Source organism: Siphateles boraxobius, unplaced genomic scaffold, assembly GCF_051911475.1.
Source record: "Siphateles boraxobius isolate OS27281-9 unplaced genomic scaffold, OSU_SipBor_1 13, whole genome shotgun sequence".
Taxonomy (NCBI): Eukaryota; Metazoa; Chordata; class Actinopteri; order Cypriniformes; family Leuciscidae; genus Siphateles; species Siphateles boraxobius.
In genome coordinates, this window is record NW_027508733.1 from 17,527,180 (window position 1) to 17,671,358 (window position 144,179).

The following is a 144,179-nucleotide window of genomic DNA, read 5'->3' on the forward strand; positions in this document are numbered from 1 at the left end:
AATATACCCAACTTTTGAATGGTAGTGCTGCTTTGTATAGTTATTCATTCTTGATAAATCAAACACTAATCGGCCTCCTTGCAAGCATTTCAAACCAGTTTGAAAGCGTAAAACAAAAGCGAGTTGTTTAATGTGTTTACCGTCCTTTTTTCTCTTTTTGCGCACCTCAGGTAATCGTATACGAACAGCTGGATTATTAGCTATGCATGAGAGGAACTATCTGCGACTGACTCATTAATGGACGCCATCAATGGCCGTTAATTAGTTCAGATGCTTGTTTGTGTTGTCACCGAGATGTCTGTTTGTATTTGCGGAAAAACTGCAGCCACTGCACGCTCCGCCAGGCGTGACACAAACAGCATGTTTACGTGTTTTTTTTAACATTCCAGTCACATTAAAGGGGACGTCCTCAGAGAAATAAAGTGCAACTGAGTTTCAGACCACGTAGTCGGAGGAAGGATGGCAGAGGATGCTAAATTGTCTGTGCCTTGGCTTGAATAACAAGAGAGATCGTTTTTCTGTCAAACTTAACTTTAAACAGCAATGCATAAAAAAATTTAAAAAATTCTGGGCGGAGAAATCAAAGGTCATTTAGAGGTGAAGCGTTTCATTTCTGCATCTCTAAACGGAATTGAACAAATATGAGTGGATGTTAGAAAAGTCAAAAGAGCCAAAAAAAATGTTTAGTGAAATACATGAATTTATTTCAGGAATCATTTTCACAAATATAGTAACGTTTGAAAAGCGTGAAAAAACATTATATTATACCTTATACATAAATTAATATTTTTAGATATTATATTTACAAATTGAAAACGATAGTGTAACCCTGTCAGGTTAATAAGTAGTAAAATATGGGCCCAGTGTCCTCAGTGCAGCAATAACACCTCATGTCATTTCCTCATCCTCTCCGGACAGGAAGCTGTAAAATAATGAGAAACTCTTAAAAATAAAAGTTATTTATTGGCATAGATTGTTCCATGAAAAGCTTTAAACATCCATGGAGCCTTTCCATTGGACAAAAGTTTCTTTATAGTGAAAAAAAAAAAGATTTATTAAATTATTAAAATGTCCTTCACACTAAGAAAGAAAAGGTTCTGATGATTCTTTGAGGAACCAAAAATGGTTCTTCGACCACGATAACCCGCTTTTGGAAACTTTATTATTAAGAGTGTTTATTTGCATGTTTTTCTAAAGAAAGAAAAAAGCGTTTATTTATTTATTTATAATTACCTTTCTAGAACAAAGAGTTCCCATGTAGCCACTTCTACAAGCGCACACATTTGGTCGGACACATCGGCTTCCATACAAACACCTCTGTTCACAGATTGCTGTAAAAAAAAGTTTATCAAGTTATATTTTAAGTCGTAGATACATTTTTGATGGTTGATTCAGAACATTTCATTGCCAATGTAAGTTACATTCTCCTATCACATTGTAAGATGGTTAGTACATGAAAATGAATGAATATGCACATTTGATGGCAGAAATTAAAAACTTACAAATGATACTGGAAAGAAAAAAACTATATTCAATATTTATTGTAAATATTCCTGGTCTGATTGTAAATAATTCCTTAGTGCATGTTTTTCCTAAAGATTTTTTTGTTTGTTGAATATTAAAAAAAATTATTAAATCTTTCCCCACCAGCGTTTTTGATCATTTTCACAAACATTTAATGGATATTTTGTTGTATGAATATCTGAACATGAAATAAATCAAAAGAAAGAACAGACCCTCCGCTTTTAAACTAAAGAACCTGTTTATTCACTTGAATGTGGGTAAGTTTCATAAACAAGACAACATTTTGATCAAAATCCATCTCCAAGCTTGAAAATTGCGTTAATGGCGGGGAAAGAGTTAAGAGTTAGAACTAAAATCAATTGTTAATAATCAGTACATGTTTTTCTAAACAAAAAGAGTTGTGAAATTTCATTTATTTAATAATAACAGTAATAATAAAAACTTGTATCAAAAAAAAAATTGTATTAATTTATGTGTAACATTTAATCACAACTAAAACTGTGTGGGTGGGGAAAACTAATATTAACCATTTATATAATAGTGTAGTTTTAAAGATCCAACCAAATGCTGGTGGGGGAAAAAAAATTATTTTTAGTTCACCTTTTAGTGCCTAATCGTGTTCTGTTCACACACAGTTCAGTAATTCACGAAAGTGACCACCGTATTCTACAACCGAAATAACTCCTGAAAAATGCAGGTAGTGACAAGGGCATTTACAAAAATTCAACATAATGTGTATGGAACTTTGACTCATTTTTGTTGCCAGATCCAGCTAGAAAAAACGCAAACAGGAACAAGCCCGTAATAAACCCGAGATGAATCCAAATGCTTTATATTTAAGACAAAACCAGGATATTGTGACCCACACCTACCCACTTTAATATCTCCATAAACTTGATCGCTTTAAGAACCAAACCCAAACAACAAGCCCAAAAAAGCTTATAATAAGTGGACATGGCAACACTTCAAGAACGTGTTCTGCGAAGCAACAATCCAAATATCAACAAAATACGACGACTCAGTAGACGGTGGTTTAGTTAACAATGCAGGACATAATGAGTCTTTGGTTGCTTGTAATATTACTTTTGTCAAAAATAGTGGATACCAAACACATGAGATGCCAAAATGTATAATTTCGGGAGTGAGTCTTGTTCTGTACACACCTGGAACGATAATTTAGGGGATTCACTCCCATATTTAAATGCATTTACAACTCTTGAAACTTTACAATGTGTATATGGCCAAAGACTCCAAAGAGCCCCAAAATTTAAAGTTATATCTACAGTATTTATATAAAATTTCATTTTGAATGAACTATTCTTTCAATAACGCAGGTCAAGCTCAAGGAAAAGCCATTTCAAATTGTCCCCGATCTACTACCATCATGAGAACATCACCCATCGCACTTCACTTTCAGTAGTAAACATGAATTCCTACTTCCCTGCCAAACACAGATGATCTGTCTGTTTTTCACCAGACGCATCACCAACAACCGCAGAGCACAGGAACAGAAGAGATGCTATTTAGATTATTTTACAGCGAACTCGAGCGAGTCTTTTGAGATTCACCGTGGTGTGGTTGTGGTGAAACGATTACATTTGGGATGGGAATCACTTACGGATTTGGCAGAGACTCCCCCTCCAGCCGGGACTACAGTGGCAGGTGTTCGGCCCCACACATTCACCTCCGTTTAAACACTTCTGCAGACAAACAGCTGGCGAAACAGAAACAAATAGAGAAACAAGGCTCAAACCAGTGGCACTCATTATCAAAAATCAAGCGTAGCGTCAGTTCTGGCAGGTCACGTTGGTCAAGCTCGCATCAGCTGATCCACGTCTACCTATAGGAATACAACGCCAATCACTGTATACATATATAAGCTCCTTCAGTATTATCAGCAGCTATGGTGTTTCTCAGGAGCTAAAACCCTCCTCCATCCCCAGCTCCTCCTGTCGTCAGTCATTATGGCATTCTGATTCCCCTTGAATCAGAATACATTCTCGAATATTGTTGTACTTTAAAATCTTGAATTAATGATATCTGCAATACATTCATGTTGGTTCTGTTCTGCTTACCCTCAGATACTGCTCTTATCCATGCTAAACTGCATGGATGCACAGGGAGTTCTTGCCCAGAACAGAGCCACACCACCAATCCAAACTGTATGCTACTTGTCAATCGTATTTGAAGATAGTGGTCCTGACATGTGTGGTTTCTATGTTGTATAACCACAATTCTTCTAATTCCTGTTAAATATTACATTACAACTGAGAGGTTTATGTTTCAAGACATAATTAAATCATCTGGGAAAGTGGACCGTGTGCTCACTGGGGTCAGAGGACATTGCTGTGACTGATGGGTCTCATGTGCAAACTGGAATTTTTCACACTTTAACATTTGTTAACATGAGGTAAGGAGGTCGCTCAAGGTCTTTTTCAGGATTAGGTTTGGTACTCACGTTTATCACATCTCTTTCCCCTCCAGCCTGACGCACAGTCGCACACATCTGGTCCGACGCATCGCCCTCCGTTCATACACACTGGCTCACACACACCTGTGGAGGAATGGGAGTAAAGTAAAGCTTTGGATTTACTCAGACCCACAGGGGAAAGATAATCCAATCCATCATTTAGAGTTTGATTGGTCAAGATGTGGCTGAAATACTGATTTAAACTGACAGCAATAATAAAATACTAAATAAAATAAATAAAAAATAGAAACATTTCTTGTATTAAATAAAAAAAATATAAAATTTGTTTTGATGATATTATTAATAATAGTATTACTTTTTAACGTTTTATTATTAATACTTAATATGTTTTTTTATGTCTTATTATATATACTTTTAAAGTGATGGTTTATTATTAATAAATAAATAATGGATTTCGTTCTTATTTATTATAGAATATGAGTATAATAATAACAATAATATTAATAATAATAACAACAGTTATTGTTATAAATAATACTTATATAAATAATTTGAATAATAAAGGATTACATTTTTTAAGTTATTAACAAGTTATACATTTTTAGTAATAATACCATAATACCATAACTATAACAGCAACAATAATATAATTATTCATATAAATAATATTTTATAAATCAATGGCTTAATAAATTAATCATTAATTATTTTTTCTATTTGAATTTTTTTACCTAATAAATTTAATAATTTACCTTATTATTATCATTATTAAAGTTTTCTTTATTCCCTCTGTATTTAAAATAATAATAATAATTTGCCGTTTACTTTTCTGTAGTGTGAAGAATATTTGGATTTTCTTTTACACCTCAACATAAGGATATTGCCAACAGTTTTTCAATATTATTTTAATTGGAATATTCATATAACGAGACCAAATTATTTAATTTAGTCCAGATTCCATATGTTTCATAATTCTAACAGTTAAGTAACTGTATTCATCTCTTTTCCTCCTCGAACAGACTGGCCTTATGTAAACTCTTCAAGTGATGTCTGATCTTTGCTCCCAGAGCGCCATTTTGATCAACAAAACAACTCTATGCTTTTCTTGCATATGCTTTGATTTTACTACCATCATGTTATGCGCTTCACATGGGGGAAGTACTAAACTTTAAGCTTATGTTTGGAGCTTGGTTTGTCGTTAAACGTGTGAAACTGACCCGGCACCTGATCCTACCAGTCTTGGCTTGGATAGAAGTCCTTCGTAAAAATGTCAGGAAGACAGCACTTACTTTTCTCGCAGCGCATCCCTGAATATCCCTCTACACATGAGCAGATGTTGTTTCGTGCACAGTGACCGCCATTCTTGCAAGGTGGACTGCACACGGCTGAAAGAAAGAGAAGTGCATAAGATGTCCAGCATCTGATGAGTTAATATCAGACCTGTGTTCTTTGAACAGATGATGGATACATCAGACAGCTGTAAGGTGAAATAAACGACAGCAAATCTGACATGACCATGAAAACGCACTCTAAAAGCTTCTACATTTCACCCAAACTTGAAGCAACCCAGACATTAGAGTCATTCCCTATTATCAAAAACATCTTTACCAGACGACTGTTTCAAGCCATTAAGCGAATCATTCCTCACCGCATGGAGCTGCTATGAAGGAATCGATGTATACACATCAAACCTGAATCTAAGGCTATGACATGAGTGAAAGACTTCAATAGAATCCAAATGGTTTTTAGGGCTGGTCCATTTTATCGTTTTAAAGTGCAGTAGTCATGCTTCACCCCTGCGCTGTTAAGAAATTGATATCTGGCCTCTGTAAGCTCTCAAAAATAAGGCAATGCATCAGGAAAGTTGATTCAAAAAGAAAAGCCGTTACCGTTTTGACACCGAGCCCCGTAGAAACCAGGCTGACAGGTGCAGGAGTTCGGCCATACACAGGTTCCACAGTTGAGACACACGGGGTCACACAGAGCTAAAGACAAACACGTTTATTAAATAAAATATAAATGAAACCCAGGCAGTTGTTATCTGATCAAATCTCACAATTGTGAGTGTTTGCGAGGTCAAAATCACAGCTCTGCTGTTGAAAAACTATGGTTTAGGTCTTCAAGGGGACTAAAACTGTTAGTCCCCTTGAAGTTATAAATATGGATATTTTTCTTACAAAAACGCATCGCTTCACTTTAAAAGGCCGTTATTAACCCCCTGGAGCCGTATGGATTACTTCTATGATGGATGGATGCACTTTTTTTGGGCTTCAAAATCAGTTACTATTCACTCCCATTATAAAGCTTGGAACAGCCAGGATATTTTTTAATATAACTCCGATTGTGTTTGGCAGAAAGAAGGAGTGTGAGTAAATTATGGGATGATTTTCATTTTTTGATGAACTAACCCTTTAAGTAAAATAAAAATGAAATATGAGATGAAAGTGTAAGTGTAAACTTTTTAAACATTGCCAATTAATTTATACACTAATAAGCAACGCTTGTGTTGTTCTTAAAACACTTACCTACACATACCAACATTATATTGCTTCACCCTTTTGCTTTGTTAGGAGAGTCTGAGTTGATGTATATTGTTTTTTGTAGATGTTATTAATGTGAATAAAAACTGATTTTTTTACTCTGAGCCGGCTAGTAATTAATCCTCTCAGGTGGACGAGAGGAAGTTATCATCAGGCTGGAATAATGGCTGGTGTTTTCTCTGAGCCGCCAGAACGGAATGAAAAATGAACAGATAGAGGTTCTACAACAGCTAAATGCCACCAGGAAGCAGCACACACACATATGATGGATTTAGTGAGAAGAGATTGGTCCCACTGGGAGCCAACCACACACACTCTCACCTGTCTCGCACGATGGTCCCGTCCACCCCGCCAGACATTCGCACTCATCTGGTGATGCACACTTCCCTCCGTTTTGACAGTGACGGTTGCACACCACTGTGTAATTGAAACCAAAACACAAGTAATGTCTCCTGTGACCACTAGGGGTGTAAGAGTTCATGTTTAACATCCACATGCACCTGAAATCCAAGCAAACATGATTTATCGGGACTCACTGGTTTCACATCTGGGCCCAACGAAACCATAGGGACATGAGCAGGTGTCTCGACCCACGCAGGTGCCTCCGTACAGGCAGGGCGAACTGCAGAGAGCTGCAGGGATATTCATACGACCAAATGCACACAAAATACAGTCATGTTTCACACAAAGTAAACAGCTAACACATAACTCATCAAGGCTGCACAGATTATTTGGCACAGTTGCTTTTTTATGGAAAGGGCAAACGGCACATATTTGCAGATTCATATGCTACTTCACACTAGTTCACACTATTAACCCACACACATTTAAAACGTTCAGTCTTTTTCCTGAACACAAAAGGCATTTACAAATAAAGATGTCTAATACTAAATATGTAAATACCAACTGACTGCCAACAGACGAGCCCTTTTGATATGTCCTGTCGGAACTTTCTGTTTAATAGGAAATACATCAACACAGGAAAGAGCACATATACATACTTACAGCTATCACAGGTCTCTCCGTGGTAACCTGACATGCAATCGCATATATCAGGCGCGACACATTTTCCTCCATTCAGACAGGCTGGACTGCAGATAGCTGTGAAAATCCAAAATTACATTATTCTACAATTGCCATACGGGTGTTAGTGTGTCTGATCGTACCGTATTCACAATATTATAAACAAGTGTGTGTTTGTTTTTGACCTGTTTCGCAGTTGGGGCCACTGTATCCCTTCTTGCAGCGACATGTGTTAGGGGCCGCACACTCCATGTTTCTACCGCAGGCATGTCTGCACACGGCTGAGGGCACAAATGGCATGCAAACACAAATAACACATGGTCAGATTCACTCCATCAACACGCAAACACATATTTGCCTCCATCTGCGGCCTGAAGCACAGGAAGCAAGTGTATACAGATTCTTTATGTCCTGTACCTATTTTAAATGTGTGCTTTTCACTTTAAATTAAAGTGAGTTGTTGTAAAAGTGAAAGTGACGCCAGTGTTATATTTTTAGATAATTACCATGCTTGCTTTTTAAAATTCAAGTCCTTCCTTCGAGCATTCTGAAAACTACAGGGCTGATTTGAATAGTTGGGTAACTTTCACAGCATATTTAATGAAAAAGCTAGATCCACTTCCATCTGCTTTGTAACGCTCAATGCAAGACACCTGCGACTGTTATGTGCATGTTCACACCATATTCATACTTTGAAAACAGTGCCTGAAAATAATCCATGAATGCATAAGTAATCATTGTTGAGTAAATTTCAACAGTAATGCAATATCATGGGGTTACAATAGCAAACATGTTTCTAGTGATTCTTCCACCCTGTGATCCTAATTTCCTCAGGTTCATGAACCCACGGGATGGAGCTCCAGGAATGCATTTATTCCTCATGCCGAGAGCATGCTCGGGGAATGATCTTATTGTTTACAGCAGTTACTGTCAGTTGTAAGTCTAAAACTCAACATGCTGCATACTTTTCCGTAGTTTAGAACTCAGACGGCATGCCTGCAGTTTGTTCACTGACCATGCATATAAAACTGGCAATTACTATATAAATATTGTAGTTCAGATCGGACTAGCTACATTATTTACACCTAGTAGTATATTTAAGGGTACATACCACTATAAGGTACTAATATGCGCTTTTAGGCGTGGATAAGGAATAAATATCTAGGGTACTGGTAAGTGATGTTGTACACTTAAAAGTGCAATATTTTCATACACTACAGACAGTGTAAGAAGTTAATTTTTGCCCAGCCATGTATGTGATGGATAAGTCTCTATTTTTGGGCTCACAGGACAAACTCAAAAAAAGTAATCAATACATCTAAAATTACCTCTGCACATTCGGCCATCTCCCGTGTACCCCAAAGGACACCGACCACATCTAGGTTGCCCGTCACCTGCAATCTCACAGTGGACACCTGGGTAGCAAGGGACATCTGCACATGTGAAGCTTCTTTCCTCTAAAATAACCACATTTCTGCTCTTGCTTTGGTGTTTACGGTTCTGAAGAGTTGGTTGGTTATCCAGAGATTGGGTGTTGCTTTGTTCACCAAGGTAGGTGAAGCTCTCCTGGGGCAGTGGTTGAGTCTCATATGGGTCTTGGATTCCAGTCCCAAGCCCTCCATCTGCGGATAACTCAGTCTCAGAGAAGGAGAAGGATAGGGAGGTTAGAGCTGCTGTTAGGGATTGCTGGTTGTCTGGAGGTGTCAAAGGTCGAGATCGGGTAATTGTGGCCAGACTGGATTGCTGCCTCAGTGCCTCGACATGCCTCGAAGTGTGAGGTAAAGTGACCTTTCCAGGCGTGACGCCCGCAAATCCATGTGCCGAGACTTTAAATGAAGCATCTCGCTCCTCTGGACTTGGAAGAACTTTGAGTTGATTGAGAGAGCGAGAAAGGAGTCGATCCCTGCTGTTGGTTGAGGCGGGTGTGCGTCCCGCCATCAGTGCCAACTCCCCTCTAACTGTAACAGGTGGAAAGGTTGGTGGGTGGGGGATGTGAGAGGTGGCCTGATGGTGTGGGGTCCTCACTGGTGAGGATAGGCGTCTCTGAGGTTGCCTGAATGGAAGGACGGGGAGGTGCAGATGGGGAACACTGTGGGAGACATGGGGTAGGTTGTTCTTGGCTTGGGTCAGTTGCGGTGAGTAGCGGGGTGCTAGATGAGAGGACAAGCTTATTACGCAAGATGGCAAGCAAATTGTCATGCTTATGAACAGTAAATACTTTTAGTTCAGCTTTAAAAAGTTTACTTGTCAGCCACAACAAGGTACGGTAAGGCTTATTACCAAGCAAAAAAGAACAAGGACACCAAAATGAAAGGAAGAGATTGACTGTATTCTGCAGTTATCATTCAAACACAATCCTCTGGTGATCTTGAACAGCCCTTTGAAGATTTTTTCACAATGAGACCACCAGAAGTGCAGTTATGATGAAATAGTGCTCATACTAGTTTAAAACCTTTGGTGATGCTGGTATATTTACTCATAAACAACATATAGTTGCTTTGGCCGCTCAACAAAATTTATTCTGTCCCCCATCCACAAGCAAGGAACAAAGACGCAATACAACAAAACGCAATGCTAACAATAGAGACACACTGCCGTTTTTGAGTGTGTAGGAATCTGGGCCGCATGTGGCGACAATGAGGGAATTATCAGAATGAAGCTGTTTCTTTTCTAGTTCCCACTGTGGCTGCTCATGGATTCACTTCTGATAACGGCACTATTAGGAATGATTCCAGCAGTGGCCCATTCACAAGGAAAATGCATTAAAAGTCATTACCCAACTCTGAAGGCTTTTGCCGTCGTGCTGCGATATTGCAACATAGGAAAATGTATTTGAGGGATTTTTCTAGCAAAAGAACAGATTAAGAAGTCTAACGACATTTCCATTGAGTGAAATGTAACATACTGTACTCAGGGGATAAGAAAGGATAAGATGCAGTCTGGTAGTTTTGCTTTTCAAATATAAAAAGAGAATCAAAGACCAAAGAACTAAAACTCTTACTCTGTTAACAAAAAAAAAAAAAAACTTCTTTACTGTCTTTCCTATCCTCATCCCCTCTCTAAATGAGTTAACACATTATTTTCCTAATTCCTTACTGTCTCTTTCTGTTCCCTATTCCCGTCAGCCAAAAACACATTGTGGGTCAGCAACCACCATGCCGCAGCCTGTGCATGACTGAGCATTAGACGTTTCCAGGTCTTAGTTATCAACCGTATCAACCTGTCGCGTTCTGAGGATGACGACAGCGTTGTTTCCTATTCGTTATGTTTTTCTCTAATTACTGGAGCTCGGCGCTTTTGGGAGATGAAACAAGGAGGATTAAGAATGGATTGAAGAGGAAAACAGTGACAAATTAAATTTTAGCTTTGTTTAAAAAATTCATCTAAGACTTCATGTTGATGCAACAACTTTGAAAAAGTTATATTGTTAAGTTTTGTGTTGATTGAAAGAGCTATATATATTATAATTGAACTAAAAAAATTAAATCCAGTTGACTCATTTAGGCTTTCCATTGATTTGAAGAACTGTCAGCAATGTTTCAAAAAGTACTTACTGCTATGCTTTGATTGTTTCGTGCATGTACGTCCATTGCCGTGATAACCTGGTGGACATCGTCCGCAAACATAGCCAGTGTAGGGTGGCCGGAGGTCAATGCACTGAACACCTGGAAAACACGGCCTACTTGCACACTTTAATGTCATATTTAGTCCGTTGGGAAAACCTGCAGTGGAGAAACATGACATGGTTGCTTTTTTAGGTTTGCCATACATTTTGAATGCATGGACATTAAGTTTTGTCAGCCTTTACTCCTACTCATTAGCATCTTAGAAGGAGACTGATGTGAATTTACGGTCAGAACCCCTCTGGGTTCTGGATCGTCCGGTGCTTTCACCTTTACTTCAACTCCTACCAACAATTTCATAGTCTCACGTGGCCTCCATATCCTATAATGGTTACCCAACCGCAACAGATTGGTTAAGGATTAGCTATGCAGGGAAACTGAGGTCTCGCTCATACACAAGGGAAGATGTGCTGATGTCAGAAGGTGTGAAGCAATAACCTGAAATTTTTACGTCATTTTCTGAGACTAAAAGTTACCCGATAGTTTTATACACAACTAAACAAACTGACATCTTTTTTACTCCACCACATAGAGGCTATAAGACTCATCTGAGCACTTATGGAGCGCAAGGGAAATGTTTTTTGCAGCAGTATATGGGGGTCACATCACCATATTTTTTGAATAAGTACGCCCTCATCTTGCTCACAATCACCCAGATGCATGCACCTGTTCTGTTGAGCTTCACGTGCCATGTCAAATAAAACAAGAAGCCTGCCCTCTGCCAGTGGAGCAGAGAAAGATGAAAGAGTTAGCAGCTGTCTTCCATTAAAAATAGATTTATCGGCCCTGTGATTACACATATCAAGGGTTATTGCCCGGGCTTTTTGTCCCATTTTCGCAAGGTCAGCACAAATCCCTTAGACAACGACGGGATTTATTGGCCAAGGGGGTGACAGCTCGCATCCCCTCTGCTTGCCATCTCATTTTCCTCCATAAGTGTGATGGCAGGCAATTTGCAAGCCGGTAAGACTGTATTAGCAAGAGATGAGGTGCTCCTAAGGACGATAGCGTCTTTCCAGAGTGTGCTATTTGTCCCCGTTCCTAACACTCTGGCCTTAACTACCTTTCAGAAAAGATGACTCATGGGATAGCAAATCTTTGTGGACTTTACAAATCCCCTGTCCTCAATCTCAATCCTTTTATTTCCTTCCTCGCATTAATTATGACATAGACAAGAAAGGTAAGTGCAAACGAGGATTCGACAAGGAGACGTATTGTTGAAATTGCTTTGAGTGCTGGCCTGGGGACGAACGGCCATTGGAGACACTGTCTAATTTCATTTTCAATTAGTATTTACAAAAGGATGACCAGGGTACCTGAGAATGACAAGAATAAATTTAACCTTTGGGTTTGTAGCACACAGTAACTCAAATGTAAGAGTCTCTTTTGGGATCCTATTAATGAATGTTTCAACATTTGGTAATAACCTTTAAAATACAGACAGCAATTCCAAACAATTACACGGCGTCCCCGTCTACATTGACCCTCTGAGTTTGTAAAATTAAAATGGTCTTTGCATAGAGTGAGAGAAACGTTGTGCTAAATTGGTGAATTATAGACAATCCACACCTTTCCATAAAAAAGGACAATCCAAAATGAGAACTCTTGAATGTCACTATTGTTTCTTTTAGACTGCAATTAGGATTAGAAGGTAACAAATTATTAATGAATTCTGGTTCACATATTTTTCTCTTTGAGAATTTCAGTAATCTAAAATGTTTAAGATCTCAACATTATCAAACTGTTTTCATATTTGCAAAGATACCAAAGTCTGCAATCAAAAATCTGAAAATTTAAATTCTGAAATTCTTAAAATGATGCTATACATGTTCATTTTATAGCCCTACATTTTTACTGTATGCAAATACTGTCTCATCTCTGTCTCTTTTTCATTGCTGAAAACTATTTTTTGAAGAAAGATGATTGTGTGGTAATAAAATAAAAACAAAAAGCTGCAAAGATGTCTTTGCAAAGCTGGCTAGAGAACAAATATTCCATTGGGAACCCCGTCCAGTCTCTGTGGTTGATGTCTCATCTTTCTATCTTTCCATTTTACTCCCAGAGGACATAACCTGAGGGAGTGAAAATGAGAAGAGAGTGAAGATGAGGAGAGGGAACAGAGCCATAAAGCCAATTTACATTCCCCATACTGATGTCCTCCAGGGGCCTGTTGTGCCAGTGCCAGCAAATATCGTTAGGCCCCTGAGCTATTTTCAACAAAGTGCTATAAACATAGGTCTTATGACTTGTGCACTCTATTTCTCGCATCTTTGTCTTTGACAGGTCTGTATGAGGAAAATACCAAAATTCCAATCGTGAATCTCACTCCCAATTGTGTTCAGGTCAAATATGTCTCATGATGCAAAACACCAGATTTAACATAAATAATTGAACTGGTGTTTGCCTAAGTCAGATTACTTCTGTTTACGTCTGGTTATTTTATTTTTCTGTTGAGAAAAAGACCCCAGTAATCCCAGTTGTGTCTCCTTTAGAGTTTATGGAACCAACAAGAATTTGATGAGAAATGTCAGAGTTCATATTAATCATTTTACTCTTGAGTGCAGACTGCAATGTCTTGGCAAATGTGATGGAAATGTGAGACATTTTTGAGATCTCTTCCCAAATACTCAAGAAAATAATATTACTACAGTATTTTTGCTCAGGAGATCTCTTTAATGTCTCAGTTGTTACTTTCAGACAGCAATGAGGGGTTCAAACAGAGATGTTAGTTTATGTTTGTGTTTTTTTTCCCCTCCTGCTAAAAGACTCAAATCAAAGACTGTAATCAGTCTCCTCAAGAGTTTTAGATTAAGAAGTATTTGCTGAGAAATGTTGGATTTCATATTGAGATCCTATTGATTGCAGACTCTGGTATCATGTCAAAATGTGAGCACAATGAGACATTAGATCTTTTCCAAAACTCTCAGGAGATCTCTTTAACATCTCAGTTATGTCAGGTAAAGAACATTGAGATTGGATGGAGAGCAAATGGAGACAATTGTTTACATGTCGTGTTGTAGATTTTCCCCAGAGAAAAAGACACAAGTAATAATTTTTAGAGTGTCTCCTCTAAAATGTAAAATAATTAGAGTTTTAAGACTTAACTTGAAATCTAATTTGCATCTCATTGCAGAAGAAACAAATTATACAGTATATTGAAAAGATCTCATTTGTGATTTCAATTTTCTACAGGATTATGCAACTGATTTGACTACGTGCCTCTTGACCATAACTCTTCGAAATAGTGAGTGAGAGACGTCCTTTACCTAACCTTGTTCCGTCGAGTCTCACAGAGAGCATGAATGCCCGGTATGGCTAATTAGAATCGCTAATTTCAGGCATTATACCAAGATGAGAGGGTAAGAGGTGTGAGCACAAAGGCATGCCAGCAGGGCTTGTCTTGCTTTGTGCTTAGCAGCTGGAGGAAAGTCATTTCCTGGGAACATCACAAACACAAAAAAACCTAGCAAAGGAAATGACTCTAGGGGGATTGAACGGACATCACGCTGCGTCAGGGAAAGACAAAGAATCATTTTCTGCAATGTCATGACACCAGCAGTGGGCGATTTGGCTGCAAACGAAACCCTCGCGGTTTTGTTTCCTGGCCATCTGTGGACATGTAGAGACAGAACAATGGAAACAACTACTTGCCAGTTCTCTGACTCGCGCTGGTGGCAGCTTTGGTGACCGAGGTCTTGCTTGGAGCTTCGTTGGACTCTGTCAAGAGGTGAGTGGAGGTCGTTTTAGGAAGGGGGGTGGCCATTTTGCTGATGGGCCGCACCGCGGGAGCCGCGGATGAGGATACAGCCTGAGAGGTGATGGGACGAAATGTGACCAATCTTGCTGGTGCTGATGAAAGAAAGAGAGAAAGACTGATTCAAAATTAACTCGACAGCTTTTGCTACTGATGCCACAAGCATAGAATAAAGGACAGAGAGTGGGGTAAGTTGTTTCTCCCATTTTAATCTCGCAAACTGTGGACAATTTTGTACAACTGGACCCATGATGTACACTGTAAACCCTAAGGCTCTAAATAAATTAATTGGTTTGAGTAGGGCCAACTCAAATTATACAAATTAGTTCAATCAAATTAACTTTTATGAGTATTTAGAACTTTTTTCATTTGAGTTGACAAAACTGACACATTTTTAGAAAGTTGAATTGTTTCAATGTTTTGAGTTCTATGAACTTGTTTCTTTTAATTTAGACAAATTTAAATTTAACTGGAACTGGGCTAGGATTTCAATTTCCCAGCATGGTTTGCCATGACACTCAAAAGGGAGAATAAAATTAAATGTTATATAAAATGTAAATTAATTGTTATATAATGTTTTTGTTTAGTTTTTTTGTGCCAGATTAATGTTAAGTGGGAGATTTAGAAGTGTTTAATGTTTTGTTGCTTGTTAGAAGAGTTTCTGTTATGTTGGGTTTTTTTTTTGGGGGGGGGGGGGGGGGGGTGGAGAAGTGTATGTTAATTTTTTTTATATTGCTGTACTCATTCAGCAAATGCTATGCTATAGTGATGCTATCAAAGCATTGTGTCACCAATTAGCAGAGAAGCATTTATTGAATTAGCTAGTTAGAGCTAGCCAAGTTCCCACAACTAAAAATATATAAATTGAGATTACATGATAACTATTATTTTTTACTTACTAAAATATTTCAAGGTAAGAGCAATAAAAATGTATGCTTACAAAATAAAAATCTGCAAGTTCTGCTTACTTAAACGTCACATTTCTTTACTTATCATAAAAAATGATGTTACTGATTACCTCCAATTATTTGAGTTTTGCCAACTTATTCGGGTTTACAGTGTACTACTGCCTGGGATTGTGAAATGCACATGAAAAAAAAAGTTCAAGTTGAAGAACACAAGTTTAATAAAAAAAGAGGTATGGAAGCTTGTTTCCGCCTCTGAATAAAAAATAAAAAAGGGTAATTGCAACTTTTTATCTCGCAATTCTCACTTTTTTACTTGCAATTCTGGAAAAAAAATCTGAATTGTGAAATGTAAACTAGCAAATGCAAGTTATAAAGTCAAATTTGTGAGATATAAACTCAGAATTCTGAGAAAAAAGTATTTTTTTCCCTCTAAATTGGGCTTTATATCTTACAATTGTGCGTTTCAAACACGCAATTCTGACTTTATAACTTGCAATTGCGAGTTTATCTCACAATTCTGAGAAAAACAAGCTTCCATAGCGGGGTTATTGTGCATATTGTTGTTAAGGAAAATAGAATAACTTTATTCACCTTTGAAAAGGCTGCAAATGTTACCACATGGGTATGAAAAATTATAACCTAATTAAAGTTTTTGTTTTCTAATACAATATGTTCTGCGCAATACAGTATCTGATGGATGACCACAGTCCTTGTGGTTTGAGTTTCACTTCGGCTTCCTCTGGAGAATGAAAAGAAAATTTGATTGAAGATCTTTTTGGCTCTATTTTCCCCATTTTCCAAAACTGATTGTGCCATATTGTGCCATATCCGGCTTGATACAACAACCGCCTAGCAATTTCTACCGCTCTGAAGTGTTCTTCAAGGAAGAGTTTCAGTTTTGAGGCTGTCATCTCTTCAGCTTGTCAGAGAATCCGCACACCTGAGACATTCGAAATTCACTCCATCTCTCTCTCTCCACATGGAAACTACAGAGGGGATGTTTTAGCAATTATCTCTGGACAAGAGCAGAGTCTGGCACAGTGTCCATGCATGCACAGGGTGAATAACTATCTTTTGCCATCTGGATTGTATTGCTCTCCCACCCGCAGTTCTGCTGGTCATAATCAAAGCGGGTCGGCAGATCCAGCTCTCTCTGCTCTGTTGTATTTCTGCATTCTGAAATCACACAGATTGTGTTTGTAATAGCGGCCCGGGCCTGGATGAAGAAGTCATCAAATCGCTGTCCCCCTGATGGGGGAAAACGTGAACACAGGGCTCCTGTGAACGAGGGTTCATCGCTTGCAGATTACAGTCAAAAGACATTTGCAGAGCATTTTGTCAAAGCGCATAGAGGAAGATGGAAACCAGCTGTGAGAAGCCCCTTGAGCAGCAGTGCAGAGACCAACACAATGTATCTTTTCGTATAACAAAACCAAACAATCACTGAGATTTAAGGCCCTATGGTTTATGAGAGACTCAATAACAGTAGATTTCAGAGTTGATATGTTTGTATTCATGTCCAACACATTGCATTTTAAATTAATGTTTTTATTTAATTACTTAAAAAATGTCAAGTGGTATTGTGTTCCTCTTTCCCGCTTTAAGAGGACAATACCCTCATGCCAGGCAGTCGTTGTGAATAAAACTTTTGTTCTTAAATACAAATCAGATATTGTAGAAGAAAAAAGCTTAATTAAAAGACAACTTTTTGGTTTTTCCAAATGAAAATATGTTAAAACTTTAGAATAAATGTTAAATAGTGATTAGGATGTGTGCAACATAAAATAAAAATGTATTTCACATTTATTTAAATAGGCAAGTCACTTAAAGGGATAGTTCACACAAAAAGGAAAATTCTGTCATCATTCACACATCCTCATGTTGTTCCAAACCTGAATAAATCTTTTATTTTGTGTTCAACAGAATAAAGAAACTCATTCAGGTTTGGAACAACATATGGGTGAGTAAATGATGACAACATTTTCAGTTCTGGGTGAACTATCCCTTTAAGAGACTGTTTAAGTAAATAATTTGATACATCATTTTTATTTTATGTTGCACACATCCTAATCATTATTTAACATATATTCAAATGTTTCAAACATATTTTCATTTGAAAAACCAAGAATTTGTCTTTTAATTAAGCTTTATTCTTCTACAATATCTGATTTGTATTATGAATGTATTAATAGCCACTTTAGTGATTACACATTTTTAGTCTTAACTAAAAAATGTTTAAATAAAATATATTTAAAGATTATATATTATATGATATTCTTAATTATTTCATTTTTAAAAATGAGTTAATAAAAATATAGAAAAAGATTAAAATGTCAAGACAAAATATGTAGCTGTTATTTTAATGCAATACACTATTTTAACTTCTGTTTGGCAGTTCTGTGAGCATATTATACAGAGAAGCTCTCAAACTGAGACTTTGATGCTTTGAATTGAAAAGCCCTGTGTTCCCTAAAGTAAACCCTGGGTAGAACTGCAGGATTGTGCTGCTTTGGCCTCTGTGGGTAAACGTAAAACAAGAAAAGAAAACTCTTTTTTCCCCTTTTTGTATGTGCAACAAAGCTGGGGTCATATTTAGTTTGGCACTGTTTAACTTGGTTCTTGCTCTTTTTTCAGAGGCAGACTTAAGAGGCAGAAATATAGGGTTCTTACCTTTGCAGGAGATACCATCTCCCTCCAGGCCCCGAGGGCAGGGGCCACACCTGAAAGAGCCGAATCCGTTAATACATCTGACTCCAGGAAAACATGGCCCTCTCACACACTCATTCACATCATCCTGACATGTGACACCTATGGACAGAAAACAAATATTATTATTATAATTATTATTAGCAATAAATGCGTCTGTACAGATCTGAATCTGAAACTTTAGATTCCCTTGCAAAACGTTTGCGAGCGAACACAAGGTTTTTCGGGGGATCAAAAAACATTCGCGAGAGAAAGTAAAGGCTTTGAAATATATTTTTTCCACCCCCGTGTCTCTTTAGGGACTTCGTACGTCTGTGTATTTGTGTTGTGGGTTTTGTAGCGACTCTTTCTGCAAGTTACATCTTTTCTCCAGTAGGTGGCGACAAGTGGATTTAAGAGTAACTCATTCAACAGATTAGTTTAAAAAAAAAATCTGAATAATTGACAAACGAAAATTTAATGTGTGGTCACAATTGCAAAATTCCAGGCAAAATCTGCGTACAGAAATAATTAGCCCTCATGAAAATTTTTTGTGGATTCATATGGGAATGATTGAATTTTGCCTGCAAAAATGGTAAATGTGACAGCACCTTTAATGCGTTTATAACTAAATCATTCACAATCTGTTCAAAACACTGACTATGTGTCTGAAATAAAAACCTTCCCTACTATATGCAAAAAACATTACGCCAACAGAGTAGAATGTCCAAATACATAGTATTCAAAAAACTGTGGGCAAAAAGTACCCTGATGACCTACTAATTCAGGCAAGATTCTGAAGTGAGCATTCGATGGACACTTTACATTCCCATGAGGCCATGGGAGAGGATTTATGAATGGAGGTGAAGCAACACAACTGACGCTGGTAGGTCATGTGACAATAACAACATGGCGGATCTAGTATGTCCAAATTTCAATCATACTACACACATTCACACTATATAGAGCGTACTCTTTTAACAGTCACAAAGTAAATTCAAATGTAGAACCTACTCAGACGGTACGCGATTTCGGACGCAGCGTGATTCTTTTAGAAACTAAACAGTAAGTAATTGAATCATTCACTCAATCGATTCATACAAACACAGTGATTCGCTCAAGAACGATGAGTGTTGCTCAGAAAAGTGTAAATTTCTGCTTTGACTTTGGAACTATTTTCATTGGCGGGGCACAAATACACATTACCGAAAATACTGCGTTTAAAACGCAGGTTATTTATTATTATCTTATTTTTTGAACCTGCTGTAGTTACTTGTCCTTAAATTATGATATAGTGACTACATAGCAATTGCCAAACAACCACCATAATTGTAAAGTCAAGTTTGCGTCAATCATATTCCTGAATCAACTAACATGTTGGCTAATATATCTTGATTCATATGCATGTAGATAATGTTCGTTTATTATTGTCACTGTGAAGAACAATAGCATTTAAAGTCAATGGTACACTTCAGACCTAAAAAAATGGCTTTTTATCTGATAACCCTTATTCAAAGTTAAACTTTGTGTCCAAACACACTTCTCAGATACAGAAGTTTGGTGCTAACCAAATATAAAGCACATTTGAAATTCAAATGAAAAAAATAGAGTGAAGCATTGTTTCTAGAGAATGACGATCATTTCCTCCACTTCTATCCTCTGCTAAAACATCAGGAGTCCATACCAAGCACTGCTTTCAGCAAAGATAAAACATTTCTGGACCAATTCATCACTGTGTTTTGGCCTGTTTACTACTCCCAGTAGCAGAATAGCATACAGATACTCTTTCCTCTGTGTGGGTTCAGTAGCTGCTGGGCATTCGTCCATTTTTTCATTTGTATTTGTGTTGTTTGTGGCTTCTCTTAGAAGTGTGTTTGAAGGGGATATTTAATAATGTCCAAACCATCTGGAAAGGCCCAAAGCGTTACAAGCAGCAGCAAAACACAAACTTTCATCCAATCAGCAGTGTCTGTTCATCTCACGCATGCATTGCCATTAATGGAAATGGACAAACTCCTCTGACCTGGTTCGATATATGCTGAGCATCCTTAAAAAACACCAAGGTAAAAAAAAATAGCTTGAGTCCTGACAGGAAAGCTTTTCATTTCAACTTCAAGCAACAGCAGTCATTGGTTTCAGCCAGGAAACACTAATTCATACATCGCCAGTGAAGAGATTTCAACCACCAACCTCATAATAGACAGTGTGTGAAAACATCAACAGTTCAGCATTTGTCTGAAATTCCCTGGCAAGAGTGCTTGTTGCTTTTGAGCCTTTTGTTTACTTTTCACCCACATATATTCGGCTGCTTTTCAAGCTTGGAGAAAATAAATGAGCTCGCCGGTCATTACTAGAGCTGTTTTTTTTTTGGCAAGATACAATATTATAATTGGAACACAAATGAAACTGAGTCAAAAGTTTGTGCTATTTTGATGACCTGCTTCGAAATCAATACGAAAAAATGCACACACTAACAAATACAAAACACTGATACAAGGATAGGAGATATCAATGCAATATTGTGAGAAAAAAAACTCTTAATTGTTCCATGTGAAAGTTAAGGAATGAAAATCTAACATAATGGAACATAATTTGTGATATACCTGCGAGTCCAGTAGGACACTGGCATTCGAACCCGTCGACCAGATCTACACAGACTCCGACTCCACACGGACTGGAGCCGCATTCGTTCTGCTCATCCTGGCACAGGTCGCCATGGAAACCCGCCGGGCACACGCACAGGTACTCGCCGCTGCCCGCTGGATACTTGATGTTAGTCACACACGTCCCTCCATTCATGCAGCCACAAGGCCGTACTATCACCTGTAACCATGGAAACGTGGACAGAACTGTAAGGTAACGCAAATAGAAATAAAACTAAAACACTATAACTTAGTTTGTAACTTAAAATAATTTAAATTTGTTACCATGTTAACATATTAATTATTATCAATAATTACAATACATAATGATACATTGATTTAAACATTTTGATTAAATTACAAATTAGAATTGTATACATGTTTGTGTGTGTTCATCAGCTGGATTAAAAACATTAAAAAAAAAAAAAAAATTACATATATAGAAATATATATCCCAGAAGAGGCTTGGATCATTATCACAAAACTAACATTATTATTTACATAACTAAATTTGTATCATAATGTTTTTTTTTTATTTAATCTATTTGTACACATACAGACAGATTTTGGAAAATTAATGTATTACTAACTAATGTATTACACGCAATAAATTGCATATCATGCACTACCGCGAAAACTGCACATCATATGCATGTAAAATCTAATTTTAAGGTATAAATTGCACGATAAACAATGCATGCTATAGAGACACATTTTCATGAGATTAGGCTGATATATATATATATATATATATATATATATATATATATATGAAGAAGCTTGCTGACTGCATACAGCCTCTCTCTCTCTCTCTCTCAAACGACTGCATCTCTCAAACTCAGACAGTATTTAACAAGCGCTAGCAGGCAGGAAGCAGATGCTTGTTAGCCGTCTAGGTCCCTCAAAGGATATGGAGAGGACGTTTTTCAGTCGTTGCACCGGCTTGCTGTGAAACAGGACTCGGGAGAATCCGGGTAGCTGAGAGCTGCTGTCCTTATGCCGTGATAAGATATTTGACATACTGGGAAGTCTAAATACCAACTCAAATGAAGGTAGCAGGATGATACTGAATCATTACCATATTCATATAGTATAGAATATACATGAGACTCCAAATGAACTTCAGAGAATATTACTGTATTACCTTGGTACATATGCAAAAATGCAGCATTTTAGTTGCAAATATCATCTAAGATCAGCAAATCACTCGTTGTTTAAAGAATGAAAGCATGACCATAATCCAGTCCGGTTTCAATTATTAGTTTAATCTTTCTGTGAATAAATGACCTATCTTTGAATGAGATCATATGCAAAACAAGGTTGGCATTTACATGTATTCATTTAGCAGACACTTTAATTCAAAGCGACAAACAAACTTATTCACTAAAATGAATCAGATTTCCCAATGCTACATGAGGGAGGAAACAGTTTTTGAGAGGATATTCCATTATTGCTTCAACTCACACAATTCAATATGACAAAAATGCAGTGATGTAACATTTTGTAATACTACAACTCTGCTCATTAGAAAAAAGTATCTTGTTCCTGAAAATGCAACACTGTTCTGCCACTATAGTATACATTTTATTTTATTTTATTTTATTTCATTTCATTTTTTATTTATACATTATTTTTTTTTTTGATTTGATCCAGTTCTCCACTTCAACTTAATGATCTGTTAGAAACAAAATAACAGTTTATAGGTTTGGAACAACATCCATTTTTATGAGAACTGTTCCTTTAAGACATCCCAGAAGAGGCTTGGATCATTATTACAAAACTAACATTATTATTTACATAACTAAATTTTTCGTCATGTTTCATAGAAATTCATTTCTGTCCAAAACATAAAAATCAGTCAGGCATCAATCTCTCAATGTCTCTCACCTCCGCGGTAAATCTGCTCCGGGCATCACACTCATCAGACACAGTAAATTGAAAACTGTGCGTTTCCTCCTCGTGCACTTTCCAGATGAGGAGACCGGCCGGGGAAATTGAGGCCCCTGGGGGCCCCGTCTCCAGCTGGAAGAGTAGGGCCGAGCCCTCAGGGTCCATGGCTGTGAATTGGTACACAAAATTCTCCCCTACAAAGGTCTGCAGGCCGTCCCGTGGCTTGTGGAAGGTCGGCGGACGATTAGCTGCGGAAATGAGAAGGGAATTTCAAGAAAGAATACTGTGAAGGAATCGCTTCAGTTGCCAGATGATATTTTATAAGGGCCGTTCACACCAAGAACGATAACTATAAAGATAACTGTATAGACTTCCACGCCAACATATGATAAAGTTCTGTTTATTATAAGCATGCGCTGCAGGTTGTCAACTGCCACTTTAAAAGCTTGAGCTCTATCAAGCAGGATGGATTCTGATTGGCTGTCAATGTTCTTGTCATTCACCAGCTGAAAAACAAAATGTTTTGAAAGTGATTCCGACGTTATCATTCCTTGGTCCTTATCGTTATAGTTGTGGCGTGGATTTCCTATTTTAAGAATTAAAACGATTATTAAAACTTTATTGTTATTGTCCTTGTTGTGAACCTTAAGACCACAAGCCTTTGGTAAGATTCCAGTAGCTTTATATTAGTTTGTTGCTAAGCTAACGAAAAGCTCTTTAACACTTTTCCGCCATTGACGTAATTTTTCTGGCTTTCCGTGTTATAACTGTTTTATTTACTATTACCAGAGACTATTTATATAGAGACATGCCACTTCCTCAATCCTCAATACAACTATGGGAAAACACGTAAAGCTAAAGATGGCGGTTGTATGCACATGTCCCGCCCCTCCCGCTGGAAAGCCAATCGTCTGCTTTTAACAGTCAAGCCGGGAAACATTTAAGCCTATCGTCTGGTTCCACTGACGCACGCGCACAGTTGACGTTTGCGACAGCGGAAAATACGTTACTGTTTGAAAAGGCGGCAGATTTGATTTGTAGTGTATGTGTGAGTTGTGTAAATATCAGACATCCTAAGTCTCCCGGAAGTTCCGGGGGTCTCCCCCATACTGATAGCGGCTCCCTGATGCCCGCAAATTAGTTCAAATCTCCCGGAATCTAGAGCGAGCAGGCAAGAGCTCGCACATACTGTGCTTCAAACCGTGTAGCACGCGCACGACAGAGAGGGAGAGAACCCTTGCACATGCATAGTAAAAGTATAACCTGTGGGGGAAAAGGCGTTTTAAACATTATTTTGGGGCAAAGTCATCAAACTTTTTCAGCGATTTTTATCATATTTTACTGCTGTTTCTATACATGCAGTTTTTATGTCACGGTGGGCAGTGAAAGTGCAGTTCTGACTCTCTGCCCATTCATTTAGATGGGAGCCTGGTCTTGTTAGTCCGAAATAGCTGCCCGGAGGCGATGCCAAGATGGCGTCCGAGTGGCATGACTTGCCTAAAAGGACTTTGCTATTACGCAACTTCTGAAAGAGTACTGAATCTCCGGATGAAAACAGGCAAAAAAAGGTGCAGAAAATGCGACAAAAGCATTGCTTATGCACGTTGTAGTCTTTGAAAAAAAAAAAAATAACAGATTTTCTCAGCTTTTTGTTCACAATGATGTTTTTATATTAAACTTTTTTATGAAATATTCAAGTGTTGAGAAAAAATAATGCATTTTTTAAACGCTCTTTTCATGAAATAAATTGCATGTTAAGATATTCATACAACAAAATATTCTGGGGGCCATTACACTTTTGTGAAAATTATCAAAAATGCTGACGGTGGCTGGCAACTTAAAAAAAAAAAAAAATTGGTTGTGGGGAAAGAGTTAAAGTTAATTGATTATGTTTACCTGTCAACGTTTTTATTGTTCATCAGCTGGGAAAAAAAATTGTTTTTAAATAAATTATATGATATTCTTGGCCATGTTTTTTTAGACCGCAATATTAAAAATGTCTCACATGGAACAAACAGGCACAAAATGAAAATATGTTTTTGCAATATCTGGCATGATGACATTCGTGGTATAAAAAAACTGATTTAAAGCATCATGCATTCGTTTCCGACGGTTGTTTCCCGCTTCTTGTTTCTTAAAAAACTTGACAAAAATCGCAACGTGGAGCAAAAATATCCATCTTAAGTGTCATGCAATTATCCACAACAGAACCATAGAAAATAAACCAACCCTGATCTTGGAATATGAAAGCATTCTCTGCCCCAGTATGTCACTCATATTCAAAATCTCATTCTCGAGCAGCATGATGTAGGCCCATATGAGTGTTTCTGGCTGGGAAATGTCAACTAACATCAAATTGGATCCATAAATCTGCTCTGACACCATAAGGTAAACACACCCAATGCATAATAACATGATAAAATTCAGCTTAACATATTGTTGCTATTTTATAAATGCAAACATGCAAACCAAGTAAAAAAAACAAACATGATAATTGTTTCAAAATGGTGTTACGTACATTTTTCGCAATTTCCTCAGTTATACAACAGTTCGGCTGCAATAAAAATGCTCATTTGAATCACTTAACATTTACATTTCTTGATGATCATCTCGGCTAAATTTAATTTGTCTGAATGAATGGACTCTCAATTTTGCCACAGAATGTTGAAAAAAAGGCATGGCAGAAGCACAAGGGAAATAACTAGAAGGAAGATAAGTGGGTGTGAGGTGAATGGGTGTAATGTTCCTGCAAGCTGAATGTGTGGTGTGTGTGTTGTCTTCAGATAGCATCAGTCCGGACCTCATTTTCAGTGCAGGGAAACAGACGCATGTTTACTGGCAGTTCTCGCTGTACTAGGGGAGTAACAATATATTGTGCCACAATATATCGCAATACAAAAATCCAACAATACGTATCCTGGATAGTGACAATATGTATCGTGGATAGTTCCCCATGTGGAATCAGTAAGTTGGAATGTGTGGATAAAGAAGAGGGAGTTTTGCTGAAATGAAATGCAACATGATTCCCAAAGAAATCGACATTTGGTGTGTTTGTGTGTGTGCATGCATGCGCGTGTGTGTGTGTGTAATGTTGTTGCTTGTGTGTGCAATTGTTTTGCCATTTTTAAAATCCTAGTAAAACCAATTCCAATTTACTCTTAAATAGGACTTGTGCAGTTGGTCTTTTTCAAAAAGGCTCATACATCTTAATTAAAATGCTATAAAACAGAAAACTATATTTTTAATAAAAGAGAGATTGTGCTGTATAATAATAATAATAATAACAGCAATTATTATAATATAAACAAATATTAAAATATCTAATATTAAAGGTACAAATGTAAAATAATTTAATATAACATAAGACAATATTATTTAATACAATATAATATTACCTTTATATATAATAAATAACAATAATAATATTTTATTATTATTATTATTATTATTATTATTAGTAGTAGTAGTAGTAGTAGTAGTAGTAGTAGTAGAAGAAGAGAGAGTTTATGCTATACAATAATAACAACAATAACCATAATCATTATTATTTCTATAATAATTATTAACACAAATATATTAGGAAATATATTTAATATTGATATAACATAACATTTTATATTATTATTTTTTATATATGGTCATTAAGTATGGTTATTAAAATGAAAGCAATAATTATTAATACATTTTAAAATGTCTAATATTAAAAGTATAATGTAAAATAATTTATTATAACATAACATAATATTAGTTAATATTATATAATAAATTACTATTGTTATTATTAATGATGGTGGTAATATTAGAAGAAAAGACAGTTTGTGCTATATAATAATAACAATAACCATGATTATTATTGTTATTATTATTATTACTAAAATAAAATTATTAAAAAATATTGAATATTAATATATTATACAATTATATTATTATTATTTAATAATGATAATAATAATATTCTATTATTAATCATACATTCTTAAATATAATAAACATACACATTTGTGAAAACACAACATTATTTCGCAGAATTGTTTATTGAGATTATTGCCATTTTATAAAATGAATAAGACACGTGAGGGTGTGTGTCAGACTCAGAGTGTTTTACCACAGTAAAATCTGGTTCACATTTACACCACTTTATATCACTCAACAACACCTCTTAACTGAAGTAAATCCACTACAGTTCAGTTCTCTTTGCCATACTAACGTCCAAAACTTCATCAATGTCATATAAACATCCTCCAGTGTTGCAAAAGTCATCTACTGAGACCAAAACAGTATTTAAAAGAACCCAATGAAATATTATACATCACTACATGATGTCTTCTCAGTGTGATTATAAAACCAAAACTAAAGTTTATGACTTCATTTTTTGCAACGCTGTAAAATCCGGAAATGTAATGTCAGCTAATTGAAATTCACAGCTAGCATATTCCAGCTGACTCGCCACATAACGTCTCTGTTTAGCTGCTGTAATAAAATCTGTTAGTAAAGCGGTGAGCTTTTAACTTCAAACATACTCAAAGCAATAGCAAGACAGCACATCCTTTCAGATCTCCCCTACTTCCTTTTATAGTTTGATAATGAAGGATACAGTAAATGCCTCACACAATACTGCCCTACAAAGGTGCCCTCGCTAGAGTGTGAAAAATGGCTTTAAAGATTTTTAGTTGTCCTGCCAAATTAATTCTAGGTAGGACACTGTAAATCTGGCAAATAGATGTTTTAGTAATGAAAATTATCAACATAAAAAAATCTTGAGCTCAAACTTGACTTTTGACCGCTATTTTAAAGTTACTGTACTCTGCCTTTGTATTGTCAGCAAAAACAGAGAAGTCACGCCAAGGCAAAAGGCAGTAACTTCCACATTATCAATATTTGGTTGCTGATCACCATTAACAAAATCATTATAGCAACACCTGTATAAAATCTAGTGATCATGGCATTTATTTTATATGATTTACAATTACTCAGCCATCTACTTATTGCTATCCTGTGCTTTGGTTGCATTCTGGTGGCATTATTAATACATTGGACATGACAAAATACCTCCATAGCAATAAAGAGTATCTTCAATTGGTACAGAGTGGCACAAGGCGTGCTAAGCGCACGTTCAAAATGATCATGATAAAACAGATCCTTGCACACATTCGACCCGGGGACTGGTTTATAGCGGTGGATCTGAAAGACGCATATACTTTCACAGTCAGATAGTGAAAATATAATAAATGCCATGATCACTAGATTTTATACAGGCGTTACTATAATGATTGTGTTAATGGTGCTACAGCTGTACAAAGTACACAGGCTACATTGTAATTTCAATTTTAATGGAGAGAAAAACAAAGGCAGAACGCCATAGCTATAATCTGATAGGTAGCATTATTTGATAGAACGCCGGCACATCAACTTCATATTGACGCGCGTCTAAACAAAGGCAGAGTAACTCAATATGAGCGTTCCAAAACAAAGCCAAAGAGCGGTAACTGGTGTTACGGTGTTCTGCCTTGGTTTCACATGGGGTTTTGGAAGTTACCGTTAAGACAACCCATTATTTTCTCGAAAAAACTACTGAATTGACTCAAGATAAGGAGGTCTTGAATGTGCCAAAAATATCAATAACTCATTTTTGACCAAAAACGAAGTAACGGTCTTTTGCCTTTGCACGGCAGAATATTCAGTTAAACACATGTTGTAAAGGTCACATTTAGTCAGTCTAAACAGCTCTTCTTTATTTTAAAGGACTCTTTTAGAGCAGGGGTGGGATTCGAACCTACATCTGCCATATGAACATCATGGCTCAATGCATCTGTAGCATGTTATGAAATACTAGACCACAGCGCGTATTTTAGATCTTTTTGAATGGATTCGTCTTTATTAGCACTAAATTAGATTTCAATTGGACTGTGCCGTAGAAGGTTGTTGGGTCGCGTCCAATGGCTGTTTAGACTGTTTAGAAATTTTATTTGTAGCATAATGGTGTGCTGTGTGATTGTAAGAAGTACAGATCATGTTCAATAATGTGAGCTATTGCCGTAAGATCTCGGTTTGACTTCAAATCGACTGCGTTTACCTTGATTAATGGACCAGGTGTATTTGGAGGCCGTGGAGTTACACAGGAGACACGGAACAGAAGGGCTGGAGTCTCCATCGGCAAAACACATCCCATCTATATTACACGTCCTCTCCTGGGAGAGAGAGAAAGAGGGAAGAACTGTTGTTATTGTTAATGAAAACTAATTAAAGAAGATCTTTAAGAGATACCAATAAACAAACAAACAGATAATACTATAATAAATACATAACTGGGAAAAAATAAGATTAACTAAATTACATTAAACTAACCTTACTGAATATAAAATAATAATAAACTGTGAAAAATAATAATTAAATGAAAATAATAATAAACTGTGGAACTGTAAAAAACTGAAAGTAAACTAAATTACATTAAACTAAAATAAAAAATGTAATAATACAACATAATATAATAAAAATCAAAAAACGTCTCGGTTACGTATGTAACCCTCGTTCCCTGAGTACAGGGAACGGAGACGTGTCGTCGGGGGAGTTCCCTGACGAATTGGGATTACGCTAGGGAGCAAACCGTCTTCGAGAGAATTAAAAACGAGCCAATGGACATTGGCATGCAAGATTTGCATTCCGCGACCCGCCCACCAGCGCGGGTATAAAAGGCGGAAGTAAACATTGCGCAATGCTTTTCGCTGAGGAGCCGAACAGTGTCCAGTCCTCCGCGAAGGTACAGCAACATGGCGAAGGGACGACGCGTCTCCGTTCCCTGTACTCAGGGAACGAGGGTTACATACGTAACCGAGACGTTCCCTTTCGTCCTGGGAACTCCGACGTGTCGTCGGGGGAGTTCCCTGACGAATTGGGATCCCTAATAAAACGCCATGGTGCTGGCCCCTTCCAGCGCCCGGCAAAGCTACCCTGCGGCAGTTTCTTGAAATAAGTTGCGGGAGCTAGCACGGGAAACACACTGCTGTTCCGCGAGACCCGCACAGTGGATATTGGATAACACTGGGAAAGCGTTCCCTCAAGAGAGGAGGGAACGCTGCGGAAGCCCCAGCCTGACTGAGGAAGGCCAGGAATACACATATGTACTAGCCCGAAGGAATAGTGAAACATATGGCAGTCCCTGAGGTAGTCCCAATCCAAGGGAAGTGGGAGCGTACTCAACAGGGACGACGAACGAGTCCGTCAAGGGGAAGACACGGCTGAACTGCACGTGGCCTCATGGGTCACAAATAGAAACCACTGGAGCACCCAGTCTACTAGCAGCTCCTACCTAGAGGTAGCAGACCTGGTGCCGGGCGCTCCGCCACGCCCAGCACCGGAGGGGTGAAGGAGGAACTCACGAGGCTCACCAAAGTAGGGCGCCATACGGAGCAAAGAACGCACGTATCCGCTGTTTGAGGCGGAGTGGCGTAGCAAGCCGACACAACCTATTCCCTCGACCCACTGGCCGCAGCCAGAACTCGGGAGGAAGCAGGTTCCACACGAAGGCTATAGAACCTAGCGAACGTGTTAGGTGTCGCCCAGCCCGCAGCTCTACAGATGTCTGTCAGCGAGGCGCCTTGAGCCAAAGCCCAGGAAGCGGCAACACCTCTAGTGGAGTGAGCGTGCAGCCTGGGAGGACAAGGCTCACCCAGAGACTCATATGCTCGGGTGATAGCATCCACTAACCAGTGGGCTAACCTCTGCTTGGAGACGGCCTTCCCCTTCTGCCGGCCTCCGTAACAGACAAAGAGCTGATCTGAGGTTCTGAAGCTTTGCGTTCTGTCAACATAAACCCGCAGGGCACGGACGGGACAGAGGCTGGGCTGGGTCTGCCTCCTCCTGGGGCAGAGCTTGCAGGTTCACTACCTGGTCCACGAAGGGAGTGGTAGGAACCTTGGGCAAATATCCGAGCCGGGGTCTCAACACAACGTGAGAAAGGCCCGGCCCAAACTCTAGGCACGATTCGTCGACCGAAAAAGCCTGCAGATCCCCGACCCTCTTGAAAGAGGCCAATGCCAACAAGAGCGCCGTCTTAATGGACAGGATATTAAGCTCTACCGTCAGTAAAGGCTCAAAGGGGGGACTTTGAAGTGCTCTAAGTACCAGAGCAAGGTCCCAAGAGGGTACAGGGTGCGAAACACGAGGTGGATTTAACCTCCTGGCACCCTTAAGGAATCTGATGACCAGGTCGTGCTTCCCTAGGGACTTACCTTCCACTGCATCGTGATGCGCGGCTACCGCTGCGACATACACTTTGAGGGTGGAGGGGGACAGCCTCCGCTCCAACCCATCCTGCAGGAAGGAAAGCACGACACCGATCGGGCAAGTCCGGGGGTCCTCCTGACGGGAGGAACACCAATCGACGAACAGGTTCCACTTCAACGCGTAGAGGCGCCTCGTCGAGGGGGCTCTAGCGGAAGTGATGGTGTCTCGCAGCCTGTGGTAGACCACCTAGAACCTCCGCGTCCCGTCCAGGGACCAGACATGGAGTTTCCAGAGGTCTGGACGCGGGTGCCATAGAGTGCCCCATCTCTGAGAAAGAAGGTCCTTCCTCAAAGGAATCGGCCAAGGAGGGGCTGTCGCGAGGAGCAAGAGTTCGGTGAACCAAGTCCTGGTGGGCCAATACGGCGCCACAAGAAGGACCTGCTCCTCGTCCTCCCTGACCTTGCACAGTGTCTGTGCCAGAAGGCTCACTGGGGGAAACGCATACTTGCGCAGGTCCCGGGGCCAGCTGTGAGCCAGGGCGTCCGTGCCGAGGGTCCCCTCGGACAGGGAGTAAAACCACTGGCAATGGGTCGTGTCCGGAGAGGCAAACAGGTCCACCTGTGCGACTCCGAAGACACTCCAAATCAGCTGGACCGACTGGGGATGGAGTCGCCACTCTCCTGGCAGGGGAGGCAACCGTGAGAGCTCGTCTGCCACACGGTTGAGCTCCCCTGGAATGTGAATGGCACGAAGCGACCTCAGATGCTTCTGACTCCATAGGAGGAGGTGGGAGGCGAGTCGCGACAAACGACGGGAGCGTAGACCACCTTGATGGTTGATGTACGCAACGGTCGCAGTGCTGTCCGTACGGACCAGTACGTGCTTGTGTCTGAGAACCCCTCTGAGGCGACGCAAGGCTAAGCGTACTGCTTGCAACTCTAGGCAGTTGATATGCCAATGCAGTTGAGGCCCCGTCCACAGACCTGAAAACTGAATGCCCGTTGTACGTGGCCCCCCACCCGGTGGCAGAGGCATCTGTGAAAACCACAGCATGCCTGGAAACCTGGACTAAGGGCACTCCGGCCCGTAGAAACACAGGATCCGACCACGGGGAGAAGGTTTGGCGGCAGTGTGGGGTCACTTTGACCCGGAACGTGCCGCTGTGCCACGCCCACCTCGGGACTCGATCGTGAAGCCAGCGCTGAAGCGGTCTCATATGTAACAGGCCGAGCGGCGTTACTGCGGCTGCGGCTGCCATATGCCCCAGGAGCCTCTGAAATTGTTTCAGTGGAACCGCTGTCCTGCCTCGAAAAGACCTGAGGCAGGTGAGCACTGACTGGACGCGTTCCTCTGTGAGGCACGCAGTCCGGGCGACCGAGTCCAGCTCCATACCGAGATAAGAGATCCTCTGCACGGGGCAGAGTTTGCTCTTGTCCCGGTTGACCTGAAGCCCCAACCGGCTGAGGTGCCGAAGTACCATGTCCCTGTGATCGCACAAAACATCTCGCGAGTGAGCTAAAATTAGCCAGTCGTCGAGGTAGTTGAGGATGCGAACGCCTTGTTCTCTCATGGGAACAATGGCCGCCTCCGCGACTTTCGTGAAGACGCGGGGTGACAGGGCCAGCCCGAAGGGTAGGACTTTGTACTGATACGCCCGACCCTCGAAAGCAAACCGAAGAAACGGTCTGTGTCGAGGAAGAATCGAGACGTGGAAGTATGCGTCCTTCAGGTCGATCGCTGCAAACCAATCCTGGGGACGGATGCATTCGAAAATGCGTTTCTGCGTGAGCATCTTGAACGGGAGTTTGTGCAGGGCCCGATTCAAGACTCGCAGGTCCAGGATTGGTCGTAACCCACCGCCTTTCTTGGGTACAATGAAGTAGGGGCTGTAAAACCCGGACCTCATCTCGGCAGGAGGGACCGGCTCGATCGCGTCCTTCGCCAGCAGGACATCGATCTCTTTCCGCAAGACAGGGGCGTCCACCGACCGCACACGGGTAAAGTGGATGCCGCTGAACTTGGGGGGCCGGCGTGCAAACTGAATTGCATAGCCGAACCGAATGGTGCGGATGAGCCAGCAGGACGGACTCGGAAGCTCTAACCATGCCTCCAGGTATCGCCCCAATGAACCCACTCGGACCACCGGCGTACCCACGGAGGGGCAGCGAGGTGGAAGACAGGGACCCGGGTCTGGTGGCATTGTAGCCACCAAGAGCGGGGTCTGGGCGTGCTTGACACCAACCTGCTTCCACCGAAGAGCAGGCGGCAGAGAAGGCTCGTGGGCCTTCTGCTGCGGACTGCCCGATGGCGAAGGGAGGGGGAGAGACGAGGAACGAGGCCCTGCCTCCTCGTGCACCGGTCTCTGCGCCTCGGAGCCCAGCCACAGACCGGAGTGACGCAGCTGGGGCTGCGTCACTGCTATCCGTAAACTGGGAAGAGGGGAACGGGGGTGTAAGCGCTCGGGGGCGGCACACGCTGCCGTTCTGGGCCTCTTGGAAGGGGGAGACTGTGTGCCCACCAGTCTCGGCCGTGGATGACCTGGAGGAGGAAGAAGAAACTGCTCTTTTTTTGAAAATGTGGGTACCGCTGACTGAGTGGCCAGCGGCGGAACAGAAACAGAAAGGAAAGAAAGATTCTCCACCCGGCCCTCCCCCGGGGGAAGGAGGCGTGCAGGGGCACCCTCCGAAAGAGCAGGATCCAGCACCTCGACCAGGTCGCCCGTCTCAGGGACGCTTCCCGCCCTTCTTTTTACTGGAAGGGGCGGGTGGCGTCTGGGCGGGCTTGGCGCCCTCTTACGATCAGACCTCCGGCCTCCAGGGTTGGACTGCTGCCCTGAAGGAGGAGCGGCCGCGGGAGGGCGACCTCGGCGACGAGCAGCCGGAGGCTCTACGGCCACAGAGGACGGACCAGCAGCAGTCCGCCTCCTGTGCAGGACGTGCCGTATCGCCTCTGACTGCTTCTGGGCGGTGGAGAACTCTTGGGCGAAGCTCTCCACCGCGTCGCCGAAGAGGCCCCCTTGAGATATGGGGAAGTTGAGAAGCTTGTTCTTCTCAGCTTCGCACATATCTGCAAGGGTGAGCCACAGGTGGCGTTCCTGGACCACCAAAGTGGACATCGCTCGACCCAGGGAACGTGCGGTGACTTTCGTCGCCCGGAGGGCGAGGTCCGTCGCCGCACGCAGCTCCTGCAGCAATCCCGGGTCGAGACCACCCTCCTGCATGTCATGGAGTGCTTTGGCCTGGTGGACCTGCAGCAGCGCCATGGCATGCAGGGCGGAAGCAGCGTCTCCACACGCCATGTAGGCATCCCTGGTCAGACCAGAGGAAAACCTACAGGCGCGGGAGGGGAGTGAAGGGGCACCCCGCCAGGAGGAAGCGGTCTTAGGACACAATTGCATCGCAACCGACCGCTCCACTGGGGGGATTCCCTCGTACCCGCGTGCTGCTCCGCCATCGAGAGTGGTGAGGAAGGAGGAGCGAAGTTGCCTACGCCTGGTCGCAAGGGGGGCCAGCCAAGACTTCCTAAGCTCCTCATGCACTTCAGGGAAGAATGGTACTGGAGCAGGCCGCGGGGCAACAGCACGGCCTGCTCCGAGACACCAATCATCCAGCCGTGAAGGTTCGGGGCCCGGCGGAGGGTTCCAGACGAGCCCGACATTCGCAGCTGCCCTTTCGAGCATAGCGGCCATCTCTGGATCCGGCTCAGCCGCAGCCACCACGCCCGAAGGGGGTAGACCCGCTGAGTAATCACCAGAAGATGACCGCTCTTCCTCCGATGCCACGATCGACATCTGATCCTCAGGCGGTGCCCCGAAGGAGACAAACGGGACCGCACGAGGCGGTCCCGGAAGCGCCGCCGGGACACCTGATGGCAACGAGCTACTAGAGGCGTGGGAAGCCCGTGAGGATCTTTCACCAGACGGGACATTCCGCACGGTAACCCTCATCCGCTCATCAACAGGAATCACCGAAGTAGCCGTCTGCTGAACTGAACCGGCAGACGAACTAGATCGGGGATTCTCTGAAGGGACTCCCCCATATTTCAGGGTTCGCAGTCTCGAACGCAGCATCGCCAGAGTCATGTTCCCGCAATGAGAACACGACTCGTTCATAAACGCTGCCTCAGCGTGCCCTAAGCCCAAACACGTGAGGCAGTGTTTATGACCATCCTCCTGAGGGAGAAGTCGACCGCATCCAGAAACGCACGGGTGAAACGACATCCTGAAAAGGACGCGAAACGCCCGTGTTGCTCTTTTAGACAGAAAAAGATGCTCTTTTATGTGCCGAGGCACAGAGGGACCACCGCGGCAAACACAACGGGGAAACTGCAAGCCCGTGTGTTGCACTCACCACCAGTACCAGCCGTTAAAACAGCTTTTTTTTTAAGAGAGAAACGGCCGGCCGCGGGAGGCGATGGTCGCTCAACAGTACCGTAACACCAGCACCGAGGATCCTTTCTTGTTTCAAAGAGGACTCGTTGGTTTTAAAACTTCTCAGAGACAGCAGCTTAGCTCAACAGAGAGACACACTGGACGGCTCCGAAGCAAAAAGCATTGCGCAATGTTTACTTCCGCCTTTTATACCCGCGCTGGTGGGCGGGTCGCGGAATGCAAATCTTGCATGCCAATGTCCACTGGCTCGTTTTTAATTCTCTCGAAGACGGTTGGCTCCCTAGCGTGATCCCAATTCGTCAGGGAACTCCCCCGACGACACGTCGGAGTTCCTAGGACGAAAGGGAACTGAAGACTAAACAACATTTTCATGACTCTCAAAAACGTCCACATAATTATTTAAAGTTTTGATTTTTGATACATGGCATATTACAAAACTTAAAACATTTACAACTCCAGTGTTATTTTAGTATTATTTCTATTCTATTCTATTCTATTATTTATTAGCTTTTTCAATTTTAATTTTAATTTCTTTTTGTCATTTTCGGTACATTTGTCAATAGTTTTAAAATTAAACTTATTTTATTTCAGTAAGTTGCCAAGACAACATTTCTTTTTAAGTTTACGTTTTTTATAAATAATATCTAATATTTATGTTTTATGTCACCTTTAATTCAATTACTGAAAACGTTAAAAGCATTAAACATGAAAATGTGCTAGACACTGATACTAAACTAAAACAAAACTAGAACATAAAAAATAAAACTGACACTGATAGTAAAAACTAACCTGAATAAAATTCCAAATAAAATAATGAATACATTCTAAAATTCAAAACTATTATTATAACCCTAAAAATTAAATCAAAAAACTAAAACCTAAATCAAAACTATATAAATTGAAAAAATAATTGCGTGAATTTTTTTTACAAAATCAAAAATCAATTTTAATAACTATAACAACAACTATAATAACCCTGTGCACATTTTTATCCAAAGTGCTGTTTTTGCCTTCAGTTTGTGCTTTCCCTGGGATCAGTGTTGCCAAGTCCGTGGTTTTCCTGCGAAATTGGGCTACTTTTAAATTGTTGCCCCAGGTAAATTTTTTCCCTCCGTGGGTTGATTTCCACCCATGTACATAAGATATCGGTTGCTCAAACACCCCCAAAACACCCCAAGACTTACAAATTCGGTGGAACATTTGGCCTAATGATGCTTTTGGCAGGCTATTGGGCTACATTTGTTGCACAGACCTGGCAACCCTGCTTGGGATTCAAACTTACAACCTTGCTGTTGTTAGTGTTCAAATTTAGCAATTTAAAAATGAAAGAAAGAAAGAAAGAAAGAAAGAAAGAAAGAAAGAAAGAAAGAAAGAAAGAAAGAAAGAAAGAAAGAAAGAAAGAAAGAAAGAAAGAAAGAAAGAAAGAAAGAAAGAAAGAAAGAAAGAAAGAAAGAAAGAAAGAAAGAAAGAAAGAAAGAAAGAAAGAAAGAAAGAAAGAAAGAAAGAAAGAAAGAAAGAAAGAAAGAAAGAAAGAAAGAAAGAAAGAAAGAAAGAAAGAAAGAAAGAAAGAAAGAAAGAAAGAAAGAAAGAAAGAAAGAAAGAAAGAAAGAAAGAAAGAAAGAAAGAAAGAAAGAAAGAAAGAAAGAAAGAAAGAAAGAAAGAAAGAAAGAAAGAAAGAAAGAAAGAAAGAAAGAAAGAAAGAAAGAAAGAAAGAAAGAAAGAAAGAAAGAAAGAAAGAAAGAAAGAAAGAAAGAAAGAAAGAAAGAAAGAAAGAAAGAAAGAAAGAAAGAAAGAAAGAAAGAAAGAAAGAAAGAAAGAAAGAAAGAAAGAAAGAAAGAAAGAAAGAAAGAAAGAAAGAAAGAAAGAAAGAAAGAAAGAAAGAAAGAAAGAAAGAAAGAAAGAAAGAAAGAAAGAAAGAAAGAAAGAAAGAAAGAAAGAAAGAAAGAAAGAAAGAAAGAAAGAAAGAAAGAAAGAAAGAAAGAAAGAAAGAAAGAAAGAAAGAAAGAAAGAAAAGGAAAAGAAAGAAAGAAAGAAAGAAAGAAAGAGGATTCCAGCTGTATCCACCAGCGTGGAGATGTTTTGCTACTGCTCACAGTTACTGCGGCACAAACCAACTTCCCATGTCAAACCTTTGAGATAAAGCTCAACCGTCTTTGCTATAAACCACCAAAGCATAAAGCCTGGCACCGATAGCATCTCTATATTTCAAGTTTTTAATATCCAGTGGGACGTGTAAGTCGCAACGCCCGGAGGACATGCGAGAAGATAAACACAGGCCAAACGGATCCACCAAGATAACTCATCTCTCACGGTGAGATTACATGCTATGTGGCAGTCGGAAACCCAGAGAAAGAAAGCAAGAATAAGCGAGTATATCAGGTGCTCAAGGGATTGGTTACTCCGTCAGTCTTTGGTCTCAATGTCGTGAATAATATCTGTTTTCCACATCCATGCTGTGGGGTTTTCCAACACACACCCTTGTGGCCCCGCGTATCGCTGCTGTCCTGTTGTAGTTAAGACAGTAAACGGGCTATGACAGACTTTTTGCCTTTTGAGTTCATAAACTCGCATCCTCTGTGACTTATTTTGCGATGGAAAATCCAGGCCATTAGTTGAGGAAGTCATTTTGCGCACAGTGAATATAAAGTTCAGGATGATGGACGGATGGATAAATGAACGGAAGGGCCACAAGGGAAGTTGTGCAGGAACAATCATGGATGGTTCTAACACAGTACTAGAAACAATCTTCATTCTAAAGCAATTCAGAATCTGTTCAGAGGATATTAAACCAAACAGGGGTTTCTGAACAATTACAGTATTGAAATATGTCTTCTTTATATTCTTCTCCACAATTTTCTGTAATTAATTCAGATCAAACTATATACTTATAAATAAAAATTATTAATAAATTATATATTATTAAAATGTATGAAATTTCTAATATACATACACATACATACATATATATATATATATATATATATATATATATATATATATATATATATATATATATATATATATATATATATATATATATATATGTCAAATCAATTAATTGCGGTTACTCGTATCTAACAAAAGTTTGTAAATTATATACATATTTTTTTATTATTATTATCAATATAATTTTTCTTGTAAAATTTTAGATGCGATTAATCATGATTAATTCACTTGATTTGACATCACTTGGATATATACAATTAATAATAATAATAGTAAGTAATATCATTTAAAAGTATATAAAACGTGGAATTAATTACAAATTAGTTATGAATTAATTACCAAGAAGGATTATTAAGAAATGTATTCTTACACTTTATGAACACCTCCTTTACATTTTTACCATTTCAATATTAAACTGTCAGCAGTGATGTCACTATTTTGTTTGCAAACTGTATTATGATTTGTCTCCTTTTTTTTCTTTTTTTGTAAAAATGTATTTCCATACTAAATTGTGATAAGTCTGTTATTTTGTGCTTCTATTTAAGCATTTACAATCACCTTTAAAGAGTAAAGACGCAGTAAATTTCTCATAAACTGCCAACATGTTCGAAAACTGCAGAATGGCTCTGATGTTTATGACAAACCTAAGTCTAAAATCTAAACTTACTTAAAAGTTTTTTTGCTGCATTTCCATTTCCTTCAGACAATGCAAATATAGTTAAAAATCATTTTAACCCATAACTTGTTGGAAAAAAATGCTATGTACATGCATCTATGTGTATTTCCCTTTCAAGGGAACTTCGAGCTGCGTCAAACGCTGCGGGAACGCCCCTGCGTTGTGCGTCATGAAGCACGTATGGAATCAGCCCAATGGAGAGATGAAACGTCATAGGCGGGTGACGTCATCGACCAGGAAACTATAAAGCACCCCAAAAACACAAGCGCATTAGCTTCTGTGCTTTCAGTCGCGCTACATGTGAATCTGTCCCTGTGTGATATTGTCTGTCTTACATACCCTGCACCACACAAACAATTTATCCCTATATATATATATATTGAGAGATTATGGCGGACGAACAGCAGTTTAGAAAGTGTGTTCCTCCCTGCTCGCGTTATTTAACGAGCGGGGATACACATGATCTTTGTGTTGTTTGTTTGGGAGTTCAGCATGCCCAGTTTGCTCTCGAGGGAGCAGACTGTGAGCATTGCGAGCGTTTGCCGTTAAGGACGCTCCGCTCCCGCCGGTCGCTCTTTGAGGAGAGCGGTTCGGTGCGCGCTCCCCGCGGTTCGGGTCCCGCTTCTGCCGAGGCAGAGCGGCGGCGCTTATCGTGGGGATCGCAGATGGATCTCACAGCGGGGTTTGAGACGGGCTCTGCCTTATCTCTCCCTTCACCTGTGAGATCCAGTGCCTCAGTCCCGGGTTCGGAAGCACGCGCTGCGGTTTCTTCCGCTCGGGCTGAGGCACCAATGCTGCAGCTATCCAGTTCTGAGGAACTTGATGTTGTTAGTGTTGAGGGAGATGTGGAGGATTCGCCACCCCACACTCCTGAGAGTGATGAGCTTATGGAGGTGTTAACAAGAGCTGTTGAAAAACTTAATATTGAATGGCCAGTGACTAGACAGGAGTCTGTTTCTAAATCAAAGTTGGATGAGAGATTTTTGCCGTCACGTGTGCAGCCTCCACGCCGGTGCCTGCCGTTTTTCCATGATCTCCACACCGAGGTGTCGAAATCATGGAGAAAACCGGTGTCATATAGAGTGTTTAGTCCCCAGACTTCAACATACGCTAATATTATGGGAGCCAAGGCTCATGGTTATGGTGCTTTGCCTCGTGTGGAAGAGACGCTTGCGAGCCATCTCTCCCCCGAAGCAGCATCATCTTTTAAGGCACCGGCATTACCCACCAAGCCTTTAAGAAACACTTCGGCTTTAGTGGGTAAAGCATATTCGGCAGCAGGTCAGGCTGCGTCATGTCTGCATACTATGTCAATCTTGCAGGCATACCAGGCTGATCTGCTAAGGGACATGAGTGAGAGTGAGGAGGTCAGTACTGACGTAGTTCGTGAACTGCGTCAGGCTGCTGATTTATCCCTGCGTGCCACCAGAGAATCGGCCAAATTAATGGGTCGTTCTATGGCAGCTCTGGTGGCCGCAGAAAGACATTTGTGGTTAAATCAGACTAATATTAAAGAGAGAGAAAAAGCTTTTCTTTTAGATGCTCCTCTTTCTCCCATGGGGTTGTTTGGTGATGCTGTGAATTCAGTTATCGATAAATTCCAAGAAGAAAAGAAACAAACTGCAGCTTTTAAAAAGTTTCTTCCCCTTAAAGTTCATGTCCCTGGGGCTGCTGGGCGGGAGCAGCCCCGGCCGTCTTCGAGCTCATCACATAGAGCGCAGCAGAGGCAGAGTGTCGCGTCTCGTGCTCCCCCTGCTGGACAGTGGGCTCAGCCGCGACACTCTCAGCCGAAGCCTTCTCCCAGTAGAACTGATCTGAGGACAGTTATATTGGCTAAGAAGGCTTCGGCTAAGAAGAAGTCCTGACGCCAAGCCGTTCAGGATGCTGAGGGTGGTCCCCACCGAGGCGGAAAGGTGTTCACCTCTTTTTACGGTGCCCATTCCTCCTCGGTGCCCTCAGGGGCTCGTTCTGCCAACCCCGCCTTTATGCCGGGGCACAGACGATCCCAGCGAGCGCTTTCCCGAGGGACGCTCGCTCCCTCTGAGGAGGGTCTCAGAGCGGTCAGACCAGTTGTTCCCTGCCGGTGCGCCGTTACAGGGCGCTGCGTCTGCTGCTCAAGTTACACCAGAGGCCAGTCTCGAGAGGCTGGTACCCTTAGTAGAATTTCTGGCAGAGTGGAAAAGCCTTCCAAAAATATCTCATTGGGTCCTGCAGACAGTAGAAAAGGGTTATGCTATCCAGTTCAGGTGTCGTCCACCAAAATTCAGAGGGGTTCTGCACACAGTGGTGGGCCCCGAGCAGGCTCTGGTATTGGAACAAGAGGTGAAAACGCTCCTTCAAAAAGAGGCTATAGAACGGGTTCCTCCTCCCAGTTTGGAGTCAGGTTATTACAGCCGATATTTCATCGTTCCAAAGAAGGATGGGGGGTTGCGTCCAATTTTAGACCTGCGCATATTGAATCGCTCGGTAGGGAAGCTAAAATTCAAGATGCTCACTATCAAGCAGATCGTGTCTCAAATCAGGTCCGAGGACTGGTTTGTCACGATAGATCTGAAGGACGCATACTTCCATGTGTCCATCCTTCCACAACACAGGAAGTTCCTGAGGTTCGCCTTCGGGGGCGAGGCGTACCAGTACAGGGTTCTTCCGTTTGGCCTAGCTTTATCTCCCCGCACTTTCACGAAATGCATGGATGCAGCACTAGTGCCTCTGAGGCTTCAGGGCATTCGTATTCTCAATTACATCGACGATTGGTTGATTTTAGCTCAGACCGAGCAGATGGCGGTTCGGCATCGAGATGTCGTCCTCGCTCATATCAGAAAGTTGGGGTTGAGGCTGAACGCAAAGAAAAGTGTATTATCTCCTTCCCAGAAGACCACTTTTCTGGGTGTCGTTTGGGATTCGGTATCGATGCGGGCGCGACTCTCTCCGACCCGCATCGCTTCGATTCTCTCAGCTGTGAAACAAGTGAAGCTAGGCCAGCTACTCACTGTCAAGCAGTTTCAGAGACTGTTGGGTCTGATGGCAGCAGCGTCCAACGTTATACCTTGCGGCCTGTTGTACATGAGACCGCTACAGTGGTGGCTCAGGACCAAGGGATTCTCCCCGAGGGGAAATCCGCTCCGCACGTTCAAAGTCACGCGGCGCTGCCTTCGTGCTCTGGTCATGTGGAGAGAAACTTGGTTCCTATCCAAAGGTCCTGTGCTGGGGGCTCTTTGTCGTCGCATAACGCTAACGACGGATGCTTCCCTCACAGGGTGGGGGGCGGTCATGAGTGGTCGCCCAGCCCAAGGTCTGTGGCAGGATCATCATCTTTCGTGGCACATAAATTGTCTAGAGATGTTGGCTGTGTTTCAGGCTCTGAAACACTTCCTAACAGACCTGAGAGGCCATCATGTGTTAGTTCAATCAGACAACACGTCGGTGGTCTCTTATATAAATCATCAGGGGGGCCTGCGGTCTCGCCGGCTTTACAAGTTGGCCCGTCAGATCCTCCTGTGGTCCCAAGGGAAGCTACTATCTCTGAGAGCAATGTATCTCCCTGGGTATTTGAATGTGGTAGCAGACTCCCTGTCGAGGCAGGGGCCGAGGCCAGGGGAATGGAGACTCCACCCCGAGGTGGTGGAGCTCCTTTGGTTGAGTTTCGGTCGCGCCGAGGTGGACCTATTCGCTTCCAAGGAGACCACTCATTGTCATCGGTGGTTCTCCATCACTCTTCCAGCCCCCCTGGGGTTGGATGCTATGGTGCAGCCGTGGCCGAGGTCACGTCTGTACGCCTTTCCCCCGATTGCTCTGTTACCAGGAGTTCTGGAGAGGGTCCGCCGGGACGGGGTCAGTCTACTACTAGTAGCCCCGTTCTGGCCGGCCCGAGTATGGTTTGCGGACCTGATTTCTCTCCTGGACGGTTCTCCTTTGGAGCTCCCGGTCAGGAGGGATCTACTCTCCCAGGCGGGGGGCACGATACTTCACCCCCGCCCAGAATTGTGGAAACTGTGGGCTTGGCCTCTGAGGGGGCCCAGCTCATAGACTCCGGTCTCTCAACCGAGGTTGTTGAGACCATTCTTAACTCCAGAGCTCCATCCACGAGGAAGCTTTATGCCTTGAAGTGGAAACTTTTCACTTCTTGGTGTGGAGAACACCTGCAGGACCCAGTTAACTGCCCAGTGGGTGCAGTGCTGGAATTCCTGCAGGAGCGCTTCTCCACAGGGTTATCCCCCTCCACACTAAAGGTGTATGTGGCGGCACTAGCTGCTTACCACGTCCCTTTCAGTGGAGTTTCTCTTGGGAGACACCCGCTTATAACTCGTTTCCTCCGTGGCACTTTGAGGCTGAGGCCAGCAGTTCGTACGAGGGTGCCGACTTGGGATCTGGCCATTGTATTAGAAGGTCTTTCCCTAGCTCCTTTTGAACCTATCGAAGAAGTTCCCGAGAAGTTTCTCACTTTTAAGACTATCTTTTTGCTTGCTATCTCTTCACTAAAAAGAATCGGAGATTTGCAGGCTCTGTCGGTTTCACCCTCGTGCCTGGAATTTGCACCTGGCATGGTTAAAGCTTTTCTGCATCCTAGACCAGGTTACGTTCCTAAGGTTCCTACTAATATTGTTAGACCTACGGTTCTGCAGGCTTTCTGTCCTCCTCCATTTATGTCATCGGACCAGGAGAAACTTAATTCACTCTGCCCTGTTAGGGCATTAGACGCTTATGTCCACAGAGCTGCCCTGTGGAGGAAATCAGAACAACTTTTTGTATGTTTCGGGCCACCCAGGAAAGGGTGTCCGGCGTCTAAACAGAGAATGAGCAAGTGGGTGGTTGAGGCTATCTCACTTGCTTATGAGTCGGCTGGCCAGCCTTCACCTTTGGTTGTCCGAGCTCACTCTACCAGGAGTATGGCTGCTTCTAAAGCTCTTTTGTCGGGGGTTTCCCTGAGTGATGTTTGTGATGCGGCTGGATGGTCTTCACCGCATACTTTTATTAAGTTCTATGACCTAGACTTAAGCTCTACCCCTGGGGCACAGGTGCTCTCGTCCTCTGTGCGCTAGTCTCACATGACGGTCATTTGGTCCTATGGCGACGTGGGTATTCGCGTTCCCGCAGCGTTTGACGCAGCTCGAAGTTCCCTTGAAAGGGAACGTCTCGGTTACGTATGTAACCCTAGTTCCCTGATAGGGAACGAGACGCTGCGTCGCTCCGCCATACTCCCGGCACTCCCGTTAGCGCTTCCTTCAAGCCTATCAGAAGCTAATGCGCTTGTGTTTTTGGGGTGCTTTATAGTTTCCTGGTCGATGACGTCACCCGCCTATGACGTTTCATCTCTCCATTGGGCTGATTCCATACGTGCTTCATGACGCACAACGCAGGGGCGTTCCCGCAGCGTTTGACGCAGCGTCTCGTTCCCTATCAGGGAACTAGGGTTACATACGTAACCGAGACGTTTTCCACATTTTCTATGCTAATTGTTGATTTAAAACGAGGAATGGACGACTATTAACAATCTAGTGGCCTATTTAAGACTATATCATTACCTTCAGCTTGCAACGTCCAGAGGGAATCACACACAACTGGCAAATACCGTCATAAAGGGTTAAAAACTTCCCCTTGCTGTACTGACGACCATCATTAGTCACCTGAAGAAGAAAAAGAGAGATGGAGAGGTTTAAATACATATGATAAATACACAAATACATACATTGTGAGTGAATGTGGTATTAATAATACTACATTCACTCAAGGTCAAAAAAGTAAAAGTACAATTATCTTATTTTATTTTTAAGGTAATGTGCAGTCAACCAGCGATTTATTATCGCAAAATAAAGACATTTTGTGATAAAGACAAACTAATTCCACATGATGCTCTTTTATTACATGGCTTCTTACCAAATTTGTTACTTGGTGTGACCAAGATACTAGATAAATTTGACATGAATATTGATTTGAGTCATAAAAAGAAATATTTTAAATATCTTAAAAAACAGGTAAATATGCGTGTTGCCATTGCAAGCAAAATAACTTTTGCATTAAGATAATGCAAAATGCATATTCATAAATATTTATGATCTGCAAACTTTCTAAGTGCATCCGCCACTGGCAGGTGATGCAAAAAAAGCATGTCTTCTTGAAACACTTCAGAGTATCTTTAGCAGCGCTAGTTTGAGTAAATCCAAAAGCGAGGTTCATTTTTCAACCCCTCAGTGAGTGTTTAATCCCACAAGCCTTCGAGATTAATGCGGGCAGGAGTTTAGGTGGATTTCGAGATGTATTACCTCACAGATTCGTCTTCGCTCTGACCTTCAGAGACACCCTGTGGCTCTTTGAACATTGAAATTTATGTTAATGATTCCTCATCACGGGCTATCCATTTTTTACATCAGTAAACACACTCATTAACACACACACATAGATCAAAGCCCACTTTGCGACCAAGCGATGAGGTCAATGATCACACAACCTGAATTGAGTTTACAAACTTTTTAATGTTTATGTTCGCCATATACTTAAAGATAAAGTCAGATTGGTTTCCTATATGGGCCGTCAAAGCATAAAAATGATTAAAATGATTGTGTTGGCTTTATGGCTGTCATTCAGAATGGAAGAGCTCTCCTCCATCTCATGGTTTGATGATTTCAAGAGATATAATATTTTAAAGCGCCCAGGTACGCATCATTTAGCTTGGCCTCAAACAGCGCGTGCGACCAGCATAAATTCAGGCGGATTTTAAGCGTTAAAACCCACAACTGTCAAGGAGACTTTGTGTGTAATTACATTTTCACCAATATAGAAAAGCTAGCGCTTCATCTTTCAATCACAATGGAAAGAAGTTTAAAAAAAGATGGTCTGCTTTTATCAGGCCGATGACATTTTGATTCATTCAGTCACAGCAAAAAATGGCAGTGGACAATCAATCACACGAAACCTCGGACATTTCCCTGTCCCTGAGATTGATGGACAGGTACCTTAATCTCCCATCTGGCATAGGGCTGCTCGCTGGCCGTGAAGTCCTCCGTGTGTACGGCCATGTTGCCGAGTCGAGGGACGGAGCAGTCCACCGCTTTGGAGCTCAGGAAGGACGCTTTGGTTGTCCCTTCCTCCTTAGGGATCCAAACTCCATTTGTGTGCTGAAAAACATCAACAAAAAATATAATTGACTTGTGGAAATAGAAGTACATTTTAGCATACTTTTAAAGCATGGAAATAATGTACTGTAAAATAATATACTCAAGTGTGAACTGGGCTGAGTTTCCCGAAACCTTAACGCTACATCGTTCTTAAGTTACACCTTGAGCTGTACCTTATCGTTAATACGTGTTTCCCGAAACGTTCTTAGTTAAGTATACCTTCTGTAAGTCATACGTTCGGAAGGTTGGTCTGGAGCACTCTTAGCTATACCTTATCACTGTTGGCAGTTCACTCCGCTAGTGGGCACCACTGCAAAAAGCTTCTTTATATCTTAGTCTATACAAATATTATTTTAAATTGAATACACCCAGTGTTCAATTAGGCTAATTCAAGTGTTTACATGCAAATAATAAAATTGTCATCACACTGATTGTTGTTAGCTTTTTAATTCTATTATCCAAAGGTACATCAGCTGGCAAACCATTCGAAAGTAAAGGCTTATTCGTCTATTTGAAGAGAATGACAATGATTGCCAGGGCCTTTTCCTCGTCGGGGCTGAGTGCAGGCACAGAGCTGGGCCCACCACCTGTTCTTGCCCGGTCTCTCTTGCCTTGGCAGCACTGGCAAAATCGTGCCACTTTTTACGAACAACTTTCCACTCTCTCTGTGGGCTTGAACTTGATGCTGCCATTTTCATGGCAATGCGTTCCCAGGTATCTTTTTTCGTTTTGTTGGACACAGTTGTCCGAAAACTCGAAAAAAGCACATCTCTGTGGAGTGCCACCTCGTCTAAAAGGATTTCCATTTCAGTTGGATTAAAGCTGGGGGCTCTCCTCTTTCTTTATTTTTTCTCCGCCATAGCTATTGATTAAATGTTTCGCGTGTTGCGCTTTTATTGAGTAGGTCATCCAATCACAGATTTTTTTTATTTACACCAATAATGCGATGCAGCTGCTGTGCAATCAACCCTGGTTGTGGAGTAAATAAAGAAATTATAGCAAATATATTATGATAATATAAGTGGCCCTTTCTAATGCAATGAAAGCATACGGACAGTTACTGTAGTGGGTTAGACGCATGACACGTTTGAGCACGAGGTTGTGCGTTCGCGCACTCTTTCCGAAATTATATAAAGTATCCAGGGTTTAATTTAGTTTGCAATTTGTAATTTTTTATTTTTTATAATATCCCATGAGTGCAAATAAATGCAATTTCCACAACTTCTGAAGTGCTTCTTTTAAAAAGAACACCGCTTTCTCACATAACGCAGTGAAGCAGCCCCTGCACGAGGGAATAATTGATTCTCGAGCCATCGATATCAACAAATTCAGCACCATCGCCACGGACAGCACCGGGTAACGTCGCACGTAAGAAGGTATATCTTAAGCGGCTTCCTAAGGCATGGTTCGAGGAACACACCTAGAATTGGTATACCTTCAGTTAAGTTATACCTTAAGAGTCTTCGTAGCGTGCTAAGAGGCAATGTAATCGGGAAATTCAGCCCTGGATGTAATGTTTTCAGACACTTAATTGCATGTTATTTAATATTTACAATGAAATTAATGTTCAGTTTAAATTATCAGTTTAAACTAGAATAATTTTTAGAGTGCTTTTTGACCCATTGGCAAGTACACTACTTAATTAACTACTTTTATTGTCTTAAATTTTAATGCTGAATGTACCAACAAGCATTTATGGTAAACTAAATTACAATTTAATGTCATTTCTATCAAAACTTTTAAGACATTTGAAATTATGTAGTTGCAATTTAGTACATTCAAATATCGCACTACAGTTAAAGGTTTTTACATGTGCTTATGTTAGTCAACACATCAAATTAAGTGCACTTCTTTATTAAAGCATGACAAATTATTAAAACATATTGATTTAAATGTAATTTAAAAGTAAAACATTTAATTTGACATTAATTTAATTTGACAAATTTTGACATTAAAATTTAATTTGACAAGTGCACTTTTTAACAACGTCATAGTGAACTCTGGCGTTTTATTTCATTAATATTACATTATCTGTAAGAAAGCTACAGTTTTTATACACTTAACGTTTGAAGTACACTACAAGTGCACATTCAATACGCTTAAGCATGCTTCTTTTTCACAAGGGCAGGTCATCCCCCAAAAATTATACTTTTAAGTCAAACAGTCTCAGATATCTGAAGCATTTAATTTACTGGGATATTTCACCTAAATTAAAGTTCTTTCATAATGTAATTTCCCAAACTGTATGACTGTTTCTTTCGTGGAACACAAAATGAGATATTTTGAAGAATGTTCTGGCTGCTCTTTTCCATGTCATGAAAGTGAAAGAAATTCATACAGGTTTGGAACAACATTACACAAAAAATTTACTCTGAAATTGCAAGAAAATGTGACAAAAAATTACAAAGAAACAAAGAAAAGAAAGCAACACATTGAATTAAACGTGAAATAGTTTTGTATTGTATTTTATTGTAAAAAATACTCCAATAATCTTTCTGTGGTGTTAACAAAAAAAAGCCCTTTTATTTTTTCAGTGTACATAAATGCCAAAATGTTAATTTTTAAGGGACTTTTTTCTTTAAATTCAACTTTTATCAGAAGATACGCTAAAACTTTAGGACATGCATGTCCTTCAGTTGTTTGAGATAAAACTAAAAATTAGAGCAATATTCACCTCTGACCCTTTATTGTTTGAGAGAAACAGAAACAGCTAGAATAATGAATGCCAAATCAATTTGCTCCAATGAGATGACCCCACACAGGAGGTGAAATGCCTCCTGGGAAAAGACAGTGAGAAAAGGGCCGGTTCAGAAATATTCGAGCGGTGGACTTTAAATGAGAGAAAAGCATAAAGAGAGCATATTCAGAATTGCATGATGGATAGGATACTTTCTCTCTCCCCCGAATTACATATAAATGTTTTGAGCTCCTAGAGACTCTAAAGCTATATGTATACAAATAATTAATTTTTTTTAAATTAACCTTTGGTTTAACCTCAAATACATTTAATATGCTCCTCTGGCTTATTCAAAACCCACTAAAAAGTCGTTATTGAAGTCAAAGTAGACATGGCCCTTTTATAGATTCAGTAGTACTAACTTGTCAAGGTTAAGAATGATTTTGAATTATTGGGGTCTCAGATTATGAGATAATGATTATGATGACCCAGCCCTGCAAGGCAGCGATTTGACATCATTAAATGAACTTCGAGTGTAAAGCTTTTAAGTAAAACAGACAATTTAATAAAAGAGCAACCAGCCGATAATCACAGCACATAACGTGTGCATTTGCATGTTGTTTACCAGTCTTATCGCACCGTGTTTTCTTTGTATGTGCTCTTCTGTATTGACTGATCACTGTTTTTATTGCTTTCTTTATCTCATCAGATATCCCCCGATGTCGTTCCCCTCATTCTTATAATTAAATATACAAACAGATGGTAAGCAGTTCATAAAAAAAGCCATGCTAAGATTCATAAAGACTCTTTGATGAAATATTAAAAAAGACAGGCTTAGAAGAGTCGAACGTGAGCTTAGCCATTATAATAAAATATTTGCAATTATATATTATACGGAATGTCTATTTACACTAAGTGCAAATAGCCCGCCTTATTGGCAAAGGCAATTTACACTAACTCTGCACACTGGCATCTGGTTGGGCTAGACAGAAGTATGGAAGAATGCTGGTTTGTCAAAAGTAGTAATAGTGAGGTGTGTGCAAAAAGTGTTGACGCAAATCGACCCGAGTTTGAATCCGACATTTGTCAGAATCACTCTACTCCCTTTCCCCATCACATATGAAATCGAAAAGGCATTTATTTTCAATAAAAATTTAGAAAATATTTGAAAAGTGGAAGTGTATAACATGTTCTTAATAATAAAGGATTTTTTCGGTTAGTGGTAGGGAGGGCTTTATTGTCCCATTTATATATACTGTACATCATTTGCCTAATAAACACAAGTGAAATCATTCATGTCTCACCTTTAATCTGATCACGAGACACGCAAGGCCAGGAGAGTCGATGAAACCCAGCCCGAAAACCCTCACGCTGTCACAGTCGAACTCACGTACATCACACAAACCGCCGTTCTCAAGATCAGTGACTTCTATTGGCTGACCTGAGGAAACCAAAGAAACAGAGAATTTACAGTAATCTAAACAAAAATGAAATTGTTAGGGGTTTGTTTAAATAACCTTAAGAAGTTCACTGGTAATAGTTCCTTTTGTAATATTTTCTGATTTTAAGTCTCTAGGGGCGTGGCCTGTGGATGGCTATAGAGAGCCTAAGTCCCTCCCCTTCCGGTGGACAACCATGGGACCTTATTTCGGAAAAATATTGTATGGTAGTCAACGGCGAGAGACAACAAATATTTGGATCCCGTTTGAATTGTGCCCTGAAATACATATGTGATGTTTGTCAATTTAAAAGATACATTTTAAAGTCAAGAAAGTCGCAGTTTGATGTAAAAGGTATAAGACTATCAAAATATGTAATTACAAGGACTACAAACCCAAAAGGCGCGCATGTGACGTCATACCTTTTCTCTCAATGAATTAAGCTAACTTTACTGAAGCTATCCTTTGCGAAATCCACCAGTAAATAAAGTTTACGGGACTCAAAAGGAATAATGCAACACCGGCAGTTTGAAAGACGCCAAAACGAAAGTCATTTCCAAGTACATTGCCACTAACAAACACACAAACCAAACAATCCAGGCTTTAAGCTATACAAAATATTCATGCTGTATTCTGACCTTGCCAGCATGCATTTGCCATTAAACAGAGAACGGATACATACTGAAAATATTACAGTATAATTAGGGCTGTGGAGTATCACGTTCTCTATAAGTGAGGTTCTTGAATAATGCAAACGAGTAAATACGAGCTTGTTCGGGCGTCTCTCAGGCCTTATAAAACACAACAACATTTAATATAGTTTCAGCGACAGGCTGAAATGACTGTACCGAGGCAGCATTACGCTTGCTTAATGCCATTATCGCTCCCATCTTGGCTCATTTCAAATCAGTGTTTTTATTACCAGAGCATAACCTTACGTTCGGATCTCCGCAGGGTGGAAGTCTATTTAAATCACATATCTGAGACGCAAACGAAAATGGATGATCTGGGACGGTATGCTAAACTAAGCCATAAGTGGTGAATATCTAAAAAAAAAGGAGAAGGAAAACAATAAGAGATATGAGAGAAAATGGTCCTCAGGGGAGAACAATTAAGCACAGAAGTGAGTGCTAATGAATTTTAGCCTCATCAAAGAACTTCCTCCAGATGGTCTCATTTTGTGTAATTTTACACTTGGTAAAAAATTGCAATAAAATAATTACAAAAACAAATCGCCCCCTAGCACAGTTTAGGAAAGATATACTACCATCAGAGAGTTTCGCGTTCATTTTAAATCCTTGAAGACAAATTTGTGATTCAAGCAGTGAAAGTACCACATCTGAAGAAGAAAATTTGATATTAAATGTTTTGCTAGCTTAAATGTGATGCATTTTCATTAACATGATTTTTGCATGCATATTCAGCTTGTCATTTAATTTCTATAATATAAAAAAAAAAAAAATAATTACTATTTACATATATACACACACACATATGAGAGAGAGAGAGAGAGAGAGAGAGAGAGAGAGAGAGAGAGAGAGAGAGAGAGAGTATATGAGTGTAATGTTATTGACTCTTGGATGCTAATGACAAAAAAAGACTTGTTTCAAGAATGTTAATTGTGACATCTAAATTTAACAATTAGCATGTTATGTAAATTAAAAATCAATTAGCAAGCAATTAAAATGATATTAGCAATTGAACCAAGGATCATTATGGCTTTACCAAAAAAACTAGGACCTTAAAAAAACCGTAATCCTCACTTCAGGAGTGCCACAGATATACACTCCTAATCGCCTCGGAGATCAAAAATTTCCAGCTCAGCAGGTCAGTGAGGTGATTTTCAGACTTTCCCATGATTCACTCTGTTCCCGAGCTCCTAAAATGCAGTTCTGAACCAGACAAGCCTCGAGCATTGACGCAGTGTGCGCACACACATACACACACTCATACACTGTCCCTGACCGGCCAGGAAGGGAGCGTGAGAGATATTCAGGAGTTTTTAATCTCTGCCACAAGGGCGAACGCTTGTGCTTTATGTTTGAAGAGAAAAGATAAATGAGGAGCGATCGGATGACTCACTGAACCTGCTGTAAAAAAAAAAGAAAAGAAAAAAAAAGTCCAAGATTAATTTTAGTCCTTTCTACAGAATGTGACCCCTGCCTCACTGCTGAATATCACAACTGAATGAAGGCACAAGTTAGGTTTTCCAGATTGTTCCACTATTGAATGAAACCCAGATATGCAGAGGTATTGAATCTGGTCTGATTGCCTTTTCTATAGACTTGATTTTCATTCTACCTGGAATTATGGGAAATAGCTCCTTATTCTGAAATGATTCCCGGACACTCTTCATTGAGGCAGTAATAGCATAAAATGTGCCAGAATACTAAGGAGAATATGTGTGGAAAACTGAAATATAACCCTTTAGTTCCCACCCCCACCACTTTAAGTTCCTTCATCAATCTGGAAATGGAAGGCCAGGTTGAGCACAATGAATTGTGGAATAAAGTGTGCTCTGTTGTACGCTTTGATTAATGTAGTATGGAGAGAACTAGCATACAGTACACAGTAAACATACACTTTATACTACATACGGGTGAAATAATAGCATGCTAACAAAACTATTTGCAAATCATGAAGCCAAAAGTTAGTACAAACAAAGTGAAGAGATGCAAAAATCCACATTTGACTGGATGAAGTGCAAATAAAGTCAACCAAAAACGCTTAGGCATAAATGTGTCATTGGCTTTAGAAAAAAAATAATGAATAGGGTTCCCAGATGTAGAAGAGGCATCAGCCGATGATCAGTTGGGCAATTAAGCTAATTTATCTAGCCATCCTCCCTGTGCTACCTTGCACGTTGATCCTAGCGTGGTTACCATAAATCAGAGTTCGCTCTCGGAGAGGTTGAAAAACGTCAGTCTATGATAAACAGCCCTCTCTAGCACTCCTAATCTGCTCGCTAATTTGTGTTAAAAATGCCATTTCGTCACCAAGTCAGCCCCAGGGAGCGAAAAACATAGAGGAAGATAGCGGCTTAGCGAAGATCCAAATGCTAATCAGAGAGCGGGCATGGGCGTCTGGCACAGTGCCAGGTGTTAGCATACCTGCATAGCAATATCTCATTGATATGAAGGTTTGCTGGGAAAGCTAATGGCACTTCTGAGCCTCGTCATTATTGCCAGAAACAATCAGTCGATAAACACGCTCAACAACTTTGCCGTTCCGAAAGGAGTTCGATACATCATTTCAAATAATTCATATAATCAATAAAAAAACACAGTTGCACAAACGCAAGCCATCTGCGGTTTCTTTGAAGACATACTTGAGGGAGTAGGAAATTATTTTTTGCAGAGTGTAAAGAAAAGGAATAAAGAACAACACCATCCAAAGCAAATAATTAAAAGGAACTGAAAGCGTAAAACAAACAACAATATACTAAACGTACATACTTGATGAAAAGGGCTGGCACAGAAAAAAAATGTATCTAATGCCACAGAAATGCTCTGGCACTTTGGCCAACATCTGGTAATGGCAGCTGTAGTGAACACTGTACTTGTGCCAAAGTACAGGATTTTAATCACACACATTTGGACAAAAGAGCAGTAAAATTCTGACCCATAAAGATACAACATCATATCACACTAGACAGTCATCCACTTACAAAACAATGCCTGTACATGTAATAATAAATTGCTGAACTTGTGCAGTAAACAACTTTCAAGCTCTAGTGTTATCTATAGAGGCAAAAAATGGGCCTCAACTATAAGGAACTTTAGGAAAAACACCTTAAAAGTTGATACTTAACAGAAACATAACCTTAACATTAAGTCACCTCAGCTGTGAATGAACAACCTCTGATCAATAAAACTCCTATTGGACCATAATTCCTTTGTAGAAAACTTTCAAATGCTCAATAAAGGATTGATGGATGAGTTTCCATCATGTCCATTGATCGTGAGAACAAATATAGACTTTCCCCAGGCTACCTGAACAAAACCTCAAAGACAACTTTTATCTACAAATGTCCCTACTTAAACTCCACAACCCCCCGCAGGAATGTCACACTAAACATGTTGTAATACCCCATATGGCTGCTTATTGATGTATATTTTGCATATATTAAACCCAAAGTGTTTCTGATAATTGAGGATCCCTAAGGCACCAAATTTGAAGCAACAGACGGATGTCAAAACTTACTGATGGTGAGACTGCAGTCGTAAAAGCTGTAGCCTGGATAACACTGACATCCCCACTCTTCACATTGCCCGTTCCCATTACAGAAGTTCGGACAACGTAGGGCCGTTGCAATATCCGCCAAAAGTCTTGAAGCTTCTTGAGAACGATGGGTCCGGTACTCCAGCCACTTTTTCTCACATTCATTCTCTAGGAAGGGCACGAGTGCATCCTCCCAGGCCATATCATCTTTCAACTGAAGATCCAGGATGCAGAGATCCACAGCTTCTTCCAGGCGTCGACCCAGCAGACTCTTGCATGCCGTGCCCACAGTTGAGTTCACCAAGGCCAATTGGCAGACCTCCAAAGCTTTGGCAGAAGTGAGGCCACTAGGTGTCGGCCAGGAAGGGTAGGCAGCTGGGCGGCTGGAGGATCGGTGGTCATCTGGAAAGAAGTAGGCGAAACCTTCGAGGTCGGTCTGGCTTAGGGCCTGGACGGTGTAAATAGGCAGAGAGTCAAGGGTTTCTCTCTTAGGCCGTCCACCTGAACTTAGTAACGGCACCTTAAATTCATTCAAGTGAGGGGCGTCAGCTTTAAATAATAAGTCCAATTCTAACTCCTCTACAGAAGGAAAGTTGTCTGCCTGACCTTGGGACACCTGAGACTCCAGTTTAGCACCTTTCATCTTGGCTAACTCTAACACCTCAGCCAAAGTTTCCCGCTTCCGGACGTTACTGGCAGAGATAGGTTTAATGGCATACTCGGCAGTGGTATCCTTTAAGGGGAACAGGGACGTATAATCTGTGTCGTCGTGAGATAGGCAGCGAGAGACGGGAGGTTGGTTTAATAGGCCTTTGGAAGTGTGCATTGAATGGAGGGAAAGGCTGTATCCCTTTTGACAAGCACAGAAATTCCACTTTATCTCCTCATCCACGGCAGGTGGCGTGCTGTCAAACAGGCTCTCCCCAGGCGCGATCCTGACACGGAGAAATAAAACAAAAACATGACTGTCTCAAATCAGCCTTTGAATTAAGCCCTCAAGCACTGCGACAAGAGAGGATTTAGAGTTCGAGAAAGGTTAGCCCATTAGATTAGAGACTTTCCTCTACTTTAATTATATTTGACATTAAAACGACCAAATCAAGGTTAAATGGTGATGCAAACTCTAATCTGAAACCGAACTGCTCTCCACGTCTCCTAAATATTCCTACTTGAACGGCATCTTTTACGGAAGCTTTGAGCTTGGAAACTCACCTATATCTGCATATATTTTTGTCTTTTAGTTCTTACCAGCATATTTCAGACCAGGACTGCAGGTTCACCTTAAAGCACGTCTAGTTCTGGAGGGCCAGTGGCCTTCTGAGTTTAGCTCTAACTCTAAACAAACAAGCTAATTAAGGTGTTCAGAATTACTTGCAGAATTACAGGTGGGTTAAATTGAGATTGGTACTAAAGTCTGCAGGACACCAGCCCTCCAGGACTGAAGTTGAAGAGTCCTGCCTTAGAGCAGTGGTTCTCAAACCTGTCCTAGGGACCCCTCGCCACTGCACATTTTGTATGTCTCCCTCATCAGACACACCTGATTCAAGTCTTGCAGTCTGTACTAATGAGCTGATAAGTTGAATCAGGTGTGTTAGGTGAGGGAGACATGCAAAATGTGCAGTGGCGAGGGGTCCCTAGGACAGGTTTGAGAACCACTGCCTTAGAGGACCTTAGTAGCCCAGTTCACGACGGCTCTGGTTCTGACTAGATTTATTACCCGTCTTAAACTCAAGGGATCAATTAAGTACTATATATTGTTTCTTGTGTAAATAGAGACTATACGGTTGATGTAAAAGCATCACTCACCTCCAGCCCTGAATGAATTCCACTAGGTCTTTGTCACGGTGGCTTGTGCCTGCAGGATAATGGAGGTCGTTGTGGCTGTTCCGGTCAAATAACCCGCACAGCCCTCTGGTGGCGTTAAAGTCCTGACTTGGAGCCCTGATGGACAGACTCATACCCCAATCACTGACGTCTGCTCGCACAAACGCCCCTGAGGCAAAGACGATCTGCAGGGGTCAAACAAAAAACCTTTAAATTCTTACATATTTAACACTAAACATTAAACTGAAATCATCTTCAAAATCAGGTCATGTTGACCCTTAAATATGTAAGGCTAGTGTTTAGGTTGTGTCAAATACCATATTTTATTAAAATATAATGTGTTTTTCAAAAAAAAAAAAAAAGTGAAAAAGAAAGCTGGAACCGAAATCTACAAAGAGAAAAATATATATATTTATTTATTATTGATATATTTTGAATTGTCTATTTTTATGATTTATAATTAATTATTTATTGTTAATTTATTTATGCAAATATATATTCATATTTCACTGTCTCTCCATGCATATACTAGATTTAAAATCCAACAACATTACCTAATCTAATCTAGAGTTTGCCCCAACTTCAATCATAAACTAAATGCACATGTTAGTAAAAGATCCCATTTCCCTGCCAGCTGGTTGCGAGTAAATTAGTGGTGATTTGTCAAGAGTCTACCTCAGAATATTACAAATCTAGATAAATGTAGCCATCACAAAACACTTGCTCATGCAAACTGTGTCACAATGCAACGACAACATCTGCTGCACTGACAGACCGATGGTCTGTTGAGACCGGCTTTAAAATCTTTTTGCAGGGAAAAGGCCTCTTTTCAAAACAGATGAGATCTGTGTTTACTTCTCAGGCAGTTTCGCCAAGAAATTGAAAATCTGCCTGTCCTGAACTTGAACTGTATACATTTCACAGTGAGCATGACTGAGATTTCCTGAGTTTGCATGTCAATGAGGGATCATATGCTCTCGTGTATTGAGTCAAATCTAAAATATTTAATACTGCGAGTTGCATTAGTTTTGGTTCAGAAGTGAAACACAATCTTTCTTTGATTCGATTGTTTTGTCTGAATTTTCACTGCAGCATAAATTTACATTTCTTAATTTTGAAACCTATCCATATTAATTCAATATTATTAGCAACCACAGCACTGGAATGTAACCGTACCGTGACTTTCTTCCCCTGATGCATCTCGTGGATCTTAATCTGATTGGTCACGGATGGTCCCATGGCCTTGACGGACAAGTGCGGGCGTGTTTCCTGCAGCCGCCCGTTGCACATGTCAAAGGTCACAACCTCGTTGCCCTCTCGAGCAGCCATGCCGCAGGTACACGCCACAGCGTAATGCCGGCTACCACAATCCCACTGCCTTGTGTGGACTTCGAACACACGTTTTGTGCTTTTATAAAGCAAAAACGTGCCCGTTTGCTGGTTTTCATAGCGCCTGGGTGGAACAACAACTGATTAGTACTTACATTCAATTTCTTACTGTAGCTTGATCGTCGAAGTAAATATTGGAGATGTCAAACAAAACACAGATAGATACATCCAGCTGCATCCAGTATTGCTCCAAGTCATTTTGTCTCTTTTCTGTGTTCTGTTTTACTGTGCTAAAAAGTCTTTGGTGATTAAAACAGATGAAATTCAGAAACCTCAGAGTGCACTTAAAAAAACCTTTAAAGAAAAGACAGTAGCTGAAAGCAACATCTCAGAGGACTATTTGAACTTAATGGGAAAGTGGAGGAGAAGCAGGAAGAAAGAGTCTTAAGAACTGTAAGATAAAAAAAGAGCAAGAAATTGAGGGAGCGAAACAGAGGCAGTAATTTTCGCAGGACAGTTTCAGTATCATTTACCGTGATATGTTGCAGTTATTTCTCTGTACACATCACTGTAAACACACATTGCTCAATACATCTAGCTATAGTGTACACTTAAATTGATTGTCCAATCGGGCCATATGTGCCTCTCTACTTGAGGTAATTGTGGCACAGGGCCGGTGTCTGTCAAGGACATATTCACTAATGAGGACAGTTCCCGTACACTTACATAAAGATCCCACCTTCTGGGCAAAATTCAAAGAGTACAAGTGCTAAATCTGTGCCTCACAAATCTGAAATATAAAGTGACCTTTCCATTTCTGCCTCATTATCTGAAAATGTAGCATTTGAGCATATGTCATGTAAAAGTCACACAACATACTGTATGTTGAAATAATCACAGGCAATCTAGAACAATTTAGAACGTCCAGCTCAAATATCCAAGAAAGAAATAAAAAGCCTTGGGTAAATTCAGTGTTTCTTGGGAATCGAACCCATGACCTTGGCATTGTTTGTTTTTGTAGCGCAATGCTTTACCAGTTGAGCTATTGAAACATCTTGAACTGTCATACACTTTCATAAAGATCCGCTTTCTAAGCCAAATTCAAAGAGAAAAGTGATACATCTGAGCCACACAAATCTGAAATCCAAAGTGACCTTTACATTCCTGCCTCATTACCTGAAAATGTACCATTTGAGCATCTGTCTTGTAAAAGTCACATGAATTGTGTAAAAATAATCATAGGCAATGTAGAATAATTCAAAACATCCAGCGCAAAAGCCAGTGAGAAAATAAAAAGCCTTCAGTAAATTCATTGTGTTTCTTGGGAATCGAACCCACGACCCAAGCATTGTTAGCCCAATGATTTACCAGTTGAGCAACAAGAAAAAAGGGAACTTAATATCTAAAAACTCTATTTTTATAATAATTCTTTTACCTGCCATCAAAAGTAATAATATGAGGGTCAGTAAGGGAGTAACAGGTCGCTGTTGGAACATCTTGAACTGTGATCTGCATTCAGAAAAAAGGAGGAAATTGTTAATGATGCATTCATACTGGCAGCTTTTTGCAGTACAAATTCATCTACTGCTTACATAGAAAAATGACACTTCATTTTTACAAAAATCAGCACAACCACATTAGGGAAATAACTTGCTTTAACTGCTATGCTCTCAAAACATTCGCAGTTTAGACGGCATTGATGGGGATAATCATTGCAGAGCTATGCCGGCTCTAGCCTAATTATAACGCAGAAGAGTACAGTCTCTTCCCATTATTAAAGGGCACTGAGCGGCTTTCATGTTTACAGACAACACAGATGGTGGTCTGGGGCCGGTGGTGACACATTATTTAAGTAGACTGGCGGTCTATGTGTTTACGTTTCTTTCCTTCTGAATTACTGCATTCTTGTCGGTCCTTTCAGTGTATGTCTGGCTTATTAGAGGCTCTTTCTTTCTTTCTTTCTTTCTTTCAGCAGGGGTCAATTATGAGAGCTGTAAGGCCGAGTCACAGTGTACTTAAAATCTGGAGGGTTACAAAAAACGAACCATGGCTGGACACTGCACTACGTACTACTACTACTACTTCTACACTGCAAAAAAATATTTTTTATCTCAGTATTTTTGTCTTGTTTCCTAGTACAAATATCTAAACTTAATTAAGATATTAAGGGCCAGATTTACTAAAGAAGGCAAATTATCGTGCGAACGCAATTCCAAAAAAACACTAATGGGAGTGGAAAAAAGTTTGTGTTGACGAAATAGAAATGGTCTATAAATTAAAGAACACAGACGTAGCCGGATCGTTTCCATAATGACCAATGCATCTACCAAGAGCAGTGAAAATTAGCTTCTGGTTTAAGATGTTTCTTTTGGATGGTAAATAATGGCACAGTATCAGTAAATTTTGTCCCTGAAAGGGAAACTCCTACAAAAGCATATGCAATAAGGTCAGCTGCAAAAATAACCCTGTCCACGCATTTTTCAGCGATACTTTTTCACTTTGTGTCTTTTGTAAATCCTGACAGTAGTTTTTTAACGCCAAAAGAGGGTTTGTGCTGGTCCTAAGTCTTGCTTTCGAAAGGAATTGTTCAAAAATAAGCAAGTTTTTGCTTAAAACAAGACCACAGATAATTGCCAATATTAAAAAAAACAAAAAAACTCTTAATTCAAAGGGAAAAGAAGATTATTTTTGATTAATTTAATACATTTTGGTACAGAAAACAAAACTTAATATCTTCTTCTACAGTAAATGTATCTTGATTTAAGAATGTTTAGATGTTTTGTACTGGAGAATGACACAAAACACTGAGGAAGGAAGTTTTTTTTGACCCATGAGGTCATCATGGGTCAAGTTGTAAAAAGACCAAGAAAAGTCTATGACAAGTCCCCTTGAAAAACATTACCAATGTAAATATATTGTAATCTCAAGCACTTCATTGTCCTGAAGGGCATTTCAAAGAGAACTTTGTGCTTGTCTTATTAAATTAAAGATATTAAGTACAAAACCACTCAAGCAACTAATATTATATTTTAAATGCATGCTAAGGTTTCGCTAACCTTCAGTGCAGGAGGGTTGTAACCTCTCCAGAGGCGAGGGCTGCCTTCGGCAGGCTGAGTGGAAAGAAAGCTGGCCCGGTTCCCGTCCCGGGTGAAATCAGTTACAGCGGTGAGATTCACCGTACCCTGAGCACAGACGTTGTTTCGACAGGGCTGAGACATCAGCTCGACCGAGCAGGATGATAAGGCCACGTTTGAAACCTCCACGACTACATTGTCTGAGACATTCAGGCAGATTATCAGTAGATACATCCTCAAACTCAAAGACAAAATGTTCTTCGGACCAAAAGGATAATTCATGCATATGGAGTCACTTTCAAAGCCTTTTACCTTCATACAGCTTAAACCATGACAAGACATTTTTACGAATACACATGTATTAGTATTTGGAAAAAATAAACATACTAATACTAATAATAATAATACATACTAATATACACATACCTGATTCATGTACACTGAGAGCAAGAGACACTTTGCAAGGGTGGTTGTGCTCGAACCCATGGCAGGGAATTGGGACTGTGCTGTGTACGGTCAAAACGTGCTTTTTAGCATCCTCGCGGATGTGGAGGACATCTGGAACAAACTGCAGAAACAGTGTTGGACGGTTGGCCGAATCCAGTGTAAATCAAACATGATCATACAGCTCTGTTAGGCATGGATAGTTATGCAACATACTATTTGCAATGTTTCAATGAGTATTTTTGCCAGTAATTATAGCTTCAGGCGTAGTGCATGATGCATGATCCATCATAATTATAAAGAATTAGATATAACCGGATTTACCTTAATTCCCGCGAAAAACCCAGCGCTTTCTTTAGACGCCGACTGTGAGCTGGAGGAGTTTAACAGGAAGGTGGACACACTGCAGGAGAACTGTCAATCAAACCAGACTGTCATGAAGGTCATGGACGGTAGCGTTAACAATATAGAAATAAATAATGATTCACTTTTATTGCATTTTTATTATTAAATCATTTTAATAATTAAATTAAGAATTAAAATTATTCAAATGAATCAATATATATATTTGGGAATGTAGCACAGCTGAGATGGCATTAAAATATATATATAAAATAAAAATGATAAAAATGAATAATGAAATGTAATGGCATTTATATTTATATTCATTTATTTTAATGCCATGTTAGCAAGGCTATATTTGTAGCAAAAAAAAAAAAATAATATTCTAAATTTTACATTATATATATATATATATATATATATATATATATATATATATATATATATATATATTAAACATTTTATATAAATTAAATATAAATAAAATAAATGTATATAAATTAAATATTAAATATAAGTATCTAATATATCAAATTAATTATTTTCTATGTATAAAATACTAAAACTAATAAAACAAATTATTAAAATGTAATGTCATATATATTCTTTTATTTTAATGCCATGTTAGCAAGGCTATATTTGAAGTAAAAATAAATAAATAAATAAAAATCATTTAAATTTACAAGCTACCATTAATACGATGAACCATTTTTTACGAAAAACAAACAACAATACAGAGGGGCTAAGAATCAAAGAAAGTTTTGTTTCACAATGCATCAATGTATTTGATGCCATAAACATTTACATGCAATTTCATGCCATATGGCACTGAAACGAACTATGTTTGTTTGAATGTCCTTTTGTGTGTGAAGGATTTTCAGGTTTTTGCCTGTATATGGGAATTATGGAGAGCTCAAGGTGTGTTTGTATGTATGCGTGTGTGTGTGTGTGTGTGTGTGTGTGTGTTTGACTAAGCCCAGCTGTGACATATGTTTAAGAGAACCTCACAACCCAAACCAGAATGATGGTGTTTCTCGAACGGGGCCGGGGCCTCTGTGATGTAAAAACACATGGGTTTTCTATGACCACAGGTAGCGAAGCACATTTCAAACTCTGTCTTCAAACCTCCTTCGAACTTCACGTCAGAACAAACAAATCAGAATGAAATCAAAACGAACTACTAGACAACGTTCCGCCTCAGTGTTATTTATGGTTTGTATACACGTGGCCTCAATTTGACCTTTACTCTTTCTTGACCTGATCTCACTTCCGTTGGAACACTTTTTGAACTCATACGAGAGGTCATATGGCATTATGACTAAAGACGGCCCTCACAAAAGACCCTTTGCTTTCTTGGTCTGGTGAGAAGCGAGTTTAACGGCTGTCTGGAACGCATTACGCTAAAGGGAAAAAAAATCAACAGAAGACAATGTTGGCGTTTTAAGACTCTGGTGCAAAAGACGTGCCCTAAATTCTGAATCTTACACAATTCCCACATATTTCTATCACTGCTGAAAAAATTGTACATGAAAAAAAAACATGCAATTTTTTTTTTGATTGTAGTTCAGTTTACATATAAAACCTTGTTCTAGGTTTTCCGTAGCTATGTTTCCATCCAAAGTTGCGAATTTAATTTCCGTGCAAAATTGGAATATCGCATGAAACATTTGCGAATTTCCATCCCATATGTTTAAGAGAACAAAATCGTCATTTCCTGGGAAATTGGTGCAAAATGTCTGTAATAAAACAAAAGTTGCTGCAATCAAGGAAGCCAGTGTGGCTTTTTTCACTACATAAATGACTTGAATCTCAAAGCGTGAAGATGAAACAAAATCAATGCTGTCATGTTATCTTTCATTTGGATGCTGGTGTTTGGCAACTCAATCATGTGAGAAGCTTCTGGGAGGGAATTAAACCAAATCATCTGATGACTTTGGCTCAGGCATTTCAGAATGATTAAACCATGATTAAATCGAATTTGAGATTCGATTGGTCCGCTGGTTAGTCCAGTTATTCAATCACATCCACTGTTGAGGCAAAGTCACACGATATTTTAATTGTGAAACAAGGCATTTGCTCTGTCTTATACGCATGTCTTCTTATCAGATAAAAAATGTATTTGCCTCATTCGAATGCATGTTTTTTTATGTGCATTTTTAGAATTAATATGCATCTTGGCGTTTCCATAAAGAGGTATTTTTTATGCGATATTCCCAAATGCTCATAAAAATAGGATGAAAACAGCTAATGTCTAACAAATTTAACACATTTAGTGACAAAAAAAATGTGTTTACGTTTTTATACTAATTTTGATATATCACAGATTCTGAGAGATCCAAATAACATTACACAAATGTGCATTAAAAATGTATACGCTTGCATTTACTATGTGTGGGTCAAAAATGCCTTGTGACTGAATAATTCACAGTTCGTTAGCAAACATGGCGTTTATTAGAGCAATCCATTTGTAGCTGTAATGTTGTCTAGGGAACATGAGATGTTATTCCAGTTTTTCGTTAAAATTAAATTCACAACATGAACAGAAACATAACTATTTTCTTAACTTAAAAATGAAAACGCAGTTTGAAGCAACAAAATCATAGTCAATCAGAACATATACAATAATGTTTAATATGCAGACATGGATTTTGGGCCAATGAGATTTGAATGTGGGCGGGGCTACCCAGCCTACAATATCTTTATGTAACACTGGATTATTTTAGAGTACTTTACTGAACACTGTATCCCTTTTTATCTTCTAAATATATACTAAGCAAAATGTGACTTTCCAAACTAAATTATATATTAAAAATAGTTCCTTTTACCGTTTCTCCCAGTCTAAAGTGAACTCCGTCCATCTCAACCAGTGAGTACAATCGAGTCGTTGTATCTCGTCTGATCTCCACCTTCATGGTGTTTGAGGAGTATCTCGCCCACACCACCTGATACCCCACCGGCCACATGGACGTCACCCCAGTGAAGGAGCATCGGAGGTGGACGCTGCTGCCGACCAGCTCTGGGGCCACCAGGGGTTTTGAAGGTAGTGAGGGGACATTTGCTTCACAGAGGAGAACAAGGTCATGAGATGAAATATAAATACGGAGATGCAATTAATCAAAATAACATTGCTAATATTGAAAATAACTTACCCTTACATAGACCGTTAACTTCGGTTTCACCAGGTGGACAGGATTTAGGTGTGTATTGTGAAGCAACTAAAAACAAAGTATTGTTTAGTTATAACACTTCCTGTTTATACTTTCAAAATATAATTGCCTTGTCTTGTCTTTTGACATATAAGAGGTATTTTGTACCATAACAACATCCTGCAAGTTTCATAGCTTATAACATCCTCCTCATTATAAACAAAGCATTTATTTTATCAAGCTCCAAAGACGGATCGTTTTGATATTGCGGGATTTGTGACGTTGCACGGGCAAATATATTTGCATTTGACAACCTCCAGAGCAAGACATCGACGAATAGTACCATCGCACCTTAGTATTCAGTCGCTTAACGGCTGACATCTGTCTACACTGGATGTGAGCTTATGTCATGTCAAAAGCAAATATAAGCTATTATATTTGCTGACGCTGTCTAAACTGGATAAAGCATACAGATGCGTGTTCAGTTTCTGACATTCTCCACGCGCTTGAGTCCATCGACAATAGGACAAATGGAAGAGTGAAGGAATGTTCGCTTTGGCGCGTCCAGTTTAAACAGTTAATTTGCATCTCTGTTCAAATTTCAGAAGGATATCAGCATTGGATGATTTACTTTATTGGCGTCCCGGATTGCTTCACAGGATTATATGTTTGTTCGAAGCATTTCGTTTTGTAAACGAGGCACAGGGTAATGGAGAGTTCGCAAATAAACTTGTTGAAAGATGAAGCTGTCAACTGTATTGGATCTGACAGCAGCGGCATCACAACCATAAGTAAATGGTTTCATAATGCTTTGTCTGTAAATGACGGTTTTATATGGATGTTTTCAAAACACTTACTCACGTTCAATAGCAAGTGGACATTGATACTATTTCCTATTCAATGATGTTAGCAAATCATAACACTTTTAACACAGAACAATATTTGACCAAAAAATATCATAGCTGTTTTATAAAGACCTCAGGGAACATATAAAAGTTAAACATGACGGTACATGAAGTCGATGAGATGCATCAATATAACTCCACAACAACCACATAAATGTATCCATTAACCATTTAGAAATGTCCATGTGCAGTCTAAAACTTTCAACCTCTTCCTGAGTCTCTCCGTAAGGCTGCACTCCACTACTGTTATTTCTGAGATTTTGGATGAGTTACATTATTCGTGTGTTTGTTATTCCCGGAGTATCCGAAGCTCGTGTAAAGGATCGTCCGTCTTCTGAATGGGGGCGGGGAGCAGCATTTAAAGGGACACACCCAATAATTTGACAAGCTATAATGATTTGGGGGGTATTTTGAGCTGAAATTTCACAGACACATTCTGGGGACACCATAGATTTATATTATATCTAGTATCTTGTGAAAAGGGGTATCATATGTCACCTTTAAAGGAGCCGCCCCTTAAAAACTGATCATTTCAGACAGAAGGTCTGTTATTTAAGCCTTAATTGTGTGTCAGAAGATGAGTCTGACTTGTATGTCAGTTAAAACAACACATCGTGCTGTGAAACAAAGCCTTAACTTTCATCCCTTGGCCAAAACTTTAAAACCCAAACAATTTCCTTCTTCCTGTAGTAGTCATGGAACTGTCATAAATCTGTGAAATATCGCTACATGAATCCAGTAATCTGATTTGATCCCCTGCAGAACTTCAGTAACCAGAAATCGATCCCAAACTAAAAATGACCTAAATACTCTTGCACACGGTTGATGATACAGTAATTTATATGGATCTCAGAGATGTTTGAGAAAGTGAGAAAGGACTCACGGCCAGAGAAAGAGAAATATTGATAATCTATTCTAGAAAAAAGATGGTTGTTTCTCTCTGGGCTGTTGCACAAAGAAACATCTACAGATATACTCTTACTGGTGAAAGTATCGCTGTATGTTTTAATGTCTATTACAGGCAAATTATGTCACTTATTCAATTAAATTCAATCAATCTAGGTAAGCAAACTAAATTTAATTTAAAATCTGAAGAAGAAATAAATATAAATTATATTTTGCATAATGAGCATGAAGCAATTTTAGGATCATTACTATCTTGCAAATTTTTCGTTTCATATTTTGACATTATTTTCATGACTAAATAATACATTTTCATTGCAAAACTTTTTTATTCTCATTGAAATGAGAGAAAAAAATAATGGTTGTATTTGTTGTAATGTCATAGAACTTTTAATTGATGCTGATTTTTAAAAAAAGAAATAAAGGTGAAAAGAAATAATCAATATTAATACAAATATTATAAAAAATTAATAAAGATATTATAAAAATCTACTGAAAATAACAATTGAAAAATGTTAATTGAAAAACTTTACAATGTAAATGTGTCATGAAAACAATTTTAACACTTCCTATTTATTTTTACTTTCATTAGTATAAATTAAAAAAATATATATTATTTCATACACAAATAAAATAAACTGTAAAATATAAATTGTTTTTGTTAAATAAATTAGATTTTTTACATTAAATACACACACACACACATATATATATATATATATATATATATACATACATAAAAAAAATTGCCAAAAGATCGGTTCTATGAAGCATTACACTTTCTGTTTATACTTTGACATTTTATAAATAAATTAAAAACAAGACAAATACAATAAAACAATCATTTATTTGTTTGTTTGCTTTGCTTTATTAATAAATGAAAATACATAAATAAAATTAATTTTTTCTTTAGATTTTTGGGATGAAATGTGACCTGGACATGATTTCACAATAAATAATTTTGAAATAGTGTTAGTAAAGTATTGAAAAACGAGTCACATAACTGTACCTTCTGCACAGTATCCCATGCAACCTTGTGTCGGCTGCAGGAAGTACAGCAGGAACTTGCCACAGTTCCGGACCGAGATTGGGATTCGGAAAAGGCAGCAGTCTTTGGTGCTTCCGTGAAAGAACTGCCACGTGGCACAAGCCGAGAGCTGCTTGACTTCTCCGGGCCTCGGAAGAGAACTGTCCTTCAGAGACAACCACACCGGAGCCTGCGTACCACAGCGGTTCATCTACAAAAAGAGACGGAGATCAAGAAACTTAAGTATGGAAACTGATCAGAACTGATCTGGGACTGCTCACCTCAACGCAGCGGGTCGGCATCTCCGCAGGTTTGTTGTTTATGGAAAATCGGTACCATCCGGGCGGCAGCGAATGGTCACAGACCAGATCCTGTATGGCTGTGTTCTGAAGTTCAGAAGAGTCGAAGTCAACGCTACGATATGCGTTCCTCAAGGTCCTGTATCCGCCGGGATAGCATTCTGGAGCTGGGAGAGCCAAGGACACCATCAAAAAAAGGCCTGCTTCCCTGAATTACAACCTTTTATATTCATAAAAGAGTTTAAAACAACCTTTCGGCAAAGACAAAGGTCAGTGCTCAGAAAACAGCGAAGAAGAAGGTCGAAAACTGTGTCATTACAGTGGCTTGAAAACGCCACTCAGGTTCATTAAAATCCAAATGGGGGTTAATGTGACCTCTTCAGCGGCAGATGTTTAACCAGGGTAAAAATAACACACCTTTATCTGACCCCCTTTTCCTTGCTCATAACTTTACACTGCAAAGGTTAGAGAAATCTGCGACGTGTGTCCAGGTCTCACGGCAAAACAGAAGGGCGAAAATAGACGTGTGACTTTCAGGCTAACTCCTTTTTAATCCCTTGCCATTTCTTCTGTAACACCTTAACCCTTCTTCTTCCAGTATCTCAGAGCTGAAGTGGATCGGATGTCACCATTTCTGCTAATTACGCAAGGGAGGGAGAGCGACAGCCACTGTCTCACTTTTTGTATAAGGATGCCCGAGGCCACCATAACACTGGTAATCCTCTAATGCTCCTCCTGAGCATGCTAATAGAAAGTTTGGACTGGGTGTCTTGTCATCTCTGCTATTGTGTATAATGGAAGTAAGACAGGGCAGATAGCAGCTGTTATAGACAAAACAGACTAGTGGGAAAATGTAGACTTTAGACAGTACAAAGGACTTTCACTTGGTAATAATGTCAGCAAAGTAACAAAACAAAGTTGTCAGCAAAGCACAACAAAGCAAAGCAAAGAAAAGAAAAGCAAAAAAAGTGAGTGAAACGAAACAAAAAACAAAACAAAGAAAAAAAGCAAAGCAACAAAAGCAATAAAACAAAAAGATAAAAGCAAAGCAACAGAACAAAAAGAAAAAAACAAAAAAACAAAAGTCCAAAACAAAAAAATAAAAGCAAAGTAACATCAAAAAGTAATATGTGTGTGTGTGTGTGTGTGTGTGTGTGTGTGTGTGTGTGTGTGTGTGTGTGTGTGTGTGTGTGTGTGTGTGTGTGTGTGTGTGTGTGTGTGTCTGTGTGTGTGTGTGTGTGTGTGTGTGTGTGTGTGTGTGTGTGTGTGTGCGTGCGTGCGTGCGTGCGTGCGTGCGTGCGTGCGTGTGTGCGTGTGTGTGTGTGCGTGTGTGTGTGTGTGTGTCTTTGGACAAAATATACCATCAGGAAAATTTTAACTTAGGAATAAAATTAAAAAACTAAACTAAAATACAATAAAATACAATAAACCATTACACCTTAAAAATAGGCAACTAGCAATTGCTATTAAAGTATCATATTCATCCCATATAATATAAAATGAGAAAATATTGTAGTATCATTTGCTGTGATTCCATTGTGAGTTTACAATGGTGTTTTGTGGTCTTAAAATTGTAATTTATATATAAGAAAATAATAAACATACACTGTTGAAGGGGAGCAATTAAAAAAAACTATTTTCATTTGAAAATATGAAGATCTAGTTCAACCTACATCTTCTCTCAGTGGCACCTCAAAGACAGACTTTGTTCAAAGGAACATGTTTCCACCAACCATTTGAAAGTCCTCATAAAGAATAAGGGCAGATGACCTTTGACCGGCGTGGAAAAGAGCAGAAAATCTCTCCTCTAATCCTGTCTGCTTTACTAAGGGAAGACGAGGCCAGGCCGGGAGGGCTTTCTGCCCCACTGGAGCGCTGATGAGATCATGTCTCGGCTGGTTTAGAGTCCATAATGTCCTGCTCTTTCCATCCTAATTCAAGCATCATTACTCTGCAATTGGGTCTTAAGCTTTACTCTAAGAGGTGTAATGGGGCAGGAATAAGATAAATATATTTAAGTGTTCATTTTATAAATTCTTAATAATGGTTTGGTGGGGATATACGGGGATGATTTGAGGGGACGTTTCTAAAGGGGAGGTAATGGAGTTTCAAGGTGGCCGACTTAAAGACACGATGAAAGTAAAAGCAACTACTGGGTGCTCACTTTACTTTCCAAGCAAACATACATCATTCCCCCGATTCAGAAAGACATATGCTGAAAATCTTCACTGTACTGAAAATATGTAGAAAAATAAAATAAAAAGTGACCACAACAAAGTGCCATCACAAACGTGAAATAAAAAAAAACAGCAAATTGACAACACATCCTTAAAATAAAGTAAAATAACTAAGAGTGACCACAGCAAAGCGACATCACAACTGTAAAATAATACAAATAAATAAAATGAAATAAGAATAGTGACCGCAGCAGTGACACCACACACATGTAATAAAATAAAGAAATATCATACAACAGAAAATTGACAACATATTCGTAAAATAAAATAAAACTATTTAATTGCGACAAAAGCGAAATGAAATCATAACTGTAAAATAAAATAAATATAAGGTAAAATAAAAAAAATGACCACAGCAAAATGACAACACAAACATGAAATAAAATTAAAAATATTATAGATTTATATAAATAAAATTAGAATATAAACTGACATCAAAGGTGTAGAAAGAAAAATATATATAACATACAAGAAAAAAAATGATGCAAGCTTTTATAAATATATATATATATATATATATATATATATATATATATATATATATATATATATATATATATATATATATATAAGACCCAGAGAAGAGGTTCTGTGTATGTCTGTACAGAAAAGGTTATGTCAGTAGCTCATAATTAACCTATTTAAGACAGCAAGCCACATTTGGTATCTGTCTGGTCTTGCAAGGGTGACAACCACAGTCAGATCTTGCTACGTAAGGTCAAAGGTTCCACAAACACTCGTGTTTTCAGCCCTCAAACAAAAGCTGGGACAAGCACTGCTGGGTAAACACCTCAGACGGCCCAGTTAATTTGTTGACTTAAGGACAGGGTGGATTTCAGACACTTACGTGACAAAAACTGTTTTTCCTCCCATTTCATATTATTTCCATCAAAGTTTTGTGTTCACTCGAAAAGTTATAAGAAATTGTATAATTTTTGTGACTTTTTTGGGGAAAACAAAACTTTTGTGAGCGAAATATCAGTTTGCTAGCATACGTTTCGAGAGAACACAAACGTTTTGCCAGCAAGCATAATGTTTCTTTGGGGAACGCAAAACTTTTGCGAGTGAAATATTGTTTTTCTGCCCATATCATATCATTTACATCACCGGCTTCGCGCTTCATATGTTTTGAGAGAACGCAGAAGTTTTGAGAGCAAACATAAAGTTTCTTTGAGGAAACGCACAATTAGTGTGACCAAAATACAGTTATATTATTATTTCCATCACTGTTTTACGTTCACTTGAAAAATTTCGAAACATTTTGAGAGATTGTAAAATTTTTGTGAGCAAACACAAAGAATGCAAAACTTTTGCAAGCGAAATATCAGATTTACGCTTGCTATCATACGTTTCAAAAGAACGCAAACGTTTTGCCAGCAAACGTAAAGTTTTCCCTCCGATTTCATATTATTTCCATCACAGTTTTGCAGTCACTCGAAAAATTTCATAACCTTTTGAGGAGTTGTAAAAGTTTTGTGACCAAACACAAAGAAAGCAAAACTTTTGCAAGCAAAATATCAATTTCTTTTGGGAATGCAAAACTTTTACTAACAAATGCAAAAGCTTTTAAATATAATTTCTGCTGAATCCTTGTTGAATCCAACAAGCTGCAAAGAATCTTAATTTTAACCCAAATAGCACAAGTCTATTTGATGTTTACATCTGGAAGACGTATTTTTAAGAGTGTTTGCTCATCTGCAGTACGTCTATAGGACGTTTCCTGTCAGATATCAAATAGACGTTTAGAAGATGTCAGTTTAACATGCATTCTAAATAATTACATCTTAAAGACATCTTCTAAACGTCTATTTGACATCTGACAGGAAACGTCCTATAGACGTATTGCAGATGAGCAAACACTCTTAAAAATACGTCTTCCAGAAGTAAATATCACATCAAATAGACTTGTGCTATCTGGGAAGCATGTAGTGTTTAAGGATTGCTAATGCCGAGTTCAGACTGCATGATTTTAGCCCCGATTTTGGCTCGCCGACAGGTTTTGAGAAATCGCAGACAAATGCCCGAAATCACAGGCAAATCGGTGCTCGTTCACGCGAGTGACAATCACGCAGTGTGAATGAGCAAAAACGCGATCTTAGAGAATCGCAGATCAGTCGCCGACGCCCGTGAGATATTTGGCATGCTAAATATATATCTGGACCTGTCGGCGATTCACAATCCTGCTGTGTGAAAAGTGTTCTGACTGAAAACCGACAGCCAATGAGATACAGGACAGCAGGGTGTTCAGGGAGTATTATAGACCAGAATATCAGTATTTTAATACATACGCCTATATTTACAATTATATCAAACAGAAACAAAGCACAAACATTTGCATGACCAGCAGCAACAGCAGGACATTTGCAAAATTATTTATTTACCCCCAACTCTCTTTTCAAAACACAGTCCTTGCTCCCCTCGTCTTCCCAACCATTTCCTCCTGCATAAATTGTTTATTTTTCTCATTTTCGCTGCAAATCAGCGCACAGACAATTTGGATCGCAATCTTCTTGTAGGCTATCATTTTTAATAACAAATTCAGTGAGAACTCCGATCTCACGCACGCGTGATCTTCCGTTATTTCCTTATCACTTCTCGCGTTTGTTTGGTTGTGAAACGTAGTTTTCGGACCAGGGAGAAGTTGTCGGCGATTCATTCTTTTGTAAAGTCATGCAGTGTGAAACCTCCTGTCGCCGATCCATCGTGCAGTGTGAACACACCAGCAACTGAATGTCACCCCAGATAGTCACGCAGTGTGAAAACAACAGTCACACGATTATTATGAAAATCGTGCAGTCTGAACTCGGCATAAAGATGGAGAACTTTCACACAAGTTCAGTTTGTGTGTGTGTGCGTGTGCGCGTGCGTGCGTGTGTGTGTGTGTGTGAAAGGGGTTCAGGGCTAAGGTAAATGTGAGTTATCTGTTGTGACAGTCTGCCTCTCGGCTGAATGAAGAGCTGATTACACAGCAGGAAAGGAACAGCTCCAGATATTCACACTCTCCAGCCGCAGAGAGAGAAATTCTCATTCAAAAACTGGTTTGGCGAGTCTAGGTCTGTTGCGTTTATGAAATATCAGTGACCACAAAATTTCCTTGATATTAAAGTGAAAGTCTTTCACAGTTGCACACACACTCATCCATGTCCTCCTCTCGCTCATCAGGACTTCACCCAAACCCTGAGGATTCAGAGATCTCTTTTTCACTCCATTGTGTTGATTGAGGCTTATGAGGGATGAGATCACATGACCCAAACGCACAGCTGTCAGACATTTAATAAAGACCGAAAAGTCAACGCTGATGATTCACAGGAGAAAAATTTCAGAGAAGGACTCGTTCACGGTCTGACGAGTGGACACCGCTGGGAGGACATTGTGTAAGAGATGATATCAAGAATTGAGACATTTAGTCAAATTTCTAGCGTACAGCTTTGCTTATCCTCAAAAATTCAGACAAAATGAAGATTATGAAATAAGTAGGCCTACTGTAGTTCAGCACAAATTAACATACAATCCTGTCAAAACCTTATAATGACATTTCTTATAATGTAATAATGTTGGTTCCAGTGCCATGCAATTAAAAACGTCTCGGTTACGTATGTAACCCTCGTTCCCTGAGTAGGGAACGGAGACGTTACGTCGGATGACGACGAATGGGGGTTTCGCTTAGAACACCTATCGACTTCGAGTATTACAAAACGAGCCAATGGCGATGAAATGCCATGGCTCTGCGGAATTTGCATAGCGTATCTCCGCCCCACCGCGTGGGTATAAAGGAGGACGCCGGCAACATGCAGGTATGTCTTCGCTGAGGAGCCGAGACTGAACTCAGGCGTCTGCCCAGCGGTACACCGGAACCGACGTAACCGAGACGTTCCCTTTCGTAGTCACTCCGAGTTACGTCGGATGACGACGAATGGGGGTCCCCGTGAAATCACGCCACCTTCACAGCTGTCTTCCAGTGCCCTGCGAAAGTCTGATCCCCCTGTCGTGATACTGGCACAGACGAAGGAGTCCTACTTAACACAGGAATACCAAGGTACACTGGGAAGCATATCTCAGAGGAGATATGCCGCAGCATGCCTACCCGTAGGGAGGACTTAAGATACACATATGGCCGGAGGGCTACATATGGAGGAACACTGGAGTGACCAGCCCGAGGGGTGGCAACTTTCAACTCCAGGAGGGCAAGATGGCTTGCCAAGGGAAAGACACATGCTCAAGGAGGCTTACAGTGGAAATACACATGTGGGGGTTACTCAGAGAGGAACCATGCACACGGAGGCACCTAGCCGACGCCCAGGCAATAGACACTGGCGCCAGCGTCAACAGTGCTGGAGGAACTCAGGGCTTCAAAGAGGAAGGCTCACCTGAGGAATAATCGCACGTATCCAGTCCGTGGAGTGGAATGGCGAGCAAGCGAAGACACCTGAGCGGGTCCAGTACTAGCTAACTGAAGCGAGTACACGAGAGGACACAGGCTCCACTCGGAGATTATAGAATCTGGCGAATGTGTTGGGTGTCGCCCAGCCTGCAGCCCTACAATGTCTGCCAGTGAGGCGCCATGTGCTAGAGCCCAAGAGGAAGCCACACTCCGGGTGGAGTGGGCTGTCACACCAAGGGGGCACGGTCGGCCTTGCTGTTGGTAAGCCAAAGCAATGGCGTCCACTATCCAGTGAGACAACCTCTGCTTTGAGAGAGCCTTTCCCTTCAGTCTCCCACCATAACAGACAAAGAGCTGGTCTGAGGTCCTGAAACACTGCGTTCTGTCTACGTAAGCGCGGAGAGCGCGTACTGGACAGAGCAGTGCAAGGCTGGGTCTGCCTCCTCCCGGGGCAGCGCTTGCAGGTTCACCACCTGGTCCCGGAAGGGAGTGGTGGGAACCTTGGGCACATATCCAGGCCGGGGTCTCAGGATCACGTGAGAGTGACCGGGCCCGAATTCCAGGCACGCTTCGTCAACGGAGAATGCGTGCAGGTCCCCTACCCTCTTGATGGAGGCCAATGCAACCAGGAGCGCTGTCTTCATAGACAGGAACTTAAGCTCAACTGATTGCAGAGGCTCAAAGGGAGCCCTCTGCAGGGCATTTAAGACCACTGAGAGGTCCCAAGAGGGAACGAGAGGAGGGCGAGGAGGATTCAGTCTCCTCGCTCCTCTCAGGAACCTGACGATCAGGTCGTGCTTCCCCAGAGACTTACCTTGAACTGCTTCGTGATATGCGGCGATAGCGGCCACATACACCTTCAGGGTGGAGGGAGACAGCCTTCGCTCCAACCCATCTTGCAGGAAGGAAAGCACGACAGAGATCAAGCATCTCCTGGGGTCTTCTCGACGAGAAGAGCACCAGTTGACGAAGAGGTTCAACTTCAACGCATAGACATGTCTCGTGGACGATGCTCTAGCGGAAGTGATGGTAGCCGCCACCGCTGGTGGCAGGGTACTCAAACCTGCCTCGTCCCGTCCAGGAGCCACACATGGAGCCTCCAGAGATCGGGTCGAGGGTGCCAAAGGGTGCCCCGTCTCTGAGAAAGGAGATCCTTCCTCAGAGGAATTGGCCAAGGAGGTGCTGTCGCGAGGAGTACCAGTTCGGAGAACCAGGTCCGGGTGGGCCAATACGGCGCAACCAGAATGAGCTGCTCCTCGTCCTCCTTGATCTTGCACAAGGTTTGTGCGAGAAGGCTCACTGGGGGAAACGCATATTTGCGTAGGCCCCGCGGCCAGCTATGCGCCAGTGCATCCGTGCCGAGAGAGCCATCGGTCAGGGAATAGAACAGGGCACAATGGGTCGAGTCGAGAGGCAAACAGATCTATCTGTGCGTCCCCGAACTGGTCCCAAATCAGCTGAACCGACTGGGGATGGAGTCTCCATTCGCCGGAGATGGCCGAAACCGTGACAGCTCGTCGGCTGCAAAGTTCCGATCTCCCGGAATGTAGATAGCACGAAGGGACCTCAGGTGCTTCTGACTCCATAAGAGGAGGTGGCGTGCGAGTTGCGACATACGGCGGGAGCGTAGACCACCCTGACGGTTGATGTACGCTACAGTCGCGGTATTGTCTGAACGGACTAGTACGTGTTGACCCCTGAGCAACGTGAGGAAACGGTGCAGGGCAAGGCGTACTGCCAGCAACTCGAGGCAATTGACAAGCAGAAGGAGCTGGGGTCCTGTCCAGGAGCCCGCGGCAGCATGTCCGTTGCACATGGCGCCTCAGCCCGTGGAAGAGGCATCTGTGGAGACAACAACATGCCTGGAAACTCGTTCTAGGGGAACACCGGCCCGTAGAAACTGAGGTTCCACCACGGGGTGAAGGTCTGACGACAGGTCGGAGTTACTGTAACTCGGAGCGTGCCATGATGCCATGCCCACCTCGGGACTCGATCGCGAAGCCACAGCTGAAGCGGTCTAATATGAAGCAATCCGAGCGGCGTTGCCGCCATATGCCCCAGGAGCCTCTGAAACAATTTCAGTGGGACCGCACTCTTGTTTAATGGCTGAGTGGAGAAGGCGACCAAGTCCATGCCGAGAAAAGAGCTCCTCTGCACGGGGCAAAGTTTACTCCTTTCCCAGTTGACCCGAAGGCCCAGACGAGCTAGGTGCCGGAGCACTGGGTCCCTGTATTGGGTCCCTGGACTGTTAACCCGGACCTCATCTCGGCTGGAGGGACAGTCTCAATCGCACCCTTCGCCAGTAGGGAGCAACCTCCGCTCTCATGATAGGGGCATAGCCACCGACCAAAGTGGAGCGGACTCCCGTGAAGCCGGGAGGAGACCGTGCGAACTGAATCGCATAGCCGAGCCGATGGTTCGCACGACCCAGCGGAACAGATAGGGAGCTCTAGTGCAGGCTCCCAACTGTGCCAGCGGAGTGAAGAACCACAGACGTCCCCCCGGTGGTGCAGCGAAGCGGAAATGACCAGCCCAGACGAGGGCGGCATAGCGGCCCGGTGTGGGGGCAAGGTCATAACCGCACCCTGACAGAGGAGGCCAGGGAAGGACCAGCGTTCCACGGGGGCCTGCTCTGTCAGGGGTCTGGCGACAGAGGGGGAAACAGTCCGTGGACGGCACGCCGTGTCAACCACCTCTGGGGCAGAGGGGGATGAGGAGAGCACGGCTTGTGGGCGGCGCTCTGTGTCGTCCGAGAACTCTGTATGCTCAGAGAGGAGAGAGTCAGTTCTTTCTGAATAAGGATTCTTCCCCAGCCCTCCACCGGGGAAAGGAGTGGCCCTGCTACCAACTCCTGGAAAGAACTGAGTCTCATCTCTGAGCAGCCCATCTCAAAAGTGCCGCTTAACCCGGTGTTTAGCGGGGTGCGGGGCTGGAGAGGGCTGTGGCATCCCCCTACGGTCTTCCAGAGCCAGGCCCGGGTGAACGGGCGGGGTTGGAACCGTGGGAGGGAGCCTTCGGCGGTGGGCAGACTGAGGGATCTGAGCGGACGGCGGGGCCGTCGGGCAGAATAACCTCAATCTGCTCACGGGCGGTTGAGAACTGTTGGGCAGAAGCACTCAACCGCACCGCCGAAGAGGCCGACCTGGGAGATGGGGGTGTCGAGCAGACGGGTCCGCCCGACATCTTGCACATCAGACCGGTCAGCCCCAAACTGGTGAACATCACCTGACTCCGGGAGCGTACGGCCACTTTCGTCGCTCAGAGAGCAAGGTCAGTGGCGGCGCGCAGCTCACTGAAGAGCCTCAGGTCAGTCCCACCCTCCTGCATGTCCATGAGCGTCTGGGTCAGGTAGACCAGCAGAACGGTCATGGGATGCAGTGAGGCAGCTGCCTGTCCTGTGGCACTAGAGGATTTCGCCACAGATTACTGTGACGAAAAGAACTACAGGCTTGGACGGGTGCTTAGGATTGCGCCGGGAAGCACTCTGAGGACACAGTAGCATGGCAGCAGAGCGTTCAACCGGGGGAACCCCAGTGTACCCATGGGCAGCGGCCCCTGAGGGGAGGAAAGGCGGATGAGACCAACGAGAGGACCCGTGAACTCATCATGCACGTCCGGGAGGAAAGATATTGGGGTTTGCCGTGGACGCGTCGGCGGCCTCACCCAAAAACCAATCGTCCCGGGAAAGCATGGCCATCATCTCCGGATCAGACTCAGGCACAGCCGTATGCACACCAAAGGGTGGCAGCTGTGAAGAGTCGTCATTTCCAGAAGAATCAAGCCCACCTAGTGATGCTGCTACAGACACAGCATCATCCTCTGTAGCTTCAAATGAAAACACACGGGCCACCCGAGGGTAGACTCGTGGAATCATCAGTTCGCTAGCGGGCACCGTCATTAAAGAGGGGGGGCAGGGGCGTGGACACAGAGTCGGCGCCTTGTTCCAGACCAACACCCTCAGGTCACCCTGTCCACCAGCCGAAGATCGGGTAGTGGATGAGGGGACTCTCACTCTTGCGAGTTCACCGAGTCTCGACCTATATATGACGCGATGATCACGTTCCCAGAGAGAACATGAGTCATCCACGAGCGCTGTTCAAGCATGATCAAAGCCCAAACACACTAGACAGCGCTCGTGCCCATCAGAGTCCGATACCAGTCCGCTGCAACCAGAAATGCACGGGCGAGCCGTCTTTAAAAAGACGTGCCGCGTGCGAGCTCTTTTATGAGAGGAGAAAAAAACTCCGCGATGTTGAAGCGCACAGGGAGACACACACACACTGTCAGATCACTGCACAGATCGGCAGGCACTGTGAGCTCGCTGCAGATCGCCGTCACACCAACACCGGAGAGAGAAGCTCGTCTCATAGAGCGAAGTCAGAGATGATTGTGGAGTGAAGAAATATTCTTGGCTCCGAAGCGAAAACATACCTGCATGTTGCCGGCGTCCTCCTTTATACCCACGCGGTGGGGCGGAGATACGCTATGCAAATTCCGCAGACCCATGGCATTTCATCGCCATTGGCTCGTTTTGTAATACTCGAAGTCGATAGGTGTTCTAAGCGAAACCCCCATTCGTCGTCATCCGACGTAACTCGGAGTGACTACGAAAGGGAACCAAACTATTCCTGATATAAATGAACAGCTGAAATGTTTTGGAATTTTGGCTGAATTAAAAAAAAAAATGGCACAAAATTTGAATCTTTATTTTCTCTCAAATCACACTTGCGGAAAAATATTTACTTCAACACGTAAGGCGCTGATATAGCCTACTTCAAGCGAAACAAACGAACTGGTGTGACATAATTTAGAACAAAATCAGACAGAAACGAATGTCGTCTGGAGTTTGTTTCGAAACTATGGAAGCTTGTTTCCACCCACATAAAAAATAAAAAAGGTAATTGCGACTTTTTATCTCACAATTATGACTTTTGTTCTCACAATTGCGAGTTTACACCTCGCAATTCTGACGTTTTATTGACGTTAGAAAGTCAGAATTGTGAGAGATAAACTATCCCGCAATTGCTAGTTTATCTCTCACTATTGCGAGACATAAACTCGCAATTCTGACTTTTTTTCTCAGAATTATATGTTCATATCTTGCAATTGGGAGTTTATATCTCACAATTCTGACTTTATAACACACAATTGCAACTTTTTATCACGCAATTCTGACTTTATAATACACAATTGCGACTTTATACCTCACATTTATGAGAAATAAAGTCAGAATTGCGATATGTAAACTCGCAACTGTGAGACTCTCACTGGAGAGCTGCTTTATATTAGAAACTGAAGTTGACATTTTAATTGAAAGCGATACTTTTCATGTTCTACACTGTAAAGCTGCTTGATTTAAAGCAATATGTATGAAGTGCTATAGGCTACATAAACGTGACATGACTTGACTAGAATGCCACACTGCAGATGTTGTGCAAACATCCACATCACTATGATCTGATGCTTTCTTTACCTCTGTTTTCTCACCTCTATCATATTTGCTGTGTGTTCATTTTGTTATTGAGAAGAAAGCGCATATTTATATATTTTCATCTAAACCAATTCTAACAGACAGTGTGTGGGCAGCATCAGGATGTTCGCTAAAGAGGCATTTTTATACTTCTTTTTACCCCTAAGCCAAGAACAAAAAATAACTTCGCTGTGACCATATCAGTGCCCCTGGTGGTCTGAGAAGGTATGGGATCTGCACAGAGATTATTTTCTTTTCAAAAATGGATGAACAATGTTATTATAAAATGTTAATTAGAAAATATAGCTTTATGATATTGAGGGTCGCTTGATCTCTAGATGTATAAATAATACTAGATAATAAATAAATAATAAAATAATATAAGAAATACTTGCAATCCTACAATTTAAATAATTACAAATTAAATTGATATGCACATGATATGCAGGCCAGTTGTGAATGACTGCATGAATCACTGCATTTACACAGTTCTATAATCTGTAATGGCAATGAGGCATGAGCTGGAGAAAAGGACAGTAAAGATATCACAACCTCCCCAATCAGTTTGACCCCACAATCTTGAGGCTCACATTCCCACAATTACTGCATCCCTGAGGCTTAATACTCACCTACTGACTGCTCTAATGACTGCTGAAAACATCTGCACAGGAGAGAGAGAGAGAGAGAGAGAGAGAGAGAGACCGTCGCTTTCTCCACAGAGCATGTTAATTCTATCCGAACTGCGCAGACAGACTCTCCATTTGGTGCGCAAATGGATGTCAGTGCGCAGAGTTAAAGCAAGTTTCTCTCAGATTTCAAACAGATGCTCAATCCCTCTGGTGAACCTGTATATTGAGCACTAATGAAAACAATGTCTTTGGATTGAAAGCACATTCTCAACACCATGTTCCTGACGCAGCCAGACAAAAATCTTATGCACAAAGTTAACAATGTTTTAAACATGTTAGGAAGTAAAATTAAAATAGCCTGCACATTAACATAAAACTAAACAACAATAATGATATCATATAAAGTAACACATTAATAATTGCAGATACAAAATATATAAAACGCGTTGAGGTTAGTCGAATAAAATTAGAATACAAAAACAGTTACCTCGTTAATAATAAGAATAAAACTCAATTTAACCCATAAAGCTACTTTCAGAGGTTACTTATAAATAAAATATTGTAAATAGCTACAATAATACAGAATAAACAAATCAATGCAATAATACAAAAATAACATACAATAGTTAAATAATAAATATAGTAGAATCATAAATATTGACATAAAATAATTGAAATTATAATAACAACAATTCAAAAACATTTGGAGTTACATTTTAATTCACAATGTTTGGGAATCTTTTGAAATGGGTAAGTTCTTGAATAAACAAGCAAGCATTGCATTACATTGCAACATTCAAAGCTTAAAAGTTGCACGTGCAACCGCTAAAACTCTAAATATAGTCACGTTATTTCCATCGATAGCGCAATCTGCTGCGCCACACAGAAACAATCGTCTTAAACGTGCGCACATGCATTAAAAACATCGCTAGTATTAATCAAAACATGTTTTTGACTTACCCAGCTGCGCAAGTAACCTCAGAGGAAGTAAACACAAGCACCAGATGCAGATGGATGACTTTAGAAATACTTTTAAAACTTCCATGTCTGAGTCTCACAGTTGCGCGTTTATCCACGGGGTTCCCATCGGAAAGTTTTGCCCAGTTTGAACACTCTGCTCCTGATGTTGGCATGTATTCCTCCAAAGACTAAGGAAGTTTCCTTGCGCACAACATATTGTCCTTAATTTATGGGCAGTAAGAGGAGTCTTGGACCATTTTCCCCTTGTGTGTGTGTGTATGGGTTGGTTGGTGTGTGTGTGTGCGTGTAAACAGTCAGCTGTCTTAAGGAGTGAAGGGGCACTTCTAGTCAAAAGCCCTCAATTAACTAGAGAGTGTAGGAGGACTTACAGGGTCTCTCTAGTGAAACAAACTCACGAAAAGCAATGAAAACCTCAGAGAAAGGTATTTAATGAAGCTAAAATTGAGAAAAGATGATTATTTCCACATTAAATTGGACGACATAGCTTTTCCATGGGGGGATGTTCTGCACAAGGATTCACACTGTTTAATATGCTTCCCATTAGAAGAGAAAATGTTTTTTTTTTTTTTTACAGAATAACTTTTTAAAGGTCCACAAAGAATTTGCTAATATCTAGTTCAATGCACTTGACCTGATGGGTTACAGACAGAAAAAAAAAACAATGCTGAATGCAAATAATAGCCTATAACACAATATGCTAAAAAGGGTGCAAACACAAATTTCACTCAGAAATTGCCAGTTAACTTCACAAATAATTATAAAGAAACAGAAACAGTAAAACATGTGATTAAAGGCAGAACTTTTGAATTGAAAGTCTTAAATAATATTTTCTTATCTTACAGTGTTAAATCTGTAGTTATAGCAAAATAAACAATGTTTTTTTATTTAATAGTATAAAATCACTTTTATTTATTGCTTTAAAAGTTCATGTTTATTGTATTGTATTGTATACAATGTATGCTATCCTACACATTCTGCTGCTGATTCAACAAAAAAAATTCGCATTTTTATATTCAGCATGTAATCTTAGCATATTGTTGAGCCTATATGGTTGAATATGATTATGAAAACTTCATTGAATAGGAAGTTAATATTGTACAATAAACTTGAAATAATATTTTGCTCAAAAAAATGCTCACGAGGTCCAAATCCATCCTTCATCATGATCCCATTCCTCTCCTCTTTCCACATGTAAAGTATAGTAGGTCGAATTCAAAAACAAGTGTAACCAAACACCAGCGCGAAACCACATCCATGGAAAATAATGGGATTACAAAACAACACCAGACAAAGAACAAGAACGAGCACAGGTCCATTTGTACTACAGCTAAAAAGCCACATGACAACCAATTAGAACAGAAAACAGGAAACATAAATTATAGATAAATTATATATAACAGGCTTCATAATAAGAGTCCTCAAACCATAAAACATTAATATACTGCTAAGTAGGCCTGTCTTTCTCCCACTGTCCTGTTACCTTGGGGTATATAGCAAGACAAAAGTTATAGAATTCATTAAAATGTGTGAATTTAGTACTTAAGAAAGTATTTTTTTATCATTAGCACAGCTGAAAATGTGGTGCTTAAAGAGGTGTGGGGAAAAAAAGAATGGACTATAACATTTAAAAAAATGGGCAGTAAATGCTTATTATGGATAAATATATATTTGAGGAGTCAAGCTGTTGTGGGAACAATTTTTTGAGTGCTAACGTACAAGTGCTTCAAAGACCCCAGGTGGGTTTAATTTGACCTCTTTTAATGTTTGATACCTAATACCCAATGCACTGAACCATAGAAGAACTAAAAGACGATCTGAATATACATATAAATATTTTTTTACAGTTAAAGGGTTCTTGAGCCTTACATGCGGCAAAGAACCAGTGAGAAACCTTTATTTAAAATATGTTTTAGATGTTAGTCCTTGACATTTTACCTCACTTTCATTGTGAGTTAGTATCTGAGAATATTCTCGCACTTTTCAATATCATCTGATTATCTTGGAAGCATCCAGCTTTTGGTCTCACAGCTTCAGGCCACCACCTTGCCTCTTTGGGATTGTTATTCCCCAAACAAATTCCTGACTGGCCAAATGTGTATATCCATCTCAATCCCTTGGCACAGAGCGACTCGGATGCCACCTGGAAGAGGGTAAGATGGTTGCGCTGCCTGAGGCTGAAGTTTTATCCCTTATATCCGCTTCTAATGCCTACAGTGTGGCTGAGAGCAGAAGGCGAGGTCCCTGTCATGAACTGGCTTTAGTGAAGGTCTTTGGGTCTCATTCCCCCTCAAGCTGTTGGATTAAAGTTCAAACCACATGCCAAGGAAGAGCCTTTAGACTTGGGCTGAAATTTAAAAAAAAAAAAACCTTCATCCCTCCTCACAATCGATGTGCGTTTCTGAGAAGGGATTTTCCTTTGAGCTGCAGCTTTGAATAGAAGATCCCCCGAAGTTGTGATCAAGGACCAGTAGTATGTTCTGAAATCTTTTACCATCATGAGAGAAAAATAGAAGTATTCACAGATCATCTGACTGAGACGGGAAAAGCTTCTGGAGGAGCCTTTGGCGGTCCATTTTTTTTTCTCAGCAACTGAGTCACAAACAGACAACTACCCTAGGATGCTTCAAAAAGTCCATAAAGAGATCGTAAACCTGATACATATGAATTAAGTGGTTTTGTCCAAATTTTCTTGAGACATGATCACTTTATATGATTTAATTTAGGCTTTTACTCACATATAAACATTCCTCAGCACACACATCAGTTATCGTAAACGAAGACTCATTCATGTTAACTTGACGTGCAAGAACCAATGAGGTTCATTCTCGTGTTACGCAGCACGTTCGAGCTTCTGCAAGAACCAATGAGGTTCATTCTCGTGTTACGCAGCACTTTTGAGCTTCCGCAAGAACCAATGAGGTGCATTCTCGTGTAACGCAGCACGTTTGAGCTTCCGCAAGAACTAACAAGGCTTGTTCTTGTGCATCATGCAAATACGGTTGAGCTTCTATGTTCGCTGATCATGTGATTAAAAGCCGAAATTCAATCTGTTCATCATATAAAGTGATCGAATCTCGTCAGATAATCCGGACTAAACCGCTTGATTCATATGGATTAGACTTATTTATTTCAGTTAATTTTTCATCTCTAATGCACTGCTTAATATAGTGCTTGTGTGTATCTGTATTTTAATGATGATGATATTTTCAAAATATGTGACAATGAAGACCTTCTCGCCTTATAAAATGAATTATCTAAAGGCATTCAATCAGAAAATGAACAATACAAACTTCTTCAGCTTAAATGTGAAAAACATAAGTAGGACTTTTCAACAACAAGGTACTTTATTATAAAAAAATTATAAACCATGAGATGCTAAATCAGGATCTTTCATGTTTTAAAAGGTCATGCTGTCGCATAAAGGTGGCAGTTTAGGAAACCTGTCACTCTGAAAGCCCTCTTAGACCTTGAAATACAACTTCAAAGGTCTCTTATTAAAATGTTCATCCCTCCCATGCAGTTTTTACTTGGAAAGTAACTGACTGTCTGTGTTAGCAGCACGAATTTCAGGTTTCTTTATTCTCAAAGCATAAAGGTATTGAAATTTGATTTAAAAAGATGAAATTAAAATGACATTGACATACAATTAATAATTCTCTCAGTGCTATGAGATGCAATTTTCTGTCAGTTTAAGTTCAGATCTACGGAGGGCTATTTAATGCTACCTTCTCAAAAGCTATTTTAGGCAAAAACTATTCTTATCAATGTCTTTCATGCTGAGCTTTTGACTGAGATTGTCTCGCTATCACAAACACACGTGTTTTTCCCCCCATCTGAATCTGGCTTTTGTCAATATGTTGTGTTGACAAGGCTCCAGTCTTGCTTTATTTGCTCTAGCGCTCATAAACAAACTTCACAGAGGGTTGAGTGTCAAATCAGCAGGTAACAAGCCAAGCCGTCTCAATTTTATCGCCCCCCAGGTCAACTGGGAAGCTTTGTTGAGGAGCTGGATGTGCTGCTGTCCTCTTTCCCTGAGGACGGCACTCCACTTGTAGTCTTTGGCGATTTTAACATTCATCTAGAGAAGCCGTATGCTACAGATTTGATCTCTCTCCTAGCCTCATTCGATCTCAATCGGCTCATCGCCACAGGTACTCACAAGTCAGGCAACCAACTGGACCTGGTCTACACACGCAACTGCATCACAGACAACATTTTGGTGAAACCTCTCCATGTTTCAGATCATTTCCTCATTACTTTCAATCTACAACTCACTATCCACACTCCACCAACTCCCCTACCAGTTACCTTCAGACGAAACCTGCGCTCACTCTCTCCCTCCCGTCTTTCCTCTGCTGTGTCATCTTCTCTTCCCTCACCCTCACAATTCTCATCTCTAGATGTGAATACCGCAACGGATACTTTATGCTCCACTTTAACTTCTTCTTTAGACACTATCTGCCCTCTCTCCTCCAGGCCAGCACGCGCTACCCCCTCTAACCCCTGGTTATCTGAGGTTCTTCGGGAACACCGGACTAAACTCAGGGCAATGGAGAGGAAATGGCGCAAATCAAAAGATACATCTGACCTGAGTATGTACCAATCTCTGCTCTCTTCCTTTTCTGCTGATGTTCACGCCACAAAATCTTCATATTTCCATAACAAGATCAACTCCGCCTCTAACACACGAACACTTTTCAAGACATTCAACTCTCTCCTCTGTCCACCTCCACCACCACCCACCTCCTCGCTAACTGCTGATGATTTTGCTAACTTCTTCACTAACAAAACAACAACCATTAGCAGTCAGTTCTCTCCTCCACACACACAGGAACCTAGTCAAACCTCTCCCACAGCCAATAACCTTCTCTCCTCCTTCTCTCCTCTAACCGAGGAAGAAGTATCTAAACTTCTCCTCTCCAGTCATCCTACCACCTGCCCTCTAGACCCCATCCCCTCACACCTTCTTCAAGCCATCTCTCCCACACTTCTACCAGCACTCACACACATCATCAACTCATCCCTGCATACTGGCATTTCTCTAACCGAGGAAGAAGTATCTAAACTTCTCCTCTCCAGTCATCCTACCACCTGCCCTCTAGACCCCATCCCCTCACACCTTCTTCAAGCCATCTCTCCCACACTTCTACCAGCACTCACACACATCATCAACTCATCCCTGCATACTGGCATTTTTCCTACAGCATTTAAGCAGGCTCGGGTAACCCCACTGCTTAAAAAACCAACATTAAACACATCACTTCTAGAGAATTACAGACCTGTCTCTCTCCTACCTTTCATTGCAAAAACACTTGAACGAGTTGCTTTCAACCAAGTATCATCTTTCCTGTCTCTGAATAACCAGCTGGATGTTAACCAATCTGGCTTCAAGAAAGGGCATTCGACCGAGACCGCATTACTTTCAGTCACAGAAGCCCTGCGGATCGCCAAAGCTGCTTCCAAATCATCTGTTCTCATTCTCATAGACCTGTCTGCTGCCTTCGACACTGTGAATCATCAGATCCTTCTGTCCACCCTCTCATCACTGGGCATCACTGGATCTTCCCTCCACTGGTTTGAGTCCTATCTCACAGGTAGGTCATTCAGGGTCGCATGGAGAGGCGAGGTATCCAAAGCACATCGACTGACCACAGGGGTTCCCCAGGGGTCAGTCCTTGGACCCCTCCTCTTCTCCATTTACACCACATCACTGGGACCCATCATACAGGCACATGGTTTCTCTTACCATTGCTATGCTGATGACACCCAGCTCTATCTCTCATTTCAACCAGACGATCCCACAGTAGCTGCACGTATCTCTTGCTGTCTAACGGACATCTCGGGATGGATGAAGGAACATCACCTGCAGCTCAATCTGGCAAAGACTGAGCTTCTCGTTCTCCCTGCCAATCCGTCTCTACAGCACGACTTCACTATCCAGTTAGACTCATCCTCAATCACCCCATCAAGGTCAGTCAGAAATCTTGGAGTAATCTTTGATGACCAGCTAACCTTCACAGACCACATTTCAAAGACAGCTCGATCATGCAGGTTTGCAATGCACAACATCAGGAAGATCAGGCCTTTCCTAACTGAGCATGCAACACAACTTCTTGTCCAGGCCCTGGTTATTTCTAGGCTTGCTTACTGCAATGCTCTTCTAGCTGGTCTTCCATCACGTGCAACTAAACCCTTACAAATGATCCAGAATGCTGCTGCTCGTCTTGTCTTCAACGAGCCCAAAAGGGCCCACGTCACTCCGCTGTTCATCTCCCTGCATTGGCTACCACTCGCTGCTCGAATCAAGTTCAAGGCGCTGACACTTGCTTACAGATTGTCCACCGGCTCAGCTCCCTCCTACTTTCACTCGCTCCTACGGGTCTACATCCCTACCAGAAGCCTACGATCGGCCAAGGAGCGACGGCTCGTGGTGTCTTCACAGCGAGGCACAAAATCACTGTCCAGAACATTCCCTATGAATGACCTACCCACCCTCGTCCGGAATGCAGAATCCCTGACAGCATTCAAAAGACAACTGAAAACTCATCTCTTCCGTGAGCACTTAACATAAAATAAAAAATAAAAAATAAAAACTTTTTCTTGAAATCTTCGCTTTTCTGGTTTATGCTACTCTGAGCAATGTTTGAACTTTGTATTCTGAGCACTTCTTGCGTTGTTTTTGCCTCTCCATGATGACTCGCTTGGTTTAATCCTCAAATGTAAGTCGCTTTGGATAAAAGCGTCTGCTAAATGACTAAATGTAAATGTAAATGTAAATGTAAATTCTCTACGACATACTGCGTCGTTTAAGCAAGTGGGCCTATTGGTCATTTATGAAATGTTGATGCGTACATTCAAGCCCAAATCCATCAAAACTTTTGTAGGGTCCTCTTTCAATCGACACGCCATTAACTTTAACTAAAATTATTCACTTAAACTCTTGCTGTGCTTACATAGCATAGCACACATATAGGTTTTAGTGAAATCTTATGGACTCTTGTAGATAAACTATAAAACTGAGCTTTCTTTACCTTTTGTATCATTTGAAATTTTTTGGATTTTCTTTTTCAAGTTTCATTTAATTCTGATTGTTAACCAAGTCATATTTCACCACTTCAGGCCTAAAGTTCCAGGGTCTTAAAGGGCATTTAAACGACACCGTTTTCAACTAAAAACGGAAAACTTTTTATGCGTTTGGCCATTCACTTACATGACAACGGTGTTTTGTGGGCCTGAAAACACAAACCTTTGTTTATAATGACGATTATCATTACGGTGTAAACTACAAAAATGCTATTTGTGAAAACGGTGACATCCTGCGCATGTACATTACATGTTCAGTTTTTATTATAAAGTGACATCGCCATCTACTGGCCTGGCAGCATAATACAGTGTTTTTAGTTGTTTTCACGGATCTGTGTGAACGGGATCATTTTGATAATGTTGCTGTATGTATATGCGAACATTTTTAAGAACGCACACCACAACAATAAGGGCACGTAGAAACAATATAATTGGAATCAGTTTCAGAACGATTTTTTTTTTTCAGCTGATGAATGATAAACATTGTCAGCCAATCAGAATCCATCCAGCTTTAAAGAGCTCGCAACAAACTTCCAGTGCATGCTTAGAATGAACAGTGTTATCGTTCATTGGTGTGGATGCTAATATAGTTATCATTATGGTTATCTTTAAAGTTATTGTTCTTGGTGTGAACGGGCCTTAAGGTTGGAATTTATATACTTATAATTTGAATGAATGAATTAATGAATGCATGAATGATGATTCTAAACCAAATGTTAATACAACGTTGTACCAATAAATAATTCAACCCCAACATAGTATATTTGGAATTTATAAAATGTGAATAAATAGTATTCATCAAAAAAAGTTTATTTATTTATTTATTTATTTATTTATGTATTTATTATAAAAATAACAAATCACACACCACTATTGAAAAAAACAAAAATAATATTTCTCATACAAAAGATATTTTGTTTTAACCTTGTTTTATGGTTGAAAGCTATGGGGCTGAAATTTGGTGCAAAATCTATTCGTACTGGGAAATATAATTGCACCACACTGCATATGTGTCAATAATAATAATAATAATAACAACAATATATGTACCCCACATCCACCTGCAATCTAACCATCCCCCAAAAAAATTCCCATTTGAGGCTGGATTTTACCACCAGCTCTCCAAACAGTGGGGTAACAAGGAAAAATCTTTACGACCGGCTGTTAAAAAGCTCTATAAAGCTGTGACTGTAAATGTTTTCAGGCCAAACCCGCAAAGACATCAGTGTCTGAGTATTATCAAGCTCAGGAAGGACTCTGATAGCTTGTCCTCTCCTAGAGCTTTCCCCTGACCGCTTCAAGCTACTTCACAAGAGAGAAAACATCATCCGGATGCTTTGATCCTAACCCTCTTCCAAGGAATCACAGACTACGGGGCTGAAACCTGTTCCAGATGTCACCCGTGATGTTTACGATGAGAAAACGCAAACTAAAACCACGTCAAAGGAGCTGACTTCTCGCTACTGATTGTACTGATGATTACTGGTACTCATTTGACGACTTGCTGCAAATCCACTATTTAAATGGACATTTAGTGTTTCATTTTTTTGTTAGTATTTTAAGAGTACACTAATGACAATCCAAAAAAGCCAAAATTTAATTTATTAATAAATATACATTTCTGTCATGACAACTCTCTGAGTGTATGGCATGGTAAGGGATATGACAATGTTGATATGTTTGGTCTTGGCCTTTCTCCACCCTTCTAAAAAAAGTTAAATATTTTAGCAATATGAATCAGTTATTCTTAACATATTTAAAATGATTATAAAATTATAATAAAGATGAAACATAATTATATATCTACTATATAAATATACATATATATATATACACATATATATATATATATATATATATATATATATATATATATATATATATATATATATATCAAATACCTTTCTCAAAATTATTATTTATGGTAGTTAGCAATGCTGCATGAAAAATAACATTAACTAATAATATCACAAGCCACTTTTGATGAACCAGTCAAATCGGAAGCATAAAATCAAATTCCGCCCTGCATCATTTTAGCACAGTTTCTGAGTATCACGTTAAAAAAGTTAAAGTTGATGTGTGTATTTTTTTTTGCTTAAAATTCTCGATTTAATATGCAGAGAAAACTGAAAGTGCATTAATTTACATTGACTCTGTCTGTGGCAGTATCAAAACATTGCTTTGTTCTTAACCAATAGCGTGTGTTTGGGGCGGGGCTATCGGTTTTGGCAACCAATGACAGAGCAGGGAGTGCAGAAATTACACATTTAATTTGTCTTTATATCTTTTGAGTGCAAAACATTCTTACAATTATTTAATACATTGTCTTCAAGTGTCCTATTTCAAAGCCAAATAAATTTTGAACAGGTAACACAGCTATGTTACAGAGCCAGCCTCTAATGTTGCAGTACTGATGTCCTCCATCTCAGAGGTGTCTGAGAAACACTATAATGAGGGTATAAAGGGGTTTTACGGGCCCACATCATTCACAGAGCGAACAGCAGGACGTTTTGAGGTTCGTTACTGTAGACCGCAGGAGTTCTTCTCCACACTGGTGTCCACCATATGTGATTTATTGTTAATTAAACATCATTACAGATCAGGCTGGACCCGTTTTATGTAACCATGTGCTTAAAAGTTAATTAATCATCCTCCTCTATCAAAAGGTTAAATGTATACTCATTAATGTTCAATAGCGTTTATATGATTTAAGATCCTTTACAAAAATGTGGTACCATGGTACAGCGATTTCATCAGAGAATACCATGATACATTAGCCTATATCTTTTCTTTTTTTGTAATAAATAAAATTTTACATTTATAAAAACCACTGGTTTTCTTTTAACATACTTTTTTTTAAAAGCCCCCCGTGGTGAAAATCAAGCTTTTAATGTTGTTTATGTCTATGTGGTGTTTAATTAAAATATGCTTTAAGACAAACCATCTACAAATTCATAAGTCAGCACCATTGCCGAGTATTTTCTCCTTAATACTGCAGTGAACCAAAGACATCCTGCATCTCAATGTCCATACTATCCATCCTAAACAGAGATTGTGAGGTTAAAATAAGTGTGTGCCAAAGCATGTTGAAAAGAGTATGCCAGTAGTCCCCAGATGGTTTACTGTTTCCGATGGATTTTCGAAGTGTGGATCCATGCACACCAAGGGGGTAATCCATCAGCCGGAAACTCACGCCTCCCGGGGGCTGCCATTGTAGCAGAACTTCACCTGCTGTTAGCATTCCATTGACTCCCATTCATTTTGGCGTCACTTTGACAGCAAAAAACTTTACATCTGAGCCGTCCAAAGACTTAATTTGTCCATTATTTATTTCTAAAGAAACACGACAATGTATAAAAGGCTCCATTACTTTGTATCTTACATTATGGCCCCGTAGAAGCCGTTTTTGTATGGATAGGCTAACGATTGCATCATAACAACGCGACTCTCTGTCGCACTGTAGAGAAATTAGCGTATAGACAGGAAGAGAAGCTTGCAGGCAATCTTTTACTGTCTATGAGGCAATCGGGGGGACATAGAGGCATAAAGTCAAAAGAGAAGCCCAGAAATAGAGAGTCCATAAAACCAACGGGACAAAATATTTCAACAACGTGTTTGAGGAATTAGGTGATTCAGATTTGTCTTGCCACAGCTACTAGAAGATTTACAACTTTCAGACTGTTGTCAAGCTCAGTTTGAGCCTGCGCAGTACGCATCAGGAAGTGAGTGCTTCTAATGGGCACTATCAAGGGGGTCACTGTGTCCATTTCTTTTACTGTCTATGGTGCACACTCTACAGGCTAATATTCCCCACAACCCACTGCACTTTGGAGAAGGAACTACAAACACGAGTAAAAAGTGTTAAAAAACTAAAAAACATGGCGGATATGCGTGACCGACGGTGAGAGGTTTAGATAAAGGTTCAGTGACTAATCAAAGTTTAACCTGAAACAAAAATATGTATTTAATGTTATCCGTGTTATATTTCATCTGCAATAACAATGTGGACTTTTAGAAAGATCCGTTTGGCCATTAATTTTAAAATGCATCATTATGCATGAATATGAGTTCTTTGCATGAAAGACCCGCGACTGCAGATTAACGTGCTTCTGCATTTATCTCCGATACGGTTGGAAATTAAATGTGGAGGATTTTATCTTTGAAAAGATGATTGACAGGCCAGTTTACTGTGACAGGATGCATGCAACTAAGCGGCAGAGAGCAATTGTTAAAGATGCTATTGTATGATGTGATAGTATGTCCCATCTTATCTACTCTTCTGCTACACCAAAAGAGAACATACTTTTAGGGCGTAGTATAAGTAGGCGAACTGAGACGCAGCATTGGTTTGAAATCGCTGGTGTTTCTGACGTCAAAAACTACCTTGTAACTAGAGCCATATACCAATCATGTCAACGTGTGATTGTCAAGGAGTATGGCAAGCCGTTTAACCTTTTATTAATTTCCAGAATATGAATTCTTGATATCAACACATTTTCACTTGTTAAAACGATAATTTTTGATATCAGGAATTACATTTCCATTAGTAACAATGCTAATTCTTGATATCAACCATTACATTTTCACTAGTTAAAATGCTAATTCTTGATATCAACAATTGAATTTCAACTATTAAAAACTATAACTCTTGTTCCCTTTCAGTCGATAACGTCGGACGTAGTCGACGCGACTGAAATGGGATCACGCTAGGGAGCCTATCGTCTTCGAGTATTATTGAACGAGCCAATACACATTGGCGTGCGAGATTTGCATCTCACACTCCGCCCCGCAGCGCGGGTATAAAAACGGAAGTGGATGCACGCACCATTTGCCTTTCGCTTCGGAGCCGAGCTTCATGTCTGGATCTGAAGAGTGTTGTTCTACAACGAGCGAGTGTGTCGGCGCTTCTTTGGGAAGTCTCTCCTGGTGTCGGTGGTTACAGCGCGAGTGCAGCGGTGATCGCGAGCTTCAAGCTCTCAACTGCTGTTTTCACAGCAACCAAATTTCTGTTTGTGTTTGTTTGTCTGACGGTCGGTTGAGGGCGAGAAAGTGAGTGCTTCACTGGCACAGGGTGCACCATTCCTGTGTCAGTGTTGCCGCGGTCATTCCCCTGTGTGCTCCGGCACTGGTGAGAGGTTTTCACTTCCTAAAAGAGCAACACGGGTGCGTTTGCGTCTTTTTCAAGATGTCATTCCGCCCGTGCGTTTCTGGGTGCGGTCGTTCCCTGTCTCTCTCGGATGGTCACAATTGTTGTATCACGTGTTTGGGCTTACAGCACGCTGAGGCAGCTTTTGTGGACAGCTCATGTTTTCACTGTGGGAACATGACTGTCGCAGTGTTGAGGGCGAGACTCGCCTTCGTCCGCGGAGAGCGAGTCCCCATTGCCATGCCCCACCCCCGGGTGCTGCATGGGATGGGTGACCGGAGGGTAGTGTTGGATGTCCCGCCCGGTAACCATTCCCTGTGGGCTCCTCACCCCTCCCTTCCACTGCTACCATGGGAGCCTCCGGTGTTATCTGCTGGTCCATCTGTAATGGGTGGGCCAGCGGTTCCACTCGGGGCTCCCCAGGGGGACAGGATGTCGATTGCTGCATCGGAGGGTGAGCTGATGTCTGGAGATGACGACTCGGCTGCGTTGTCTCCCTCCGGGAGTTCAATGTTGCCCGAGCCGGATCCAGAGTTATCAGCTATGCTGAAACGGGCCGCCGAGGCTGTCGGGCTCGAGTGGAACCCTCCACCGTGTCCTGTTCAGTCTCGGTTGGATGATTGGTATCTCGGGGCGGGCCGTGCTGGTTCTCAGCCCGCCGCCCCAGTGCCCTTCTTTCCCGAAGTGCATGAAGAGCTTACTTGGTCGTGGACGGCACCTTTTACTGCTGAAAACGACTTGAGTAGTTCTTCCTCCCTCACTACCCTTGTCGGAGGAGCGGTGAAGGGTTATGAGGCTATCCCTCCAGTGGAGCGGTCTGTTGCGACTCTTTTATGTCCAACGGGCGCTGCATCCTGGGTGGGGGATCCTTGTTTCCCCTCGCGGGCCTGTGAGTTCGCGTCAGGATTGGCGGTCAGAGCTTACAGAGCTTGCGGGCAAGCCGCTTCCTCTTTGCATGCCTTGGCGTTGTTGCAGGTCTACCAGGCCAAAACACTCATGGACATGCACGAGGGTAGTTTGGACCGGGCGCTCGTGAGTGAGCTCCGCACCGCCACTGACCTCGCCCTCCGGGGTACGAGTGTCGCGGCGTGTGCGGTCGGTCTAGCGATGTCCACTTTGGTGGTCCAGGAACGCCATCGTTGGCTCAGCCTGGTTGAGATGGCGGATGCGGACAAGGTTCGGTTCCTGGACTCCCCAGTTTCCCAGGTTGGGTTGTTCGGCGACGTGGCGGAGAGCTGCGCCCAACAGTTCTCTGCCACCCAGGTTCGGACGGAGGCTCCCCGACACACCCTATCCCGGCGGCCCGCTGTTGCCTCCACCCTGCCGCCGGAGATAGTCCCTCCGCCCGTTCGTCGCCGAGGGCGCCCCCCTGCCGCTGCCTCCGGTTCCGCGGGGTCTCCGCAACAGCCTTCACCCAGGCCCCAGCGTAGAACCAGCAGCAGGCAGGCCGCCCAGTCTGTCTCAGTCACCGCCCAGCCAGGGGGCGAGTGTCAGAAACGTTCCTGAGACAGGCCACCCAGGGATGGGGGGACTAGCTCTTCAGACGGTTACCGTTCCACCATTGGTTCTCCGGAGTCCAGTGGTACCCCAATTGTCAGAAGAGCGAATTTCTCCGTCCCTGGGTCCCAAGAGGGCGAGGCTGGCGGCTTGCGACCCTGTGGAACAGCCTTGCTCCCCCCAGCCCCCTCTTGTTCGCCAGCCCGCAACACGAGGCGGTCGAGGACCCGGTCATCCGCCTTCTCTCCCGTCCTCTGTTGCCCCGTGGAGACAGGTAAGTGCAGCACGGCTCGCTCAGACCCCGCTTCGGGCCGCCCACGGGCCTTCCGAGCCGGGTCCCTGCCCTCCACCGCGCTGCCCCACCCCGGGTATGCCTGTGTTACCCTTGGTCCCCCTGGTTCGGTTCGTCGAGGCCTGGAAAGTGCTCTCCAACCCGTCCGGCTGGCTCCTCCGTACCATCAGGCTCGGCTACACGATTCAGTTCCGCCGGAGTCCGCCCAGGTACAGTGGCATTCGCCACACTTCAGTGTCGAGCGAATCTGCTCCTGTCATGCGCGCGGAGATCGCGCTCCTGCTGGCGAAGGACGCGATAGAGCCGGTGTCGGTAGCCGATATGAAGGCCGGCTTTTACAGCCCGTACTTCATTATACCCAAGAAAGGGGGTGGGTTACGACCAATCCTGGACCTGCGAGTCCTGAATCGGGCCCTTCACAAGCTCCCGTTCAGAATGCTGACGCAGAAACGCATCTTCCAATGTGTCCGTCCCCAGGATTGGTTTGCAGCGATCGACCTGAGGGACGCGTACTTTCATGTCTCCATCCTGCCGCGACACAGGCCATTCCTGCGTTTCGCGTTCGAGGGTCAGGCGTATCAGTACAAAGTCTTACCCTTCGGGCTGGCCCTGTCACCCCGTGTCTTTACGAAAGTTACGGAGGCAGCCCTCGCTCCCATGAGAGAGCAGGGCATTCACGTTCTCAACTATCTCGACGACTGGCTGATACTAGCTCAGTCTCGGGAGCTGTTATGCGAACACAGGGATTTGCTGCTCCTGCACATCAGCCAGCTGGGTCTTCAGGTCAACTGGGAGAAGAGCAAACTCGCCCCTGTGCAGAGGATCTCTTTTCTCGGTTTGGAGCTGGACTCGGTCCAACACACGGCGCGCCTCACAGAGGATCGCGCCCGGTCGGTGCTGAACTGCCTGAATTTTATCAAGGGCAGAACAGTGGTTTTTCTGAAACAGTTTCAGAGGCTCCTGGGGCATATGGCAGCCGCAGCCGCAGTTACGCCGCTCGGCCTGCTTCATATGAGACCACTCCAGCACTGGCTTCGCGACCGAGTCCCGAGGTGGGCGTGGCGGAGAGGCACGCTCCCTGTGAGAATCACCGCGGCCTGCCTCCAAACCTTCAGCCCGTGGTCGGACCTTTCGTTTCTCCGGGCCGGTGTGTCCCTAGAACAAGTGTCCAGGCATGCTGTGGTCTTCACAGACGCCTCCAACACTGGCTGGGGGGCCACGTACAACGGGCATGCAGTAGCTGGCACCTGGACGGGGTCCCACCTGCATTGGCACATCAACTGCCTCGAGTTGTTAGCAGTACTCCTTGCTTTGAGACGCCTCAGGACGACGCTGCTCGGCAAGCACGTACTGGTCCGGACGGACAGCACTGCGGCCGTTGCGTACATCAACCACCAAGGTGGTCTACGTTCCCGCCGCATGTCACAACTCGCCCGCCACCTCCTCCTATGGGGTCAGAAGCATCTGAGGTCGCTTCGTGCCGTTCACATCCCTGGCCTGCTCAATCGTGCCGCCGACGAGCTCTCACGACAGATTGTGGCCTCGGGAGAATGGCGGCTCCATCCCCAGGCGGTCCAGCTGATATGGGACCACTTCGGGGCCGCACAGATAGATCTGTTTGCCTCTCCGGACTCGTCCCATTGCCAGTTGTTTTATTCCCTCGAAACGGATGCACTGGCTCACAGCTGGCCCCGGGGCCTCCGCAAGTATGCGTTTCCCCCAGTGAGCCTTATTGAACAACTACTGTGCAAAGTCAGGGAGGAAGAGGAGCAGGTTTTGCTAGTTGCCCCTTATTGGCCCAACCGAACCTGGTTCCCCGAACTTTTTCTCCTCTCGACAGCTCCTCCCTGGCCTATTCCTCTGAGAGAGGACCTACTCTCTCAGGGACGGGGCACCATATGGCACCCGCGTCCAGACTATTGGAGACTCCATGTGTGGTCCCTGGACGGGACGCGGAGGTTTTAGGTAGTCTACCACAGGCAGTCGTAGATGCCATCACGTCAGCGAGAGCCCCCTCTACGAGGCTTGCTTACTCCCTGAAGTGGAAACTGTTCGTTGAGTGGTGTGCTTCTCAAGGAGAAGACCCCCGAAGGTGTTCGGTCCATTCCGTGCTTTCTTTCCTGCAAGAGGCTTTGGAGCGTCGGCTGTCCCCCTCCACCCTCAAAGTGTATGTCGCCGCTATTGCCGCACATCACGATGCAGTAGACGGGAAATCCCTGGGGAAGCATGACTTGATCGTCAGGTTCCTGAGGGGAGCGAGGAGGTTGAATCCGCCTCGCCCCCCCTCTATACCCTCTTGGGACTTATCTCTGGTGCTAACCGCACTGCAGAGACCGCCCTTCGAGCCTTTGCAGGTAGCAGAGTTAAAAATTCTGTCCCAAAAGACAGTTCTCCTACTTGCGTTGGCCTCCATCAAGAGGGTAGGGGACCTGCACGCATTTTCGGTCAGCGAATCGTGCCTGGAATTCGGGCCGGCTAACTCTCACGTTATCCTGAGACCCCGGCCTGGATATGTGCCCAAGGTTCCTACCACCCCCTTTCGGGACCAGGTGGTGAACCTGCAAGCGCTGCCCCCGGAGGAGGCAGACCCAGCCCTGGCTTTTCTCTGCCCCGTTCGCGCCCTGCGCTTGTACGAGGACAGAACGCAAAGCTTTAGGACCTCAGAGCAGCTCTTCGTCTGTTATGGAGGTCAGCGGAAGGGAAAGGCTGTCTCCAAGCAGAGGTTGGCCCACTGGATAGTGGATGCCATCATCTTGGCGTATGAGTCCCAAGGTGAACCCTGTCCCCCCGGACTGCGAGCTCACTCCACAAGGAGTGTTGCCGCTTCTTGGGCGTTGGCGCAGGGTGCCTCGCTGACAGATGTCTGTAGAGCTGCGGGCTGGGCGACACCTAATACGTTTGCTAGATTCTATAGCCTATGTGTCGAGCCGGTTGCTTCCCGTGTGCTCTCTTCTCATAGAAGCCAGTAACACCGTGAGCCCCGGTTCAGTGTCGGCTTGCTGCGCCATTCCCCTCTTACGGACCGGATACGTGCGCCATTTCGCTCCGGTGGAATTCCCTTGTCCGGAACCTGTTGAGCTCCTCCGTACCCCCCCCAACGTCGGACGTGGCGGAACGTCTGGTGTTAGGCCTACCACTCGTATGCAGTGTGGAACCTGTGTTAGGCTGGGTCCATATGTTGCGGTCCCTACGGCGACCCCATATGTGTATTCTTCCACGATACGGCTCCCCAAGGTGAGCCCGTGTCTTTCCCTTGGCAGAGTCCTGCCGTCACTGTAAATTGGTGTGTCTCCCCCCTCTCTAGGCTGGAGCCACCCCACTGACATTCCATATGTTATACTGCCCGGCTCTCCGCCCAGTTCATATGTGTATTTCCCCCCCCCTTTCGGGTTGGTTGGGCTCCGCAGCGTCCCTTCCTTCCAAGGTTGGGCACGCTTTCCCAGTGTTACCAAGTCTAACTGAGTGGGTCTTGTGGAACAGCAGCGACTTCCTGGCCTAAGCCCTGTCCTTTTCCGCTAGAACGTCGGGAGGATCAGAAGGCTTTTGTCTAGGCACTGGAAGGTGGCAGCGTTAGTGGCGTGTTCAATGGTTGATCCCATTTCAGTCGCGTCGACTACGTCCGACGTTATCGACTGAAAGGGAACGTCCTGGTTGCGTATGCAACCCACCGTTCCCTGAAGGAGGGAACGGAGGACGTAGTCCCCTTGCCACTACCGCTGGACCACCGCTGACTCCGAGTTACGCTCGGCTCCTCAGCGAAAAGCAAATGGTGCGTGCATCCACTTCCGTATTTATACCCGCGCTGCGGGGCGGAGTGTGAGATGCAAATCTCGCACGCCAATGTGTATTGGCTCGTTCAGTAATACTCGAAGACGATAGGCTCCCTAGCGTGATCCCATTTCAGTCGCGTCGACTACGTCCTCCGTTCCCTCCTTCAGGGAACGGTGGGTTGCATACGCAACCAGGACGATATCTGTAAGTGTATTTTCACTGGAGAATTGTCACCATAGGCTGCCATTCAAATTCAATTGTTGATATCAACAATTGATTTCTTAGTTGAAATTCCAATTTCACATATCAGAAATAAAATTCTTACTATTAATTCCTTTATTTTCGATATTAAGAATTCCATTGTCCCCGGTTAAAATGTTTATTCTTGATATCAACAATTGAATTGCTACTAGTAACAATGTCAATTTTTTATATCAATAATTTGATTTCCATAATTCGAGACACCTGCACAATTTAAACCCTGCTAGTGTCTTCTGCTAGTTGCGAAGCATTAAATAACCATATCAACCGTTAAATAACATATTGGAGATTATAATAATATCAGATTTGTCTCATTTAAAATAAACTAAAAATAGAGATGAAAAATTAATATGAGTAAGAAATTTACTTTTGCTATGGTCAGATAAATGTTCAGTGATATCTTCCAAAGATTTTTGAATTTTGGCGCACTTTTATCTCTATAGAGTGTTGATATGGCAACTAGTAAATACACTAAGTTGCATCATGCTGGCTAGTGTGGAAGTATTTAAAACAAGGGTGTTGCAATTAGCCCCGCGTTAGGTTGTGCATAGAGATCGATTTAAGATTTAAACTCTCTTCGATACAAAAACATACCCTGTGTGAGTTCCTGTGTTTAATGTTGATCATATTAATCGAATATCCCAACGATTGCAAATGTGACATTGATTTCATACCCCAGTTCAACAAACGAAAGGTATTAATATTAAGTAAAAAATTCACTGGAAAAATCGATTTAAGGGGGCAAATATTGCCCCTAACTGAAAAAGGACGAGATGAAAACAGAAGGATGTTAAAAGCCTTATGGGGTACGATATTCTAAAAAGTTTGAGAACTTAACTGTACAAATGGTAGCTAATGTTTACAAAAATGGTTTATTTTTCGTTTTGGTTGTATTGTGTTTTCATTTGATGCATTAGAACAATAATTAAAAAAAATTTGGTTTTGAAGACAAAAACGAGAACACAAATTATCTGACCTGATGGACCTAAAAGCGGCATCCACCTCTGACATCCGGTTATTAGTGGCAGCTAACGTCCGGTTTAATTGGCAGGTACGGTCGGCTGCCAGTGGCAGCTACTTCCTGCTGCCAGCTGCCGATTTTTCGCTGAACCCCCCTCTACCACGTGGTATTTATACATGTTACTGCAGATTGGGCTGACATTTTTGACACACCCACCAAAAAAGAGAAAACGTATATCAAACCCCGTTGCACGACGCTTCACACTGTTGCATATCGTTGCACATCGTTTCCAGGAAACATGCCGTTCAACCCGGAAACCGTAGCAAAACTTTGAGCACCGGTTTGAGCTTGAACGTGCCCCTGGTGGTGGCCAATCAAATGAAACGTGATGTTTCCGTGCCACCCACATGGGCATATTCAAGCGGTAAACTTCTTTTTAAAACAGTAAAAAAAAAAAAATAATAATTATAACTACACCATTTTATGCATTATGATGTAAAGGACAAAACAAAAACAAACATACTAATAAATAAATAAACAAGGAGGCGTTTCTTTGACTGGATGTTCTTCCTCCATTTTTGGCCGCTAAAAGAGGAGTATGGGAAATCTAGTTCTCGTTAATATTCATAAACTAATTACCATAGCTATTTTTACCTATAAAAATTACATTTCTAGATATATGTAATTCTATTTTTACTAGTTAAAATATTATTTAAGATATCAATAATTCTATTTTCACTAGTTGCAAGGGTGTGACGAATCAGACATATCAGGCAGATCCATTTGCAACAATTTAATTGACTGACTTCAAGCAAACATGAAGCATTTCAGAAAAGGTGAACACAAGGCAGATAAACTTGAAGGGTCCAGTCTGGGGCCCAGGGCGGTGGAAAACCTCAGGGTCGAAGTCAGGCTTGATACAGGACGGGCAGCAGACGGCAGGAAAGCCGGGGACAGGCTAGGTTCAGGGCGGACGGCGAGAGTCAGAGTCCGGGAACAGGCACAGATCGCTAGGCGGGCTGCAGACAGTCAGAATGGTTAGCAACAGGCTTGAATCGGTAACACAGACAATCAGAGATAACTAGAGAAGGCTCAGACATGCAACCCGGGGTGAAACAATACTTCGCACAGGACGCCGAGTTAATGAGGCAGATATAGCCTAGGGACAAGAGTTCATACAGAACAGGTGGAATGCAATCAGAGCATAACGATCCATACTGAGCTGAAGTATGAGACACTCAGTACTCAGGAGAGAGAGCACGGGACTGAGAGTACAGGGAATCACCAGGGCAGGACGCCGTAACAGAGGGCAATTTCAGATATCAACTGCTTTGTTGATATCAATAATTACATTGTTACTAGTAAAAACCTTTATTTTTGATATCAATAATTTACTAGTGCAATATCAGCAATAAAATGTTAATGTTTGATATCTGGAAATGTATTTCTGATATCAATATAATTTCAGATATCTAAAATGGCTTTCTTACTAGTAACAATCACATTCATGATATCTGAAATTAAAATTGTCACTAGTGAAAATTGAATTATTGATATCAAAAAAGCAATTACATTTTTTATATCAAGAATAGAATTGAAACAATTTAATTGTTGATATCAAGAATTCATATCCTGCGAATGATTAAAAGTCAAAACGGCTTGTCTATTACCAAGATATAAATGGTTGATATCAAGAATAATATTTTTTACTAGTTGAAATTCAATTCTTGATATCAACAATTGTATTTCTGCGAGTGATGACGTCATTGTTGATATCAAGAATGAACATTTTTACTAGTTGAAATGTAATTCCTGATATCAAAAATTGCAATTTTTACTAGTAGAAATCGAATTCCTGATATCAAGAATCATCATTTTAACTAGTGAAAATTGAATTGTTGATATCAAGAATTCATATCCTGGAAATGAATAAAAGTTAAACCGGCTTGCCGTACCTGGAGTGCATCTCTGAGCTGCTGTGAGTGTGGGGGTGGGGCTCATTTGCATATTCATAGAACCAAGTATACTAAATGAGGCAAGAGTGTAGAGTTACATTCAAGCGATTTTATAGCACGAAAAAAATTCAAGGAAAAAACGTTGAAATATGTCATTTTGATGATAAAAGATGAGTTTTAAGGGATGAACTTATTGACTACAGGGGGACTTTAAGTAACTTCTGATCTTAGAGCTTTTTTGATCACTGTGGTGGGTGAATCAGCGTCATCAGAAATATCCTGTCGCTTCACTAAGAAAACGGATCAAACAGACGTGGAGGTGGACGGTTTGAAGGCAAGTTCAGGCGTGACACTGCATGTAAGATATGGACTGGTGCAGAGAAACAGAATGAGGAAGAGGGGAGCTGATGCAGGGGTCAGCGGGGTTCTGTCTGGTTGTTGGTTTGTTGAAAGTCAATAAAATTTTCGCTGCGGGGGTTACAGCATCATGATAAGGAGAGCTCCAGACTGCTGTTTACTGATACAATGTATCAAATAGGCCTCGTAATTAAAACTAATTCAGAAGCCTGAATGCACAAGCACTTATTTACATTGCTGCTGATCGGGGTGGATAATTTGTAATTATATCATTCTTCAAAGCAGACAAATAGACTGACAAAAAGACAAAGTCAGACTGCCAAAAGAAAAAAAAAATCCCTACTGTTTTCCGGTAAAACATAAAAAAATGCTTAGAACAAGATTTATTTACTTAATAAGAAAAAAAATGCATTGAGAGTAAGTTATGAGACAATTTACATTTATTTATTTATCAGTTGCGCTGATAAACTCACTTGAGGGCGAGTAAATGATGCCAGAATTTTCATTTTTGGATGAACTCTCCCTTTAATCGTCTTTACCTAGGAGTAACCAACCTTATAAATACCCTAATACTACTTCTCATAAAACCAGGATTATACTACACAGAAAAACAAAACAGGCGAGGTCAGAACCTCAAGGTTGAGAACCTTTGCTTTATTTTTTTGCTATAATATTTTTAAATCGATTTGGTCTGAATTGACCTGTGCAGATTTAGTTTATTGATTTGTGTCATGCTGTCAAAGTCTGGCAGACGCATAAAATGTCATATCTGTACACACCTATGAACACAGACACACACAATATTCCCTTCAAAACTGTAAAAACAAATGAATGACAGAACTGCACGCTGTTCATCTCTGGACCAGGTGCTTTCGCAGATAAGACCTGAGGAGGTGTGAGAAACACGAAAGCATAGGCCTATGAAAAATGAAAAACTATGATTTCTTAATCAAAGGTTCTGCAATGAGATTACTTATTAAAATAAAATCAGGACATGTCAGTATTGATAATTATAAAATTGATAATAGCCTAAAAATAGAGAGATGATGAAAATGGCATCATGCACATTATATTGAAAATAGGAAATTAAACGAGATGTAGCTACATTATGAGAAATAGTCACAATGTTTGATACATTTTTTAATTTAAGAGTACCAGAAACACCATCGTAACTACGTCCTAATTAGTTATGTCCTCAAACAGAAGGTGAAGTATCCCTGTTCTAATTTAATCAAAGCCTGTTTCTAAACAGTAATTACAGCGATTAAGAAAATTAACTGTGTTTGAGGGAAAAAGGAAGAGGTTTTCTTCACTGCTTCTACTCTCGGCTGATTACAAGCCATTTTGAGAGCTGACTGGCAGCCAAATGTTACACAGTTATTCCTACACTGTAATTACTCAGAGTTAGCGCTGAGCATCAAGCCCACTGCTTTTGAACTGCAGCCTCAAAATGGTGGGAATAATCACAGAGGTGAGCGTAATGACTTCTAATGGTCATAAAAAAATAGTTAAATAATAGATTAAGGATCAGTATTGCCACCCCTAATGTTGGCAGTCGTACCTACGCCATCTGACTGCAAAGAACATATTTCTCAATTAAAGGCCATTCAAAACTACACACATTTTGGTAACGGTTTAGAATAATGGTCCATCTTTAAAGGGTTAGTTCACCCAAAAATGAAAATTCTGTCAGTATTTACTCACCCTCATGTTGTTCCAACCCCGTAAGACCTTCGTTCATCTTCGGAACACGAATTAAGATATTTTTGATGAAATCTGAGAGCTGGATCACTCCTCCATACTCCTCCATAGGCTTCTTGAGGGATTGAACTTGCAGGCCCCGAAAAGTTATTACAGACATCGTTAAAATAGTCCAAGTGACTACAGTGGCTAAATCTTAAGTTTATCAAACGACGAGAATACGTTTTGTGCGCAAAAAAACAAAAATAACGACTTTATTTCAACTATTCATGTCCTTCTCTGTGGGCCTCGAGTCAGTTCACTAGTGTAAAAGCGTAGAGCTTCTGTTGTTGTACGTCACACGCATCACCCACATGACCAGCGTCGGCCAATAGTGAGCCTACGTGTGACGTAGCTCTACGCTATTACACTAAGTTAACTGACTAGAGGCCCACAGATTTTTGTTTGTTTTTGCGCACAAAAGGTATTCTCGTCGCTTGATAAACTTAAGATTGAGCCACTGTAGTCACTTGGACTATTTTAACAATGTCTTTCATAACTTTTCGAGGCCGGCAAGTTCAATCCCTGAAGAAGCCTATGGACTAGTATGGAGGAGTGATCCAGCTCTCAGGTTTCATCAAAAATATCTTAATTCGTGTTCCGAAGATGAACGAAGGTCTTACGGGGTTTGAACAACATGAGGGTGAGTAAATACTGACAGAATTTTCATTTTTGGGTGAACTATCCCTTTAAAGTCGTCATGAAATCAAAATTGACCCTAATAGTAAATACTAGAGCACTACATTACTACACATAAAAAAAGAAAAGAAAAATTCAAATCTTTAATCAAAATCTTAAATTTTGCTTAATAGATACTTATGCAAGAAGCAATGCAGGACAAATTTATTATTTGTATATATCATCTGTGGAAGACGTAGGACCATAAAACATTCGTCCAATCATTGCATTCAGTTCGGAAAATCGGTTTCAAAGCTAGCTTGCTATTGCTAGCTGCTCCGAAAACTCAAAAGAACCAGCAGTAAATTAGTCTTCTGGGTTCTGACGTCATACTTGCACCATTCCATCCGCTTGTTAAGTTGTGACATAGGGAATACTGTTTCTGGGTCCCAGCCTCCATTCGTTTCAGTTGAGAATACTGTCTCAACAGCCATTTATGCATATTAAGTCCTAGCTGCAGCCTGTAGGGTGATTACATCATTGATTTCAAATACGTAGTTGACGTTTTAAGTTTAACACACATGCGCTGTAGTAGGTTTCGATTACATCATGAAAGTTTAAACGCACAGGCGCGAATACCAATTACATTATCCACAAATTTATTATATATATAAAATCTGTATGACATATGCCATAATGGCTATAGTGGATGAATAGCCACTTGCGTTAAAGACATGAAACATTAACAACATAGACATATAAAAACATCAAAGATTTGCAATAGCCTGGATATGCATTCTGTGGCCTATTTTATCTCCAAACAATGACACTGCCCAAATTAGTGCTATTATCATCCATTCATAATTGTCTAAAAGACTCAAAACAACATCAGAGATCATAAGTTTAACTGTAAGCTATACACTCAATTTCAAAATATTAAGAAGGAAAAAGTCTGGCTTGACAGAGATTGAGCGCTCTCTGGATAACAGCAAAGCGCTATTTTTCATGCAAAGTAATGTAGGTTAATTAATAAGCTATCGTTTGTTATCAACTTGTAATTATTATTTGAAGAGCATTCAATGCTATATGAATAGGCCAATATAAAATGTCTTTATTTATTAGTTGATCTATCTCTAGGGATTTCATTTGCATAAAAAAATATAATTGTTTTTTATTGTATTCATATTATTACCTGCATAGTCCCCAACAGTTTGTGAATTTGTTGGACATTGGGATGTTTAACAGATTGAATACCAGACACAAGATCGTTTTTCTTCTTTTTCTTCTTGTCATCTTCATTTATTAAATCTCTTATGGTATAAAAAAGTTGTCCCACATATTTTAGTATAACTTGCAAAGCGAAAAATAATATATTTGATTCATTCATGAACGAATAAATGCTATATTACAGAAATATGAAACAAATAATACAGAAGACTATACAGTATAAGACAGTCAGACTATGAGTGGAAAAAATAAAGACAATAGTTATAGATATTTTCAGGCTATTTGTATTCATAAAGGACCAAATTAAACGAATTAAACAAATAATAATAATATACATAGGCTAGGTTATTCAAAACACTCTGCCGTCATTGCTAAAAATAAAATTGAAATACTCTATAGTGTCTAATGAAACAACCATTTGTATCTATTTATTCTATCTTTAACTCGGTATTACAGTTTAAATGACATTAAATACGAGATTAATACATGCGTGTTAAAAACATCCTATTCCGCGCATGCGCGTCGAACATCAACTACGTTTTTGATTAATCAAGTACGTCATCGCGCTACAGGCTGCAGCGAGGACAGTCTCACACGTGACATCAGACTTAACAAGCGGATTGGCTGCATTAACACGGAGGAAACATGGCGCCAGATCTGATCTGATATAGGCCCATGATGAAACGGCAAGTGTTCCCCAACAAGATTTAAAATTACTATGATCACAGTCTCTCTAATAAATTCATCATTGTAGTCCATAGGACTCTTGAAAACTTATGAGGGAGCATGATGGTAACTTCATCTCCGCTGTGTGTTTACAATAAAATAAACTAATTCCATGCATATGATGTAAAGTTAAACAGTCTTAAAAAAAATACCTGCTATAATTCTTTGGGACTTTAGGTTACTAATTAATGCACCGTATTTTAAAACAGTAAAAACTCACTTGTGCAGCAGACAGGTCTCAGCATATCATAATTTTTAAGGACCTTTGGTGAATAAATTGTGCTTCTAATCTCCTGCGTTCTAAGTAGCCTATGGTTTTTAGGTTCCCATGTACACCGGCTGGTGTGTAACTGGGATTTAGTTTGACAGGAACTTTCAGTGCCCCCTGCTGCCTTTAAATACTCACAAAAGTTTTTGAAGAACTCCTGGGGACTTGAGTCGGACAACTCTTACACTGGATTACCGGCTAGATTCATGCAGGTGACACAACGCGTAGATAAAACATACAAGACGTCTGGATTAGTGGATTCATATCATCATTTTGTTATCAAAGTACTTGAAATCTGCAGCGAAGAACTTTGAAACCCTACTGAAATGAATATGAGTAGCTATAACCTACCTGCAGATATTAGCCGCTAATAAAATAATCTTCTTTGACTGTTTGACACACTAAAAAGTTCACAAAAGCAGAAATATGAAACTTCAAATTAAAGATAAACACTTAGAAAATGTAAAAAAAATAGCTAATTTTAGCAATGATTATGCTAGATGTGTGCTGTGTGTCACTTTTTTACTCTACTAAAGCATAAAAATACCATTTGCAGATATTTAGGAAACATGCTAAGTTCATGTTAATTTCCCTGCAAATCACTTTACAGCCAGTTATTTTACCTAATATTTTACACGTTCTGTGTTGTCAGCATAGAGTGTAAAAAATAGGTTGTCAGTCGGTTTTTAACCTTTCACACAATAACCGGAAATACGTAATCGTTACGGAAGCGGAGTTCCTGTCAAGCGTCAACACATCAGAAAAACATACCCTGGCAAGAGAAAATGGATCAGAGAGTCTACACAACTTCGAAAAAAATTAAACTTGTCATAGTCCAGTTGTTGATGACTTTGTAAAATGGTGTGGTGATGCTTGTCTGCAGCTGAATGTATCTAAGACCAAAGATTTCAGAACTGATCGCTCATTCTTCCCAGTAAAGGTTCATTAAGGGTGAGAAGGTGGAATGTCTGGAAAGTTATAAATATTTAGGGACTATTATTGACAATAAACTACGTTTTGACGTGAATACCAAAAAGAAGTCTGTCAGTTTTATTCAACAGTTATGTCCTTAATCATGCTCTTAGGTAGCAACCTTTTTTTGCACTCAAAGTTCTCTATTCTGCTCTCGCTAATAGACTACCAAAGATGAAGAACAATTGATACAAATATTCATTTGTCCCTTGTGCAATCAGATTGTTAAATACTCAGAATGGTAAATATTTGTATTTAAAATTTATATGGAACCTACTGTTGTGTGTTCTTATTTCTTTTGTTTTATATTGTGGTGTATATTTTATGTATTTCTACTACGCTGCATACAAGTTGCCTGCAAGGGATCTTTATAAAGTTGAACTTGAACTGGCGTGTTAGTGAATAGTGACATGAGAAGGAGAAAAGATTGTCAGTGATCAATAACATCCGCCGGATAGCCTGAATCCATTTCCGTCGAACTTCACCATCAACAGGGAAGTGAGGAACGGAATGATAAGACAGATCTGGCTGCTTTTGGGAATAACAAAAAACGCCCGCTACACTACAATAACTCTTGCTCGTTGCTTGCGCCATTTGTTTACCTGTTGCCCTGACCGGTGAGGAAGAAGATTACCACGACGATTGCGTATTTCCGGTCACAAATACGAAAGTTGCGTGAAAGGTCTATTGCAGCCTTGGAAACTAGCAAACAAACTGGGTCAGAGATTGCAGATTCCACACAACCTAAAAAGCCTTGATATCCATCTAAAAATCTCTATGAACAAGAGCATATTAAAACACAGATAAATCAACTCTGTAAGTCTCCTCGGCTTTCGTTGTCAATTGTGCTCGTTCCTGTTGCGTGTCCTCAAACTGGCAACCCGTGTGACCATCGAGTCTGAGGAGGAGGAGGTGGGGGAAACAACGATCTCTGATATTTTGAATTTGGACTGCAGGACCTATTTCGACTACTAGCTGTCATTCTTACAGACAGTACCTTTAAAGTTTTCCTATGTGTGATGCAACATAAATACAGTATATGTTTGCATGTCATAAACTAATTTTTTTTTTTTAATTTTTAAATAAATCTCAAATTACTTAACATACAATTTCATTCATATTAAAAATGTAGGATAAGCTGCAGTTTATAACACATAAATTTGACACCACTCTAAAATCAAGAGTCTCATCTCATAGTTGAGTCTCTCTGTTTGTGTCCTCTCCAGTAGGTTTACACCATTTTGTTTGCAGCTCATCAACACAAACGTACACTCCAATTCATTCTGTTACGCTACAGGAAAAGTTGCGATAATAGATATTGCATTCTGTGGAAATTTACATGGACAATATTAATCCATGCCTCTAATCCAAATACCAAAAGGCTCAATGGAAAAGTGGTGAAAACAACAGATGAAGTCAGTTGGGCCTTAAAGTACTTTGAAAGGTTTTGTAGCAAAGTCATTTCAAGTGCCAGACAACAAACCAACTCTGTTTGAATTTTTGTTTTTTTTCCCCTCGCTGCATTTATATATATAGTCATGGAATAGGTATCTGCAGTGAAGCACATGACCAAAGAATCAATGAAATAGTCATAAAAAACAGGAGAAACACAACCACACATACTGTACATCGAAAATACAGGACCAAGGACAAACTCAAACTGAGGGCTTAAATACACAGAGCAAAAAAAGGAGCTAATGAGATAATTATCAGGACAACAGGTGAACGGGATGAGTCAATGAAACACACTTGAATACTGGGTCAAACAGAAACTGAACACAATGAAAACTGAAACAAAACAGAACATACTCATGACATTACTCCCCCCTCCCGGTAGGTGCCTCCTCGTGGCAAAAAGTAAGGTGAAAGTTAGGTGACCAGGATAGTACAGGCAAACTAGGAAGCCACCAAGGTGACACCAGGAGCCAGGGAGGAGCTGGTAGTTCAGGGAGCCAGGGTGGCACCGGCAGTGCAGGCAGCCAGGGAAGAGCAGCCATGGCATTGACGAGGGAGATGGCTTGGCCAGTGTAACAATGAAAAGGGAGCCTGGCTTGGCCAATGTAGCCATGAAGAGGAAGCTTGATTCGACCATGACGAGAAACAGAAAATTTCTTGGGTGGAGCTACAGAAGTGTGTGCTTCCCACACACACACACACACAATAAGGCTGTAGCCAGCAAGGACAGCATTGCATACTCTGGGTACAGTTCTGAGGCTTGATCAGCCTTCTGGCCGAGCTCTGGGACTGGAGCGGGCTCCGGGTTGGAAGACTGGTGGGATACGTGTCTGGCCCAGACACACACATTAGTGAAAAAACAAGGAAATGACCACCTCTTCGACTACCCCAGGGCAGATAGGAAGAGCAGGCTCCAGAATTTCACTCTTTGGAACGGACTCTGGGTTTCACTCTCTGGAACAGACTCAGGGTTTTTACTCTCTGGAACAGACTGTGAACTTTGCTCAAGGGCTTGAGTTGACACCGGACTGTGCTTAGGGGCTGGAGCTGACACTCGCCTGTGCTCAGGGGCTGGACATGCAGAGGACCGTTTCTTCTTCCTCAGCCTCTCCCTTTGGGCTGGGGTTAATGTAGATCTTTGACTGAGCTCAGAGGCTTGAACACATTTTTGACTGGTACCACTAATTGGAGCGGGCTCTAGAACTGCTTTCTCTGGATCGGGCTCAGGAACTTCACTCACTGGAACGGACTCAGGAATTTCACTCACTGGAACGGACTCAGGAAATTCTCTCCTTGGAGAGGACTCAGGAATTTCACTCTCTGAAGAGTACTCAGGGATTTCACTCTCTGAAGAGTACTCAGGGATTTCACTCACTGGAACAGACTTAGGAATATTACTTTCTGGAGAGCACTCTGGGATTTCACTCACTGGAATGGACTCAGGAATTTCACTTTCTGGAGCAGACTCTGGAAATTAACTCACTGGAACGGACTCTGGGATTTCCTCAACAACGAAATCTGAACTATTCACCCAGAGAACATAGTTAATATATTCCAACAATGATGAACTGCATCTACCGGGAGACAGAAACTGATACAGTTCATCATCCAGTCCTCCAGTCCTGTATTGTCACGGACTGGTTGGCTGTAGTGAAGCACATGACAAAGGAATTAACAAAATAAGTTTTTAATTATGACTTCAAACTCAATAAACAGGAGAATAACACAGAAAAATATAACCACACATACATCAATGATAAAGGACAAAAAACTAACTCACACTGAGGGCTTAAATACACAGAGCAATCAAAAGAGCTAATGAGATAATTAACAGGACAACAGGATCAGTTAATGAAACACACTGAAAAACAGTGTCAGACAGGCAAACAGAAACTGAACACAATGAAAACTAAATCAAAACCGAACATACTCGTGACAAATTGTCACTGGTTGTGACGGATAAACTAAACAAACAAATAAAAGAATGGCATCTACGCTAATGTTAGTCTTTCTGTTTATTCCAAGGTTTACTGTAATCAGCTGGATCCGGGCCGTATCCAGATCAGATGGTGGACCTGCACCTAGACACGACCACAACACATGATGTAATCAGCGGGATCCGGGCCGTATCCAGATCAGATGGTGACAGAGACGACCACAACGCATCCATGAAGTCTTAGCAGAGCTTGTGTCAACTAGACTCTCCCCTGTGAAGTCCTCATCGACACGACAGCCATCAGCACTGATCCTCAACAAACTCGTCCCCATACGCACGTGATGACTCCGTTCTTCAAACAGATGAACTGCATAATATAGTGTTCCGATCCAATCTGACTTCTGACCTGTAATGCTGCCTGAATCATAATCACACACTGTTCGTTCGTTGGCAAGAGAAGAACTGGCCCCCGATTGAGCCTGGTTTCTCCCAAGGTTTTTTTCTCCATTCTGAAACCTGATGAAGTTTTGGTTCCTTGACACTGTCGCCTTTTTCGCCTTTCTTCGCCTTTCTTCGCCTTTGCCGCCATTTGGCTTTTGGCTTGCTTAGTTGGGGACATTTAATTTTATATTTAACAATATTATTACAACATTATTTTCCTGTTATCTCTGTAAAGCTGCTTTGAAACAATCTGCATTGTAAGTGCTATAAAAAATAAAGGTGACTTGACTATTTCGGTAGCACTTTACAATAATTAGTTAGCATGAATAGCAACTAATAATAAACTGCACTTGTACTGTATTTATTAATCTTTGTAAATGTTAATTTCAACATTTACTAATACTTTATTAAAACATTGTCAACATTAGTTGATGCACTGTGAACTAACATAAACAATCAATGAACAGCTTTATTTTTATTAACTAACATTAATGAAGATTAACAAATACAGTAACAAATGTATTGCTCATGGTTAGTTCATGTTAGTTAATACATTAACTGATGTTAACTAAGGAACATTATTGTAAAGTTTACAATAATGTTCCTTAGTTAACATCAGTTAGTAAAGTGTTACCATTATATCAAGACAGTACAGCAAAGGAAAAATAAACCACAGAGACACATTTGCAAACAATTTAGCAAGTACAAATACACGGTGAATCCAGACAATGCTGTAAAAAGAGCAGACGTCACCCTAGAAATGACCCACCAAGTTATTCCCTGTAACAGTATTAATCTATGTGCATTTGTACTGTAGATCACCCTGGTGAGTTCAGACAGACCACTGCAGTTCAACCTCTGAGCCGTAGACGACGGATAACTCTGATAGTTGTTTTAGTTTATCCCGCTTTTCCTGATGCTCCAGACATCTTGTTCTACAATCCCAACAGCTTACAGCAGCAATGACAACAACGCTGAGGGATGCGAGCAGAACTAAAGCTGAAAACTAATAAAACACACAAAAATTATATAAATTATTTTACTTATTAGGCTATAATTATTAGGCTATAAAGCTGTATAAAAAACATTATATAATTTTTATTTATATAAAACCAGTACTCACCCTTGAGTAGAAAATGAGTTTTTCGGTCAGTTCTCGCAGGTCTGTTGCGTTCACTCCAGCGTCCTTCAGTCCAGTGGGTTTGCACCATTTTATCTGGAGTTCTTCATCCAAGATGTAATCTCCTTCCCAGTGTACCATGCCACAAGCGACATATTCCCCCTCAAACAACAACAGAAAGACCCACAAAGAAGGTGGAATCAGACAAAGTAAAAAGAGCCCAGCACAATGAGAAGATGACCGCCTGCAAGGCCTTTGAATGAACATCATCACAGCCAGAGCCAGAAAAGCAGGTCCAAGAAAGATGAAGCTGATCAGTTTCATGTTAAACCCAGGAGAACACGGGCAGGAAAATTCCCGATCCATCAACTTCTGCAGTCCAATTAATGCAAAGCAAAAATGCAATGCACCGAAAGAAGCTGTGCTTTTTTCTTGTCTTTCTGGATTGTTTGAAAGCCACTCGAGAAACACCATTTTTTATGAACAAGGTAAAACAACCCACTTTAAAGATCACTGGCTTACTTTAGACCCACTGAAGAACTGAGACCTTTTAAACAGAACAGAACATTAATATTTGTTCACTGAACAATGTGTAGCAGCGGAACTCATATCCTACAACAATTTAGGATCTTTATTATTAACTATTTGCAAGGTCATTTACCATACTATGAGACAAAGGACAATGAAAAAGGACAGTAGAAACTAATTATGTGAATAGGACTCAACTCCTTTCTTTTAGTAATTCAGATATGCTCCATTGAACAAAATTCTATGAAATTCATCAGAAGTAAATGAAATTTTGTTTGGCCAACAAAATGAAAACAAACAGCAAGCATTGTCCCATATCATGGCACATGACAATGCCATACAGCTAATATAGTAAATCTAGAGGACATTAGATTAAGTGTTACTGGCTTCTCACATTTAACAACTGCAAAGGTTTTATACAGATATAAAACTGAATAAATATGTCATGTATTACAAAAAAAAACATATTTATACTATTAAAAAAAGAACCTGCAATCCAAGCTGTATTTTGACAATGCTAGCACAATCTCAGTATTAAAAAAAAAAAAAATGATATATATATAATTGTGGTAGATAAATATCTAATAAAGTGATAGCTAATGACTGTACATAGTGATAGTCTAATGTGTTAATGTACATTCCCGTCACTGACTGAAAACGCTTGAACATTTTCACGACAGTTTCACGTTTTTACCTCAATGTGAAATAATGTTCTCTCTGTTCATAATGTTCCCTTTCAGTCGATAACGTCAGACGTAGTCGACGGTCGACTGAATTGGGATCTCGCTAGGGAGCCTGTCTTCTTCGAGTACTATTGAACGAGCCAATGTAATTGGCGTGCGTGATTCGCATCACACACTCCGCCCCCGCGGCGCGGGTATAAATACGGAAGTGGATGCACGCACTAGTTGCCTTTCGCTTCGGAGCCGATCATTTGATGTCTCTGAGAGTGCTGTTGTCTACAACGAGCGAGTGTGTCGGTGTTCTTCAGGAAGACTCTCCCAGTGCTGGTGTTCTACAGCGCGAGTGCAGCGGTGATCGCGAGCTTTGAGCTCTCAACTGCTGTTTTAACAGCAACAAATTTCTAAATGTTTGTGTGTGTTGATGGCTGGTTAGAGGGCGGAAAAGTGAGTGCTTCACTGTTTCAGTTCTCTGTTCAGTGTTGCCGCGGTCATTCCCCTGTGTGCTCCGGCACTGTTGACGGTCCTATTTTCTGAAAGAGCAACACGGGTGCGTTTGCGTCTTTTTCAAGATGTCATTCCACCCGTGCGTTTCTGGGTGCGGTCGTTCCCTGTCTCTCTCTGATGGTCACAACTGTTGTGTCACGTGTTTGGCTTACAGCACGCTGAGACAGCTTTTGTGGACAGCTCATGTTTTCACTGTGGGAACATGACTGTCGCAGTGTTGATGGCGAGACTCGCCTTCGTTCGCGGAGAGCGAGTCCCCATTACCATGCTGTGTGGGATGGGTGACCGGAGGATAGTGTTGGATGTCCCGCCCGGTAACCATTCCCTGTGGGCTCCTCACTCCTCCCTTCCACTGCAACCACTGGAGCCTCATGTGTTGTCTGCTGGTCCATCTGTAATGGGTGGGCCAGCGGTTTCACTCGGGGCTCCCCTGGAGGACAGGACGCCAATTGCAGCATTGGAGGGTGAGCTGACTTCTAGAGATGATGACTCGGCTGCATTGTCTCCCTCCGGGAGTTCAATGTTGCCCGAGCCGGATCCAGAATTATCAGCTATGCTGAAATGGGCCGCCGAGGCTGCCGGGCTCGAGTGGAACCTCCACCGTGTCCCGTTCAGTCTGGGTTGGAATCTGGAGTTTGGTATCTTGGGGCGGGCCGCGCTGGTTCTCAGCTCGCCGCCCCAGTGCCTTTCTTTCCCGAAATGCATGGAAAGCTTATCAGGTGGTGAACAGCATCTTTCTCTGCCAGAAACTGCCTGAATAGCTTTTCCCCCTCATTACCCTTGATGGAGGAACGGTGAAGGGTTGCGAGGTGTCCCTCCATTGGACCGGTCTGTCGACACAGGTGCACTTGTGTCCGGCGGCCACTGCCTTTTGGGGGGATCCTCGTCTCCCCCCTAAGGCCTGTGAGTTTTCGTCTGTTCCGACGGGCAGAGCTTACAAAGCCTGTGGGCAAGCCCCTTCCTCTTGCGTGCCATGGCGTTGCTGCAGGCTAGGGCACCCATGGCATGCACGAGGGTAATCCAGACCGTGCGCTCATAGGTGAGCACCGCACTGCATCTGACCTCACCCTCCGGGGTACGGGTGTCGTAGCGTGCGTGATCGGTCTGGGGATGTCCACCTTGGTGGTCCAGTAGCGCCTTCGTTGGCTCAGCCTGGTTGGTATGGCGGATGCGGACAAGGTTCGGTTCCTGGTCTCCCCAATTTCCCAGTTTGGGCTGGTCGGCGACGCGGTGGAGAACTGCATCCAACAGTTCTCTGCCGCTCAAGCGCAGACGGAGGTCATCCGGCACATCCTGCCCCGGTGGCCAGCTGCTGCCTCCACCTGCCGCCGGTGGCAGCTCCTCCGCCTGCTCGTCGCCGTGGGCGTTCCCCGGCCGCCGCTCCTACTGGCCCTCCGCAGCAGCCTCCACCCAGGCCTCAGCATGGAGCCGGCCGCAGTAGAGACGCCCAGCCCGCCCCAGGTGGCAAGAGACAGCGAAAGCATTCCGGAGCGGGCCGCCCAGGAATGGATGAGATGCTCTTGGAGTGAACCGATCACTCCCTCCCCCCGGGTGAGGGCCGGGTGGAGCCTTTGTTTGTGTGTGTGTCTGTTCCGCCGCTGGCTCCCTAAAAAAAAAAAAAGAAAAAGCGGAGCAAGCGGTACCCACACTTCAAAGAGAGAGCAATTTCATCTGTTCCTGGGTCCCAAGAGGGCCAGTCTGGCGGGTGTGACCTTGTATAGCCTTACACCCCTCAGCTCCCCCTTGGTCGCCAGCAGGCAGCTTGGTGCGTTCGAGGACCCGGTCATCCGCCTTCTCACGCGCCCCCTGCCGCTTGTGGAGACAGGTAAGTGTTGCACAGCACACTAACACCACTCTCTCTACTTTGCTGCCCCACCTCAGGCTCGGCTACCCCGCTCAAGTCAGTGATAGTCATCACATTAGGTGTTGAGCAGACGTGCTCCTGAGAATTCAGTGATATTCATCACACCGAGTGTTGAGCAGTGCTCCTGACTTGTGCGTGCTTATCTTATCCTGCTGGCGAAGGATTTGATATAGCCGCTCCTCCAGCCGGTACGAAGGTGGGTCGTGACCATCTTGGCCCAAGATTGGTCTGCAGCTCCGAACTGAAAGACATGTGCTTAAGAACAGATCTCTACCTTCCGCACCGCAGGCCATCCTGTGGGTTGCGTGTAAGGGTGGAGTATCAGTACAGTGTCCTTCCCTTCGAGTGCTCCAGAGCCCATTGGGTCTTCAGGTCAACTGGAGGAGAGTAACCCACGGGCTTAGTATCTCTTTTTCAGTTTTGGAGATGGACTCGGTCTAACACGTTTCTCCAATAAGAATGTGTTCAGCTGGTGTTCGAAGTGAGAAAGGGTCCCACTGGAAGAACTTTCAGAGGCTCCTGGGGTATATGGTAGTTGCAGCCATTGGCTTCCTCCATATGTGACCGCTTCAGCGCTAGCTTCATGATCGAGTCCCGAGGTGACCGTGGCAGAGCAGCTCACCCTGTGTGACTATAGTTCATCCAGGTCTGCTGCCAAACCCTCTTCAACAGAGGGGCCATGTACAAGGGCGTGTTTTAACGGGGGCCTGGCGACCCCTGACTACACGGGCATTCGTGCCTCGAGTTGTTAGACATTGCGACCGCTGCTGTCACAACTCACCCGTCACCTCCTCCTTGGAGTCAGAAGCTTCTGAGGACGCTTTGTTCCACTCTTCCCGCTTTACTCAATCGTGCCGCCATCGAGCCTCACGCGTTTAACCCCAGTGAGCCTTCTAAAAGTGACTGCGACTCATGGTCGCCTTGCGCCTGCTCAAGTCAGTGAAATCATCACACTTCATGTCGCTCAGTGAAGTTCTTCGCACTCAAGTGTTGAGCAGAAATGCTCCTGAAGCTCAGTGAGTTTATCACACTCAGGTGTTGAGCAGGAATGCTCCTGAAGCTCAGTGAACTTGTCACACCCAAGTGCTGAGCAGAAAATGCTCCTGAAGCCCAGTGATCTTCACATGTTGTGTTGAGCAATGCTCCTGTCTTTTGCGCACGTCGCTTACACCTACGTGCCAAGTCAGGAGAGGAACAGGTCTTCATAGTTGTCCCTTATTGGCCCAACTCGACCTGGTTCCCATCAACAGCCTTCCTGACTTCCCCTGAAAACTCTTTCGGGGACGGGGCATGATGGCACACGCGTTCTTCCCCCGGAGATTCCGGGCGGTCTTACATCTGAACGCGGAGGTTCAGGTGGCTATCACAAGAACATGTGATAGTTACCATCACTTCTGCGAGCACCCTCTAGAATTGGGTAGCGTGCTTACGCCTTTAGAAGTGGAACCTAGTCGTTGAGTGCGTCTTCTCTCCAGAGGAGATCCTGAAAGCTTTCGATCACTTCAGTGCTCTCTTTCCTGCAAAATGGGTTGCAGTAGGCTATTTTCCTTCACCCTCAAAATGATGTTGCCTCGGTGTTTAAACGACGCTCATCGTGTTGCAGAAGTATGCAGAAGCACGTTCTGATCGTCAGGTTCCTGAGGAGCAAGGTCTTGTAAATCCGTGTGTCCCTCTTTATCCTCTTGGGCCTTGTCCCTTGTCCCTGGTGCGACTGCACTGCAGAGACCGCCCCTGAGCCAGACTACGTCTGACGTTATCGACTGAAAGGGAACGTCCTGGTTGCGTATGCAACCCACCGTTCCCTGAAGGAGGGAACGGAGGACGTAGTCCCCTTGCCACTACCGCTGGACCACCGCTGACCCCGGGTTACTCTCGGCTCCTCAGCGAAAAGCAACTAGTGCGTGCATCCACTTCCGTATTTATACCCGCGCCGCGGGGGCGGAGTGTGTGATGCGAATCACGCACGCCAATTACATTGGCTCGTTCAATAGTACTCGAAGAAGACAGGCTCTCTAGCGAGATCCCAATTCAGTCGACCGTCGACTACGTCCTCCGTTCCCTCCTTCAGGGAACGGTGGGTTGCATACGCAACCAGGACGTTCTCATTCATAATAAATATGCTGTTTGAAAACGCAGTGTAAATAGACAATACGAAGAGTTAAACGTGTAATCTACTAAATCACATTATGCATTATTACTGTTGTTAAACAATAAATTAACTACAAGGCAAACAAAATAATAATTTGTACAGGTTGTGGATCAGGGGAAACATTTCATGGTCCACTAGATCAAAATAAAAGTAACTCACACACGAAAGACACGCAGCACCCCCAGTGGTGACCAGGGGAAGTTCAACAATAGCATACTAATAATATTAGGTTACTTTATAGCTGGCTTACTGTATTTAAGTAAAAAGTTTTTTAAGTTAATATTTTGTATTTAAAGCAGAAAGATAATATTTATTGTTATATTCTCAGACAACAAAACTTACTGAAAAGAAACCAGAACAACAACAGAAATCAGTCTTTTTTTAATTTGTGAACTTTTGTCTTACACAACATATTCACACATTTCATATATACAGTATATATATATATATATACCTCATGTTTAAGAGGTATTTTTTCATAATCATTTATACTGGGTCCAGGCAAGTTTTCACCTGCCATATGTTTTACATTTATATATATATATATATATAAATGCAAGTCATATATAACGTCTCCGTTTCCCTACTCAGGGAACGAGGGTTACATACGTAACCGAGACGTTCCCTTTCGTTGTCACTCCGAGTTACGTCGGATGACGACGAATGGGGTTACCAGTCTAATCACGCCACCTTCTCAGCTGTCTTCCAGTGCCCTGCGTAAATCTGAGATCCCTGTCGTGAGACTGGCACGGACGAAGGACTCCTATTTAGCACAGGAATACCAAGGTACACTGGGGAGCATATCCCAAAGTTTAGGGGAAATATGCAATTACTGCCAACCCAGAGGGGGGGACTTAGAGAATACACATATGACCCGAAGGAGACATATGGAGAACACTGGGGTGTCCAGCCGCAGGTGGAATATTTCAACCCCAGGGGTGGCAAGGTGGCTTGCCAAGGGAAAGACACATGCTCAAAGAGGCTTACAGTGGAAATACACATGTGGGGGTCGCTCAGAGGAGGGACCATGCACACGGGAGGCACCTAGCCGACACGCAGGCAATAGACACTGGCGCCGACGTCAGGAGTGCTGGAGGAGCTCAGGTCTTTCGGGGAAGCTCACCTGAGGAGAATATCGCACGTATCCAGTCCGTGGAGTGGAATGGCGAGCAAGCGAAGACACCTGAGCGGGTCCGGTACTAGCTGGTTGAAGCGAGTACACGAGAGGACACTGGCTCCACTCGGAGATTATAGAATCTGGCGAATGTGTTAGGTGTCGCCCAGCCTGCAGCTCTGCAGATGTCTGTTAGCGAGGCGCCATGCGCTAGAGCCCAAGAGGATGCCACACTCCGGGTGGAGTGGGCAGTCACACCAAGGGGGCACGGTCGACCTTGCTGCTGGTATGCCAAAGCAATGGCGTCCACTATCCAGTGAGACAACCTTTGCTTTGAGAGAGCCTTTCCCTTCAGCTTCCCACTATAACAGACAAAGAGCTGGTCTGAGGTCCTGAAACACTGTGTCCTGTCTACATAGGCGCGGAGAGCGCGTACTGGACAGAGCAGTGCAAGGCTGGGTCTGCCTCCTCCAGGGGCAGCGCTTGCAGGTTCACCACCTGGTACCGGAAGGGAGTGGTAGGAACCTTGGGCACGTATCCAGGCCGGGGTCTCAGGATCAGGCACGCTTCGTCAACGGAGAATGCTTGCAGGTCCCCTACCCTCTTGATGGAGGCCAGTGCAACCAGGAGCGCTGTCTTCATAGACAGGAATTTAAGCTCGACTGATTGCAGGGGCTCAAATGGAGCACTCTTCAGGGCAGTTAGAACCACTGAGAGGTCCGAAGAGGGAACGAGAGGAGGGGGGCGGATTTAGTCTCCTCGCTCCTCTCAGGAACCTGATAACCAGGTCGTGCTTCCCCATTGACTTACCTTCAATGAGGTCATGGTGTGCGGCAATAGCGGCAACGTAGACCTTTAGGGTGGAGGGAGACAGCCTTCGCTCCAGCCCCTGTTGAAGGAAGGAAGGCACAACGCTGATCGAGCATCTCCGGGGGTCTTCTCGGTGAGAAGAGCACCAGCTGACGAAGAGGTTCCACTTCAACGCATAGACGTGTCACGTGGACGACGCCCTAGCGGAAGTGATGGTAGCCACCACCGCTGGTGGTAGGGTACTCAAACCTGCCTCGTCCCATCGAGGAGCCACACGTGGAGGTTCCAGAGATCGGGACGAGGGTGCCATAGGTGGCCCCGTCCCTGAGGAAGAAGGTTCTTCCTCAGAGGGATCGGCCAGGGAGGTGCTGTCGCGAGGAGTACTAGTTCGGAGAACCAGGTCTGGGCGGGCCGGTACGGCGCGACCAGAATGACCTGCTCCGCGTCCTCCCTGACCTTGCGCAAGGTCTGCGCAAGAAGGCTCACTGGGGGAAACGCATACTTGCGGCCCTGCGGCCAGCTGTGCGCCAGAGCATCCGTGCCAAGCGTGCCCTCGGTCAGGGAATAAAACTGGGCGCAATGGGTCGAGTCGTGGGAGGCAAACAGATCTATCTGTGCGTCCCCGAACTGGTCCCAAATCAGCTGAACCGACTGGGGATGGAGTCGCCAATCTCCCGGGAGGGGCTGAAGCCGTGAGAGCTCGTCGGCTGCACAGTTCAGGGCTCCGGGGATATAAATGGCATGAAGCGACCTCAGATGCTTCTGACTCCATATGAGGAGGTGGCGGGCGAGTTGCGACATACGGCGGGAGCGTAGACCACCTTGATGGTTGATGTACGCTACAGAGGCGGTATAGTCTGAACGGACTAGTACGTGTTGGTTCTTGAGCACGGCCCGGAAGCGGCGCAAAGCAAGACGTACGGCCAGCAACTCGAGGCAATTGACGTGCCAGAGGCGTCGGGGTCCTGTCCAGGAGCCCGCGGCAGCACGTCCATTGCACATGGCACCCCAGCCCGTGGAGGAGGCATCTGTCGTTACAACAACATGCCGCGAAGCTCATTCCAGGGGCACTCCAGCCCGTAGAAAACTGAGGTTCGACCACGGGGTGAAGGTCTGACGGCAGGTCGGAGTAGCTGGTACTCGGAGGGTGCCGTGTTGCCATGCCCACCTCGGGACTCGGTCGCGGAGCCAAAGCTGAAGCGGTCTCATTTGAAGCAATCTGAGCGGCGAACCGCGGCTGCAGATGCCATATGCCCCAGGAGCCTCTGAAGAAACTTCAGTGGAACCGCACTCTTGCGCTTGATAGTCTCAGGCAAGTCAGCAATGGCTGAGTGGAGAAGGCGACCAAGTCTATACCGAGAAAAGAGCTCCTCTGCACGGGGCAAAGTTTACTCCTTCCCCGGTTGACCCGAAGGCCCAGACGAGCTAGGTGCCGGAGCACTGGGTCCCTGTATTCGCAAACCTGGTCTCAGGAGTGAGCTTAAGACAGCCAGTCACCGAGATAGTTCAGGATGCGAACCCCGTGTTCCCATGGAGGAACAAAGGCAGCCTCAACAACCTTGTGACGGCGCGAAGAGACAGGGCTAGCCCGAATGGGAAAACAGCGTACTGATATGCGCGCGCCCTGACAGCAAACTGTAGGTATGGTCTGAGTCGAGGGAGAACGGAGACATAAAAGTAGGCGTCCTTCAGGTCGATCGCTGCAAACCAATCCTGTGGCCGCACACATCCAGAAATGCGTTTGGCCAGGAGCATCTTGAACGGCAGCCTGTGAAGGGAGCGGTTCGGACCAGGATTGGCCGTAACCCACCAGACTTCTCCGGGACAATGAGGTAGGGGCTGTACCCCTGGACCTCCTTTCGGCTGGAGGGCCAGTCTCAATCGCACCCTTCGCCAGTAGGGTAGCAACCTCCGCTCTCATGATAGGGCATAGCCATCGACCAAAGTGGAGCGGACTCCCCTGAAGTGGGGAGGAGACCGTGCGAACTGAATCGCATAGCCGAGCCGATGGTTCGCGCGACCCAGTGGAACAGAAGGGAAGCTCTAGGCAGGCTCCCAACTGTGCCAGCGGCGTCGAGAACCACAGACGTCCCCCCGGTGGTGCAGCGAAGCGGAATGACCGGCCCAGACGTGGACGGCATAGCGGCCCGGTGTGGGGGCAAGGTCAAAACCGCACCCTGACAGAGGAGGCCAGGGAAGGACCAGCGTTCCACGGGGGCCTGCTCTGTCAAGGGTCTGGCGACAGAGGGGGACAGGGGCGAAGCGGTCGTGGACGGCACGCCGTGTCAACCACCTCCGGGACAGAGGGGGACGAGGAGAGCACGGCATGTGGGCGGCGCTCTGTGACGTCCGAACTCTCTGTGCTCAGAGACGGGAGAGTCAGTTCTTTGGAGAATAAGGATTCTTCCCCGGCCCTCACCCGGGGAAAGGAGTGGTCCTGCTACCAGCTCCTGGAAAGAACTGAGTCCCATCTCTGAGGAGCCCATCCCAAGAGCGCCGCTTAACCCGGCGTGTAGCGGGGGACGGGGCTGGAGAGGACTGTTTTGGCGTCCGACCGCGGCCTCCAGAGCCGGCCCGGCTGAGCGGGCGGTATGGGAGCCGCGGGGGGGCGCCCACGGCGGTGGGCAGACCGAGGGACCTGAGCGGACGGCGGGGCCGTCGGGACAGAGTCAACCTCAGTCTGCTCCATCCCCGAGGAGCCTGTCTCAGGAGCGCCGCTTAACCCGGCGTGTAGCGGGGGGCGGGGCTGGAGAGGGGCTGTGGCGTCCGCCCGCGGCCCCCAGAGCCGGCCCGGGTGAACGGGCGGGGTGGGAGCCGTGGGGGGGCGCCTTCGGCGGTGGGCAGACCGAGGGACCTGGGCGGACGGCGGGGCCGTCGGGACAGAATCAACGTCAGTCTGCTCATGAGCGGCTGAGAGCTGTTGGTCAAGCCCTCAACCGCACCGCCGGAGAGGCCGACCTGGGATATGGGAATGCCGGACAGACGGGTCCGCGTGACATCCAGCACATCAGACAGGTTCGGCCACAGAATGGTGAGCATCACCTGACCCAGGGAGCGTACGGCCACTTTCGTCGCTCGGAGAGCAAGGTCAGTGACGGCGCGCAGCTCAGTGAAGAGCCCTGGGTCAGTCCCGCCCTCGTGCAGGTCCATGAGCATCTGGGTCAGGTGGACCAGCAGAATGACCATGGCATGCAGTGAGGCGGCTGCCAGTCCCGTGGCACTATAGGATCTCGCCACAAGCGTAGACGAAAAACTACAGGCCACAGCGGGTGCTTAGGATTGCGCCGAGAAGAAGCACTCTGAGGACACATAGCATCGCAACAGAGCGTTCAGCCGGGGGAACCCCAGTGTACCCAAGGGCAGCGGCCCCATCGAGGGGAGGAAAGGCGGATGAGATCAGCGAGCGGTCCTGAGAAGACAAGGGGGTCTTCTAGGACTTCGAGATCTCATCATGCACGTCCGGGAAGAGAGGTATTGGGGTTTGCCGCAGACGAGGGTCGGTGGCCTTACCCAAAACCAATCGTCCCAGGAAAGCATGGCCGTCATCTCCGGATCAGACTCAGGCACAGCCGTATGCACACCGGAAGGTGGCAGCTGTGACGAGCCCTCACTTCCAGAAGACTCAAGCCCACCTAGTGATGCTACAACAGACATGGCATCTTCCTCTGTAGCTTCAACTGAAACACGCGGGCCACCAGAGGGTAGACTCGCGGGAATCAGCAGTTCACTAGCGGGCACCGTCATTGAAGAGGGGGGCTGGGGTCACGGACACATAGTCGGCGCCTTGTTCCAGACCGTAACCCTCAGGTCACCCTGGCCACCAGCCGAAGATCGGGGGGTGGATGAGGGGACTCTCACTCTTGCGAGTTCACAGAGTCTCGACCTATATATGAAGCGATGATCACATTCCCTTGCGAGAACATGAGTCACCCCCGAGCGCTGTTCAAGCATGATCAAACACACTAGACAGCGCTCGTGCCCATCAGAGTCCGATACCAGTCCGCTGCAACCAGAAATGCACGGGCGAGCCGTCTTTAAAAAGACGTGCCGCGTGCAAGCTCTTTTATGAGAGGAGAGAAAAAACTCCGCGATGTTGAAACGCACAGGGAGACACACACACACTGGCAGATTACTGCACAGATCAGCAGGCACTGTGAGCTCGCTGCAGATCGCCGTCACACCAACACCGGAGAGAGAAGCTCGTCTCGTAGAGCGAAGTCAGAGATGACTGTGGAGTGAAGAAATACTCTTGGCTCCGAAGCGAAAACATATCTGCCTGTTGCCGGCGTCCTCCTTTTATACCCACGAGGTAAGGCGGAGATACGCTATGCAAATTCCGCAGACCCATGGAATTTCTTTGCCATTGGCTCGTTTTGTAATACTCGAAGTCGATAGGTGTTCTAAGCGAAACCCCATTCGTCGTCATCCGACGTAACTCGGAGTGACAACGAAAGGGAATGTAAATTTTCAGTTAGTGGTTCCCCAGAGAGCAAAAGAAAAAGGTATAAAAGCATTTTCATGACAAGTCAATACCTGTGTCACATCACATGAAAAGACTAAATGACTTTATGAATTTTACTTTTCCTGAATCACATAATGAAGTCTCGAATATCAACCTACCTGCAACTAGTTAGTTTTCAGATCGATGTATGCAACTTTCGGAGTCTGCTGCACAGTGCTCTATACTGTTCGTTTACCACATCCTTTTCTCTTTGGAAAAACCACACATTCCTTTCAAATTGCTCCTCCTTACTTTATGTCTCAGGTTACACAAGCCCGCATGCGCACAAGTATTTTGCAGCAGCAATTGGCACAAGCCTGATGTTGGATTGATTATATGCCTCGTTGAAAACTTTACATCAATCTAGTGTTAATTTCACTAACGAAAAATATGACATAAAATATTCGTTGACGGACGCCCTTTTTTTCTATGACTTAGACGAGACGAAGACGAGGCGACAATAATGCCATTAAACAATAACACTGTGACTTAATCATCATCATTGACGAAAAAATACAAGACTAAAATATAGTGAAAAGGCATATTTCAAGCACGGTCATCTTTAATTCGTTAAGTGAGCCACAGGACTAGAACGAAAGAGAAGACCTCATATATTTAGCCCCATTTTCTGTATTGAAGCGGAAAAAAGCAAATGTCTGATTCAAACCGTCTGTGCAGCAGTTGAGCAGCAAAATTAAGACATCACCTATAGTATAAGGTCTACATTTCAGATTTAAAAAAAAAAAGTAATTGTGTGCACTTCCCACCTTCTGGCAGGTGCAGGACAAATGTAACTTGCTAAAGTGAAAAAAATATAATGTCCGCAACACTGCTTTCTACACTTCAGATTACCATCAAAATTATTTCAACCATCAATTTGACATCATTGATGTTGTAAAAACCCAACATATTAATGTTATAAAAACCAAATGTCTACAAGAACTTTATGCAGGATAAACCTCCATAAAGTAATTCTCCATAAAGTAAATAAGTGTTATATAACATAGTTTTGATTGTATGTTGTTGTCCTTTTCTGTCAAAATTTAAGTGTGCAACATTGATATATAGGGCTGCTTATATGCACTTATTTCATAATGCATGAACTTTACACAGTAATCTTATTGCTAAAATGTACATTTTTCTTTAACAAGAACTAGACTAAAATGCAGAGTCTTTTAGACATCTAAAACTTGACTAAAACAAAATAGGATAAGGTTGACTAAATATGATCAAATCTAACAAGGACATCTAACATGGGACTATAAGACTAAAATTGAAAATAGCTGACAAAATTAACCATCAATGCCTACAATACATTTAGGAAATCATTATAATAATTAACAGAACAATTCCAATAGGGTCCTCACACCATCGTGCTCTGGCCCTAATTAATGCATTAACTAAAATTTAACAATGAGCAATATGTTACAGTAGGCTATTTTTTATTATTATTTGTTAGAGTCAATTAATAAACACACAACTGCTCATTGTTAGTTCATGGTATCTCAGATATAAGTAGACATTACAAAATACAGCAGTACCCTCTCAATCTTTACGGTAAGGAGAAAATCCAATGCAACTTTTATGGGATCAAGCGAAACATGATTATGTATTTCTGCTCAGCTAGCGACATTGGGCATCAACCACACGGCAAACACTAATACTTTTTTATATTCGGTTTAGTTTCTTTGTCTAACAGTTCATTCTAATAACGTATTAGACAAGACTGTTGTAACACTTAAGTTCAATAAAGATGAAGATGAGGAATAACACACAAGGTTTATTAGAATAATCCAAACAGCCAACACGCGAAACAGCGTGCAGACACAAACAATACCGGACAAGGAGTGCAGGTGAAGGAACATAAACAAGGATAATTCACTTACAGCTGACACATATGAATTAATGATAACGGTAATGATAACGGCAGGAATCTGAACAAATAAGACATGCAACGAATAAAAACAAACTGGAAGTCCATGAAAACGAAACTAAACAGAACAGAATGGTGACAACTGTTAAACAGATCGTAAACTAATGAAGACGAAGAATCAAAATCGATGGGCCAAGGGTGTGTCCACAGAAACTTCACTTGTCAACTTCAGAAAGGGGAACACTTAAAAATGGCGTCAGGGATTCCCCTGAGGGGAAATGCACGAGTATGCGTCTAAAAGCGAAGTGAAACGCAGCCCAGGAAAATGACCCTAGGGGAACATGTAATTCTCTCTCTCTCCATTTCTACTGCTTTCACCAACATCATCACATCCTTCCTCCTACATTCCCTTTTCATTCAGAACTTTCTTCATTTATTTTATTGTTATGTTAGCTTGAAATATTTGAAGTGATGTCTAGCTTGTAACGTAATTGTTAGTTTAAACAAATGTAAACTTTTCAAACTGTTCCTCCTTACTTTTTATCGACAGATGTTTCATATTACACAAGCCCGCATGCGCACCAGTGTTTTACAGCAGCATTGGCACAAGACTGATGTTGGATTGATTCTATTCCACATTTCATTGGCATAAACATTTTTACATCCATCAATGCCTACAATATGTATGTTTATAGGATATCTCTGTGGAACAGACATTATAATATTTTTAGTAACACAAGGTCATTTGTTAATGTCAGTTGATGCATTAACTAACATAAACTGCTTAAGATTATCATGGCCATTTACCTTTAAAAAACTTCTCACAACTTGAGAGTTTGGTCTCATTTTCTCAGTTTTAGAAGTCACTATGATCCCGTTAAACCTACAACAGCATCATCGTAAGAACATGCAAGAATCAAAGGAATAATGAATGAAAGGAATCAAAGTGCTTTTTAAAGTGGTGACTTAAATATAAACTGGTTTCACTTAATGAACACTTCATGATTTCAATGTCAGCATTTTTGTAATGTATGTGGCATCTTGGTTTATGATTCTAACACCTTGTTTCATTTTTCTAATTTCTCACAAAAAAAGTTGACCAACTAACACAAAATTTAAAAAAAAAGTTGTACAAACCTCAACCTTTTAAGGTAAAATCAACATTCATTCCCTTTGCTTTGAAGGCCCTGTGAGTTTCAAATACGTTAATGTAATGAATTAACCTGCTATTGGTCACTTGTACCAATATTGCACATTATCACAATAGTCACAATGCGATATATACCTACTGTAAATAAAAGGTTTTCTCATTATATACATTGTAACAATTTGTCTTTTGTGTTGGTTTGGACATTATCTCAGACCAGTTGTTGTTCCATATCTTCTTAGAAAATAGTACTTTCTGTTGTGTGTTACCAGCTCAGCAGATATCAGTATGATCCCAACATGCCACATGCATAGGAATATGGCTTTTTACTTTCATTTTCTGTTTTGAAAGGAAGAATCTTGAATGGGTGAAATTTGTGTGGAATATTTATGTAATTGATGTACTTAATTTTCATCTCAGTTTGGAATATATTATAATACAGTTATTATACAATTAAAAAGCTGCTCAATCGGCCAAAATACCCCCAACGGTGTCTAACTTGTGCCGACGGTGCAGAACTCACAGCAAAAACTGGGCTTGGTGTGTCGGGACCTTAACCCACCTCTATCCCTAACCAACACGTATCAATATAGAAACATAATGGGCAGATTAATGGATTACAATAATTTATTCAAAAAATGCAACAACAAAAATTTTTATTTAATTTAAGTATAGTCATATTTGATATGGGAACACTGAAGACCTGAAATGGACTACAGGGCAACAAAAAAAGTGAAGTCCACATTTCATCAGTTCATATTTCCTGGGAATTCACCCAGTGGCAAATCAGTAATATCAAATGTCCATGCTATATGAATTCAATAATTACTGTAATAACAAACAAGCACAGAAAGAGACGAGACATGAACAATACAGGTGAAACTCGAAAAATTTTAATAATGTGAAAAAGTTATAATTTTGATGATTATGGCTTACGGCTTATGAAAACCCCAAATTCAAAATCTCAGAAAATTAGAACATAATATGAAATCAATGTCGGCCCTCTGAAAAGTATAATCATGCATTTGTATATAGTTATATATACGAAATATATTAGTTTCACCTTTTAATTTGAATTACTGAAATACATGAACCTTTGCATGATATTCTAATTTTTTAAAAAGTTTCACCTGTACTTTTTAAAGCCCACTAATTTACTTTAACAATAGACAATTTAGCTATTTATTCTCTGTGATGCATGAGAACATAAACTGATTTATATAAGAATATTAACAATCAAGAAGAGAAAGTATGTAAAAAGCAAATGAATCTCAAGCACTGGGGTAGAACATGAAACAGATGAACCTGAATCTATATTAAAAAAGTTAGGTTTTTTTTAGGTATTCAGGTAAGGTATTCAAGTTATTCAGATAAGTCTGTGTTCCTTTACTCTGCAGTGTGGGAGGGGGTTTTGTTCTTGGTTGTATCCGCTCATGTTCCATCATGGCCAGTTTTAGATCAGCAGGCGGCTTTTCCACAGCAGTCACAAATTCCAACATAGATAATTGGCAAGACAATGAATACAGAGCTCACGGCATAACCATATATCTGGAAGGAAAGAAAAATGTTCAAGAGAAATAACTAGTTGAATGAATGTTGTGTTTTTTTATACATAGACATAACTGTTAGATCCATAAAGCTGCAAGTTCATTATAAGCTGGTTGAGGTTTGTTGTAGGTTTAAATGGTGCACAATAAAAAATATACATTTTTTGTGACGTAACGCCGCTTTAACTGTTGTGAAGAAGTCTGCTGCGGAGTTTGCTTCAGTGCAGACTTTCTATTATGTTACAATAACAGGAAAAACTCATACAGTATATGGTATTTACCTGAGATTGATGAATATATTTTAGAGTCAAATTTCGTAGAACTGTCTCCTTTCGGAAACTCTCAACAGGTTTACACCAAGACCTGTTTAGCTGATTATCAAAAACAGGATCTCCCTTCCAGTCTGTCATGGCACAAGCAACATAATCTCCATCAAGTAACAAGATGATGACCCACATTACAGGTGGAATCAGACAAGCTGCAAAAGCTTTAGGACAGTTCTGCTGAGTATCATCATTTGCTCCTCCACAACAATGACTGCATCTATCTTTAAAAGGCCTTAAAAACAGGAACAATAATTCAAAAATAAAAAGAGCAGGTCCGATGAAGATGCACGCTGTTAATTGTACATTGAGATCACGTCTACATGGGCATACAAACACGTGTATTTCCATGAACTCTTCCACTCCAATTAACAAAAGACTCAATAGAAAAATGATTAAAAAGGAAAAACGCTTCAGAAATGAATGCATTTTCTTAAAGACGTCTTGGAGTGAAGACAAACATTTGGATGATTCGTTTGGTGGCATCTCTGTCTCCTGGACTGTGGAAACGTCTGTAGGCTGTTCCATAAGATCTTTATATGGTGCAAAGATCCCCTTCAACTGAGAACATAATTTTAATAATTTCAGTATCATTCAGTTTTCATTTCTGAGTATACAAACTGCAGCGAACACTTAGAGGGGTAAAAAAAACATATAAAGTAAATCTAAATCAAAAGTTAATTTTTTCAGACTTACTCTTGTGTTTGTCCTTCTTGTCTGTTGTGGTGTGTTGTCTGTGTATCATTAATTCCTGTTTCTGCATTAACACTTAAAGACTGCAGTGCAATACATTCTGACAGAAAAAAAGAAGTGGTTTCAGCGAGAACTCAGGAAAACCCAATTCGCTGGAACAAAACGTGACACTACCTAGACTTCTGCTCCAAAACTAGTGACCAGATACAGTTTGCTGTTCAAACACTTTCGGCTATGGTATGTTTGTGTCACACTTAATTACAATATTATACTCGCTAGCTAACTATTATCTAAAAATAATCTATTAGTATGCTAAATGCTAAGTATATTAAATGCTCCTTGAGTAAAACAGAATCCTATATAAAACCTTCTTAAATTTGAAACAACTTATGAATTCTGTCCAATGAATATCCATAAGAATGTAATTTTAATGAAATTTTCCTTTTTGTAGAAACTTAGGTATGTGTCTATATAGAAATTTCAAAAATAAACAGTGAAATAGTCAGTGGAGCAAAACTTGAGCACTCTAAAAAATAATGTGTTGTCTAAAAAACAGTTTGCATCAATCTTTTTGAGCTATAACAACTTCAAATTGAAGTATGTTCAACCAACTACAACAGTCAGTGAATTCTAAGTATACACTCATGAGGGGGGAGGTGCCTGTGTTATGTGCATGTTCATGAATTTGGGGGCGGAGCTATCAAGATAAAGGTATTTTTCAGAAATCACTTATTGCTCCTTTAATTTGCAACAAACACACTTTTTAAAGTTAATCACTCAAAATAAATAAGTTGCTCTAGTTGGGACCCTGGAACAAATTAATCTAGTCCATTTCTGTTAACTCTCTGGGGTCTGAGGTGTTTTCTGGGATCTGGAGATGTTTTGACATGCCCTGACATTTGTGACTATTTCAGTTACTTATAACATTTACATGGCTAAAATCTGATTACCACCAACCCCAGGGGGTTAACAGCTAGTATACCACAGGCTGCAACTGATTTAACATGTAAATGTAATGAACACGTATGAGATATTACTTACCACTGGCATTTGCACAGTCATTGCTAATAGAGTCAATATAGTGTTTACCTTCATGTATTTACCCTTCAGCAAAATGGTAACCACAAAAATTTAATATAACAGAAATCCTTTTAACTGTCAAACGCTACATTAAAGGTAGGATATAATTAAAGGTACAATCTGTAATTTCTTTCACCGCCAGAGGTAGCATTTTCAAAACAATAACAATAACAAAGACGAATCTTGATGACGCTATGAATGAGAGTGGAACGATGGGAGAGAATTCACAAATCATATTATATCAGCTAATAATTTTTTTTTTTTAATTACCTGCACGTTTGATCATACTATTTTATATCATCGTAATGAATTAGCTGCAAGGACCATGAAAGCATGTTACTAATATGTGACTATTTGTCAAATTATTTGTTGGGTTAATGCTGTGCAGTTTTACACGTTTAAAACAATCGTATTAAAAATACATTTTGAACACTGTATTCGCAAGTAATGGCTAAATATTTTTAAACTGTATTTAATTTCACTACCATAAACTTGGTCACCAAACTTATAAAAAGCGTTACTAAAGTACAAACAAAGTGCAATATATAACCGTATGTGTACAATAAAATAATATATATTTGCTTACCTGTCTATTAAAACACACGCGAGAGCGGAGTCTCTGTGGACAAATCAAGTCCAAGTTTGTCGCAAAGCTCTCCCCATCTCGAAAACTCCACACCTATATTGATCCTTGTTTTATTTCTCCTTTTGTCCCAAAGCCTGCTTGCCTCAGGCAATCTACATGTCACAGATGGTACAGGAGTCAGACTGGTGGTAAGTGAAGAGGTTTTATTTCACAGGTTTTGCAGAAGCAGACAGAGATATGGTGAGTATGAGGACAGATGATACTTTGAATGGTAAATTAGCTGAGGATTTAACTAGAGTCTCTTTTGCAGATGCAGGCGAAGGATCCCAGGAACGGATGCAGACGGAAGGCGGAAGACTGATGATGAAGGCTGAAGGCAAGGCTTGTACAAGGTCCAACGGAAGGCAGGTAAGTAGCGGGTAAGTATTGCGGGAGAGTCTGTGGGTCATGTATTGACGAGACCAGACAACGAGTGTGTGAAAGGGAGCTGAATATAAAGGGAGGTGTAATGATGATGTGCAGGTGATGGTGATCAGTATTCAGGTGATAGTGAACGAGAGGGAGGAGTGAGTGAATGAGTGGGTCGAGTGAGTGAAGCTGGTGGAATCCTGACAGTACCCCCCTCCTCCGAGGCGGCTCTTGACGACTGAGAAGAGGGATGAGGGCGGCGACGAGGTCTACCCTGGGGCCTGGGAGCTGGGCGGTCAGGATAGTCGGAATGGAACTGGGTGAGTAAGGCTGGATCCAGGATGTCCTCGCGAGGAACCCACGACCGTTCCTCCGGGCCGTAGTCCTCCCAGTCGACCAGATACTCCAGCCTGGGACCTCAACGCCGCGAGTCCATGATGGTTCGGACCTGGTAGATGGGCTCTTCTACGATGGGAACCGGAGGAGGAGGTACGTCCGCTGGAACGGCTTCTGTGGAGGAAGGAGTGACAGGATCAGTGAAGGGTTTTAACAGGGAAACATGAAAGGAAGGTGATATCCGGTACTCTGGAGGAAGGTTGAGTCTGTATGTGACGTCGTTAGGCTGCCTCTGTATGGTGAATGGACCGGTGTATCGAGGACTCAGCTTACGGCAAGGCAGGCGGAGGCGAATATCCCGAGTCGATAGCCACACCTTCTGTCCTGGCTGATACTGAGAAGTTTCCAAGCGCCGATGATCAGCTTGGTCCTTATGCCTCCGCACTGCCTGCTGGAGATGCACGTGAGACGAGTCCCATACCCTCTTGCTCTGATGGAACCAGTAATCGACAGCTGGTACCTGGGAGGGCACACCCAACCAAGGGAAGAGAGGAGGTTGATAGCCCAGGACACACTGAAAGGGGGTGAGCCCAGTGGTTGACTGCCGAAGGGAGTTCTGGGCGTATTCCATTTCACAAAATTACATGCAAAAAACTTAAAAATACTTTACAGTCAAATTGATTAAAATTACAGTATATTAACGTTGATAATGGCTTATTAAACCATGGAAAAACAGATAAATTATGTCAAATTACATAAAAAAACCATTTAACTTTCAGGTTAAACTGTAAATTTAGGGTTTTATAAAGTTATTTTATAATAATGCTGTCTACAGTAATTTTCATTTAATATATAGTGTTTCTGTGTAAAATAACTATGAAGTTATGTATAAAAATGCAATAAGTACATACATTCAAATTCAAAGTTTGTGTATTTAATTTTGATTTTTATTTACAGATCCAATTTCACAACTTTGACTAATCTCTAATTAAGTACTTAATAATAGCAAATATAACATCAATTTCTGTTAAATTAACTAAATGTATAAGTAGAAAATACCTGCACATTTACAGTATTAGTCATTAAACAAACACTGAACATCAAGATACGTGAATGATAGGAAATACAAGCTTAGTATATAATTTAGAACATGTAAAAATATCCACATTAAAAGGCAATTGCTGTATACCTTTATACTCTAATATAACTTATTATTTTATACATTTACAATTAAATTTTATCCAAAGTAACTTACCAATTAAGAGAACAATAGAAGCAACAAGTGCAGTGACAAGTCTCAGTTAGTCTAGCACAGTACACATAGCAAGTTTTTTTTTGTATTAAGATTTTGTATTATTGGGTCAAGTGTTTATTAAAAGATGGATCTTTAGCAGTTTCTTGAAAATATATTGAGTTGGGCAGGTCATTCCACCAGCAGGAAACAGTCCAGGTAAAGGTCAGTGAAAGTGGTTTTGTGTCTCTTTGGGATGATGGCACGGCACCACACGGCGCCGTTCACTTGCAGAACACAAGCTTCTGGAGGACACATAGATGTGAAGCAGTGAGTTTAGGTCTTGCTGCAGCATCTGGATCAGTTGCAGAGGTTTGACTGATGCTGGAAGGCTTGCCAAGAGAGCATTACAATAGTCTAGTCTGGATAGAACAAGAGCTTAGACAAGGAGTTGTGTAGCTCTGATAGGAAGGGCCTGATCTTTCTGATGTTGTATAAGGAAAATCAGCAGGATCACACAGCAAGTATGGTTTGGCTGAAACCATAAGCAGTTCTGTCTTGGCAAAGTTGAGTTGGAGTTGAAGGTGAAGGCCATTCATCCAGCAAAAATTTTCCATGCTGAAATGCAAGCAGCTACCGTCAAATCATCTGACAATAGATGGGTGGAGTCTAACACAATCGTGGTCTTACTGTTGCAAAACCAAACCTTGTGCAGCCACAGTGGCCTCACGAGGATCAAATGAATATTCACATGGGAAAATATACAGTATAAAACAAATTACATTTTCTGCCACTTTTAGTGCAATTATATTGAATCAGAAGACTCGGCCATTACGATATTTTTACTTAGTTGGGAAGTTACTTCTTCCCATACCTTGTTTGCCATGATCATCTGCTTTCCAGATGACCTGAAATCCCCCCCATAAAAAAAAAAAAAAATTTAAACTCATTTACATTTACATTTACACATGTCAGAATATGTTTCACTGGGAAAATGGAAAACCTCATCTGACTATGATCTGGAAGCTGAGCAGGAAAGGCTAACAGTAATGTTTTGAACTGCCATGTGATTTAAGCTACATTTATAGAAAGTAGATGTATATGATTTACTGTGACCACCTAGGGGTGAAACTGTTCGTTCATCTGGACCAATGCAATTTTCATAACCAATGATCATAAGTATTGGTAACACTTTACAATAACTGCACGCTATTAATCATTAGTTAAGCATTAGTAAACAGTTAATTAATCATTTATAAAACATTAATAGACATTAATAAGCAGTTTATAAATACAGCTATAAATGCTTTATTCTAGATTTAAAAGCATATCTATAATGTGTTGAATAATTGTATTTTCATACCTTATTAATGATCAATTTATCATTTCTAAATGAAGTATTGCATTATTTATTTAAGAGTTGTCAATGGTTCATAAGATTACTTAGAAAGTGTATCCATCTAACCATTTATCAAAACCCATTTACAATGCAATTCCAATTGCATAAATAATGTTTAATGAGATTAATGTTCTGAATATAATATTTTAAAACACTAACAAATTAAATGACACTTAACACACCAGTAGCAAGTCTTGATAAATGAATCGTGGAATCATTCATTCAATTATTTATTTGAAACATTTTCCACTTGCAATTGAAGTATTTTAAAAAATACAATCAGTGTCATTCAAATTTAATTACAAAATTTAAATCAAATTTAATTTAATACAAAGGTTGAAGTGTAGCCTAAAATGAAAAACAGGAGAACAAAGACTAGATGTCTCAAACAACATTTCAATAAATACTATAAACTCTCTCTTAAATTTAAATACTTTTATGAATTATTTGTGTTTGTGAAAAAGTTAAAAATTGTTGTAGTAAAAGTTACGTGTCTACAGAAATTGACTGATTTAAATCCTGAGAAATATTCAGTAGGTTAAAAAAAGTGAAAACTGTTCTACCCTATATGGAAATCACACTAATATTTGTGAATATTAAAATTACATGTCATAGGTTAGCATAAACATGTCCATATAATTTAAGTAATTACAATGTTACTCTTTTATGAAATGAAAGCTAACAGGCAGAGGTGGGCACAAATACATCAAAAACTATTTTGTTACAAAATACAAATACTGGCTCATAAAATGTAACAAAATAAAATACAAAATACTGATGTGAAAAATATATTTAAATAAAATACTAGTAATTAGTATTTTGAAAATACAAAAATACTCCCACAATAATCTTAAGTCTTTTTTTTTTATTACTGAAAGGTCAATAACACAAATAGTTGCAATAACACAAAATATGAGACATGTGTAAATTAAAGATGGGGAAGTAGCAAAATAAAAAAGTATGGGCATTTCACTAAATCTCTACAGGGCCTGAAATAGCTCCCTCTGATGTAAATGGCATTTATAGCTAAGTTCACATCAATGGTGTGGTAGGCTGCCCTTAATAGCAAAACGTGTTTGATGTAGGCTACGTAGCCATATTATCACCGTTACTCTACTCGTGCCTTAAAGGACAAGTTCGGTATTTTACACTTAAAGCCCTGTTTAAGATCGTTTCTGATGAAATAGAACGGTTAAGATTGAAATTTGGACAAATGCTGCTGTCCCGAGAATTTCCGGTTTCTGTGTTCTGTGTCTCCATTTAAGATGGAGAGGCCTTTTACGCGAGTGCCCTTGGTGCACGAGCAGAAGGATTTTTTGCAGTTATTTTAATTCTAATAGTGTTTTTATGGTATAAAGAGAATCAGATTACACTGAAGACCTTCAAGAAATTTTAGGATGATACCTGCCTCTTCAGGTAGTATAAGCAAGTCACCACTGCACTGAACACAACCAGGTCAGCAAAACCTAATCTCGAACACATAAGTCACAGTATACTGCTAACTACCAGCATGTCATGTGTACAGTCAGTCGGAGTGATAAAATAGTTACAAATACTACCAGATACCCACTCAGATACTCAAAAACTACAATGCAGTCCCATAAAATAGAGATTTATGTGTGTGTGCCCTCACTTTCAACTCTCCCTGCCTCTGCTTACTGATTGTACAGCTGAGAAGAACATGAGAAGAACATCAGTAATAAATATGACTAAGAATAATACATTTTCTACCTATGCATAATATGATTGCCTAGTACCCAGCCCTGCACTCTGCTCCTGTACCTGTCCTTGTTTTTGTGCTGGTTCCATTCTCCTCATCCTCCAGCTCTTCTTTCTCTTGCTGCTTTCCTTCCTCCCCCTTCTCATCAATATGACTGCAGGGGTCATCATCAACCTGTCCCTCTCCAACACTGACCTTAACAGCTAATATACATATACAGACATACAGAGATTCCTTGCTTATAGAAGGATGTTGTCTGTGTGTGACGACAAACTGCTGTTTATAATATATAATATATCTATAAATATATAACATATGTAAGGGATAATGTATAGCGAGGCGGTTGTTATAGCGTTTGTATTCGCTATAGCAACCGCCTCACTATACATTATCCCGCTTATTACATGTCTACCTACCAAATAAATCAATAATTTCACACAAAATATTGATTTAAAAAGCAGTGTATTGATTTAAAAACGATTGTATTGCTTCCGCTAAAGAAAATAGTCTGTTCCGTCTCTGAACTGCATCCATGGCAACGCGCTGTTTTTCATGGCAACGGTGTGTTATACTTAACAGCGGTCTGTTATCAAGAAATAACACCGCATGCTACATTGGAATTCTACTAAGCCATTTAATAAATGCCTATATTTAAATGCAAATATAAACAATTTCAGTGTATAATAAATCACTAATATATCCCTAATCGTGCACCTGTTCTGTCCATCCTGCTGGGTCCTTCCTCATCTGCACCTCCTGCTGCCACAGCACTCTTTCCACTACGGAAAAGGTCTGTTAATTTGGCGCATTTAGCTGCCTCTTGTGCCAAATATCTTTTCTTTTTAATTCTTATTTTTTCGGCCCCACCCATTTCTTTCTCTTCTTTCCATAGACAGTAATCTCTCCTTTTCGCCATTTTTACCGTCCGTCTCTGTTGCATTGCATTCACACAAACCCGCCAAACATGAGTAAAAGTAAACTCCTTTGATCGGCGCCTAGTTAGAGCCAATCGGATGTCAGGAAAAACGAGGATCAGTCCAAGTTAAGAGGGGCCGCTCGCATCCCTCCTCAGATTGAAAGTATTGGTTTGGCCCGGTCTGAATCACACACACACACACACACACACACACACACACACACACACACACACACACACACACACACACACACACACACACACACACACACACACACACACACACACACACACAGCATTCCGCTTCAGGCAGTAAGCGGCCGGTTAGGCCGGTCTGGTATCATTAAAGAAAAAAAAACAACAACTCTTAGACCACCGGCCGGTCTTCGGCCTGAAATGGACCGTCCGTTCGGGATTGTTCCCGGTATTCCCGATGGCCAATCCGCCCCTGGTAGCCTACTATACCGCGACTGGATAACTACAGAAATAATACATACAACCCCATTTCCATTTCCGTTTCCGTCAGTGGAGTAATACCGTACCTCACAGAACATCCAATACAAGTCAATGGAGTTGGAGAAAAACTATGATAAAACCTGTTGGAAAGCATCTTTTGCAGCGATGTTTGTGTAAAAATAACAGACCGAGAATTTTCGTCACAAAATCAAAATTCCATTTTAATCATAATATATATGATTAGTCATATTAATCATAATATGTGTGGGTTTGTTTAACAAACGAGACTCTAACTGCCCTGACCCCGTGTGCCTTTTCCATAGTAGAATCGCGCTGCGTGCGCAATTACTAAGATTATTTTATACAAAATCAATATCAATATTTCTCATGTAATACGTTTAAAAACGTGTAAAAACTGCAGATGGTGAACGTTATATTGTGAACGCTTTACTTGCTTAGCATGGAGATTTCAGTGGAGTTACTACAGACGCGCTGTTTCATAATAGGTAGGGCCTATGATGTCCTTTTTTGAATGACAACACAGTGCATTGGTCTCATAAGGCACAATTATTTTCTCTATAATGCTGTTCAGTGTGCAATATGTGTGTGTGTAGACTGTATATTTTTCACAAAACACTTTACCATAAAGGGTTAGTTCACCCAAAAATGAAAATTATGTCATTAATGACACACCCTCATGTCGTTCCAAGCCCGTAAGACCTCCGTTCATCTTCGCAACACAGTTTAAGATATTTTAGATTTAGTCCGAGAGCTTTTTGTCCCTCCATTGAAAATCTATGTACGGTATACTGTCCTTGTCCAGAAAGGAAATAAAGACATCATCAAAGTAGTCCATGTGACCTCAGGGGGTTAGTTAGAATTTTTTGAAGCATCGAAAATACATTTTGTTCCAAAAATAACAAAAACGATGACTTTATTCATCATTGTATTCTCTTCCGGTTCTGTTGTCAATCTAAAATATCTTAAACTGTGTTCCGAAGATGAACGGAGGTCTTACGGGCTTGGAACGACATGAGGGTGAGTCATTAATGACATAATTTTCATTTTTGGGTGAACTAACCCTTTAATGCCGTTTTTAAGAGTTCAAAACTCATTCACTTCTTGGAGGGAGCCCGGTCTACAGGGTGTCACTTGATTTTCGTGCATCTAACCTGGACATTGCCATTGCCAACATCAGACCGAAAATATGGCAAAATCATTTACTATGGTGATTTTTCTTTAGTATTTAAGTATTTGAAATACTCCAAATACACTCCCTCAAAATATTTTGTTACAAAATACATTTAAATTTTTCCACACCTGCAAAATACAAATTACAAAATAGACTAAAGTAATTAAATACGTATTTAAAATACATTTAATTGAAATACTGCCCATGTCTGCTAACAGGTACATATAAAAAGATAGAAAGCCCAATACTATTGGCACTCAGAAATAGAATATAAATTGATTACCACCAGCAAGCAGAAGGATAACATATTTGTAAAGCAAATCAGTAAAATAAAAAGTTCATATATGCATTTTTCAAAATGTATCATATATGCAGCTTGCAGAGGAAAAGTGTATAAGATTCACTCAGAAATTGCTTGTGTGCCAGCTTCTGTAGATCCAAAATTAAGACAATTCGTTCATTTTCATGTTTTCTTAATCTTTTTTCTTTTCTTCTTACTTGTAGAATAGTCTATCCTTACCAACACTCTTTTAACTGCGTGTTCATGACCGTCTTTCAAACATTGGGTTCCTCATGAGGAAGAGAGGGAGCACTTTGTGACTAATTTGGTGCAGTGTTAAAGGGGATATTTTGGGGAGCATTAACCCCTTCAGCAACTGTTCCAACACTCTCTTGTCTCTCACTCCGTGTCTCTGCTGTTGGTCTGCAGCATTGACTTGGGCAGCAGGAACATTTTTCACTTTTGTAGCAGTCGATAATAACCAAGATAATCCCCAAGACACTGAAGATGCTGATTAAGAAATAACCTGCTATCTGGGAAACAAACAAACAAACAAACAAACTCAGGTGACAAATGCAACATAACTCATTGATTCTCGCACATAAAACAAGCACATTTGAGCTTCCGTTTACCATTGATGTGCTCAATGTGAGTGTGTTGATCAATGTTTATGTAAATAAAAGCCTAAAATAAAGACTGAAAGGGAACTATAAACTGTTCATGGAACTATAAACTGTTCAACTATAAGCTGTTCATTGGGTTCATGAGGAACCCAATGTTTGAAAGAGGGTCATGATCAAAATAACAGTTTATAGTTCCCTTTCAGTCAGTCAAGTTCTACACTACGTCAGAGGGCATTCGTCAGTCGTTCTGACGTAACATCTCCGTTCCCTCCTTCGAATGGGATGCAGACTATCTCATTTCATATATATATATATATATATATATATATATATAAACTGATGTCTACAGTAGAGATCAAGTTCACCATTTGAATGTGGCGTGACGCTTCAAATAAAGGTTGTATCAATTACATTGTTAGACCAGCAGGTGGTGAAAAAGAGATTCAGATTTTTTTAAACGCTGATTTATCCAGTAATGAAGCATGTGAAGTCTTTTTGTGTAATTGAACCATTTATTCAGACTGTTTTTCTTTAAATAATAATTACTAATTCAAATTTATTAAATATTCTGCACCAATTACAATTTTGTCAGACACTAAATTAGGCTACATGTTATTGTTTAGTATGTCTGTTAAGAATCATTGTAGATTCGTGATCTTTATTTAAACTCGGGGGAAAAAATCAAGATTCTGAATTTATCCAGAATTGTGCAGTTGTAAGCTCAGTTAATACTTTTAATTGAAACCTGCAGTAACATAAGCTGCAGCGCCATGATTTAGGGATCTGTGAAAACATTGCTGAGCTGGATAACCAGGAGACACAGCTAACAGTGAGAGAACATTCTCAGAAGTTCCCTAATGTTCTGGAAAGTTCTTTCAATGTTATGAACAAATATTACTCCAGTAATGTTAATAGACTGTTCGTTCAAAGTTATCTGGTCTTCAATAATGTTCTCAAAACATTAGTATAAATGTTGTATGCGTGCTATAGAGACGCATTTCATTAGATCAGGCTGGTTATTTATACATTGTTTATGGAACGTTTTCTTTTTTTGAAACGTTTTAGTTGGACATTCGTCTAACATTTTTAAATGTTACTAAAAAGAACATTCAAAAGTTCCCACAATGTTTGCAAAATTAAATGTTTCATCAACGTTCGCATAACCAAGAAAACGCGTTCTTAAAACATTTTTACAAAACTGGACGTTTTGTACGTTCAGAAGACATTCAGAAATAACGTTTTTATAAGGTTAGCAAAATGTTCTTATTATATTTCAGAACATATTTTTGTTAGCTGGGGATTGAGCAAGCACAACTTGACTGAGTGCTTCATTGAGCAAATTGAAAAGGTCAGGTCACTTCAACAAACGAATTATAGTTCTGTTATGATAGTTTCTGTCCTGACATTAGAGATAGAAGTATATTAACATACTTAACTATTTCAATAATGATAGGATTTGAGTAAAAGTTCATACAGTATGATGTATTTACCTGAGAGCGATGAATATTTTTGTTAGTGCAATCTCGTAGCTCTGTCTCATTTCGTGTCCCTTGTAGGTTTACACCAAGACCTGTTGAGCTCATTGTCAAACACATAAACTCCATTCCAGTCTGTCAGGCCGCAAGCAACATATTCACCGTTAAGTAACAAGATGATAACCCATACGACAGGTGGAATAACACAATCTGCATACAATTTAGTCCGATTATCATTTGCTCTTCCACGACAATAACTGCAGGCATGTTTAAAAGCCCTAAAAATACATACATTAAAGCAAAAATTAAAAGAGCGGGTCCAATGAAGATAGATGCTATTATCCTCAACAAGATAAGTGCATGAGTGCATTATCCTCAACTTTGCATGGGCATGAAAAAATGTCTTCTTCAATCAGCTTCTCCACCCCAATTAACAAAAGACTAAATGGAAAAGTCTAACACCAATCCTGACAGAATGTCTTGTAAACCCTTTAAAGATTCTACTTGCAATGACATCTTCTGAGAGAGAGTTCAATGTGAGTCCTTCAACAAAAAAGAAAACAATTATTATTCACGTCATCATCATCAAGAAAAAAAACGTATAGTCTCTAATCAATATAAAGACAAAAGAGGATTTAAAGGGTTAGTTCACCCAAAAATGAAAATGATGTCATTAATGACTCACCCTCATGTCGTTCCAAGCCCGTAAGACCTCCGTTCATCTTCAGAACACAGTTTAAGATATTTTAGATTCAGTCCGAGAGCTTTTTGTCCCTCCATTGAAAATCTATGTACGGTATACTGTCCTTGTCCAGAATGGAAATAAAGACATCATCAAAGTAGTCCATGTGACATCAGTGGGTTAGTTAGAATTTTTTGAAGCATTGAAAATACATTTTGTTTCAAAGATAACAAAAACGACGACTTTATTCAGCATTGTATTCTCTTCCGGTTCTGTTGTCAATCCGCGTGCATGAGTCCGCTGACGTAAGACGAGCTGACGGGTTATCTGGTGCGCCCGAGCTTCGTTTACAGTCTGAGGGAGACGCACGCTGTGAACAAAACAATCTTTGCAAACATGTCTAAGGATTTCGACACAGGGGAAGAGTTGCATTTTTTTTTAACCAGACATATTTATTTGAACCCGAATACACGGACGCACCAGATAACACGTCAGCAGCGTCTTACGTCAGCAGCGTCACTGGCCTCGTGAACGCGGA

General features: G+C 41.6%; 1 protein-coding gene and 1 long non-coding RNA gene across 2 annotated transcripts; both read right to left on the minus strand.

The window, feature by feature from the left end:
• Window positions 1-682: 682 nt before the first annotated feature.
• Window positions 683-82,049, minus strand: LOC143735891 (von Willebrand factor D and EGF domain-containing protein). The gene is made up of 32 exons (XM_077226229.1): window positions 81,675-82,049; window positions 67,980-68,164; window positions 67,681-67,909; window positions 64,867-64,932; window positions 64,543-64,775; window positions 61,700-61,789; window positions 61,358-61,499; window positions 60,914-61,131; window positions 59,293-59,366; window positions 57,705-57,981; window positions 56,511-56,713; window positions 54,687-55,639; window positions 50,349-50,485; window positions 46,206-46,367; window positions 44,778-44,879; window positions 29,094-29,208; window positions 23,018-23,268; window positions 21,092-21,311; window positions 18,474-18,611; window positions 14,793-14,990; window positions 11,073-11,240; window positions 8,847-9,668; window positions 7,704-7,799; window positions 7,501-7,596; window positions 7,032-7,127; window positions 6,817-6,912; window positions 5,845-5,940; window positions 5,245-5,340; window positions 3,983-4,078; window positions 3,143-3,238; window positions 1,234-1,331; window positions 683-922 (listed from the first exon to the last, which is right to left on the minus strand). Exons 1-32 carry the CDS (start codon window positions 81,757-81,759, stop codon window positions 902-904), a joined length of 5,955 nt encoding a protein of 1,984 aa, XP_077082344.1. The 5' UTR covers window positions 81,760-82,049; the 3' UTR covers window positions 683-901.
• Window positions 82,050-129,333: 47,284 nt separating this feature from the next.
• Window positions 129,334-131,306, minus strand: LOC143735591 (uncharacterized). Its single transcript, XR_013203245.1, has 3 exons — window positions 131,261-131,306; window positions 130,523-131,125; window positions 129,334-130,242 (listed from the first exon to the last, which is right to left on the minus strand). It is a non-coding gene; the product is annotated as an uncharacterized LOC143735591 (long non-coding RNA).
• Window positions 131,307-144,179: the final 12,873 nt, after the last annotated feature.

Bases quoted from the DNA above. Each gene is read 5' to 3' on its own strand.
- LOC143735891 (XM_077226229.1), bottom strand. From the start codon at position 81,759: ATGGAAGTTTTAAAAGTATTTCTAAAGTCATCCATCTGCATCTGGTGC. The intron at 68,165-81,674 runs GTAAGTCAAAAA...TGGCTCTCCCAG, and splicing joins GAGGTTACTTGCGCAGCTGG to CTCCAGAATGCTATCCCGGC. The intron at 61,132-61,357 runs GTATGTGTATAT...TGAATGTCTCAG, and splicing joins TCTCAGTGTACATGAATCAG to ACAATGTAGTCGTGGAGGTT.